We start from the raw sequence: 140,938 nt of genomic DNA, 5'->3' as shown, positions 1-140,938 counted from the left end.
AATTTTTTCTCATTACTCACCCTATAGTATTTCATTTTTTTTATTATTATATCGCTTTTAATAAAGTATACGTTATATATACTTTTTTCGAGCAAAATCCCATCATATGATTCATTCCTTTTTATTACAAATTCACTAATTAATTTCAACTATCAATTAAACTTGTTTGCATTGAGTTTAATTATTTTGATTTCGTTACTCACACAATCGTAGTTCATTTATTTTTTTTACGATGAAGCAAGACATATAAGCTTATTTTGTTTAAGATTCATGGTTGATTTTATTTAATTTTTAATTTCCAAATTAACTAATTTATTTCAATTAATTAATTCAACTTTATTACATTGAGTATAATTATTCATTATTATTATATCGCGTTTCATACTAAATTATAATTCAAGTATATGATTCTTTGAGATTAACTATTTGGACTTTTCTATTCACACTGTCACTATGGTAGTCAATTTTCTTGTTATTGTATCAATTACAATACTATAACATACTAATTTGTCTTCAAGTGTATGTTATAAAGTTTACCGCGCAACCTCCCTATTTTTTCTTTTCTTTCAAAATCACTAATTCTTTAAACTTTATTACATTGCGTATACTTTATTTTTAAAAAATTCAAAACTTTATTTCAATTATATTATTCAACTTTATTACATTGTATATAGTTATTACATTGCGAAAAATTATTATTATATCGTGCTTAATACTATATTATAATACATTGTCTTCAAATATTTGTTATATAGTTCTCCGACCAAAATACCCCCGTATGATTCATTTTGATTTTGATTTTTATTTTTTCAAATTCACTAATTTATTTCAGTTAATTAATACAACTAAATTTCATTTACTATAGTTGAAAAAATACAAAATAATTATCGAAAAAATAAAATATATGTTGAAAGGATTATTTTTAGGATAATCTCTAAATTAGGTAATCAAATCTAGGATTAGTTTTGGGAGAATTAGAATCCCTAAATTAGTGGAAACAAATCTAGGATTAATTATAGCAGAATTAGAATCTCTAAATTAGTGGAAACAAATTTAAGATTAGTTTTAGCGGAATACACAAATTAGTGGAAAACAAAAAAAAATTAGCAATATAAATATCCGAAATAATAACATAATTTAATATTATTTATTTTTATCTTATAAAAAAAATCTAATTTTTGAAAAAATTTAAAAATAATATCCGAAAACAAATCTAGTATTATTTTAAGGAGAAACACAAAATTAGTTGAAACAAATTAATAAAAAACAAATAAACACAAAATTTAGGAGTAATAATTTTCGGGAAAAAAATAAATAATATTAATTTAGAAAAAAAATAGCTGGAAACAAATCTAGAATTATTATAACAAGAAACACTAAATTATTGGTAACAAATCAGTAATAAAATTAAAAAACAAATAAATCAAAAACAAAACCGAAAAAAAAAATATATTCGAATTATATAATTTATAAAATTTTCTGAAATAAAAACATAAAAATAAGGAAACAAAGTCTTCGAAAAATAAGGAAACAAAACAGAAGATTTTGTGAAAATTGGAAACAAATTAGCCGAAAAAAAAAGGAAAGAAAATGGACGAAAAAATCAAGGGAGAGAGACTAATTTCGGATATATATACATAGAAAAAATCAAGGGATAAAACAGTAAAAATAATAAACCCCTAAAACCGGCCCGCTCTCTATCCACTAAAAAAATCGGTTTTTACTAGGTGTTCAGTACACCTGGTGTTCAAATGTCATTATTGTAAATAAAAATCATAAAAAACAAAGACGCATGAAGCATCAGAACTTTTATATAGGACTACAAAAATTCAATAACGTCTGCAAGAATGTCACAAAAAAAAAAAAACGTCTACAAGAATTTCGCTTCGGTCTTTTCTCTTTTCCTTTTTTTCACGTCAAATAGCAAAGCTGGCATCATTTAAAATATTTGGTCAGACATATAATTCTAAAATAAATGGAAATATTAATTCAGTATCAGATTTATCATACTCCATTTGTGACGGGTTTAATATAGGGCTACAAAAAAATGATGACATGAAAAAGACTATGTAACGCTGAAGTTTATGTGTATAAATCTTGCACGTTAAATCACACGTGAATGATATTGTATCAATAATAAAGTGTTGTTTTATGACAAATAATTGAAAAATAAATCAGAATTAAATTTTCTTCTCTTTTATTACCTTCTTCACCTTCATATTCTTTTTTATTAAGTACTAGTGTGTAACCCGTCGAAATTCGACGGGGAACCACTTTACATCATACGAGTAATTGTTATTATATATTGTTTATAATTATAATATATGAAATACTTATATAAATTACATTTTTTAATTTTAATTTTATTTAATCAAAATAAATTGGTGGTACAGTTCAAACTATAATAATCTCAATAGCTTTTATCTATTATATGTTAATTTTTTGTTGAAAGTTAAAATAAATTGTCTTCTTATAAAGTTTTTATTTGATGAAATTTCAAAAAAAAGTTTATGTGAGGTTTGGAGATTTTAGAGAAAAAAAACAAACAAACAAATATTTATGTATATTTGACATAGATATGATGAATGATTGATACATCTCAGTTTGTACTAAAATCACTCTAAATAGTTAATTGTAGATATTTCGTTAAACAATTCAGCTCACTAAAATTGTTCGAGTCTCTTCTTTTTTATTTATATCTGACTTGGCTCTAAGAGTTTAAACGATGTCACACCTTTGATTATTTGATTTATGATTTATGAAGTTTATATTTCCATCTATAATGTTCCTTTGGTTTTTAATTCTTTTCGATGATTGACTCCAATAGTATTGTAACTCATGCATTTACTATCTGGTGCTTTTTTTTCTTCAATTCATGATTGCAATGTCTGTGACATTGTAAAGACTTTGTGATTTTGTGTTTCTAGACTTCTATAAAATTAATTTTATGATATGCTTGTGTAGGATGTAGATAAGTCACTTATGTATGTTCCTTAACCAAATTTTTCTTTTAAAATTTGACTAAGTTTGCTTTTTGGTATATTTGTAGTCATACAATTGAATGGGTTTAATAGATCCTAAAACTTGATGAGAACTGACAATGGAATCCGAAGCAGTAGCAAAAAACAACAACTTTATACATTGCACCCAAAACTCAGTATACATGTTTTGGAATGGAAAATTCTCACGAGCCATAATGCAGAACATCAAGTCCTGATACCAAGGATGACACTGGAACCAGCTGATCCAAGACTATCGTTCAAGTTTCAACGGCTGTAGTTTGTTATTATAGTTTCTTATTGTCACAGCCCGACCTAAGCTAGTGAATAGTTAAGTCGGGAAAAAGTGTGACTGAAAACAAAGTAAGAAAAAAAGAAAAAGAAAATAGATCTCAATAAAAATCACTAACCTGCTTAAACAATAATTTACCAAAATATTTGGTAATCATAAGCAATCTTTTCTAAAACTCAAAAGTAGACAACTCACAATACATAACGACAAGTTGTCTTAGTATCAAGTGACATATTTCTGTAAGCTGTTAGTTTGAAATCTTTGCAACACATCAATAAAGTAAAACGCACTAAGCGTTGCAGCGGAATAGCTTAAGTGGATTACATGTATGAAGACATGGAATCCTAAGCCTAATTTAGTACTTATATATCAAAAGCTTTGCTCTGCTCGCCTCCATCTGCATCACAACTTAACCTGCACATTTAGAAAACATATGCAGGGCTGAGTACTCAAAAGCACTCAATGGTCACATGCCAAAATAACTTGAAAGCTTGCTCTTAGAGCTATATATTGAACTTGCCATCTCAAGCATCACACATGAGTTTTATTTAAATAACCTGTGCACGCCAAAACTGTAAAACTTCTATATATATATCATCATAACATCATATACGTCTGCAGACATACTTCTTTGTACTCTACCATATCTGCAATGATAACTGTGTGCCGAGAAGGTGGCCACCTTCTACGGTCACTGACCGGCCGATACGCTAAACCGGCTCACGGTCCTAGACCGGCCGATACGCTAAACCGGCTCACGGTCCTAGGCCGGCCGATATGCTAAATCGGCTCACGGTCCCTTGTGTACACTAATCCTGTCTAACATCTGGATAGAACAGGATCCGAATTCGATTAACTTCTGGTGCCAGATAGGTATCATACAAGCTCATAAATTATTTTGGCAAGTCAATAACTTTAATATAACCTTACTCATGCAAACATTATTAAATAATGTGCACATCAAATTTTGAGTTTAGAAAGCCCACCTGATCGTGGTCTGACGATCCAGGTGATTCTGAACTAATGCTTCACTTTTTTTTTCTTTGTATTTGACCTTCTTTGTTGTGAACTGCTGCGGGGCTGTTTGTATTCTGATGAATATTTGTTTTGCTGTGGGAATTTGCAGAATGGGGGAAAAATTGTTTCACGCTCAACTCCTCTTTTCTTATACTGTTTTAAGTCGGTTGAGGGAGTGGCTGAGTCACGTATGCTACGTGTTCTTTCAAGGATCAGATATGCTCTAATGATTTTTATATAATCAGTAAAGCTTATAGAAATTAACTGGTTTGGGATTCCTACTATTATTGTCACCTATTGATCCAAATAACAGCTATTGGGCTCAGTTAAAAACTGAATTCATATATACAGATACTGGGCTTTGGTTCCAAATAAGATTACTGGCCCAACAACAACATTATTGTGCCTCTTCTAAAATAAAACTCTTAATCCAATTAAAAAGTTTATTAGGATTCATAAAAGAAAATAACCTAGTTTACTTAATCAATTAACTCTACATATAGAAGCTGGATTACTACAGTCCAGATTTGACGACTATCTATATTAGAATCTAATATAGAAATTTAATTATATAATCAACAATAGTATAAATACGGTGGGGCTATTACACTTATGCAATGACTATAGACAAAAGTCAAGGTCAATCACTTTCTCATGTGGCTTTATTTTTTAAGAAGCCTATTTTTAGGCATGATCAATTTTATGTAGCTGTTTTTAGAATTACAAGCTGAAGATGTCTAAAATCTTGATATGTAATAAAGACAAGGTAGTTTATTCATCTACTACAAATGTTGTATATAAAGAAGTCTTTCAAAATTTATAATAATAAGATGCTGCAGTTGTCTTTTGATATGTTACCCCCCTTCCCCCCCGTCCGCCAAAAGTATGACACTTTTGATCGGCACAAAAATTGACGGTGATTTTTATACACTTGAGAAAGGGTCCCACCATTATATGAAATGAGTGGTTGAGATTGAATTAAGGTGATTTTTTTTATTGTAAATAAGAGGGGTATTTGTAATGTAAAAGACATGGAAAATATGTGGAATCATATTCTAAAAAGTAGAGTGTCATACTTTTGGTTGACACAAAAATGACAAAATTTCCATATTTTTTCCATGGACGGAGGAAGTATTATTTTTATATTTTTTTTTTTAGAAATTTAAAATGTTAATCTTAAAATATATTTTTAGTATTAATATAAATTGTATAACAATTTTATAACTTTTATTTGATGTCTTACTCAACTACTTATAAATGTACTATGAACTTTTATGTAAATGGATAAATTTTAAAATAAATTAAGAATTTTTTTATTATCTTATAACTTGTATTTAATTTTAATAATATTCGTGTATATTTTGAAAAATGAATTAAATATATGAAATTTCAACAAAATACGTATCCCGTGCATCGCACGGGTGAAACGCTAGTATTGATTAATGTTCGGACCCGTTCATAATTTATGTACATGCACCTGTTGAAATTCAATTTTAAAGTAATTTTACTATCATTACAACGTAAAATATTATTTTAGAACTTTTTAATAGTTATTTTAGAAGCTAAAATAAATAAATAAAATAGAGATAATGCTATACAATTTAATTCACATAATTTATGGCTAATTATATATATTATGTAGTGCCTAATTTGTGGATATGTGTGCTAGATAGGCGCATACTATATATTAGTAACACATAATTATAAGTAGGATATAGTGCATATTCTAATATTATATGTAATGTGTAGACACTTATTACTTATACACTAATTATTACACACATATATAATAATATATAATTACGTGAAGAAATATGGTCGAAATTTTTGTCATATACAATACTTATATACAAATTAGTATTTTGATTGATCATTAACCAGTAAATTAATTAGTGCATGTATATCAATCGATTGTAGTGATAATCATTTTCTTTATATGATTTTCAACATGTATGAAAAATGGCTCGATCGCAAGTGGTCATACTTAAAACATCCTTTGAAAAATTAATAGATAAAAACAAATTACACAAAATAATTAATAATAAGTTAATTGCTCATCTCAATAAAACCCAATTTAAGCTTGTCTTCTGTTACTATTACAATCTCGGAAATTGGAAGTGAAATCAACATTGCATTTTTCTTTATGAAATTGATCGTCTAGAATGTCATCAACGTCGTATTAGGTTTAGTTCGTAAATTCTTTAATTTCATACATATTATGTAAATGTGTATACACGATTTTTTAATTCTATTTTTTTAATTATTGAATTAATTATGCTTGAATAATATGCATTTGAAACAATTTTAATTTTATATATAGAATATTTTGTTTTGAATATTTGAGTAAATGATTGAACTTATTTTGCTATCTCTAGGAATTAATTATGCGTATTAATTTATCTTGTGTGTAAACATGTTGAATTCATACAACAATTATTAAAAAAAAAAATAGTGAAAATGAGAGCTTCAATTCTATTAATCACCTATTAAAATCACCAAGAATTTCAAATGATACAAAAGTACAATGTTTAGTATCATGATTTGCTAGGAATTTGCTTCACCTCTTCAATCTTGTTATTCGAATTCTCTTATTTCTTTGTTGTCATCGCATCTTCTTCTTCTTTTTGTATCTTAACGTACGTGCAAGATATTTTGATAAACCATTCTTCATGATTTTTGCTTTGTCCAACAATCAACATTGGAAATCCCTACGTGTAGCTTGAATTTAAGCAATGTTATATGAACGCGTGCCTCTCTTGCTCTCTAGATTTGTGGTGTCAAATATGTAGTTAAGTGTGGAAGTTTTTGTTGTAGAAATTTGAAATATATAGGCACAACGTAATATAAAAATGGAAAAGAAAAATTATTGTCAATTTGTCATTAACTTGTAATTAATATTATTAATTATATTTAATATATTGTCTTCAATTGAGGATAAATATAGTGTCTCCAATGTGTATTATTATATAAAATTAATAGATAGATAAATAGATAGAGTGAAATTAACTTTTGGTAATTGCAAATGAATATTAAGAATAGCAATAATATTGTTATGATTATAAATATAATATGGAATTAAAAATGAATAAATGCAAAATGTAACATTCAGAAGAAAAAAAAAAAGAATGGACGGAGATATCTAATAAAGATATAGAGATGGTTGGATTGAAAATTTGTCTTTAATTATGTAAAATTTGTCTTTAATTATGTAGTAAATGCAAGGTGCTTGTATTAGGGTAAAAATTATGGTAAGATTATAATGATTAGAAATATAACATAGAATTAAAAATGAATAAAATATGAAATTTAGAAAAAAAAGAATGGAAGGATATGAGGATGCCACCTAGGAGAGAGAATTATTGTGGTGGCTTCAATATGTAATCCTATATATAATAGATAGATTATTTTGTTTTGTTTTTCTTTTGTCTAATTCTTCCCCGGCGCCTTTTATGTTAATTGAAGAGATTCGTTCTCGATTTTATTAATCTTTAATTATAATTTATTAATATTTGATTATGAATTATAATTTTTAATTATATTTATATTAAATTTGTTCTAGTATAAGTTAAATTCTAATTATAATAATTAATTAATAATTATTTGAGTGATTCTCACCCTGCGCGACAGACTTTCTCATAGACCAAATATTTAATTACTATTGTTCAAAAAATCATAATCATAGTAATATCTTTAAAAACGAGTTCAATAATCAAGTTAGAATCATAGTATAATGATATAATTGCTCTAAATAATTTACAAAATCAAGTTTACTTTCCCAATTACCGAATGTTCGTGGATCAAAGTCAGGATTTTTTATGATGTAGGCCCAACTGACTCCAAGATTTTGACATGCAGATTTAACTATACTACTTTTGGCTAGGGATGACAATCGGGTACGACGGGTGCGGATAGTGACTATTCATACCCATATCCACGAACTAAATAAATAGTGATTTTTAACCACGAAACTATCCATGGATATCAAATGGTATCCAAACCCGCCACCCGCAGATACCTGCTACCCGTCGGGTATTCGTGAACCCGCTACCCGTCGGGTATTCGTCACCCGCTATCTGTCGAATACCTGCCACCCACTGGATACCCGTTACCCACTATCCATTGGATACCCACGAAATAAAATTTAATTATAAATTTATAACAAATTTAACGGGTAATTAACGGGTATTTCACGGGTAATTGGCGGGTATTTTCGCGGGTAAACGGGTTTCGCGGGTATGGATAGTAAATATCCAAATCCATACACATGAACTAAATCGATAGTGAATTGCAACCACGAAACTATCCGTGGATGTCAAATGTCTCTCAAACCCACCCTAATAGGTTCGGGTTTTCGCGGGTATCCATTACCCGCGGGTAAATTGCCATCCCTACTTTCGGCTTTTCCTCAGTCGGTGAGCGCCTGTGTCCCATCTAATAAAAACAAAAGGGGTAGACTTTGGTGCGCGCTTAACAAACTCAGCGCTCACATGGTGCGCGCGGATCCTGGGTCACGACCCGACCCGGATCTGGTCCAGAAATATATATAAAAAAAAATTGCATCGAGTTTATACATTATATATTAGTGTTAATGAAATTAATATCAATAGAGTCCTTAGCTTAGTTGGTTTAGGAGCCTGTTTACCATACTTCAAGTCTAAGGTTCGAAGCCCTGTAGCAGCGAAATTGGTTGTTTAATTTATTTCTATTTTTAAAAAAAAAAAAATTTTGCAAAATTTGCTGTTTTATTTCTTTTCTTTTTTTTGCTGTTTTATTTCTTTCTTCTTTATTTTTTTTTTAAATTTTGCTGTTTATTTCTTCTTTTGGGCGAAATTTTCTGTTTTTTTTCTTTCAAATATTAGGCTTTATTTATTAATGCAGATAATGTCATTTATTAACAAAAATATTGTCATTTAGATATTTTAAAAGTGTTTTATACTAACAAAAATAGTGTCAATGTTATAGTTTATAAATATGAAGCATACCGTTTTTAGTATTTTATTTCAACTTTTGTCTAGTGTTATTTATATATTTTTAAAGTGTTTTTTACTAATAAAAATAGTGTCAATGTTATAGTTTATATATATGAAGCATACTTTTGTCTAGTGTCATTTATATATTTTTAAAGTGTTTTTTACTAACAAAAATAGTGTCAATGTTATAGTGTCATTTTTTTAAATCCGAGAAACAAATGATATTACAAGATTTTAAAAGACACTATAACATTTTAAAGGACGCTACTCCAACAAACAAATGATATTACAAGATTTCAAATGACATTACTCCGACAAACAAATGACACTACAAAAATTCAAATGACACTATAAAATTTCTAATGGAACTACAAGATTTCAAATAACACCACTTCAAATGACGCTATAAGTTTTCAAGGGACACTACACCGACATACTATAACATTTTAACATTTCAAATGACATTATAATATTTCAAATGACACTACAAAAATTTGAACGCCACATTGAAATTTCAAATGACACGACTACGATAAACAAATGACACTACAAGATTTCAAATGACACTATAAAATTTCAAATGACACTATAAGATTTCAAATATCACTATAACGTTTCGAATGACACTTTGACATTTCAAATGACACTTTGAAATTTAGAATGACACTTCAACACTTAAAGAATTGAAATGACACTTTGAAATTTCGAATGACACTTGAAGAATTGAAATGACACTTTGAAATTTAGAATGACACTTCAACACTTAAAGAATTGAAATGACACTTTGAAATTTCGAATGACACTTGAAGAATTGAAATGACTATGGTATTTTAAATGACACATCAACACTTCAAATAACACTTGAAGAATTCAAATGACAATATGACACTTTGAAATTTATAATGACACTTCAACACTTGAAATGACACTTTGAAATTTACAATGACACTTTAACACTTCAAATGAAACTTCAACACTTGAAGAATTGAAATGACACTATGATATTTCAAATGACACATCAACATTTCAAACAATTAAACCCTCGCAAAAAGGAAGCAAACAACGCAATGGGAAAGCAACAACCAAAACAATGCAATGAAGAGCAAGCCACCCTAAACCCTAAACTTGAAAACTAAACCCTAAACCCTAAAACCTAAACCCTAAATCCTAAACCTTAAAACCTAAACCTAAACCTTAAAACCTAAATCCTAAACCTTAAACCTAAATCCTAAACCCCAAACCTATAAACCTAAACGTTAAACTCTGAACCCTAAACTTGAAAACTAAACCCTAAACCCTAAACCCTAAATCCTAAACCTTAAAACCTAAATCCTAAACCTTAAATCTAAACCATAAACTTATAAACGTTAAACCCTGAAGCCTAAAATTGAAACCCTAAAATTGAAAACTAAACCCTAAACCCTAAACCCTAAATCCTAAACCTTAAAACCTAAACCCTAAAACCAAAATCCTAATTCAATGTATTAATAGTGTCGTTTAACAAGTAGTGTCATTTATATTTATAAATAGTGTCAATTATAGAAAGTGTCATTTACAATGTTATAGTGTCAATTATTATAAGTAGTTTTATTTGTATATCGGAATAGTGTCAATTATAAAATGTGTCATTTACAAGGTTATAATGTCAATTATTACAAGTAGTGCCATTTATATTTTGAATAGCGTCAATTATATGAATTATCATTTGCAAGGTTATAGTGTTGATTCGATGTATTAATAGTGTCACTTAACAAATAACATAGTTTCATTTTAAATAAATGATAGTGTCATTATTTTTCTCTCCACCTGCTTTTAGTATGTCATTAGATATTTTAAAAGTTTCTTTTTCTAAGCTAAACCATGTCATTTTCTACTGTTAAAAGTGTCCATTAACCGTGTCATTTTCTAGCGTTAAAATGGAAGAAAAGCAAAGCACATACCATTGATCATAAATTTTGAATGACACTTCAACAATTCAAATGACACTCGAGGAATTGAAATGGCACTACAAGAATTTAAATGACACTCAAAGAATTTTTCAAATGACACTTCAACAATTCAAATGACACTCGAAGAATTGAAATAACACTACAAGAATTTAAATGACACCAAATGATTTCAAATAACACTATGACATTTCAAATGACACTACAACAATATGAATGACACTATATGATTTCAATTGACACTGCATGATTTCAAATGAAACTATGACATTTCAAACGACACTCAAAGAATTCAAATGAATGACATTTGAAATGACACTACAACAATATGAATGACACTATATGATTTCAAATGAAACTATGATATTTCAAACGACACTCAAAGAATTCAAATGAATGACATTTGAAATGATACTACAAGAATATAAATGACACTACAACTCAAACAACACTTCAACAATTCAAATGATACTACAATAATTCAAATGAGACTTCAACAATTGAAATGACACTTGAAGAATTGAAACGACACTACAACAATTCAAATGATGCTTCAAGAATTTAAATGACACTATATGATTTCAATTGACACTTCATCATTTCAAATGACACTATGACATTTCAAATGACACTCAAAGAATTCAAATGATACTTGAAGAATTAAAATGACACTTCAACACTTGATATTATAGTAGTGTCATTCGAAATGTTAAATTGTCATTTCAAATGTTATAGTGTCATTTGAAATATAGTAGTGTCATTTGATATTTTATAGTTTCTTTTGAAATGTTAAAGTGTCATTTGAAATTTTATAGTATCATTTGATATTTTATAGTTTCTTTAGAAATGTTATAGTGTCATTTCAAATGTTATAGTGTCATTTACAAGTAACATAGTGTCATTTTCTATTATTAAAAGTCTCATTTACCAAGAAAAAATAGGACGTGTATATATATATTAAAAGTTTCAATTGCAAAATAAAAAGTGTCATTTTCCTTCTGTTTTCTTTTTCGTTTTTTCCTTCTTCTTTATTCTTTTTTTTTCATTTTTTTCTTCTTTTTTTTTTCTTCTTCTTCTTTTTTGTTTTTCGTTTCAAATTTAATTTTTATTTTATTTTATTTAGTTTGAAAAATAGTATCATTTGTTCTATATTAATGGTTTCATTTATTAAGAAAAATAGTATCATTTGTTCTATATTAAAGGTTTCATTTGTTCTATATTAAAAGTATCATTTTTATATCCGAATAGTGCCTATTTCAACCTTATAGTGTCAATTATATAAAGTGTCATTTAAAATGTTATAATGTCATTTTTCCAAGTAGTGTCATTTATATATCCGAAAAGTGTTATTTATCGAAAATGTCTTTTACAAAAAAAAATAGTGTAATTATGCATGTAGTGTTTTTTAATATAAAAAATAGTGTCATTTTTATTATTCAAAGTGTAATTTTCAATTGGGACTTAATAAACTCGTTAAACATGTAAAGCAAATGACAAAGCCATCACTGCACACAATATGAGAACCCAAGCCAGCTTCTGAGCTCTCCTGCACACAATAGATCTGGATAGAATCTATAATTATTTATATACACATCCTTCACAATTAATAATAGCGAAATGAAATCCCCCAAGTCGGTAGAAGAGTCCATTCTTGCATATTAAAATATCTGTCAAAATCTTTGGACATTCATCTCCCAACCAGTTGAAGATTTGCAGAGTGAAGAAGCCAAAAACAAACAAGTTGAAGTATTTGGTGACACTAAATCCTACTCTACATTCTACAATAGCAGTTACATTAGTATGTAGACCTCATCAAAGCAAACACACAGATGCTACATCTACTACCAAGTGTTCAACTTCGTATCATTTGTGTCGAAGATGAACTGCACGACTCTAATATATCAATGGAAAATTAAAAGAAAAAGATCAAAAGAATAGCCTGCAGTCACAAGTTGGAGGGTGAAGACAGGGGAGTTTCTTCAACTACTGCTCATGCATTTCGATCATGACTCCTTTAGTTAAAAGAGATGAATCAATAAAGCCAGAACAAAAAAAATCCGATTGAGCAAAACGCAATACAAAGCAACATATACAAACATGGAAAACAAATAAGCCAGTGCCAACTAAAGCATAGAATAGATCACAAGAGATTTGGATTTTAAAGCATTTCTCAGCACTAAGTAAATAGATGGATTTTAAAGAGATTTGGATTTTAAACCATTCGAGATCCCACTTTCCCGAGGGCAAGCTCTCAGGGGCACCCCACAGAGCTTCGGATTGCCAAGAAACGCGCTCAGTTAGAAAATGCAAGTGAAACAACGTACATATAGCATATTCATCAAGCTTTCATTTAATTAGATTTTTCATCAAACCCACAAGAATTTCAGCAGACAGTCTACTGTTTTTTAAAATACTGTGGTGCATAAACCACTATATATGTAAATGAAACCATTATTGTCAAGTAATGGCACTTAGTATATTAGCCAGTTAGTTACATAAAACGAATAAATCATTTCTAAAACTTTGTTAAATAAACAAGATTTGAATAAATTTTTAAGTGACACTCTACTGTTAACAAATGAAACTATTACGATCAATTAATGACACTTTTCATATATTTAAGTTAATCATATAGACGACAAAGTTATTTATGAAACTTCATTAAATTAGCTTTTCAAAATGATACTATACTATATATAAATGAAACTATTACGATAAAAAAATGACACTTTTTCATATAAGCAAGTTTATTATATAGACGACTAAGTCATTTATGAAGTTAGCTTTTCAAAATGACACTATACTATATATAAATGAAACTATTACGACAAAATAATGACACTTTTTCATATATGCAAGTTTATCATATAGATGAGTAAATTTCGTTAAGAATGATTGTATACTAAATATAATTGAAACTATTACGATCAAGTAATGAAACTTTTCATATAGACGACTAAATCATTCGTGATGTGAAATGTTTTGAAGGAATCAGTAAAATATTAGTACCTTGTATCAATGTATCTTCATCTAAATCTTGATCTGTAGAGAAGTCTTTATCTGTAGAAACATTGCCAGATTCACAACTGTAATCATCATTCAAGTTAATTTCTTCATTCAACTGCACATTAAAATCTTGAATCTCTACTATTATATCAGAATCGCCCATTGAATTCTTTAAGATGGCGGCGGATATTTAACACCGCCGCGATTAACAGCGATCCTGTTGCTGTCGCCGGCGAGCGGCGCCGAGAAAGAGAGGGAGATGCAGGGACTCTAGCAGGCGGCATCGCTAGGAAAGAAGAGAGAGAGGGAGAACGAGAGATCGAGGATGAGAGAAGAGAGTGGAGAAAGGAAACAGTGGTTTTTTTTATTATATATATATATATCGGGTCAAATGACCCGATTCTCTTTGTTCGACCCGACCCAAGCCCGCGCGCATATTGTGAGCGCACAATTATAACGGCGCTCATATAAGTTTTTGTGAAAACAAAATAATACTCTCTCTATTCTATCCAAGGTGAATCGTATTTTTTTTAGGTCGTTCTAACGAGACTGAATCATTTTCTTTTTTGATAAAATTAATATATTCTTATTTTTCTTAATCGCCTTAATTAATACTCATCTCTTATTTTAAAAATTATTTTTAAAATCATTTTTTATTTTTTTATTATATATATAATTAAATACATTTAATACACTAAACAACAACGTCTTAAATCTCGTGTCCAAAAATACTGCATCACTTATGGTGGGACGGAGGAAGTATGATACTCCTATTTAAAATAACAATTTTTAAAACTGAATTTACAGCCACAATAATAATTTTAAAGTAATATGTGCATGAAAAATGTAAAAATATCGTAATTGCATAAAATAAAATAAAAAATTCAAAAGCTCATTACGGAGTATTTGACGTTTGATCCTTTTATTACATTCAATCATACATTTAGTCGATTTCGACATGTATTACGAATCACAAAATCTAAAATAAAATAAAATAATATGTTCGTATTGATTTAAACGATAGAATGATTAATGTATAAGACAAAAAAATCTTGATTTGAATCTTTTAACAAATTTATGGTACTATCTCATTACAATCACGTAATTATATAATCAAATTTGTTATATGATTAATTAAATTCTTATACTCCCTCCGTCCTTTAAAAATTTGCCTCAAGAGGAGCAGCACCAGTTTTAATAAAAGTTGGTAAAAATTATTTGATGGTGAGATCATGTGCAAAAATAGTATTTAAAGAGTTGTAATTAAAAAGTAAATGATGAGGTTGTGTATAAAAATAGAAAGTAAGGAGATTGGAGTAAACTTTTGAGGGATATTCAAAAAGGAAATTGAGACAAATTTTTGTGGGAATGGAGGGAGCATGATCTTTGGTATGATTAAATGATTCAAAACTACTCTTGAGCTATGTAGAGTTTCGACTATTTTACTTATTGAATTTTACTTATTTTTTATTGTTGGATAAATGAGTTTTACTTATTCCAATGCAAATAACACCATTATATCATTGTTTGACGCTTTGTAAAATAAATCCATAATAGCTCTCAAAGAAAGAAAAAAAATCCATAATAAATTGGTATTTAGTTATAGAGCTAATTCGATACAACCACTCCTTCATTTTTGGCTATAAAAATATATTTTCTCCCATCAGCAACTTTTTCAAGGCGCAGAGTCACATTTTACACACACAAAATCATGTATGCCTACGAACTAACGCCTATTTAGGATCCTCGCCTTCTTCGCACAATTCTCCGATCTCCCAATCTCCGGCAACTCGCCGTCGTCGACCGGAATTTCTCAATTTGCTCCGCACATGGGTACGCATATAATATTCTATTCAAATTTTAGGAGATTATGTTTTGTTTCCATTATGAAAACGCGTCGATTAAATGATCAGCTACAAAAAAATGGTCAGCGATTTTTCTGGTATTGGATAGTGATAATATCAATGCGCTGATTTGCTTTGTTTTGGTTGTTTGATGTTTATTTTGTGCTGGTATATCTGGACTATGGATTCTCCAGCGTAGCTGGTAGTGTGATTATGGATTGCATGAGTATTTTTCTTGTTTTGATTTTTGACTGTTGGAGCTTATGCATGATATTCATTTACGTTTCATTTTTTATTTGCATGAAATCTCTGAGGTGTTGGCATTTGAATGTCGGAATCATATGCTCTTGGAAAGAATTGGATATATCGTAAATTAGCTCCATCTCGCTGAGACATAGTACTTTTGATTGTTTTCCTATTATATTGTATTACTGAATTTGTGTGCAAAATGACTGATAAAAAACTATTTCAATAATGATGCTTCTCTGCACCAAATTCATTTACAAATGTATATAAATTCACGCATGTGTGTGCGTTGGGATTATTTTATGCTGCAGATGGTGCGCAGTGCAATGCCATGTTGAATTATCGTTAGCTTTATTAGTATTATTATGGCATGAAGTAAGTGATTCTTCGTAACTTATTTTATTGTTTTTTATAATGAAACCACTGTTGTTTATCTAGATAAAAACTGTTGCTCAACTCACCTCATAGATGGGGATGGTAATTTCAATGTCGAGGGGGTTGACAATTTCATGAAGGAAGTTAAACTTTCCGAATGTGGGCTTTCTTATGCAGTAGTAGCCATCATGGGCCCTCAGAGTAGCGGTATAAATTTTTGTCACTTAGTGATTGCCAATTATTATAGTCAGTGTGCCTAAAATATGCTGCCTTATTTGACAGGGAAGAGTACATTGATGAATCATCTGTTCGGTACCAATTTCAGAGAAATGGATGCTTTTAAGGGAAGGCATGCGCTTATTGACACTGCTATTATAATCTGTTTCATTATTTGTTCAAATACTGACAATGGCCCAATCAATCAGGTCCCAAACCACAAAAGGTATATGGATGGCTAGGTGTGTCGGCATGGAACCTTGTACTATCGTTATGGATTTAGAGGGTACTGATGGAAGAGAACGAGGAGAGGTCTAACTAATTTTCTACTGAGTGACTGTTAACATTTTCGTGGTGTTTTGTGCATGTCATGATTTATGGTCTTCATTTTCATCTTTTGTTTTGTGACTTATGATTAAATACTTTATTCATGTTTTGGCTCAGCCTCTTTATGTGATTCCACTCTGGTGATGGCTAAACCTTTCTTCCTTTTTTCTTTTCTTTTTCTTCACCTTCTCCTCTTTTAAGCAAAATATTTCTTGTTGGACTTTATCTATTTATCTATGAATTTGTATCCTTGGCATTCTACATCTCATAAGAGTTTGTATGCATGGAGTTTTTTTTTCCTTTTTCTCTCCCCTGGAACCAATCAGTTGTTATTGATTGTTAAAGTGGCAATACTGTAGCTATTTTTCCCTTCTCCAGGACGATACTGCCTTCGAGAAACAGAGTTCTCTTTTTGCCCTTGCTGTATCAGATATAGTGCTGATAAACATGTAAGATTGTTGAATTTCATTAAATGTGGACTAGCTTTTGTTCCATTTTAATGAGTATATTGTTCTTAGGACTACTTGACTGCTCTCAAGATATATTATAATATTCAGGTGGTGTCATGACATTGGGCGTGAGCAAGCTGCAAATAAACCTCTCCTGAAAACTGTGTTTCAGGTGAGTTATTGGTCCGAGTCTGATGTTTAAAAATCTTTAATATGAATAGTGAATACATCAATGATTTAACATGCTCTGAACAGGTTATGATGAGATTATTTAGTCCACGTAAGACAACTTTGTTGTTTGTTATTCGTGATAAAACAAGGGTATGTTCTCCCTCATAGGTCTAAATTGAGTGTCTAGGTGTATATGTTAAAAATGTCTAACTAGTAGCTGCGTTTGGCATTTTCTTTATCGTAGACACCTTTGGAAAACCTAGAACCAGTTTTACGGGAAGACATTCAGAAGGTACATTTTGTGAAAGTCTTCAATGTACACTTGGTGTTTTCATTACACTTTCTCCCTAATATATCCTCTATTTCTTCCCTATACCTTCTTGGGTAGATATGGGATTCTGTCCCAAAACCGGAAGCTCACAGGGAAACTCCGTTAAGCGAATTTTTCAATGTAAGATAAAGAGATGTCAATAAGTTCAATCACGTCTTCCTGATTGGTAATAAAAGGTGACATTGTTGTTTCTCTGAAATCATTATATGGCAGGTTGAAGTTGTGGCTCTCTCTAGTTTTGAAGAGAAAGAAGAGCAATTTAGAGAGCAGGTATATGTTGTTGTTTGAACCCTGGAAAGTTGTACTCAAATTTTAAATGCTAGTCAGCTTGTGTTATGGAGCTGGTTGTTTGATCATTTAATTATTCTTGGCCTCTCTGGGAAAGGTGGATGATCTACCAGATATTGGAGACATGAACTATTCATTTGGTTAACATTTTCTTTTTAATACAAGGTGACAAGTCTAAGAAAGCGATTTCACCAATCTATCGCACCTGGTGGGCTTGCCGGTGATAGGCGTGGTGTAGTTCCAGCTTCAGGCTTTTCATTCAGTGCACAACAAATATGGAAGGTCATAAAGGAGAACAAGGACCTAGACCTGCCTGCTCACAAGGTACTGAGCCATATATCATTTTAGGACCACAACAAACTTCTGAGGAAGTTTAGACGTTTTAAAGGTTTGCTTGTTCGTTTGTAGGTTATGGTTGCTACTGTCCGTTGTGAAGAGATTGCTAATGAAAAGTTCTCATCTTTCATTGGAAATGAGGTATTAATCCCATGACAAAGTGCAGATATTATTTGAGCTGTTCTTTTCTATTTTTCTGCAACTTATGAAATGTTAAGTTGTTGTTCATATTTCCAGGAATGGCGTGAATTAGAAGAGACAGTACAAACTCAACCAGTGCGAGGGTTTGGGAAGAAGCTTACATCAATTATTGATGCTTGTTTGAAAGAGTAAGTCAATCGGACTTGATTGAAGTTAACTGTATTCAAATATAAGTATGTGAGACACAACCACAGTTACATTAAAGAGTATCAAATTTATGAGAGTAATGTTTATGGTTCTTTTGTCCATGAACACGGTAACATATAATATGCCATTATGCTATTAGGTACCCAGAGGACTAGTAAAACATTGTTTTCAATTAGTGTAATAGGCTTAGAACATTTTCATAATAATAACTGTGATTGAAGTGGTATAAAGTGGAAGCTGATGAACCTGGTTTTGGATTAATTTAAAGGACCTGATTAATGAAGATAGTGCTGGGGGTCTGGAAAGATAAAATGAAGCCGTAGGAGGACCAAATAAAAATGTTTTAAAATAATTTCTGAGCACTTGCTCTGTTCTAATCTCATGCATTATAATTTCTTGAGTGTGTATGTCTTCTAAAATAGGGTATTCACATAATCACATGGGATAAAGACCTATTGTGTAAGTCTGATGACTGAGTTTCGAGTGAAAATGGCTCTTTTGTTTTTTCATTTGTTTAGTGAGAAAGTGGCAGTTGTTATGCCAAAGAACTAAAATACATGGCAACGTAATATCTTTTGTATAGTTGAATGCTTCCACTTTAGCAGATGAAAAATTAGGAGTAATTGCATTCCTTAAGGAAAGAGAAACCTATTCTTTGTTATTTTTTCCTTTTTGTCTTTATGATTTTAGTATTGCTATCTGATTTTTGAGTCATGAGACATTTATGTCAATGTTTTATTCTCTTTCCCATGATAGGTATGATTTTGAAGCCACATTTTTTGACGAAGGTGTAAGAACTACAAAGCGGAAACAGTTGGAAGAAAAGCTTTTACAGGTATGTTTCTCAGTCTTGTATTATGAATCTCACTCTGGGAACACCCAGTTATATATAAATCTGCACTCATTTACTACTACACTTGTTAACTGGTCCGTGGTATTTCTGGCATATCTAGCAGAGGCTTGGCTAGACAACAATAATATTTGCTTTGTCATCTCCTTTAAGGTTGTTAGATATATTAGTGCGTGTTAAGCTTGAAACATCTTCTCAGAGTAACAGTTAGATGGGATAGTAATAGCTTCTTTTTTTTTGAAGAAATTAATATCCATGAAGGATGTGACCACTTATGCTAGTTCGGTGTGTTTTTTTATGGTCATTTGAAAACCTTAAAGCTTTACGCATATCTTTGTTGGCAAACATTAATTATCAGAATAATGCTTCTTCATGCATATGAAAGAGTATTTCGAGCAGGCTGAATTGCTGCATTTATCCTGTCTAACAGAAAGAGTAGCTTATTGAATATAAGTTAAAAGTCACTATTAATGCTTTATTTCATTTACTATTTCCACTTACAGTTTTTCCTTCTTTGTTATTCTTAGCTTGTCCAACCTGCGCACCAATTCATGTTGGGACATATACGCTCTGGAACCTTGGATAAGTTCAAAGAAGCATTTAATAATGCCCTAAATGAGGGAAAAGGATTCTCTGCAGCCGCACGTGATTGTACTAAACTCTGTATGTCACAGTTTGATGAAGAGGCTGAAGGTATGTTATCAACATTTGACTTGATATCCGAGTGTGGGGTATCAAACTAGATAACCTTTAACTTGAAGTGAACCCTCTAAAGACATCTTAAAAATATACACAATTTCAAACATCATTAGGGGCTACCATCGAACATTTTTATTATATACATTGTGTTTTCAGACTTCGTCCTTAATGTGTTTCAAGTTTGCAGCAACCTTCTTTCTGATGATCACGAGAATTGGTTATCATGTCAATTTGTGCTTTGCAGGCGTTCATATTGAGCAAGCAAACTGGGACTCTTCTAAAGTGAGAGAGAAACTCAGCCGTGACATAGATGCACATGTTGAATCAGTTCGGACAGCCAAGTTGTTAGAGCTTACAAGCACATATGAGGTGTGTGTGATAGTCTTATTAGATCTTTTCCTAGAATCCTGTCACAGTAGAATTATTTGTGCTCCTTCTAGGAACGAGAGTGATTAGCATGAAGTTTTTTTTAAGGTAATTGAAAATATGCTATTACTTAGGGATAAGATAAACCAAGAAACAACATAAAAAAACTGCCAGTTCTGGCATTCTATATCAACTTTATCTTCACATTGATTAAAATACTTTCAAATAAAATCCCTCCCTACCATCTGCTTTCAACTACTCCTCTATAGAATTCTTAGCTGATCTCTTTTCCTCGCACCACCATTTATTGCTCTGTGTAAATGGAACGATTATGATCATGATCCCAATGCTTTCTCTCTCTATCTAGGTTATAGTATAATGCACAACTTTCCTACTAATAGTTTGTGTCTTCAGACAAAGTTAGATGAGGCATTGTCTGCACCTGTTGAGGCTTTGTTAGATGGAGCTAGCAATGACACCTGGCCGGCAATCAGAAAACTTCTCCAGCGTGAGAAAGAAAAAGCTGTTTCTGGATTTTCTGATGCACTTTCTGGATTTGAAATGGATAATGCAACCAAGGATAAAATGCTGTCGAAGTTGGAGAGTCATGCAAGAGGAATTGTTGAAGCAAAGGCAAAAGAAGAAGCTGGCAGAGTTTTGATCCGTATGAAAGATAGGTATTTGTTGTACTTGTTATACGTCCTAGGATATATTGCTGATTTTATTCTCCTAACTGTTGCTGGATGAACTACCTTGGACAGGTTCTCAACGCTATTTAGTCATGATGCTGATTCAATGCCACGTGTCTGGACTGGAAAAGAAGATATTCGAGGAATCACTAAAACTGCTCGTGCTGCTGTATGATCTTTTCTACTTAGATCTCTCATGGGACTATTGGTTCTCCAATGCGATCTTTATTAGATTAAAAGTTTCTTGTTTTGATTTATTTTTGTTTTCTTTCTTGGGGCCAGTCACTGAAGTTGCTATCCATTATGGCTGCAATCCGGCTGGAAGATGATGCTGATAATATTGAGAGTGTCTTGACCCTTGCTCTTATGGACCCGAAAGCTGCAGCTTCAACCAATAAGAGTATTACAGCGGACCCTCTGGCCTCAAGCAGTTGGGAAAAGGTAGTTAGTTAGCATTATTCATCAAAAAGTTTGAAATTATGGAGTTGAAGAATCTCTTGCAGTATGCAGATTATGTCCTTAGAGTATCAGTCAATAAATAGTCCAAGCATTATTCTTTAACTATAATTGTGTCATTTTCTCCCTTTATTATCTTTTTCTGTCCATGATCTCTATCATAAATATCTGATCATTAACTAGGCACCATGTACGCCTCTTCTAAAAAAGTAACATGAGTTTTGTATCCACATTATTTATGCGTTATACTTGCATTGGTAGATTGTTTAAATTATGGAATACCGCTTCGTAAAAAACTAGGTAACTCTATATTTACAATCTTTATGCATTCTATAAGGTGTTAATTCTTGTAATTGGCATTTTCTGTTTGCTGATTATATGTAAATTTACTAAGAGAAGTAAGTAAGATTATTGGTTCTATAAAACTACTTCCTTATCCAGAATTACACTTTTACTGGTCACTCAGATTTATACATTTCAGTGATTTCATTTGGAGCTTTGTCAAATCAATAACAAGTTGGTGGACTTCTTTGTGCATGCTCGCATGTAGTTTCTCGCCTTCATGCACTATACTTAGCTTATTGTTTATTCACTGCCCAGATTCCAGCAACAAGAACCTTGTTAACACCAGTCCAGTGCAAATCTTTATGGAGGCAGTTTAAATCTGAGACTGAGTATACAGTTGGTCAGGCAATCACTGCTCAGGTAAACTTGACATACCAACGCTTTTGAAAAAATGAGGTTCATGAGTTACATTATGAAAATTCTAAAGGCTTTGTTTCTTGTTTGCACGACTTCATATCAAGCAAAGTTTCTAATGTATTCATTATTTGTTACGTTATCTCATTTCTCCAAAATCAGGAGGCCAGCAAGAGAAACAACAATTGGTTACCACCTCCATGGGCAATTGTTGCATTACTTATCTTGGGTTTTAACGAATTTATGACCCTCTTGAGGTACTCACTATCTAATTATTTACTCTATACTTGGGGTGGCTTGAATGATATCATTCAGCTAGTGTCAAAAATGTCACTTTTATTTTATTTTTCCTTTGCATGGTATCTGTTTAGATAGAGTTCTCCTGTGTCTGCCGATGGTTTATTTTGACACTGCCCCCTTTATTTTGACAGAAATCCTTTATATCTGGGGTTCATTTTCATGGTATTTCTGCTCATAAAAGCCCTCTGGGTGCAGTTAGATGTCTCGAATGAGTTCCGCCTTGGAGTTGTAAGTGGACTTTCTTTAAATATTTATTTCTGTAGCTTACAAAGTGCTACTCCTGTCTATGACTATGGCCTCATTTCCTATGAAATAATTCAATTCAGATTTGTGTTTTTTTTAATGTTCTTTCTACTTTGGGCACATCACTGCCGACAAAGCAGAGGATCTCATACTTCTCGGATTTTGTTTTGGGTCATGCAGACTTTTAACTCTAATCACTCTATATCTGTGTTTGTCATGGTCTTTTGGAAGCAAAGTTATAAGATTCTTTTGCACAATTGATATGCTTCCGGCTTCTTTCTGCTAAATGTTAGTTTGCCTCTGGAACTTCTTTTCATGTTTCATGGAATTAAGGAAGATTTATCACAACCAACCAAAATCATATCTGGTACAATGCATTTAGCATTTATTCACAAGTAACATACTCATATTTGAGGTCTGCTATCTGTCTTAACACCTACAGCTACCTGGACTACTCTCAGTATCCACCAAATTCCTCCCTACTGTAATGAACCTTCTCAAAAAGCTAGCCGAGGAAGGCACAGCAGCTGCTAATCCGAATCCTGAACGAAACCCGTCTCTTCCATCAAAGAGCTCCGCTGCTTCCTCTGAGGTAACTTCATCTGACTCTGCACACAACAAAACACAGTAAGCAGCCACTTCCTCTTGTCTGAGGACTCCATCTCTATTACCATTGAAGCATAACACCATAATCCATATAACTGTACGGATCCTTCGGCTTACTGATCCCACAGTCACAAATGCACAATGTTGAAGAGTTTATCTTCTTGTAGTTGTCTTTGGGGAGTTGTTTCTGAAAAAAAAAATGAAAAAAAAAATGCCCCATTTTTGTTTTGTTTTTTTTTTGGTGAGATAATCCACAAGGCATCTACTATCCTGGCCTTGTTTGTTATTGTCTGGCTTAGCCTCCTTCAATTTTGTATCATTAGAAGTTGAATTTATTTTGTATTAATTGAAACTTGGTCACTATCCATTATGTATTCAAATCAGTAGTAATTGGCTTCAAACCCTTTGAGGCCATGATCTCTATGTTTCTTTTTTTAAAAAACCTTTTTATTATTGTTTGGCTAATGAAGCTGTGCTATATTTTCTTGGTGTTATTATTATACTTTAGATCTTCACTTTGTTGACCCTTGATCCTCATAACTATAGTAAATATAATCACACGGCTATAAATAAATGATATACTAGTATATATCTAGATGAAGTAGGATTAGTAGCCAGCTAGTTGGGCTTGATCTCGGCGAAGATTTCATCAATGGGCTCAGCCCCCAAAAGCTTAACGGGCCTTCTTTTTTATTTCTCTTTTATGCATTTTTATTTACATTCCCATCATCACAAATTCACCCCAATTTAATTTTTTTTTTCTGGAAATATATTTTTTGTTTTGAGGAATGAAGATTTTATGCTTAATGCACCAAGTGTGGCAGTTGGGATTTGAACGTATTAATTGTGGCAGGGAACAATATTATTTGGTACTAGTACATAATTATTTGTCAACTACCCAGTTTAGAAACCCCCCAATTATATTCTCCAATCACAAACTGACAATTATTTTTCACAACTCTACTCTTTTATGGAAATTTGATTTGTATAAATTAACACTATGATTTCCATCTGAAAACACTTCTGGACGAGAGCATGTTAATAAGAAACGTGTCCTACTCGTGACCATGGAAATGAAATGACTAATTTGACCTCTCCGCTACAAAATTGCTCACGAATTAATAATGCATTGATTGTTTGTTCAGTTCTTCAGCTCTCATGTACGTGATCACATTGATATATGGTGTCTTCTCATTGTTCTGCAAATTTTAGCTGTTCCAGCCTAGCTTTTTCAGCACATTGATTAATGCAATAAATGTGTATACGAGTAATGGATACCAAAAGAGTATTGATGGTAAAGTTAGTTGATGCCACTAGAAACAGTTTTGATTTTATCTTTTTCAGACATCATAGTAATATATATTTGATGCTGCTGCATTACTTCTTGGTTGGTGGTATGTTCGTACAATAATAACAACACTGTCGCCTAATTTCAGAATGAAAAACAAAATTGATATTATTGGGATGATCGGATCAAATATGTATAATAGACTTATACTCATGTGTATATTATATTATACACTAGAGAGAGATTATTATGAAGAAAATACAAAATAAGGAGCCAATAAAAATGCTGGGTACAGAATTACGCGAAGGTCTTCATTGATGTGCATGCACTAACAGTCTCTGTCTCTGTCGCACTTAATAATCTCACTTGATTGAAACATATATATGACGATCAATTTCAGCCTCGCAACCCAAATTGCTACAAGGTTGAATCATAATTTCATATGTTGTTACTCATTGAATCATTTTCTTTTTCCTTATAAAGCCCATAGAATCATTAATTAGCTTCCCAAATATGGTCCTTTTCCAACTTATTGCTAACGCAATTAAAGATTCCCCTTTACTTTGATTCACATTTTTTTTATACTCTTTTCGTTTATGGAAGAACTTCAAATTTTTTTCTTTTTGTGACGTTCATAAAAAAAAATTCTACCTATTTTTGAAGTATATCTCACCACTTATAAATATCTCATTTATTATTATTTTTCACATTTTCACCACTCTCAATATTAATTACAATACATTTTCATCACTCTCAATATTAATTATAACACATTTTCACCACTCCCAACACACTCAACAACTTTTTCTTAAAATTTGTGTTTCCTCCTAGAAAATCCTTTAATGGACAGAGAGAGCATAATATATGTACATAGAGAGATTCAAGTAAGTACCACTAAATAAAATAAAAATTTAGAGCTATTTTCAGGCGTTCGATCACAAGATCTACGATGGATGCATCATCTTGTTAGATAAATGTATCACTTGGTTCGAATTTTGGAGGGAGAGAAATTTTTATTTTTTTTTAGCGAATTAATTTTAATAGTCGATGTATTAATTTTTACAACGAATACATTATTTATAATGGTATTCACGATAAAAATGTAATTCTCACTAGAATCACATGTTATATATAGTATTGTTAGGTTTTTTAGAATGAATAGCAATTTCTTAACTCCACCTTTACTTTTTTTTTTGGTCAGAAAAAGAAATTATTATTAAAGCGGTACCAGAGGTACCAAGGCAAAAGCCTTAAAGCAGTTTACAAATCAAGTCGTTGGAGCACCACGCATCCAAATCCAACGCGTCATCAACGACATCAAAAATTCTATTCCAAGACCAAAGTCTAATCTTGATCTCCCAAACAAAGTTTTTGTAATCCCACTCTTTACCACTGAAGCGCCTCTCATTTCTTTTCTTCCACGGGATCCAAATACAACCCACCCAAATGGCCAAGAGAAGGTTTCTAATCTTTTTTTCTTTTCCAAAAGAAGTGAACATACCGAAGTGTTTTCCGACATGATTTGGGCGTGCTGTAGCAATACCCAGCCACTTCTGCACTTCATTCCACACCTCATTCGTCTTTGGGCAAAGAAGAAAAAAATGATTGGTCGATTCTTCCTGCATCCCGCATTCACAGCATTTGGTCTCTTCATCGCTAATCAAAATCTTCCTTTTCCTCAAGTTATCGCACGTCGGAAGTCTGTTTTTCAGCATTCTCCACGCTGTCATGGTTGCTTTGTATGGTGTTTTTGCCTTCCAGATCAGCTTCAGAAAATCTGCATCAGCATTCGACCTTTACTTTAGGTTTATTTCGTGCAAATAGCACACATTTTTTTTAAAACATGTTGTAATTATAAATTATGTTAAAATATTGTGTTATTTGTGGCAATGGATATTATAATTTAAACTCATCAATATTAAGTCATTCGGATTCTTCTACAAATTCAAATGCTTCAAGAATTTCAAATATATATACATCAATCTTGTGTTTTATTTTCTATTCGAATCTCTGTCTTAAAAGTATTCCTGCAGCATCCTGCTCAAACATTACATTTTACACACATAATGTGGAAAGACAATTCAAATTTCAAAACAGGAGATAACGCAATAAATAAAAGTGAGACCAAAAGTGTGAAATTTTGATTGTAACAATATTGTAGATTATCTTTAGGGCAAATTGCATGAAAATACCCCACTTTATACCAAAATTTGGTTTTTTTACAATCTTTTCAATTGTAGCCAACACTTGAACTACCTTTCAATTTGTTGCAATTGGCTTCCGGAGTAATTTTCCGGCCAAATTAAATCTGAGTTGGCAGCCGGAATGCCAATGTTGCATCAGAAATGTCAAATCACACCCCCTCCCCCTCCCATGTCACCCTCTCTCTCTCTTCCCCCATCGCCCTTCCCTCTCTCCCCCATCGGCTCTCACCCTTTCTCTCACTTCCTCCACCGCCGCCACAACCGCCCAGAATCTCGAGTCCGACGCCGCTTCCCCCAAAACAGAACACACACACAGACGCAGCACGGGGCGGCGCCGCCTCCCTCTACAATTCCAGTGACAGGCTGAGCTCTCTCTCTCTTGTTCGACTCTGAAAAGGATGCACTCCCACTGCCTCTCTTCTCTCTAAACGCCGGACAACCAGCAGTAGCTCATAGCCACCGCCGTCGCTGCCCTGACTCCCGACTCTCACCTCTCTTCATCGGCTGACACTCCCTCACCAACACCACAACACAAGCCAACACAACAAGACACAACACTCAGCAACACCACAGCACGACACCGTCAGAAACCCTAAGCCCTAAATCTAGACATATCCCTTAAATCTCTCTTCAATCCCCGACGACAGCACAACCAGATCCGCCGATGATCCACCCCAGATCCGCCGCCACAATGGTGGAGCTCGCTCGCCGCCTCTGAGCCCTAATTCTTTTCTTAGATCGGCCGTCACCCACTCGCTCGTCTCCCACTCTGTTGTGGCCTCCCCTTCCGCTGGCGGCTCAACGAACACAATAGTATACCAAAAGACAGTCTAACTCTGGCGGCTCTAACTCACGTACACCAAACGAGATTTTGGGTAGATCTGGGCGATTGTGGCGGCGGTGGAGGAAGTGAGAGAGAGGGTGAGAGCCGACGGGGGAGACAAGAAGGGGGATGGGGGAAGAGAGAGAGAGGGTGACGTGGGAGGGGGAGGGAGGAGGAAGTGGATCTCTTGGCTGAGGCGAACTCGCCACCGCCGCTCAATTCCTTTCTCTCTCTCTCTCTCTCTCTCTTGGCTGAGGCATTTTCTGGGATCTCCCACCGCTCGACGTCGCTCTTTGGCTTGAGCCATCTCCTGAAAATCGACGCTGGAAATCGAGTGGAGGGGAGAGAGAGAGGGGGGGAGGAGGCGGCGGTGGGAGACAGGGGGAAGGGAAAGCGTCCGACAGCGGTTGTGGCAGCGGTGGAGGAAGTGAGAGAGAGGGTGAGAGCCGACAGGGAGAGGGGGAACTGGGAAGGGGGATGGGGAAGAGAGAGAGAGAGAGAGAGAGAGAGAGAGAGAGAGAGAGAAGAGAGAGAGAGATAGCGTGGGAGGAGGAGGGGGGAAGAGAGAGAGAGAGAGAGGGTGACGTGGGAGGGGGAGGGGGTGTGATTTGGCATTTCTGATGCCACGTTGGCATTTCGGCTGCCAACGCAGATTTAATTTGGTCGGAAAAAAAGTCAATTGCAACAAATTGAAAGGTAGTTCAAGTGTTGGCTACAATTGAAAAGATTGTACTAAAAATCGATTTTAGTATAATATGAGGTATTTTCATGCAATTTGCCCTTATCTTTATTGGTAACAAATTTGGTGGACCAAAATTGAAGATAATTTGGCGTGACTGGTTGTGAAGATGATATGACATCCCCAAATTTCATTACTAACCATGAATTTAATTGGAAGGCTCCACACATTAATAATGGAAACATTCTGGACATCATTTTCTATCGCATTTCATCTCCTTCCTTTTTACTCTCTCAAAATCAATGTCAAGATTGATAGTCACCTCATTTCAAACACTTCTGTAATTCACAGAAATGATAATTAATCTCATACGAGATGCAACGTTATACTCTCAATCGTAGCTAGTTACAACTTTATGTCCATATTGTATATGTCGAGTATGTATTTTTTTTCTAAGTTTTATATCATACTCGACTCAACTATTTAAAATCAGTTAGATCATTATCTTACTTAGACCATTCACGTTGAATTGAGTCAACCCTCGAGTCGTATCCATGCTCTGAGATCATTTATGAGTCAAGAGTTGTATTGGCTTGACTTATCGATGTTGTTGACTCATATGAATAATTTTTTTTTCTTTTTTTAAACAGAGCGCGTGTAATACACGCGCCCCACATAATGACATATGAGCCGACAAGTCGATGGGGCTTGCATCAACTAACTCGAGTTAGCTGATGGGTGTTTTTATCACTACAGTTGACCAATATTTGATCAATTTTCGAGTACTGAAAATATTTACTTTAGCAAAATTAAATGACACAGAATAGATCTATGTTTCTAGTAGATGATCGTTGTGTATTTATTTACTCAAAATCGATTTCCGACGAGTGAGAAATAATAATTAATTAAAGTTAGGTACTTGAAATATGGAATTGTGAGAAAATGATAAGCATTAAAAGAGATATTAACGCTGATCCTACATTGATTAGTGAAGACTAATTAATCCAGTATATAAGTTATTACATAAATACATGGAGTTGGTCTCCTATACACTCAAGTTTATGGAAAAGACGGGTTGGGTCGGGCTGGGCGGACTGGGCATGGGTGATGGGTTGCAAAGTCCACACGCGCGCCGCCGCTCACTCGCCCGGCCCCGGCCCACGATCTCATTGCTGTTAGAGCATCCGCATTGGTGTTACATGATAGCTTACTTTATGAGGGAGGACCACATTGTGTAAAGAGACTGCATTGGGGTTACATGATAGCTTACATGATAGTTTTAGTTTTGATTTTTCTATTTTTCATTTAAGTTTAATTTCATAAATTTAAATTACACAATTTACTTCAAATTTAAATTGCATTAATTTTGAAATCCTAAAAATTACATAAAACTTAAAATTCAAAATTCAAATATTCAATTTTTTTTTTATTTTTTTTAAAGGCGCGTGTAAAACACGCGCCTATTTTCAACGGTCGTGTAAATGTTTGTTACATCAGTTACACGATAGCAGCCTTACACGAGTAGGCTGCTATCGTGTAACCGTTGCAGATGTTGTTACGCTTGTAACCGTTGCAGATGCTGTTACGCTTGTAACTCCCAGCAGCTTTTGATTTATCCTTTAATGGGATTAACGGATGCAGGCTTCTCCGTGGGTGGACTCTGTGCCTGTAAATATAGGACAAGCACTCTCTGCATTCCTGTACGCATATAGTCCAGAGTTTTGTTATCGCATCGTTTCAGTTCGTTGAAGCTCATTTGTCTGTGGTGTCACTATCCACGAGTCGAAGTCGTTTTATCTTTGGAGACGACACACATCAAATCGAGAGCACTGCCGAGACATATCTCATCATGCGGATAGAGGATTCTCCTCGACTCGGCCATTCTATTTCTACCAATTCTACTTTGTAATTTCAATTCTATTTCTTTTATAATCTGATCTTCCATATTTCTTGTTTCATTATAACACGTTCAAGCAAGCTATATTTCCAACAAAAACTTTCTTTAACTTCATATCCGATCCCGACTTTCTTTAACTTCATATCCCAACAAATACCATCGCCAAGATCCAACTCCATATAGCGCACGGGTAGGGCGGGGAGCTCATGACGTGTGAGCTTCACGATTATTCACTTGTTATGCACATAATTAGTACTACTAACTTATATACAAGCATTTTGTAGTAATTTGTATACAGCATATTGCTAATTAGTCAAATATGAAATAAGCATTAATTAAATATTTTAGTGTATATCTACATTATTAATCAACACAACACCATTTGTCATCACTAACTTTAAATAATTATTCACCACTCAATAAAATTTGATTTTAAACAAATAAATATATCACGATCGATCATCTATTAAAAAAAAAATAGAATAATCGCACTCATTTAGTTTCAACAAATTAATATTTAATTAGTTACACGAAAATTAGTGAAAGTAAGGCGCCACTCACCTTAACAACACCTAATTATTTCCAACATATCAACGAAATAAAAACTCAAAGAAAACCCTTAATTTTCAATTATGAAAATAAATTTCCAAGGCACCTGAATCGGCAGTACAAGGTCTGAGGAAAATCTAAGAAATTCAGGAGTAGTGTTCAAATTGGAAAATGCAGCTGAATTTTTTTAAAAATTTATAGTAATTTATTTCCAGCTGGGTAGAAATAAAATTTTCATGTACATAGATGTCTATGTGTAGTGAATGCGGCAGGTTTGTATTCATTGTCGTCCAACCCAAAGCTTATGTTAGGTACGTTCATTTTTTTTTTCTTTTTTCTTTTTTCGTATTTCATTATAAAATTGTTTATATCCGTTATAATTAAAATTGCAATAATCTGACAAAAAAGAGTAATTAATGTAAATATTGGCAAAAAAAATGTTAGATCGAAACCTTTATTGATTTCAATAATTTGAATTTAAAATTATAGTATTTCGTTTTCATTCTTTGATTATACTATTAACCAACCACCAGAAAAAATCATGAAGCAGCTTAGAAGGGTTGATTTTGTGCTACTACTTTTGAAAGAAAAACAAATTGAGTAGTGTATTAATCATAGATTTTTTAAGCATTTACGTACACACTCACTTGCATTAATTAATAAAATATTAAACCTATAATTTAACACAATACTTGAAAATATTTCAAATATGGTATCTACGACTACGAGACTACGAGACTACGTACAGATATATTTCACCCTCCTTATAATTTATTCCTATACTTGCCCTATCCCCACCTATTTATTAATATATCTAGTGGTTGGACTTGGATCTATTTCATCAACCTATGTACATTTTCATTATAGTAGAACGATGTACATTTTCATTATAGTAGAACGACATAGTGTTACTCAGAGATTAGGTCCAATTTAATTTTCTATATTAAAAAATAATCAGTACGTTTAATATGATGAAACAAAACTACAATGTTGGGTTTGATTTTAAATTAAGTAATGCTGTCCATTATTGACGAATTATTTATTTTGAATTCACCCATAATTGGGCTTTATCATATCTCAAATTGTCGGATTGTAATTTTTTTTCTTTCCTTTTGGGGGTGGGGTGGGACTAAACCTATATAGTACTATCAAATTTACAAAAATATGTGCATGTGTTTGTCAAACGGTAAGGGATTAATGCCTAAGGTCAAATGTCTTAGGTTCAAGTCTCTTGTGATGCGATCTTTAATTTTTTTTATTTAATATTGTTAATTTATCAAAATAAAAAGTTTACAAATATATGCTTTATTTGCATAGAGAGATGATCAAATAAAGACTAGAAAAGGGAATGAGATCCATTGCTACTAAAAAACATTATTATAACATGTAAATAGACATTATCATGTATAAGCATTATATATTTTAAGGAATATTATTGTCATATAGTATAAAGAAACATTAACCCCATTGAAATAATTATGATAATCAATTTAGTCAACATCACCAACTGTGCAGATTGATTTTTAGTTTCAATTGGAAAGAAAATGTTTTAAAGTATATGTCATTTTGTTAGACTCGATGATATGAAATTCGATATGTTCGATTAAAATATCTATTTCTAGTATATCTGAATACTTTCGTTTATATACATATATAGAAAGATCCAACGAAAAAATATAAATGTTGTTACAGAGAGAAACAATCTCAAATCATTAAAATAGTTCAATCAAACGATTAATAATTAAAAATAAATTTGGTGTCAAAATTTTAATGAACATGTCAATAATTTTGATGAACGAATGTATTTGTTGAAAATCTCGCACTCCAGGATTCAAAACCCCCAACCAAAATGCTTGTTCAATAAAATTATTGGTATGTTCATAAAAATTATTGATTTGTTCAACATTTCTAAATTTTGTAAAAAAATTAATTTCTCCATAGAACTCATTCATATATATATATGAGATCATGTAGTATCCACTCCCCTCATAGTATATAGGTCCAAACCTGGACCATACAATGTGGCTACGTGGCTCACTAGGAGCGCGACACGTGGTAGATGCCTCACAAGACCTTCCAAAGTCTTCAAGGCAAAAAACACAGAGGGGTAAAATAGAAAATTTCAGAAAAAATAAATTTTATTTTTTTATTTATTATTTTACCGAAAATTCATTTTTTTCCCACGGCCGCCGTCAAAATTATGCATATAATTGAATACAAATATGCATAAACATAAAATAAATATACACGGGAAAGTATCACAATGCAAACCCTCTGGTGCCTCTCACTGATGCTCTTCGTTGCCATAGTACTTATGCATATAGTCGAATACTGCTATGCATATTTGTGTGTAATGTTATGCATATTTATGTTTTCTTGTATGCATATTCATGTTTATGGCGGCGACGAGCAAAAACAAATGGCACAAGAGCGTTTGCATAGTGATACTTTCTCATGCATATTTATATCCAACGTTATGCATATATATATTTACTTTTATGCATATTTATATTCAATTATATACATAGTACTATGCGACACCGCCAGGTGGCTCTCGCCGTTGGTCACTTGACGGATCATACTTTTTCAGAAGGGTCACATACTGATATTTTCTCATGCATATTTCTATCCAACGTTATGCATATTTGTGTTTACATTTATGCATATTTCTTTTCAATCATATGCATAATTTTGACGACGACCGCGGGAAAAAAAATAAATTTTTTGGTAAAATAAAAATAAAATAAAATAAAATAAATACTCCCCCCGTCCGCCAAGATTATGTAAAAATTACTATATTTGGCGTACGCCAAGATTATGTCACTTTCCTTTTATGGCAATGGTCCCACCATCCTCTTTAATATTTTATCCTTACTAACACTCTTTATTTACAAAAAATCCACTCAAAATTCAATCTCAACCACACATCTCATAAAGTGGTGGGATCCTTTCTCCACTACATCAAAATCATCACCAATTTTATTAAATCTCGTGCCCAAGCAATTTTACATAATCTTGGCGGACGGAGGGAGTACATTTTTTTTTTTTTAATTTTTTGTTTTTTAATTTTCAAAATTTTTACTCCTATTTTATTCATGCGTGTATTTTGCCTTGGAAGACATTTTCCACGTGTCACTCTCCGAGCGCGCCACATATATACACATATTATGTGGTCCATATTTTGGATCTATGGAGTATTATAAGAGGGTGGATCTACATGATCCACTCCATATATATATATATATATATAGGAGAGACCTGAGCCACGATCTCGTGCGTTCGTTTAATCAATCATATGGTTGATATTGTATCTAGAGGAAGAATTTTTTTTCTCAAGGTTCGAATCTTGGAGGGAGCGAAATATTTTAAATTTTGTTATTCATCAGTATATACTGTATTGTTCATCGGTATATACTGCCTTGTTCATCAATTTATATGTCTTATTCATTACCAATTTTATAAATTTCATTATTCATCAGTATTTACTGCCGTGTGACCCTTGTTCATCAATATATACGTCTTATTCATTGTACTCAGTGTCTCACGAAAAATAGGGGGGTCTTATTGGAGCGTGCCCCCTATATATATATATATATATATATATATATATATATATATATATATATATATAGGGAGAGGATCATGTGCGAATTGATGAACAACGATGTTCATGTGCGAACCAATGAACAAATACATAATATACATGAACAAAAACGCATGAACAACGCTGTTCATATGTAGAACCATGAACAAATACATAAAATACATGAACATAAACACATGAACAACGATGTTCATGACAGTAAGTCATGAACACCGTTGTTCATGTGACGCATGAACAGCGATGTTCATGATTTAATGTTGAACAATCGTTATTCATGTCCAAATAAAGGGCTGTGATTGGTTCCCCATTCTCACAAAAAGATGTAATTCTCACTTGATCTCATCCATATATATATATATATATATATATATATATATATATATATATATATATATGAGGCGTTTGGTTTGAATGATAATACATAATTGGTAAAATAATTTATATTAATTAAGTATGGTTTGCATGATTATGCGCGTAATTGATAACCCAGCTCGTATTTATTCATTCAAATGAGTGATTATTTAACACCTCAAAGTTGGATGGATTATTGAATCATCCATCCCCCTCCAATACTATCAATCTTATCTATCTCATCCACCAAGCAAAATGCCTCACTAGTGTATTGGATAACACGTAAATTATTATTCCAAAATTATTATTCTAAAGTTTTCTTTGAGTGCTAAGACATACTCCCTCCGTCCCACTTCAAATGTCTCAAAATTATATGACAATTCTATAGTTTTGAGACATTTTGAAGTGGGACGGAGGAAGTAATTAATAAAATAATTCATTTTAATCAAATGTTTGGTTTGAATGATAATTGGGCTCGTGATTGATAGTCCGGCCCGCATCTAATCATCCAATTGAATGGATTATTTAATCATTCCTCCAATCCTATCAATCTTATCTATCTTATATATCCACCAAACCAAACACCCCTAAGGGGGATGTTTACTTTGCATTATTGATAAGATGCATGATTAAATATTTTTATCCTCAAGAGTAGGATTTATCCAATCCCACATTTTTATTGGGATAAGAATCAAGCAAAATAAGCTTAGGATTGGAAAATGAGATAGATAAATTGATAAGATAAGAATCTAACTAAACACCTTGTTTAGTTTGGTAAATGAGATAGATAAATTGATAGGATTGGAAGAGTGATCAAATAATTCACCCAACTGTGACGTGATAAACAATAATTTATTTAGGTGATTAGATGTGGGCCGATTTATCAATCACAGGCTCAATCAAGCAAATCAAACACTTAATTAAGGTGAATTATTTTATCAATCATGCCTTATCACTCAAACCAAACGCCTCATAAATGATATAAATGATCAATGGACTTGGGGATATATTCAAAAGTTTCAATCCATCAAACTAAACAAAGGATTAACTTTACCATTTTTATCTATGAAGACTCCTCCAAAGTAAATAATGCCCCTGCCCTAAATGTATATGATATTATGATTCTTCAATATATGTATATTTATTTATGTTATTTTAATTTTTGTTTTCAATATTTTTTGAAATTTCCTTTTTAGGTCGTGGAGACTGGAGTGACTAGTGAGGGCTGGTAGTTGGGGACTTGGGGGCAAACGATTTGGTTCGTTCCGTATACCTTAGTTCAAAAAACAGATTGTAATAAATGAATCTAAAAATGATTTGAAAATAATTATAAGGATGTAGATATATGGGCAGTTGGCCCTCTCTAGATTTCAATTATTAATTTTGTATTTTGAAAGGGAAAAATCTCGGTACTTCATATGCACAATTATTAAATTTTAGTTTTAATTTACGTGTTCAACAATTTGTATAAGTCCAAACCTACATTGGCTATAAGTGAATGATAATTGACTGGCTAGCTAGGACATTACTTTATAAGCTAATTAATAAGTATGGGTGTCTTGCTTTATATTTGCAAGGTGTCTCATACTTTTTGTGTGTTGGTTAATTTATTTTGTTTAGTTGGATTATGAAATATGGGACTACCATTTTGACCTAGTGTGAGATGAAATCAATTTAGGCTGTTTTTTTGGAGGTGGGTTTTGGACTTATTGTTTGAATATTCGTGAAGAGTTCGAACCGCTTTTCTGTGGTATATGAGCTCATAATAAAGGCCTCATTTACTCCCTCCCATTCCATTTATTTGTCGTTATATACTTTTTTATTCTTTTAATTTTATATATCGTTCTATATTATTATCAAAACAATCCAAAATTATTATTCTCATTCAATTCTATCACATTTATAAGAAAATATGATTTTTAATTTTTTTAAGTTATCCAAAATTCCAAATGGTTCATTTCTTCTCATCGATCGCCCTTAATATTAATTATGTCAATTTTTCCATGTCACCGGTAATGAGTGTTACTAAAAAAAATAATGGAGTTTGAGTAATTCCAAAAGAATAAGCGGCTCGTATTTAATTACCATAAACTCAGGTTAATTTGGGGATAATTTTTTTTCCTAAGTCAATGTGCAAAAGTGTAGAATGACAAATAAATCGAACATAATTTATTAGATATTAATATCATATTTTGTAAGATATACTCCATATTGTCTACATAAAATGTATTCAATTTATCATTTTCGTCGTGTTTACATACAATGTATTCTGTCTATATATTTTCGGTAAATTTTACACTCACAATAAATTGAGACTCTTACTCCACTCAAAACACATTAAATCACTTTATTAAATTCCGTGTCATCTAAAAGTGGATAGTATATTTTATGTGGCTAGAAGAAGTATAAAAAAGTTTAGATCTTTTGTGTTACGTATATATTACATCTCACATAATCAAATAGATATAAATAGTAGAAAATGAATCATTAATTTATATTTGAAACAAACAACATATTAAGGTGTTATAAATAAATATCTACCCTACCCTTATCATGCATAGCAAACGAGCCATAAAGGTAATGTATTCCATTCGAATCTCACTTATATTTGAGATTTACTAATCATGAAAGAAAAAAAAACTATACGTATATAAGAATGAGTTTTGGTATAATTTTTTATCCCGTAAAAATTATGAAATGTATTTATATATATATATATATATATATATATATATATATAGGGGGGGGGGGCGCTCCAATGAGACCCCCTAATTTTAGTGAGATTTAGGACACGATCTGGTGCGTTTATTTTATCAATCCTATGGCTGATATTGTATCTGGAGGGTGATTTTTTTCCGCAGAGTTCGAATCCTGGAGGGAACAGAATATTTTAAATTTTGTTATTCATCAGTATATACTTCATTGTTCATCAGTATATACGACCATGTTCATCAGTATATATGTCTTATTCATTATGAATTTTTAAAATTTTATTTTTCATCAGTATATACATCTTGTTCATTAGATATACGTTTTGTTCATTAGTATTATATGTCTTATTCATTGTACTCATGTTACACGAAAAATAGGGGGTCTCACTGGAGCGCGCCCCTATATATATATATATATATATATATATATATATATATATATTACTTTTTTTAGATAATGCCATTTTATATGTACAATAACGTTTCTATATGATACCTTTTATGTTTTATTATCATGCTTTTTTTTTCATGACAACCGCAAATCATAGAAAGATTTATATTGCTTCTTGCTCTAGAAAAAACTTTTATGTTGTACTTGAACTCTACGAAATGATGTTTCTAATTTGAATTTTCAAACAGGAGATATCATATTTATCTAAGAAAGTAAAAATTTTCTTATATAGGAGTATATAATATGGGGCGCGCTCCAGTGAGACTCCCTATTTTTCGTGTAACATGATAACAATGAATAAGACATATAATACTAATGAACAAAACGTATATCTAACGAACATAATGCATATACTGATGAAAAGTAAAATTTAAAAAATCGGTAATGAATAAGAAATAGTATATATTGATGAACATAGCAGTATATACTGATGAACAATGCAGTATATACTAATGAATAACAAAATTTAAAATATTTTGCTCCCTCCAGGATTCGAACCCTGCGAAAAAGAATCACCCTCCAGATACAATATCAGCCATAGAATTGATAAAATAAACGCACCAGATCGTGCCCTAGATCTCACAAAAATTAGAGGGTCTCATTGGAGCAGCCCCCTATACAATATTCTCATTTGTAGGTTGGAAATGAAGTTAAACTGAATTAGTTCTGAAAATTAATTATATTGATCTTTTTATAAATAATATAGATTTAAAAATTAATCAATCAATATTTTAATGCAAAAAAGGAAACAAGACCCCGCACCCCCTCACCGAAAAAGAAGCTAGGATAGATCATGGACGAGGAAAGGAAAAAAAAGAAAAGAGTAATTAATATTGGAAGAAAAGTGACAAGGTCTAGTTTAGCATTCAAAATTACCAAAAAAAATTCTTATAAGAGGTCAGTATTAATTCATGTTTTATCGATATCGTGTGTATTGTATTTTTATTTATTTAGATATTTGGTTTAGTTTATACTATTAATTTGATTGTTATTTAATTTATTCATTAATGTAATGACGTAATTAGTATCTTGTATCTTAGGAAAAAAAATGAAAGAACAGTGGGGTATGAAAATCAAGATGATAAAGACTTTACTTCTTTTGATTTGTTTGGGAAAACCATAATAGTTGCCCATAACTAAAGTACATTAATTTACATAATATATAACACGAATTAAATTGAAAATCGCTCTCTTTATTACCAAATCTGGTTACTTATTTCTTATTCAGGAAAATACCAACAAGGAAGGAAATTGAAGGAGAATTTAAACTAACACAATTGAGCCTAAAAGAATTCCATTTTCACAACGACTAGGAATACCGAATACATATAACTGCAAACCAGGAAAAAACATTTCCATGGTTAATTTAATCACATGACGCCATAAAATTATTCAAACTCTCTCTCTCTCTCTCTCACACACACACACACACAATTCTAGTTGTTTGAATTTAATGTGGCCTACGATCACCACATACATTGTAAAAGAATTCCAAACGCAGGCTGGCCATTTTGTTGAGCTGTCAAATTGCAGGCATGGATCAAATTAAAGAAAAAGTGAAAAATGAAAAAGTGATTAAAAGAATTTAAAATTCTCTTGCATAAATCCAAAGGCGCGCATGCATTGATGGCTTCTCCAACCGTGCCATTCATTTCTCCATTAATGCCCTAATTTTTTTTCCTTTTTTCCCAGTTGGATTTCTGTGTCACATTTAAACAAAAGATGCATCATTGTTCATCTTCTGTTGTTTCAAAATTATAAAGCGATCCCAACCAAAAAATAATAATTGTCATAATTATTTATATATAAGTTTACTTACCCCCTTCTGATAAATGCATGCATCATTATCCCTAGCTCAGTCAGTTGAATCTCTCTCTCTCTCTCTCCCTCTCTCTCTGCAGAAAGTTTGTGCATAAAATATATATAAAGATCTAAACGCAGTGAGCAAGGCCAACCAGAGAGAGCCACATCGATCAAGAAATTTGTCTAGGGCTGTATTGGAATGTGAATTGAATTCTTTTTTTTGGAGGAAAAAATTAGTGTGTGTTGTGCGTGTTTTTTTTCTATGGCTTTGGTTGGTGGTGGTGACTGTTCAGTTCTTTACTTGTGCTCACTTGTATGGATCACAACTGTGCTCACTCTCTGTCAAGGTTTCTTTCTCTTCTCCCTTCTTTTCATCCTGTTTTTGTTGTTGCACAAAACACACACACACTGACACCTCCATTGTGTGTGATTTTCTTGATTTTGAGGTGGGATTTTTTGGCTGTAATCCTTGAACCTTTGTGTATGCTTCTCTGAAAAAGTTTGCATAATTTAATGTTAGGAATACAATGGTGTTATGTCTTTTTTTAGTTTTATAATATATGTTTGTTTGTATTTCTCATTAACTAAATTAGCTCATCTTCATTCTTTCTCTTCTCTTCTCCCTCTCTCTCTCTCTCACACACACACGAAAGTGTGCCTCTTCAGAAAAAGGAGCAAGAATGGAGGAACAAAGCCAAATCCTTCAACTAATAAAGATTGAAACTTTAGTGTGTTTTTCTTCAAATAAAAGCAAGAATGGAAAAAAAAAGTTAAATTACTTTTTTTTAAGGATGAAATCACTTCACATTGAGTCTGAAGCAAACAAAGATTGAAACTTTGTTGCATTTTCTGACATCATTTTTCTTCCACTCTTTTTCCCCCATTAATTCTTATTTTAAAAAAGTAGTAACAGGGGTGCTAGGGTCCGCTGAAGCACCCCCAATCCAAAATAAAAATAATCAATTTTAGGTAAATTTTTTGCAGGTGCTCGAAATGATCATCCTGCTCAATACAAGTACCCCTTCATCAAACCGGCGAGCTCATTCTCATCTCTGCCGTCGTCGGCGGCGTGGGTGGACCCCACGGCGTCGTACGACTACATAGTAGTGGGCGGGGGCACGGCGGGGTGCCCCCTGGCGGCCACCCTATCGCGGAATTACTCTGTTTTGTTGTTGGAGAGAGGCGGGACGCCGTTCGCCAACTCCAACGTGTCGTTCATGCAGAATTTCCACATAACTCTCGCCGATTTCTCCGAGACATCGGCGTCGCAGATGTTCATCTCCACCGATGGAGTATTCAATTCTAGGGCTAGGGTTTTGGGCGGTGGCACTGGCATCAATGCCGGATTTTACTCCCGGGCAAGCTCAAGGTACAACTCCTCACTCCCATTCAAAAAAAACAACAACACTTCTTTCCTATTGTTTATTTTGTTTTTTTCTTCTATTAATAACATGGCACAAGTGTAATCCACTATATTAACTGAACTTATAAGAAAATAAGCACCTAAATAAAATAATTTGTTATTTTCAATATATATTATTTCAACTATTCAATTTTCTTTACTAATTAGAATTTTTTCCTTTTAATTTATACTTTCACTTGCTTATACACTTAATATACACTTAATAATCGAAACACTTTAATACTAACTTGTAACCTTTCTAAAATAGACTTTCAAGTCCCCAAGGGGACACCAAGCGGTGCGACCTCCTGTGTGTGAACAGTGAGGTCCTGGGTTCGAATCCCACTGCTCCCCCTCCCCAACTCCCCCAAGTAAAAAAAAAATAGACTTTCAAACACCACTAAAAAGTGGAGTAATAATTTGGGAGAGTCTTATAAAGAGCAATGAGGATCGATATCAAGATTTCTTTAGTTTCTCGAATGTTCGAAAAGATTATGGATAACGATATTATAATTAATTACAAAAATATAATACGACAATGTTTTTTAGGTCAAAATCATGCTTGTATAAAAAAAGTGAAAGAAAACTAACTTGTTGAGGTGCCATACATACACACAGCAGTGTGTGTATTTGCTTAATGACATTCTATAATTAGTAGGGTTCAATCTGATGATAATTTAATTACAATGCAAAGTACTCCTAGTCTACAATAAATGCCTACATAATTGGTAATTATTTCTTTTAAAGCGAAACGCCAAATATTCATAAATGGATATGCCAGTCGATTTCTATTTTATTTTAGACAAGAAAAAAACAATAAATTGAAACCAGTAATTTTTGTTTTTGGCCCATTAGCTCATTGTGTGGAGTCATTGTCGCACCCGAGTGTTAGGTTTGCGCCCATCTTTTTCGTTAATATAATTCAATATTATAACTTAGTATAGTCAAACGAATTGAGCCCTCCACGTGGGAAAGTTAAGTGATTATAAAGAATTTAATTATGACAATGAAATCCATTCCAGTATGTGTATATATTTTACTCGACATGATATAACCTCTAGAGCACATATACTAAAGGGAGTGAAAAAAATATACATTTAATAAATAAATAAAAATATTATAAGTATATATATATATATGTATGTATTTGTTTATGTTGTTGTTTTCAATAAATTATTGCGTTTGTTCCAATCAGTTATAATTTTCTTTTAGTTAGGTTGAGGTTGTCACAGGGGGGCAAAAAAAAGAAAAAAAGTTGAAAAAAGGCACATATATTTGTAAGTAGGAACCACTAAAGAAAGCTGAAGATTGAATCACATTTATAGCAGCTTAACTACTCACGCACTATCACTAATGAAAAACCTTCTTTTTTTTTCCTTTTTATCCCACTTTTTAACAATATATATAGATGTATATTTTTTTCTTTGTTTTTTTTTTAAATGCAATCCATAACTTAGTTCTCACAATATCATAATGTTAGGATTAAGTGCTTGTTTGGTTTAAGTAGAGTATGGAAAGAGAATGTAATCAAATAAAGGAGACGAATGATAACAATAACGGTTACTTTTGAGTGTTTAGTTCAACAATAAAAAGAAATAATTAGTAAGGGATTCTCTTTCTTTTGTTTCTCCTCTATTTTGAGGGATAATAAGTTGGGTGATTGAATTACCTTGAATAAAGGCAATGGTTAACGCATTACCAAAACCAAACAATAAGTATAATAAATTCAATTAATTGAATCCTTTTCCAAGCTCCAAAAAAGCCAACCAAACATGTGCTAAATTGCAAATGTATCAGATTCCCTTGCAATCTTTACTAAGTTGAACTGAATTTGTTCAATATTTAGACCATGCCACATGAAAAAGAAGTTATCATGTTGAAGAATTTCAATTAATTAATGTCAACTCATTTTTGATGGTTTTTCACGATTGATTTGGTGCAGTGAGATTAAGAAAGCAGGGTGGGATGCTGAGCTGGTGAATGAGTCGTACCATTGGGTGGAGAAGCAGATCGTGCACAGGCCCGATTTCGGGCCGTGGCAGCGGGCCATAAGAGACAGCCTCTTAGAGATTGGTGTCTCACCTTTCCATGGCTTCACCTACGACCACTTGTACGGCACCAAAGTCGGTGGGACCATCTTCGACCGCTTCGGCCGCCGCCACACGTCTGCGGAGCTCCTCGCCTCCGCTAATCCCGAGAAGCTCCGCGTCCTAGTCCGTGCCACGGTCCAGAGGATTGAGTTCGACACCACGGGTAATTATTTCAAAATCTCATATTCATTTAGGGGGGCTGGTGCTCCCCCTAGCACCCCTGGATCCGCCCATGTGTCAATTTAGTATTTTTAGATGCTTTTTCACACCTATGGCTAATACTAAGAAGTAGTTAAAAGAGGCCAAGAAACATAGCCAATTATGTAGTAGTGAATTGATTTTTTTTTGTTTTTGTGAAAACTTGCATCTATGGATTTGTGCAGGGACATGGGGGTCATTGAAAGAATGAAAAAAAAAAAAACTGAAAAAAAAACTAAATGTATAAGGCTTTTATTGGTTTGGGGGGGCTCGAGCCCCCCCCAAGCCCCCTGGACCGGGGCATGTGTGTTAATGCAGTATTTCTACCACATATGCACAAATGTAGTAACAATTTTGAGTGGCAGGGAGAAGGCCTAAGGCAGTTGGAGTGATCTTCAAAGACGAGAAGGGGAAGACGCACCGGGCAGTGCTGTCGAAGAGAGCGAGGAGCGAGGTGATCGTGTCCTCAGGTGCAATCGGCAGCCCCCACTTGCTGCTCCTGAGCGGCATTGGCCCCAGGGCCGATCTGGAGAAGCTCAACGTCCCGGTGGTGCTCGACAACGGGTTCGTGGGGAAGAACATGTCGGACAACCCAATGAACACGATCTTCGTCCCGAGCAAGACGCCGGTGAAGCAGTCCCTCATACAGACCGTCGGGATCACCAAGCTGGGAGTCTACATTGAAGCCAGCAGTGGCTTTGGACAGAACAAGAGTAGCATCCATTGTGACCATGGCATTGCTTCTGCTGAGGTCACTGCCCTCTTTCCCTTAATTACTAGAAAAAAAATATTTAGAAACTAATTATATATGTTGCACATAACAGCTAGGGCAGCTCTCGACCATCCCTCCGAAGCAACGCTCGCACGCAGCGATCCACAGCTTCAAGCGCCGGAAGCGCAACCTCCCCGTGGAGGCCTTCCAAGGCGGCTTCATCCTCGCGAAGCTCGCCCGGCCGCTCTCGCAGGGCGAGGTGAAGCTCGCCAACACCAACGTCGACGACAACCCCTCCATCACCTTCAACTACTTCACCCACCCGGCCGACCTCGCCAAGTGCGTCGAGGGCATCCGCCTCGTCGAGCGCCTCCTCAAGTCCAAGCCCTTCACCAACTACACGCAGCTCGACGACCAAACCGTCGTCGACAAGCTCCTCAAGATGAGCGTCGAGGCCAGCGTCAACCTCATTCCGAGGCACACCAACGACACCAACTCGCTCGAGCAGTTTTGCAAGGACACTGTCATCACCATCTGGCACTACCACGGCGGCTGCCACGTGGGCCGGGTCATCGCCCCCGACTACCGGGTCCTCGGCGTTGATAGGCTCCGCGTCGTGGACGGCTCCACGTTCTTCGACTCCCCGGGGACCAACCCTCAGGCCACCGTCATGATGTTAGGCAGGTAAGGTCAAAACTACAGAGTAACTACACTTAACATATAAAGTTACGAGTTTTAGGGTTTTTTTAGGACAATAATTTTCAAATCAATCTAAGTTACTGTCCTTAAAAACCCTCATTATAAAGTTACTGCACTTTTCATAAAAACCTATAGAGTAAGTGCGTATATAGAAAGTAATTGCATTTGTGTGATCCTCTATATATATAAAACGTGATGTTGTTTATGGTATGCAGGTATGCTGGAGTGAAGATTTTGAGAGAGAGACTAGGCGAAGCCGCTAGGGTGTGAGGAATGAGTAGAAGAGGTTTGGTTTGTGTTTAATAGGGAGACAAAAAATTGTAATTCTTTGAATCTTGATTGTTTTGGTAGATGTTAAGAGGTAGGTGATGATGTGTGAAGAATGTTTTGTGGAGTTGTAGTAGTATGTGTTGTATTGACAGTATCAATTCTCTTGATGCTGCTTTTGTGTTTGTCTCTTTATGAATCATCCGCCACCTCTTTTCTTCACTTTCTCTTACGTTACGTTAAGGGAGCGTTTACTTTGTATGATTAATAAAATGGATGATTGAGTATTTTTATCTTCAATGGTAGAATTATACTCCAATTTCGAACCCTTTTGATGATATAAGAATATATCAATCAAAATTAGCTTAAATGATGCATCTAAAAACTAGTTTAAATGATAAAAATAATAAAGGGGCTTGGGATATCCCAAAATTTCAATCCATCAAAGTAAACAAAGAATTAACCTTATTATTTTTATCTATCAAAAACTAATCCTTCAAAGTAAACAACTTTGTGTTTGTGGACTAATGAATTCCAAACTATAAATTAGCTTGGACTAATAATTCTTATATAAGCTATTGTTGTCATAAGAGCTCTTTAGTATATGTAGTGAACAATTGTTCATTATTTCTACGAGGGTTTTTTTTTTTTTTTTTTTTAATAATCATTCTCAATATATATGTGTATACGAAATTAGTGATATATATATATATATATATATATATATGGGGAGAGGTTCAAGAAAGAACCATAAATAAAAGAAGACCGGAGAACCATTTTCAGCCATTCGATCAACAAGATCTACGGTGGATGCATCATCTTGTTGGATGAATGCAGATCCTGGGTTCGAATCCTGAAGGGAGCATTTTTTTTTAATTTTTTTAGTGCATTAATTTTAACAGCGAATGCATTAATTTTTACAGTGGATGCATTAGATTTGATGGTTCTCCCGTTCTCACAAATAATGTAGTTCTCTCTAGAACCACACCCTATATACATGTGTGTATACGAAATTAGTAAAATGTTCTTAAAAAAATAAAATAATTAAGAATATTATAATTATTATCAAAATTTCATAGAAGAGAATGAGATTCAGTGTACCAGACTTTATGTCTCACTTTCAATTTTGTTTAATTTTTTATGTATATTTTCTTCAATTTCAATTTTATAGGCTTTAGTTTAATTTTGTGATTATTAACTAGAGTTTATTCCATCAATTTAGGGTATATAATTATTTTTTAATTTCACTTTTATTAGCTAATAATAGGTTGATAAATTCAAAGTCATGGTATATACTTTTTAAAAATTTTAATTTTTTGATATAAAACTTCAATATAATTCATACTATTATAATAAATTTTATTTTTATAAAAAAATATTTTTAAAATAATAGATATAAGTATGTGACACATTGACACATATAAAATTGAAGGACACTGGATCTCATCTCTCATAGAAGAGCACTCTTTCATAATAGAGTTATATTTGTAAGAACACCACAACTCTTTTATGCCACTTTTTACATGTCGGATCGACTATATGTCTATATAGATCACATCTCGTTGCACGTTGTTTTTGGTCTAACCACACGTAGGGATGTCAATTCAGCCCGAAACTGGTGGATTGGCCCGACTAACCCGTTAATCCGAGAGGGTTAGGGTTGAAAATTTTTAACCCGATAAAAATTACAACCCTACTAGCCCGTAACCGAATAGCCCGACGCCCGATAGGATTGGCCCGACTAACTCGATGGACTAGCCCGAAAGCCGAATACATAACATAAAATTTAGATATAAAAATTAAAAAATGACAAAATATTATAAAGTCTCATCATTTCATTTTTCTATATTTTTTAGATGCTTTGATTCTATGAGTTCAAACTATTGTGGGATTTTATTGGTTTTTCTTTAACAAAGTTGAACATTTTATTGTTACCAACTTATTTTATAAGTTATGTAATCTTGATTTTTTTTTCAATATCTTATATTTTTGCATTTCATGCTTGCCATATAATTTATATCTTTGATTTTTATGTATATTTTATACATTATACATTAGATTATTAAGAATAACAAAATAAAAATGATTATTTTAGTTTTACGTCTTTAACTCGATTAGCCCGATGTGCTAGCCCGAAACCCGAACATTTAGGATTACGGTTGAAAATTTATAGCCCGACAAAATCTTCAACCCGATTAGCCCAAAACATGATAGGGCTGACCCGATTGACATCTCTAGCTAACCACATGATTTCATTTTTTAAAAATAAATAAATATTATTGATCAAATTAACACACTCACAATTAACTCTTCAGGTGGCTCAAAAATAAGCATTACGATGAGTCGAGCTTATCGGCAAACTACTCTAATCAAGAATTCGAATTAAAAACATTAAGTAAAGCCCGTTAGGCCCAGTACAAACATCAAGAAAATAAAAACAGGCCCAACTAGTTCATCCCATGAGGCCCAAGTAGAATCACCAAACGAATGAAAGCAAGTATTATTATCATCATTATTAAAAATTTACAAGTGAAGTGGATTTAACGAACTCTCCTAAATTTCCCTCCAAAACATTTAAAATATAAGAAAAATCTAACAACTTCCCAATTTTTCCAAATCTAAACAAGATGAACATCAAAAAAGGACTTGTAAAACTCTCCTTCCAAGTCTAGCGATGGAATTCACAATTTACAAAGACAAAGTCTTGGAATTTCAATGCTGCACCAACCTTAACCTATACCATATATCATAGAGGGGGAGAGAGAGAGAGAGAGTCAACTATAGTTGCAAGGAATACTCATGCTCACTCATGCTGCCTCTAGACAATCCCCTCAACCTCTGCCAAAATTTCCTCTTCCTCTCCATCTTCAAAGGAGCAGAGTTGAACTGCCTCCTAAAAGACTCCGATTCGCGGCCTTGAAAGGCAGCCGACGAGCTCGACAAATCCACAGCCGACAGCGCTACCTTGGTCTCATTCAACCTCCTGCTCTGCTTGCAGCTCTCCACATCAACAGAGAAGTCATCTTGGCTGACACTCCTCGACACGGGCTCCCTCGTCTCATCAAGCTCGTTGCACACGAGCTTCAGAGCCTGGACCACCTCCCCCATGAAGGGGCGGTGGGACACCTCGGGCTGCACACACATGGATGCTATGGCTGCCACTCGAGCCACATTGTCCAACGGCACACCTGACTTTAGCGATGGATCGATGATCATCTCCAGACCTTCCCTCGTTGCCAGGAGAGGCCGAGCCCACGCCACCAGATTCTCCTGCCCTGAAGGCTGAGATAGATCAACTGGCTTTCTTCCTGTTAGTAGCTCCAGGAGCACCACGCCGTAGCTGTACACGTCGCTCTTCACCAGGAGATGGCCCGTCATCGCGTATTCTGGAGCTAAGTAACTGCACCAACCAAGTTTATAGTTTATAGCTTCAACTCACACTTCTTGCAGTGAAGAGGCTTAATTATACTTTATAACCTTAACTCTCAAGGAATTTCAGCTTATACCCTTAATTTTGATTTTTATTGTGTATGTCCTGAATTTTGAAAAATTATTTAATTATGGACGTCGTGTCATCGCGTATTCTAGAGCTAAGTAATTGCAGCAAGGAAGTTTTTAGTTTATAAGCTTAACTATAGCTTGGATTTTCAGTGAATTTTAGTTTATACTAGCTTTTAACTTTGATTTACTTTTCATATGTCTTGAATTTTGAGAAATTATTTAATTATAGCTAAAATCATGGCGTAACGGTAGCAATAGTTGTTTTTTTTATTATTATTATTGAAATTACATCTAAAACAATGATCAATCATCACGAAACCAAAGTCCAAAAGTAAATAAACCATTGTCATTGAATCACCAGTATGGACACAATCGATCCTGAAAGTTAGTACAATAGGGATAACTTTCAAGCGCGATTTCAATCACACCAATGGTTCAACGATGATGGCCTACCTACTGTTGGACTTGGAGATCATCAGGCTTTGGTTCGTGGCCATTAGTCATAGTTTTAGGTGAAAAGTAACAATTTTTATCACGTGATTGAGACCATAGTTAAAGAATTTCTCAAATTTTAGAACCTGAAGTAAATCAAAGTTAAGGTTATAAATTGAAATTGGCTGAAAATTGAAAAGTGTAAACTATTATATGAAGAAGTTTATACCCGAAAGTCCCCATGACATGAGTGGAAACGTGCTTGTGTGCTTCATCCATGGCTGCTCTAGCCAAGCCAAAATCAGAGACTTTAGGTGTGTAGTCATGCTCAAGCAAGATGTTGCTGGACTTGAAGTCCCGGTGTATGACCCGCGGGCTTGAGTCCTCGTGCAAGTAGGCCAGACCCCTGGCTGCACCGAGGGCGATCTTCATCCTAGCCGGCCAATCCAGAGGAGCAACCTCCTTATCAACTCCTGCACAAACAAGATCCTCATGATTTAATCAAAGCATGCATATGTATATGAGTAAGCTTTGGAATGTATACTAACCGTGTAAATGAGACTCGACGCTGCCATTGGGGACGAGCTCGTAGACGAGGCATCTAGAGTGCTCCTCGGCACAGATGCCTATCAACTTCACCAAGTTCCGGTGGTGCAGCCGGCCCAGCATCTCCACTTCTGCAAGGAACTCGCGGCCGCCTTGCTGATCGTCTCTCTTGAGAACTTTCACGGCCACCTTCCTCCCATCGTCGAGAGTGCCGCCGTATACGAGCCCAAAGCCTCCTTCACCCACAATTCTTGAGCTATCCAAGTCATCCGTGGCTCTCCCTATATCCTCCACGCTGAACAATTTCGCGGTCCCTGTGAACGCCATGAGGCTCGAGTTGAACGACACTGAGGCCGAGCTCAACGTCACCAACCGTCCACCACCTGCCCATCCATATCACGTTACATTATATTTTCATTTCATATACACAAATTTTTTAGGTTTTTTGAAATTGCATACCACCTTATTTTTTCTGATCATAAATACTCTCACCTCTCAAATTTTCTGATTTTGCACACCATTTAAAATGAATTGGCGGTCAGAAATTCCAGCGTGGCCAAATTAACGATGAGAAAAAAATGGTTTAGTATTCAAACACACACCAAAATGTCATTGTTTATAACTAAATATGAGTTTCAATCCAAGAAACAATTTCATCGACGAGCTGGATGATGGTCTTGAAAGATGCGACATTTTTCCCAAAAATCTGTAGTCGCGATATGAATTCCTTCTCAACGATGCTCTTGCCCCTCAAGCTGATTGTGAATTCTTGTCCCCTCAATCAAATGATTTATGAATTTTAAATTCATGCTCTCCCTCCGTCTCAATTTATTAGTATTATCTATTTGAGAGCGACACGAGTTTTAATAAAATAGTTATATATGTTGTGAGTGAAATAGGGGTTCCACCTTTTATTTGAGTGTTAGTGGAGCAAGAATCTCACTTACTTTTTCATCGTCGATTTGGCCACGTTGAAATTTTCAACTACCAACTCAATTTCACTTAGAAAAAATTTAATTGAAAATTCGAATATTTTTTATAAGAACGAAAAGGGTCTCACTTGCAACTCCAGAAAACCACCAAATTTCGTGCATGTATATGCAAATAACCCTTCATTTTATCAGACTTTTAAATAATAATAGTAATAAATAAATAAAAGTAAATGTGAAGCCATACCCGATTGCTTTCCATCCTGTGGTATCAAGCCTTGGTGATGGGTTTCCCTAGCGTTGCGGCATTTTGAGAGGACTAGTAGAATAAATCCCATACACACTACAAAAGCTGTGAGTGATGATAGCACAATTACAATGATGATGTTGTTGGCTGACTGGTTTTTCCTCACCCTCGCCACGTCTACTCCCAGAGGCTTTATTGGGCCACTCCGGCCGCCAGGATCAGGCTGCACGTCGATCGTAGCGGAGCTCGAAGGCCACGCTGGTGGAGATGCCGGTAGGCCTGCAAAATATTTCAAATTCCATACAAATCATTATATACTCCAACCACACAACCATTCATCTCAACTCAACAACGTTCATTTCAAAAAGATTTATCCATAAAAAATGTGCATTTTTTCAAAAGAGTATGATTTATGTGGTGCGTACCTGGATAGTGAACATATACGACATCATAAACACCAAAAGTGGAAGTGTTGATGGAGAGGTCTTTGGTCCAAAACTTTTTGTAAATGGAGAAGGCGGCAGCAGATGTGAATGGCTGAGCCAGAGGCACCAAATTGATGACAACAGTAGTTTTCTGTAGCTCTGGATCGACTGCGTCTGCTCCCATGATCCGAACTTGGCTTTGATCCAACGGCACAGCCTCGGCGATTTGTAGAGCAAGCTCGGATACCATAGGGAAGAATGCATAGAGAGAGATGCCGAATTGGAGTCTCACTTGAATAGGCCAAACGCAAGCGCACGCTGTTCCCGGTGGGGTGAAGGTCAGCGGCTCTGTGCATGCCACCGACACACATCCTGCAAGGTATTTATAATTTATAATAAAAGAGAAGATGCAGTTATAAGCAAAACATGTATATACCTTTGTTAGGAGGAGGAGGTGGGAGTGCCATGCTTGGTAATGGTGGTACAGACTTCTTGTTGGTTGCTAAAGGAGAGCTCGTTGGAGAGATAGTAGGCCCTTCTGGAGGGAGATAAGATCATTTAGTAGCGTACATTTCTTTGATGGGACTATTTCTCCATTTTATGCACATATCTAATACAGTATTTTCTAATTTGGGAATGAGGAAAAACAGGGATGATATGACATCAAAAATGCCTATAGGAGGACAAAAAAATGCTTAAAAAATTTGAGTGTCATTTTTCCTTAAATTATTTTCTCAAAATTGCATAACAACCTTTGTTACCCCAAATGAAAAATCAGGGTCTGCCACTATGGAAAGATGTGTATAGTAACTGACCTTTTAAATGGTTGGATGGAATTGCAGGCAAAGGAAGGCGCCCTTTATGAATCCAACCAACCCGAGATGAAGATGGAGACGGAGACGGAGACGGAGATGGTCCTGCAACTGCAAGGAAATCAATCAATCATCAAACAAGCTTCAACTGAAAGAATCAAAGAAAAGAGGAGAGAGGTTATTTGTCAGCAGAAATGGACAATGTGTTGTTCATTATCACCTCTAGTTGAAGGATGAGGAGCATGGAAATGGAAGGATTTGGGATGATGAGCTGCATTCAGGAATTCCATCAAACTCATTAACTAACACCAACACAGACGAGCAATGAGGATTACCGTTTAGTTGAAACAGAAATCGGCTTCTGCCTCCATAGAGACTAAGATCAAGAGGTTTGAATTTGATGGGAAGAAGCATAGAGGCCATAGATGATGCCAAACCAAGGCCTGCAAAAATGTGTTGCAGAAAACACAGTATAGTAAAATCATTACAGTGAGCCTTGAACTAATGTATCAATGCAGTGGGAAAGAGTGTTGCATATCATATTGACCAAAACAGTCAAGCAACTTCAAGGAAAAAAAAAAAAAGCAGATTCTTGTTGAACTTCCAAAACTCATCATAACTAAAACAGGGCATTATTTATATCCACCACTAGGAAAATTAATCAATAATTTCTCACCATCAAAAACTATACTAAAGGAACATTTGATTAATCAAGAAAATTTCATGGATCAAAATTCTGATATTTCTTATTAAATATTGACAACTTAAAAAAAAAAAAAAAAAAAAAACAGAGCCCATTTTACCTTCAGATTCTTGAAACAAGAAAGAGCAGAGGATCACAAAACTCAACTGCAGCTTCATATCTCCCAGCAGAAAATACACAGACTTCAAAGCTCAAGAAACATTAATTCACCTTCCCATTTTCAATCAAGAAAACAAGCTTTACAGAAAAAGCAGAATATATTTTGCATAATTGCATTGGCCTAGCTTAAAGCGAGAAAGCCTCAGACCCACATATAGTACTAATCAAGTTATGAGAAGGCAGTGATGCAGACAAAACATAGGACTAGTTTTGTTCAAGAAAGAAAATAAAATCATTTTGTTTCTCTTTTTTTTAACTCTGCAGGAGCTACAAATTCTTGAGTGAAATTGTAAGTAAGTATCACTTTTCTTGAAATGAAGCTGTTAAAAAAAATGATCAAGGAAAGGGGAAACAACAGTACAATCTTTCACCAATCACTTTTGCAAAAGGGATTAAAGGCTGATATATTGGTGGGGATTAAAAGGAAAAAAAATTGATTCTTGCAGGAAAAAAATAAAAATAAAAGTAAAATTTAATGTGTTAGTTGGGGCCTTGAAGTCTTTGATCTGTTTGAATTAATGGAGAAAATGGCCTAATTGAGCAGCAAATTTCAACATTCCAATTAACCAGTTACAGACCACTAGCAATAACAGTGACTCATTTTTGTCAAAGTCTGCTGCAAATTTTTCAACCTAACTTAATACTAAAACATTCTCCCTTTTCTGAGGTGGAATTCAATAAAGTAATTAAGACTAGCAAACCTAACATAGTGGTAATAACTAATTAATGCCTCATATTTGGCATTTTCGTTAACAGTTTGTGACAAAGAAATTTTATGGTTTTGAAGCTGACAAACTCAAATTCCTACACACCCTTTGTTGGCTCTTGTCCATAATCAAGAGTGAAAATGCATTCAATTATTCATTAGGATAAAAAGGGAATTGTATTTTACTTCATTTATGTATTCTACCTACTTTTTTATCCTGTTTTAACAGTGTCCTTTTTTTCTCTTTGCCCCCTCCAAAATCTCAGCTTACAAAATGAGCTTGACATAAATATTATTGTACTTTAAAAACACTACACTTTCTTATTGCTCACTTTTATACTTTACTATCCTTTTTTGCTAAGTCAGTATCCAATGTATTATTAAGTGTTTTTTTAATAAATAATTTTAAAAATCACGTTATTTAAGTACGCACAAGACATCTTAATTTAAAAAATATTGGTTTTTTCATCTCAATATTTTTTCTCAGCCCCCTAGCATCATGGAAGGTTTATGATTTATCAAAGTCTTGGTGATTGGTCTCAAATAAAATAATTTTATGTTGCTTTTGATTTCTGGCACGATCTGTCCAACTGATCTAATAAATATGTTTGTCGAGTTCATTATTAAAATGATAAATATTTTCCATAGTGAAAAGTTAAAATTCGGAAATGAAAGACATAGCCGACAATGGGTGAAACTTAAAATAATTACTTACATATTGGGATATCCACATACCAAATTTAACATCCTAAAATTAAGAACAAACCGCCCACAAAAAACTAAACAATGTTGATTGATCGAATTTGACTTATTCAATTGAACTTCCCATTCTTTTTATTTCATCAAATAGACTCAACCAAGACATCCAATTGTGATTTTTCTGAGGGAAGGAAGACATCCAATTGTGATTAAATCCATTAATGTGATCAAATTTCCAAATTGTCAATATGTTTACGTCAAACTACATACACATATATATGTACATATATTTACATATAAATAAATATGTTATCACGAATTTGCATCATTACTTTGTATATAAGCAGTGAGCACGTGTTAAAGTAAATTCTATTTCAGAAGCGAATGCAGAATAATATCTCGATAAAAATATTTTTTAAAATTTTGAGTTCAAGATTTTTAGAAGACAATTCTCCTATAATTTAATTTGATGATAGCGCTTTTGCATAAAAGTCGACACACAAATTCAATATTTTGACGATTTTATAAGAATAAAAAAATAAAATGAAAATTATTTGATGGCACTGCCCCTCATCTGTGTTTGCCACTGCTTATAATAACATATACTCCCTCCGTCCATCAATTCAAGGCCTACTTGTCTTTTTGGTCCGTCCACAAAAATAAGGTCCATCTATTTTTGGTAAGTTTTTATTCATTATTTAATCAAAAAAGTCAAAAATTCTTTACAAAAAAGAGGGACCCTTTCTCCACTCAACTAATAAAAATACACTTTTGTCTTAAAACCCGTGTTTTTTCATATAGGCCTTTAATTGGTGGACGGAGGGAGTATTTCTTTTGACTCAATTCAATAGGTCACCGTAGGCACGGTTATCAAAAAATAAATAATTTATAATAAAATATAAGTGATAAAATAGTTTTTTTAGAATATATTTGTCAAAAAATGTAGGAGAGGGAAATAGAGATATTGCAATAAGAGATAATAATAATAATAATATGTGGACCACAATGACATTTTATGTAAATAATGACTTATGTATAAATAGTTCTTATGTATTGATTTTATATTTTAAAAATAGCCTATTGAAATTAGATATTTAAATAAAAAATATAACCTATTGAATTGAGGCGGAGAGAGTATCATTTTTAAATTATGTATTCATGACCAGTAAGATTCAACTTTTATTTTTCCAACTACATATACTATTTCGATTCATCGCTAAGGTAAAATTATGTAAATAAATATAGATAACATGAAAGGGCCATACACGCACATGTATTTGTTACCGCTGTATGTGGCATATAAGATTATGTTAATAAAATATGGAGGATGGAGATGGGGGGGAAAAAAAGTAAAGTCTTGATTTTTTTTTCCCCTTCTTATTTGCAATAAAAAAAATGTGGCGATAAAAGATTCAATGAATGCCATTAATTTCTTTGTGGGTTTGCCTAATGTCCCCACATGTTAACATTGAGTAGGTAGGTGTTGTTTAGATATATAAAAAAATGTGGTGTTTGGAAACAACACTTTTTCTAGTGTATTATCACAAAATAATGGGTTGTGGAATGGTGGATCTGAATTATGTCCCTTCGCCTAAATTATTACTGCATATAGTATTATTCCATGTCCCATACGAATGTCGGTGCCAATTTTTCCATTATTTACAGATTTTTCTTTTAATTTGTGTGATATTAATTTTTTAAACCCGATTTGCGTGATACTATATTAAGCATGTATAATTAATAACGAAATTGACATCAAGATACTGTAAATAATTCGAGAAAGAACAATAAAAATAAAATAGTTATTTTGATATTATAAATATACAAATTAGTTTTAAAAATTAAAAAATATATATATAGTCATTCTTATAATTTACCCTTAATTTATACAAATTCACGAGTTAGCACTCGTTTAGTTGTGAATTGCTCTATTTTATACATAAATTCATGCAATTTATTATCCTTGAGTTTACCAAAAATATAGTATTTTTTATATTTGTAATTATTTTTTATTTTTACAATATAAAAGTGGTTATTTTGATATATTGATTCAATTAATTATTGTCTCTTTTATACCTTTCGTACTCAAACGATTGACTACAAAATCCAAGAACTTCAGAAGGAACTTCAAGAGAAGGATAAGGTGGACGAGCAGAGAGGTCTTGAAGAATCAGAGGTGATCAGGAGAAATGAGATTCAAGCCCTGCTCTCCCTTCAACTCAAGAATAAACAGATGATGCTGCAACAGAAAGCCAAACTCAAATGGTTCAAAGAGGGAGACACAAATTCGGGTTTTTTCCATAGGGCAATTCGTGGGAGACGGATTAAAAACGAGATTGGCGGAATGCTCTTTGAAAACTCGTGGATATCTAAACCGGAAGAGGTTAAAGCAAGAGTGAGAAATCATTTTGAAGCTTTTTTCAAAAGGAAAGAACGACAGATGCCTGATTTCCCCTTGGACTTCATGAGGAGGAAAATTTCAAATGACGAGAGGCATTGGCTGATCAGGGATTTTGATCTGGACGAGATTAAAGAAGCAGTTTGGAGTTGTTGTGGAGACAAGAGTCCGGGACCCGATGGATTTAACTTCACATTCTGGAGAGCGGCGTGGCACGTGGTTAAAGAGGACTTACTCCAGCTTTTGAAGGAATTTCACGAAAACGGGAAAATACCGAAAGGTGGTAACGCCTCTTTTATTGTTCTGATTCCGAAGAAAGAAGGGGCTGGGTCGCTCGATGAGTTTCGCCCAATTTCTCTTATCACCAGCTTGTATAAAATTGTGGCTAAGATCCTGGCTGAGAGATTGAAGAGGGTTATGGGGTCGATCATTTCCGATAATCAAAGTGCGTTTGTCAAGGATCGCTTCATCCTAGATGGGGTGGTTATCCTGAATGAAGCTATTTTTGAGGCAAAAAAGAAGAGAGTGGGCCGTATTTTCTTCAAGATTGACTTCGCAAAAGCATACGACTCTGTGCAATGGGATTTCTTGGATATGCTTCTCAGTCGACTTAACTTTGACGGACTTTGGAGGAAGTGGATTAAAGGGAGTCTGGAATCTGGAACGGCAAGTGTTTTGGTGAACGGGTCATCGACGGGAGACTTCAAAATGGAGAGAGGTTTGAGACAGGGTGACCCGTTGTCACCTTTCCTTTTCCTTATCGTGGCAGAAGGCCTCAACGAGTTCATTGAAAGAGCAGCGGAGAGGCAGTTCCTGGTTCCGGCGAAGATTGGCAAGGATAAAGTGTCCATTTCACATCTACAGTACGCGGACGATACTATCTTCTTGTTGGAGGCAGAAGACAGAAATATGGAGAGCGTGAAGAAACTCCTGATTCTCTTCCAGTTCGTCTCGGGTTTAGCTGTAAATTTCGACAAAAGTTGTCTTCTGACAGTGGGAGTGGATGACGCAGTTGAGAGGAGATGGGCTTCGCTCCTCAGGTGCAAGATCGGATCCTTTCCGTGCAACTACTTGGGTACTAAAGTGGGGGGGCGCAGCAATGGTGTTGGAGATTGGAAGTTTTTGGTTGAAAAAGTTTCAAACAAAGTGGCAAGCTGGAAGAAGAGACATCTTTCGCTGGCAGGACGAATTACTCTAGTCAAGTCAGTGTTGCAATCCATCCCGGTCTATCAATTATCCCTCGCTTTCATACCTAAAGCGGTGATTAAGGAACTTAATTCACTGTTCTCAAAATTTTTGTGGGGAGGAGGTACACAGACGGGCGGTATCACCTGGTTTAAGTGGAATGCCTTGTGCTTCAACAAGGATTCAGGAGGTCTGGGGTTTCGGAATATCGATTGGTTTAATCAGGTGCTGTTAAGTAAGTGGCTCTGGAGGTTTTTGGGGGAGGGGAAAGCTCTGTGGGTAAGGGTGATCAAATCGCTTTATGGGGAGCTAGTGTGGGGGGAAGGGGGAGAATGTTCGGTGGCGGGAAGAGGTGGACAGAAAGGGTGGTGGCAAAAGATTGTGGAAAAGGGAGGAGGGATGAGAGAGCGATGGTTCATCAATAATTTGAGGCGAAGAATTGGGGACGGGCTTGAGATCAGCTTCTGGGAGGATGTGTGGGCGATAGACAAACCCCTTAAGTTTGTGTTTCCGAGATTGTATAATTTGAGCCTGAACAAGAAAAAGCTGGTTGGTGAAAGCGGGTCTTGGGAGGGAGGGTCGTGGGTATGGAGGGTCGAGTGGAGGAGGGAGTTAAGGGAGAGGGAGAAAGGACTTGTGGAGGATCTCCGGTTGGTGATTGCTGATTTTGCTCCTTGTGTAGATGTAACAGACGGATGGAACTGGAAGGCGACACCAGATGGATGCTTCACAATCAAGTCGGCATATGAAATTGTGGCAAAAACAAGACAGGAGCAACAAGTTTTACCTTTGGAGATGACAAAAGTTTGGAAGGCCCCAACACCAAATAAAGCAAAGGTGACGGCATGGAGATGTCTTAGAAACAGATTGGCAACATGTGATAATTTGAGTAGAAGAAATGTTCAGATCAGCGTGGATGAGAGATGGTGCAATGCATGTGTTTCTAGTGAGGAAACGACGGAACACCTGTTCCTCCATTGCTCGAAAGCAGCGGCGGTTTGGGATCAGATCTTTCAATGGCTCGACATCAAAACGGCAAATCCGAGAGGTATCTTTCAACACTTCATTTCTTTCATCGCGGCTGGAAAAAAGAAGAGAGAAAGAAGACTGCTTAAAGCTTTGTGGGTGGGAACAGTGTGGTTGCTCTGGGAAAGCAGGAATGGTAGTCGTTTTCAGGACAAGGCTTGGGATATTGATAGACTTGTATTACAGATTAAGGGGAGACTTTGGAGTTGGAACGAGGCCTACAAAATCGTGGAGTTAGGAATTCATTTTACTTCTTGGTGTTCCAAAGACTTTAAACTTGTTTTATTGTTTTGATTGGCATTCCTGATGCCTTGATCCATTTTCTTTCAATAAAAGTTTTACTTTACTGATCAAAAAAAAAAAAATACCTTTCGTACTCAAACGAGTTTGAGCTAGGACTAACCCAAAAAATATAACATGAGGGGGAAAAAGTATTGAAATATAAGTATATGTTACACAGCTAAAGGTACCGATTTCTTCCACTAAAAAAATAAGAAAAATGTAATAAATAGTACTATTATTATTTTTTATATCAAATCAAACGGCTGCATTGGGGTGTCGGTGAGGATTTTTTTGTTATTTTTAAAATAGATTTGGTGAATTCAACTTTAATTGATTTTATGTAACTAGTATATGTGTAAAATTGTAACTGTGCAAAGAGAACAATAATTGAAAGGTGAAGAATGTCAAATATAGTTGAGGAGAAAGTTGATTTATTACTATATTCTATTCGGTGTTGGAAGAAATGCCAACAAGTACTGGACAAATTTTAATTTTGAAAATATAATACTAATGGCACTAGTACTAACTTAAATATTAGATCTAATTATTGTAAATATATACATAAATGTATCTTCCTTCTGAATTACAAAAGATTCCCCACAAACCAATAAAAAAGAAAGAGAAAACTCAACAAAAGAAAACAAATCCAACGACATCACTCTATTTACTCTTTTGTTCATTCACTTTTTAATATTAGTAATTTTTAACCCTCAAGCTTTAAGTTGTCTTAATCCTAAGTTTCTTTCTATTTGGAATCAAGCTATTTCAACAGGGATTTTCACCTCAGAGAGAAGGCCAATCATAATATATATATAAAATTAAGGAAAAGTTCAAGTACACCAAATAAAGAAAGTTTGCACTCTAATTTTATTACCACTTTAGTTACAATGGTAGTTAATGAATGATTAAGTGAATTTTGTATGTACGGAGATAAGGGACTTCATATAGATTAGACTAGACTAAAATAGGCCGTTTAGTTTTGAGGAATAGTTTTGATAGATAAAAATAATAAAATTAATTCTTTATTTATTATAATAGATTGAAATTTTGAGATATAGTATATTCTAAGGTCCTTAATTAAAGTTACTATTTAAATTAGTTTTGTTTGATTCATATCTCATCCAAATGGCGGTATTAGAGAAATCATGATACTATTGAGAATAAAAGTATCCAATCATGCAAAGGGGCGTGTTTACTTTGATGGAAAAAGAGAGAAAAAATATATTTTCACCAATTTTTTACTATTTTTACATGTTTACTATGATGAAAAAAAAAATCCGGGTAGGATGGAATATTTTATTGGGCAGCATTTTCTTTCTTTTCACTCCTTTTCTTTCTAATGTTGGATAATATTATCCTATGGTAGGTGGTAGGGGTGTGAAAATATTTTTTAACATTTTCTCATTTTTTTCATCTCTGATAAACATATGATAAAAAAAGAAAAAAAATATATTTTCTCACTTTTTCTTATCAATCTTTTCTCAATAAAAATTTTACAACCAAAGTAAACACACCCTAACTCTCTTTTAAATTGAGAACTAATAATAGATATTTTTAGTCCTACAGTTGCGAAGATCTACGGTGGATGCATCGTTTTAATGAATAATTGCACCATCTGAATTCAAATTTAATTAGTGAAATTTTCATATACTCCCTCCGTCCTCCATAAATAGCATGGTTGATCACAACGCTAATTTAAATAAAAAGTCGTTTGGTGTATTGATAGTGGAGAAATGTTCCATACTGAGGGTATTCTTTAACTAGACTGTGAGTAAATAATGTAAATTACAAGGGTAAAATTGTGAAAATTATGTGGAGTAGTGTACAAAAATAGAGTATGAATAAATTTAGGGGACATATCAAAAAAGAAATGTATACATAAATATAGAGGACAAAAGAAATATTTTTAATATATTTAATTTTACAAGGAATATAATAATTTTATATATTTAGTAAAATACTTTCATAGAATTTTTCACGAGTCTCAACCCCACGAGATATATGTGTAACAGAATCGATCACCTACCCACTGTGGGCAAGCATAATGTGCCCACCACTGATATGATAATTTTAATTTAAAAAGAGAATTAATATATCTTATTCTAATTAAAATTATCTTATTCTAATTAAGATTGTCACATCAGTGATGAGCACATTATGTCTGCTCACGATGAATAGGTGATCTGTTCATATATGTAATACGCGTGTGATGTGACAGAGTGAGAGAGAGAACTTTAGTGGCTAATATGGGCCCCAATACACCTTCTAGGTCTTTTAACATTTCAACTTTTTATCATGCTTTCCTACTATACTTCCACAGTTTTTATTCGAATTTATCCTTAACTCTAATAAAAAATCACAAATCATTCTTCGAGCTCCTACTCCGACCTTTTTTCAAAAAAATTAATTTATATTTCTAAGATATGTTTTTAAATATAAGTATATTTACAATATTGTTTTACTATATTTAGTGGGGGTTCAACAGATTATAGAATCATATACATAATAAAATGGTGAATAATTGAATATGATGGAGAATTTATACAAACGCACGTTTTTCGTCTCCAAAACGTCTCCCCGAAAAAGTAAATGAAATAATATAAATGAAACCAACATAAAAGGACATTAAGTTTGGACATGACATACTCTCAAAACAATTTTTTTGGAGATGACATCTAACTAATTGTTAGAGAAAAAATTGGTTCAAATTATATTTGGGCTTATTTTGAATTGGCCCAAAACGTAGGCCCATTAAACCTATTCAAACTATGATCATATCTTGTGGGCCAACTGTTTGAGAGGCTTGACTAAGGAGTTTGGACATTAATAAGTTGTTCAGAATAAAATATTGCTAAACTTAATACTACTAAATAATTGTATAATTAATATTTCAATTATTTATTTTATTTATCTAGAAGATTTTAATTTTTTTAATAGTAGAAGATTTAATTTTTAATAAACCATTGAAAGTTAGAAACCCATCTTTTTTTGAGTTTTATGTGACACAAGTTATTGGATTATAGAATACGAATAGTCTTAAAATAAAAGAATACTTATTTTATCGGGGTTTAGAATCTTTAAATAGAAGACTACTGAGTTTATTTGTCAATACGCCTAAAAGAAGTTTATTTGTCAATACCATGATGCCAACGGGCACAACGCAATGTGCCTCGATTAGAGCACCCGCAACGCGGGTACTCGAGGAGAGGGAGCCGGTCGAGGAGCGCGATGCGGGGGGGAGCTCCTCGAGGAGTTCTCGAGTTATCGGGTATGCTCGAACGGGGGAATGGATGGCGCGTGCAATGCACGCGCCCAATTTAAAAAAAAAAAAAAAAAAAAAAGGAAAAATTGGAAAATTCGAATTTTATTCGAATTTTGACTGCACCTCCTCGATTTGCGCACCTTTGACCGACCGTTTTCAATTTTTTTTTTTCCTTCTTCTCCTCTTTAAAAAACCCCACCTTCTCCCCACCATCTTCACACCTCTTCTTCTCCAATTTTCTTCTCCTCCATTTATCAACAATACAATTTTTTCCGTCATGGATCCATGCAACCCTTTCTACGATCCAAATTGGTGCCCCGATCTCTCCTCCGATTATCATCCCGATATGGGAGGAATCAACTTGGAGGAGAGCCCGCCCGAGGAGGAACCGGTCAGTACACAACAGAGTGTCTCCCCACCAAACAAAGGCGGCCGGAGGAAGGAAATGGCCACCAAAATCAAGCACGACAAGGCCGCTAGGTACCGTCATACGTATGCTCCCGAGCATACGGATCTCATCGTCCAAATTTGGGCGGAGAAGACCAACGACTCGATCCGTGGGACGGATCAGAAGGGAGAGGCATATTGGAGCCGGATGGCTTCACCACCGACGACATTGCCACCGACACCTTCACCACCGCCAACGACATCACCACCAACGTCATCTCCTCCTTCGTCATCACCACCTTCGTCATCTCCACCTACAACTTCGCCACCGACATCAACACCACCGATGGCTTCACCACCAACCTCATCACCACCAACTCCTTCACCACCGACATCATCACCACCAACGGCATCACCACCGACAGCTTCACCACCAACAGCATCTCCACCGACATTAGCCCCTCCGACGACATCCCCACCCCCGATGGCATCTCCACCAACCGCTTCACCACCGACGGCTTCACCACCATCTACATCACCACCGCCATTGTCACCACCAATGGCTTCACCACCTACACCTTCACCACCGACGGTTTCACCACCGATGGCATCACCACCTTCAACTTCCCCACCGACATCGTCACCACCGACAACATCACCATCGACATCGTCACCACCAACGGCATCACCACCGACGACTTCACCACCTTCTACATCACCACCGACGTCGTCACCACCAACGGCTTCACCACCGAACGTGTGAACCCCATCCTCGGCGTCGACCTTAAGATCAAGCAACTTCAAGGCCACTGGTCCCGGGTGAGCGCGGATGTGCGTCTCTGGGAAGCTGTTTGGGTAGAGACGCGCAACAATTGGTCGTCCGGTCATTCGGATGATATGATTCGTGAAAAGGCCCAAACCCTCTTCAAGGCTCGAAGCCCACACAGGGCCTCCTTCAATTTCTGGAACGCGTGGAGAGTTCTCCGGAACAATCCCAAGTTCAAGTCGATGTACCTCTTTGGAGACGTGCATGCCTCCAAGAGGACAAAGACTATGGAAGAGGGCGGCTTCACCACCTCGGCGTCGGGCGAGGAGATCTCTTCTGCTCGGCCCATTGGCAACGCGGCGGCGAAAGGGAAAGGGAAGGCAGCAGTGTCGCATATGAGCTCGGATCCTCCACCAGAAATAGTGGAGAGGTTGGAGAGGACCGACGAGCAGATGAGGGCATTCACCCCCCAGTACCAGCGGAGGAACGATATCCGGGAGAGGGAGCTCGATATGCAGCTCCTGAACACGGATACGACGCACATGACGGACGCACAACGTGCATTGCACGCGTCCATGGTCGCCGACGTGCTCAGGCGTCGTGGTCTATCCTAGGCTTTTAATTATGTGATTTTAATGATGTTTTAGGTTTTTCAAATTTTTATGTATTTTTTTTAGGTGTTTTTAAATTTTTATGTATTTTTTTTATGTTTTAAGTAATTTTAAATTTTATGTTTAATCCAGTATTTAACTATTACAAAAATATGCTATTTAAATTATGCAATAAAATTTAAATGAAAAACATAAAATCAAAACTAATATTATCAAGTAGGCTATCAAGGAACCCCAATGCAGCACTACCTACTCAATAATACAAACACTATCAAGTAGGATATCAAGTAGGCTATCAAGGAACCCCCATTGCGGATGCTCTTAGTAGATTGGATAGTTACGATGTAGTATGAAGAGGGTGTTTGACTAAGCTTATTTTAAAGAATCTATAAATTCTTGTAATTTATAAGATGTCATTTCTTAAAAGCTTATAAGTTATTAAAGTGTTTGGGTGATTGAGCTTATAAACTAAAAAGGGAATTTTTAGTTAGTAAGAGAAAATATTTGTTAGAGAGAAAAAATAGAAGACAAATGAAATTAGAATGATATATGATGAAAATAAAAAAATTATAATTGAGTTATTTTTGTAAAATGAGAATTGCTTATAATATAATAAGAAAATAAATTGGGGTAAATGAGCTTATTTTTGGGGGAGCATCCGCATTGGGGTTACATGATAGCCTACTTTATGAGGGGGGGACCACATGGTGTAAAGATAGTGCATTGAGGTTACATGATAGCATTAGTTTTGATTTTTCTATTTTTCATTTAAGTTTAATTTTATAAATTTAAATTACACAATTTACTTTAAATTTAAATTGCATTATTTTTGAAATCCTAAAAATTACATAAAATTTAATAAAATAAAAACAAATCCTTCAAATTCAAAAATCGATTTTTTTTAAAGGCGCGTTTCAACCGTTTAAAGGGCTACACAATAGAACGTGTAGCCCTCGTGTAAGTTCGGCCCGCATCGCTTACACGATAGCAGACTTACACGAGTAAGCTGCTATCGTGTAGGCGTTGCCAATGCTCTTAGAGCTTATTTTTACGGCTTATAAGTTCTTTGGAAACTTATTTTACAAAACACTTTGAATGAGCTTATATACTCATAAATAACTCATAATAAGTTATTTTAAAGAGCTTATAGGCTCATACAAACACCCTCTAAGAATTATCACGTGTTAACCAGGTGGATTAAAGATATAATGGTGATGTCATCTTTGCTCTAGCACATAACTCTCGAATGAAAATGTCAATTTTAGTCACGTGTTAATGTACGACAACAACTAAGATCGACCCGATATTAGACATTTCTCGACTTTATATGCATAGCAATACAAGATCGTACAAGCATTTTAGGAAATAGTATAATTATTAGAGGTATTGACATATAAATATTCGAACTTTTATCATTTTTTAGTTTTGCACTCTAATTTTAAAATTTATTTATAAATACTTAAATTTTGAATTCTTTCTTATTTTGTATTCGGTAAATTTTTACACCCAAATCGTTAGTGATGTGGCAATCGGATTGACATCCCAAACCCAACAATTATATATTTTAGATCTCACGTTGATAACAAACTTAGGAGTATGTTTCATTATGCACTTCAAATTTCCCTCTTAATTTGGTTATCATGTCAGCAATGATTTGTAGGTAAAAATTCATCGGGTGCAACATCAGAATGAATTTAAAGTTCGGATATTTACAAGCCAAAACCCCTAAATAATAAGGATACTTAGAATTTTAAATATTATTTATAATTAATTAAAATAATAATGATTAGAGATGACCTCACTGTGCATTCGCGCGCACATCACATAATGCTATATTGTATATTGACACTCGTTTAAAGAAAAACTATAGTATATAATAAGTAGCACATATGTTGCAATCAAAATCAAAGAATACCTAACATACCAATGTAATGTATTCACTTACACATTCCATTTTCGGATAACAAAACATTTTGGTATTATTCCATTGTCACACTGAATAACAAATCAAGGTCAAGTTTGACATTGATTTGTCTGTTGTTTACACGCAAAAAACACTTAATAATTAAACACCATCATAATTAAATCTCATACAATTACTTAAATTGGGCCATACTTCAGTAAAATGAAAATATAAACTGTAATAGAAAAACCATTAAAAAAATCATAAGGTTGTTGTATGAGGGAAGCATATATATTTTTTATGTAATAATTAAATTTAAAAAATATATTACGATATATTCACTACAAGATATTTGATCTCACGTATTAACCATTTTGCCAATAAATCAATGGAAGGATAATGAGTGATTGAGTGAAGCATATTCAACACCATATAAAGTTTATTAGTATTACTAGTGGCCTACTTTTTGTAAATATTAATTGATTGGAGAAATTTCAAAGCAACCAAAATGTTAATTAGGTAAAGACTGGTGTAGGGTTCCTCTCTCACTAACTCGCTTCTGTTAGATCAAACCTGCAGCCAGCTATATTATTATTATTATATAATCGTAATATATCAAGCCGAAATTATTTGTAATATTTTGCTGTGCCCAATTCGTAATTCGACTTAATTAAATATAAAAACTTTTTAATGATAAAACGTCATAATCCACAAATTGTCATTATTGATTTTGCGATGAAGCATATAAGGTGCAATTATGCAAACCCCGCAAGCTGTGAAGGGAAAACTAAGTAACACCTAATTAAGTATATTATTATTTATATATACAACAAAGGCTCACATAAATGTGTGAATAAATATATTAATATAATATTTCTTCAAAAAAAAAAATATATATATATATTAATATAATATTATAATAATTTGGTAGAAAATTAATATAAAGCATCAAAATCCGATTTAGTAGAAAATTCATCAAAATCAAAAAATTAACTTTGAAGGCACCTTTCAAATTTGAGAGAGAGAGAAAGAGGAGATCCGGCAGGGGGCTAGGCGGCGGCAGACAAAAGCAGGGGACTCCGGCGGACGGCGGGGTGAACGGGGCAGATCTGAAACTATACAAATTTGAGAGAGAGAGAGAGAGAAGGGGGGGGGGGGAGATGGAGAGAGAGCGAGAGGGAGAGAGGACTAATGGTGAATGTCGAGGGAGTGAGAAGCAGCAGATCGACTCCGGCAGGGGGCGAGCAGCGGCGGCGGAATCCGGCAGCAATTGAATTTGGGTGAACTGAACTCAATTTGGGGAATGGTGTAGGGCAATTGAATTTGGGGGATACTATTCAGCAATATTCTCGACGGTTTAATGACGGAAAATCGAAATATTTAAAATAATTTTAAAAAAATTATATTTCTCGACGGGTACATAATTTTTTAATTAAATTTAATAATTATCGACAGATTCTTGGCGGGCGAATAAAAAAAAAAGTACTCCCTCAGTCCCACTCCAATAGGCTCATTTTCCTTTTTGGGTAAAAAAGTTGTACTTAATTGGTGTGGACCACACCACTTTCCTACTACTAAAAAGTAAGTTTTCTTAATCTCCGTGCCCAAAAGAAGTGAGCCTATTGGAGTGGGACAGAGGGAGTAATATTTTAAGAAATTAAAATTTCTCGACGGATTTGTGATGGATTTACGGCGGGAATTATATTCCGTCGAGAACGCCGCCATTTTTCTTGACGGGAACTCTCCCGTCGTAAAATTCCGCCACTGTTCACCTGATTTTTTGTGGTGAATGTAGAATCGCTCTTGAAATTTATACTATATTAAAATTCCAAGATTTCAATTTGAAATCAATTTAAATTAATTTTAAAATTGAATGAAAATTTTATAGTTATGATAAAAACGGAAGATTTATTTGCGAACTATTTTTTTGTTCCTTTTTTCTTTATTTTCTTATTTTTAGGTTTTATTTGCTAACTAAAATCGTGAAATTTGACTAATTATAAATATATATGTAATATGCATATTAAATTAAAGATAACAATATAAGCTTTAATTTGGTATATTTTATGTAAATATTTGATCTAAAATGTAAAAGTTATATTTATTTAAAGATGATTTAAAAACATTCTCTCTTATTTTTTTTTTTTGAATAAGTCTATTCTTCAATTCTTTTTTTCTTTTTGAGACACAATTCTTTTTTATTTATATTTTTTTACTTCATTTTTCTATCTTTTCATAATATCAATTTTTATTATTGTAAATTCTTATTTTTTTTATTGTTTCGATATTCAGCTCAAATATATTTAATTAAAATTAATTTTTTTATTATATTATATGATAATTGACATTAGTATCAATTTTGTATAAATATAGAAATATAAAAATGTTTCATGTGTATTGCACGGGATGCAAATACTAAATGTTATAGTATAAAATAATAAAAATTTCCGGTATTTAAGCATATGATTAATTTTAATTTAGTCTAATTTCGACGAGCGATGTTATAAACTACACTAATAGCGAACTCGTGTTTTTAGTGTCGAAATTTGTAAATCGTTTTGTAAATTAAAAAACAAAAAAGAATAATTAAATCATTGTTTATCCAATAACAGAACTATCACCATTGTTACATTGATTGAACTTCACTTTTAATATAATAATAACAATTTAAAAAGAAAAATGGTGGGTGCAGGAAGAATATGGGGAAGTGATGCAGGTAATAATGAAAACTCACTCTCACACGTGGTTTAGGAAGCAATAGTAGAGAAGATTCGATGCAGCAATCAATTCTAAAATAAAATAAAATAAAAGCTGTAGTCCAATAAATATAGTGGGTGAGATTCAACTATCAATTTTAGGCTCAAAATTCACTCACTCTTCCACTAATTCTATTTCCATCGACTTACCTCTAAAATAAATACTACCATATACATTTCACCAATTTTGTTGGTGCCTTCGCATCATTTAATGTGATTGGCATTGCACTTGTTTACTCGATAAAGGATGTACGATAGTTAGGTTCGAAGCCAAAATAGAATTCGATGATTGGTTATTTATAAATTCATGATCGTAAAATATAAATGAATATGTAAGAGCATCACCAACACTTCACTTCTATTGCACCCACTCCAACAATGGTATTGCACTCACTTGGGTGCAATAGATTTTATTTTATTTTTGAATTAGTTTTATTCTAGTTTCCATTTTAAATTTACAATAATTGATAAATTAAAATTTCATTGAATTAAAATTCAAATCCTACATTGATTGAAATAAAGTTGCAATACAAGAAATTAAAATCCTAAATTACTTAAATTAAAACAAACATAAAATAAAAAATCCTAAAAATCTAGCGGATGTTGTTTCGTTGCTTGATCTCCGCCACCTTGCACATGTGAAACGCCAATTCGTCGGGATTCATTTGAGAGGTGTCCCGGCTCATCAACATGCTATCGGCGAGGTCACGTTGAACTTGGGAGAACGTTTCCATTGCAGTCACCATATTCGCCATGTACCCGAGAGCTTTTTGGTTATCCTCCGACGTCTCTTCGGTCTTTTTCTTGCCTTTCCGTTTGTCTCTCTTGGCCGCCTTTTGCCCTTGGGGCCGGGTGGAGATACTCGCGTCGCTAGAAGTCGTTGTGGGAAGACCGTCGGAGCCCTTTGATCGTTTGTCCGAATGGACATCGGAGTGAACATCCTCACCGAGACTTGCAAATTTCTTGGACTCGCGCAAGATCTTCCATGCATGCGGATACCGGAACGGAACACGACACTCGGCTAGCCACATTGCCTCTGCTTGATCCAGGATTTGACCATCACTCATGCCTGATTTCCATTGATCGTATCATTTTTTGTGCATGGCCTCAAACCTCTTCGAATCCTTCGCCACCCGTTGAAAGTGAGATTTGATTTGCGTGACGTCGCGTGAAATAGATCATCGGGGCTTTTCAGCGTTGTATTGGGTGCAGAGGGAGCCCCAAAACTTCGCCCCTTTTTGGTCGACACTCACCACAGAGTCGTGGGTGTGCTCGCAATACAAACGGAAAATTAGCACCGTTTCTGGCGGATAATAGTTGCTACGTTTGGCCGCCGGCATAGAAGCAATCTCCTCCACGTCGGGCTCGGGGTCGGCAACGGCGGCAAAGCGGGGGTTCAAATTGGTGGCCGCCGCTTGAAAGGCATTCGATTCTTGCGTGAACGGCGAGAATCCATGCCTGGAAGCATTTGATTCGCCGGGGGATGGATTTTGAGGGTGTTCACGCCAATAGTTGCTCCAATCGCCTTCCATTGCTATTTGTTGAAATAATATAAGTAGAAGATGAAGAAGAAAATGAGGAGAATGATGAATGTTTGAGGTATTTGTTGATATATATATAGAGGTGCTAAGAATTAAAAAAAAAAAAAGGAAAAAAAGCCAACGGAAAAAAACGGATAGAAAATAACGGCTACTGCCGATTTTAATTTTTTTTTTCAATTTTCCTTTTTTTTTTTGAAAAGGGGCGTGTGTAAACACGCCCCCTCCTTCGCTCCCACAGCCGCCGAGTGCGTTCCATCGCCCCCCCTCACACCCGGGTGCAGCAACGGCGATGGGTGCGATAGGCCGAGTTCGATCCGGCCTTCGCACCCATCGTTGGTGATGCTCTAAGGGTAAATCTATTTGGTTCATTGATCCGGATCAATGAGAACGATATAATCACAATATTAAAAATAAAAATGTGTTTTACATAAAATATGCCTAGTAAAAGTTTACCTATATATATATATTAAATCAAGTTCAAAGTTTGAATTATATATATTATCATTTTATTTAAATAATTTAACATATTTCTAAAATAGAATGAATAATTATACTATATTTTAATTAAAATACATTAGCATTTTTTAAAAATAAAAATATCCACTTAATGATGTTTTTTAAAGAAAATTTAATGATGAATTATTATTCAATTAATAAATACATATAAAAATAAATAAAATCACTCAAAGTTTTTATTAAAAGTACAAACATTTAATATTTTTTTATTCTAAGTATATATATATATATATATATAGGGGTGGGCTAGGGTGAAAACACCCCTTAGTGTATAAAATAGGAATAAATAATAACCATAGATCTAATTAATTGTACGGTCCAGATAAGAGTTTTACTAATTGATCGATTCAAACTAATTCCAAGTGTGAATCATATATAAAAATCGATTGAGGCTATTTTGGTAAAAAAAAAAAAAAACACGGCTGATGATATGCACTAACCTTCCTCCGAAAATAGTGTCCAATTTAATAGGAACGTGAAATCTGTTGTCATTGCCTGCGAATTGAAAGGATTCGTTAATATCAAACTAATATTTGATCATTAATGGCTAGATAATCTATTGGGTGAAGAAATAATAAATTATTGTTTTTTAGTGTATGAATTAGAAGTTTTAGGGTTTATTTTCCAATTGTATCACTTCATCACTGCCGGCGGAGAACTTGGTCTTGAATTTTGGCTGTCATACCATAAAAAAAAAAAAATCGGGCTAGAATATTTTAGAACTACAATGGCGATTACGAAATCAACGAGAGCGGGTATGCAAATAACTATCTAGTGTTTTGTTTTTTTTTTCTTTCAGTTTTTTGTTATCTTGATTGGAAAATCGACGACTTGGATTTGAACAGTCGAATCGTCGGTGATTTTCGATTGTTATTTGTAGTGGATTACACCTTAATGTTTTGGGGATTCTTTTTTGGGAGAGGTTATGAAAATGATTTTTTGTTTTCTAGTTTGTGCTACTGTAAAATATCTGTGAGAAGTTATTGTGAACCACAGTACCTATAGCATGAATCATTAGTGTTAGTTGGATGAATTTGTTTATTAAATGGGTAAATTATTTGATGTATGAACCACGTTGTGCGAGTATGATTCATTCTGTATTGTCGTATGAATCGTGGTCGCATCACATGATTTAATTTGCAAAGATTAATGTATAATAGCATTGCTGGAATTTTGAATTGGCCTTCCTTATGATTTAGGGGTCTTGAATAAGAGGAAGAAAATGGATGTTGTGGAGAATTCTGAGCAGGAGATGTCAGATGATTCGATAGAGGATGGTGGGTCTCCTGTTGCAATTGTCAAAAAGACTAGGTATAAGAAACGCAAGGAAGGGATGGTGAACTACAAAGAATGGGTTGTCAGACCGTTTGAGGATTATCCGACATTGTTTACAAGGACCACTCCTTCTGTGTTGGTGAAAGCTGTGGAACAGATGAACGAGCAACAAAAACATGAATCACATAGTTCATTGCATGAATTATTTTACATGATTCTGAATTCAGACATTTGATTCGTGCTGTATCAACGATTGATTCATGCAATGTATTTTTGATTTATACAATATCAAAACATAATTCATGCAGTTTACTGTGTATGAATCCAGACTTTGTTGATTCGTAGCGTTTTTGTTCACGAGAAATATTATATATCTATCCCATATTACATGTTACTAATTCAACGTTCTTTCTCCCTAAGTAAGATAATGATGAACTAATTATTTGAATGAATCCAAACAGTTATTACAGAAGCAAGTTTTTGTATTCAATTCTATGTGATGTTACCGAATTAATCTGGAAAACAAATAAGTAGGCATGGATAGTTAGAAGAGATAATCGATGAGATTAATGTACCAGACGACACCATGCAAAGCTGAAAAATTCCGAATTGATTTCTGGATTCAAAAGTGTTCTGTAATTTGCATGTGTGGAAAAGATAATCTAAAAAAATATTAGGTGTTTTACGTGTAGCTTAAGATTTAATTTGCAAAGATATATTTTTTGATGATGTAAGGATATGTTTTGATATGGGAAGAAAATAATGAATATATGGTAACCGATTGTGATAACTTAAAATGACAAAATAATCCTCCCATCTAATAGGCGTTAGTTTTAAGGCTTATATCTAGGATGAAATCAAGCCATAGGATCTAGGAAAATGAAAGGGTGAGATCCATTCCTATTTTATACAAAAAAATCTGTTTTTATTTTAGTCCACCTCTCTCTCTCTATATATATATATATAATAAGTACACTTCTTAAGATATAAAATAAGAATCATTTTCAGCCCTTAGATCATCAAGATCTACGGTTGATTCGCAACCTTGTTGGATGGATTTATGGTCCTGGGTTTGAATCCCAAAAGTAGTAAAAATTTATTTTTCACAATTCTTACCTTTATAAAACGAATTCATACGTGTTCTACATAAAATTCATACATTGAAAATTGCTCTTATTTCTTATTTTAAGATATGTTCTCGTGGTAGCCCACCCCTGTATATATATATAGGGGTGGGCTGGAGACCCCCTATTTTTCGTGTAACATGAGGACAATGAATACGACATAATACTAATGGACAAGACGTATATCTAACGAATATACTGATGAAAAATAAAATTTAAAAAATTGGTAATGAATAAGACATAAGGCAGTATATACTGATGAACAATGCAATATATACTGATGAATAACAAAATTTAAAATATTCTGCTCCCTCCAGGATTCGAACCATGCGAAAAAAAAAATCACACTCCAGATACAATATCAGCCATAGAATTGATGAAATAAACGCATCAGATCGTGCCCTAGATCTCACTAAAATTAGGGGATCTCATTGGAGCCACCTCTCTCTCTCTCTCTCTATATATATATATATATATATATATATATATAATTATGACATGAAAAATGTAAAAAGGGGAAGAATGTCTTTTATATTGAAAAATGAATATTTATAGCATTTAATATGTGGATCAAATTGATCTAATTGCACCCAATGAGTCAATGACTAATACAAAAAATATTACCAATATGTCATCAAATACAAGTTATTATAGTCAAGATATACATAGCCGTACGAATAACTTATATATGAAAATATATATGCTTTAGATGATTAATTATAAAAATAAATTTACTTTGTTTGCTCATGATAATTATGGCATTTTCATTTTCAGTTGTGCACAATAAATATGATCTTTTCATTTTATGACATACTCCCTCTATTTTTTTTAAGTGTCCTGTTAAGATAAATTTATTGTTCCTTTTTAAGTGTCATATTTCAAAATTTGAGAATAAAAAGTGACAAAGTTCCTACTAGTTTACCTTTTTTTTTTTTTTAATATCACAAGTTAACAATTATTTTTGTGCATTAACCATTAATCTAATGCAGCTTTAGTAATATTAATAACGTATAGGATTCTTTTTGCTTTATGCATTTCTCATCTTTAATTTATTGGATTTTTCCATGACAATCTTTTCTTTTGAATTCAAAGAGTGACAAAAATATATTCGAAATCTTCCAAATTCTTCCTGGTAATAATTACATACATGTATCTAAAAGAATGGATTAGTTCATGTATTTTTATAACATTACAAATTCTTCTATTTCTTATTAAATGATTTGTACATGTATTTTTAGTTATAGTTTCGTACATGTATCTAAACACAAAATGACACTCGTTATTTTTCCATTTAACACTTGCAATCCTATTTAGCGGCATTTGATTTTTTTGGAAAAGGTGTGGAGATTGCATACATTATACATATAATCACTTTATAAATTTTAGTGGAATAGTAACAGTTTGTATTTTAACAAAATCTAAAAGGTGAGCAGCTCATTAGTTAGTCAAATGCTCACAAAAAAAATTGAAGAATACATTTATTACACTTTGAAAATAATAAATATGGACACAAAGGTAATACTTTAATTTCCTTGATATATGTACTTTATTTACAATCAATTTTGATGAATTTATTTTTATATTTTATACATATCTACTAATATTTTTTTAAATTTGTGCTTTCTAATCCACACCGAGCTAGAGAGTAATAATTAATTGAGCATCTTAAAAATAAGTTAGGAACTAAAGATGGAGGAATGTGTCAGATAATTCTTCAATTTCTTAACAAGTTCACGTATTTATTTATTTATTGTATGAATTTTAAAAGAGAAGTTCCAATAAAATATATGCCTTTAAATACCTATTTTCTTTTACTTTCTTTAAGTTTAATAAAATTCTTAACAGTAGTTAACACTTGACAAACTAGTATAATAATTGCACAAAGCAATAAACATACACTTACAGATAGAGAGGGTAAACTTTGAAATATCAAACGCCACAAATTACCTCAAAGAAAAAAAAAAAAAAAAAAACCAGAAGTATAGCCAGAAAACACATATTGGTTCTTTCTTCATTGTTTTCCAATTACACTATCAAAATAAATTTTAAAAAAAACATTAAAAATTTCAAACACCCAAATAATTTATGAAAAATAAAACTATTTTTGGGCCAACCTAATTTAGCTGATACATGAATATATATTTAATAGTTACACTGAATTTGTAGATGCTTCAAAATATTTAATTAGATACAATGAATTGATCGATGCATGAAAATATTTAAGTAGTTACAATGAATTGATATATGCATATAAATATTTGATTAAATATGCATGAATCTATTTAATTTAAATACATTAAATATTATTTAATATTTTTATCTTAATACATTATAACTTGAGTTAAAAGTTAAAATTATAATTATTAAAATAGAAAATACTCAATTAATTAATAATATATTAATATCTAAAAAAATTAGATCACAAGGCTATTATTTATAGAACTGTGACTCAAAAAAAAAAAAAAAACTGTCTTCCAATTCCACTAAAAGAATAAATCAAAAAATAATTTTAACAATACCTAAAAAATTCCAAACTAGTAGTAATTTTTTGCAACCTAACAAATACTCCCAAATTCGTAAATAGTGTACAAGAACCTAATCTCGACGTTGACCATAAGCCTAATTATTTAGGTTTTGGTCAACATATTATCCTAAGGCGGCACTAGTAGTCTAGACTCTAGCAATAGCTAATAAAGGCAATAATCCAGCAATAAACCCTGTAAAACAGTCACTAATTGTAATTAATCATAATTACGCATTAGTTAAGCAGTTCTTGTCGCCTTCTTCGCTCTCTCTCACACACACTAGTCACTCACACTTCAAATCTTCCATATATATTCTTCTAAAACTTTCTTCTCTCTGTCTCTCTCTAAAAAACACTTTCTTCTCTCTCCACATATACACGCAATAACAAAAAAAGAAATTCATAATTTAGAGAAAGAGATGAACGACAAAGTGTATCCATCAGCGAAGCCCGCTGCCAACGGCGGCGGCGGCGCTCCCACCGCGGCGAACGGCGAGGCGAACCCGGCGTTCCCGGCGAACAAGGCGCAGCTCTACAACTCCACGCGGCCGGCCTACCGCCCGCAGCCGCCGCCGAAGCGGGGCCACCGCCGCGGCTGCTGCTGCTCGTGCTGCCTCTGGTCGACTCTGGCGATCCTCCTCCTCCTTTTCCTCGCCGCCATCGCTGGCGCCGTGTTCTACGTTCTCTACCGCCCCCACCGCCCCTCCTTCGCCGTCAATTCGCTCCAGCTCTCCAGATTCAACCTCACCGACAACTCCATCTCCTCGTCGTTCAACCTCTCCATCACCGCGCGCAACCCTAACAAGAAGATTGCCTTCTTCTACGATACGATTTCGGTGAAATTTATCTCCGGCGATCTCGACATTGCCGACGGATCCTTCGCCGGCTTCGCGCAGGGGAAGAAGAACGTTACGACGTTGAGAAGCGTCGTTACGAGCTCGAGAAACCAAATCTCCGACGGCGCCGACGCTTCGCAGCTGAAATCAAGCTTGAAGAATAAGAGCCTGCCGCTGAAGATTCAACTGGATACCAAAGTGAGGGTGAAAATTGGGAAAATCAAAACGAAGAATCTCAAAATTAGGGTTACCTGCGACGGAATTAAGATTTCGATCCCCAGCGGTAAAACGGCGACGTCAGCGACAACTTCGCGCGTGAAATGCAAGGTCGATCCAAGGATCAAGATCATCAAATGGACAGTTTGAGCAGAATTCTTGCTTAAGGTGTGATTTTGTTTTTTGGGAAAAAAAAGTTTGTTTTTTTCTGTTTGATCGTGTTAATTTCTTTTTGGATTATTTTTGGATTTGGTATATGATTGCTGTTAGGAGGTTAATTAGGACTTCTCAAATTTTAATTTGTGATATATACATATTTTTCTTAGTTGTAATGTCAATTAGTTAATGTCTTTTTTTAATGATTTGAGGTATGTGCTTATGAAAAAACTAAAAGAGAGCGATTTTGAGGTAATATTAGCTTTAAATTGGCCTTAATTACACAAATGAGATAATTTTCCCAATTTCTTTTTTTCTTTGGCCCCCAAAATAGTCAATTAGATACTGAATCAATAATTACGAGGAATTCTCAGAGATTATAAAAGAATCACAAAAAGTTGACTTACAACAGTGAATAATATAGGAATGTGTGATGTTAATTGCTGAATTAATTTGTGATCTATCTTTGAATATTATAATTTCAAATGTGACTTTTTTTTCAAGCCCGGATTTCAGTTTGATGTTATTTGTGTCAGACTGTCAGAACCAGTAATGAATAATTTTGCATATATATATATATATATATATATATATATATATATATATATATGTATATATAACTACTAAAATTACATTCTATATCTCATAAATCTGATTATACTGCATCTAAAAAGTTTAGATTGTAACTAACGTAATCATATTTTAGTTTGGTATTACTAAAAAGAAAAACACAGTAATTAATTCACCCTGTCACACTAAGACAGGAAAAACATTAGTGTGGTTGTTAAAAGCAATGAAAGTTCGGCTCAGTGTTTGTTATATTTTCATGACATAGAAAACATTTTAATTTTCTTTTTAAATCATCTAACATTTTACTTCATAAATGTGTATTATGGAGAATATGCTTTTTGACATACGTGATCTTAATTAAATGATTATAAATTTTCGATGCGATATGAAAGTTTCCATGCCATGAAAATTACCCAAGTTGGAAAATATATATGTATTTAATTTTGTGGTGTGTAAATGAACGAAAATGTTAGGTGGATTCACGAAAGTCGGTGGGTGCAAGCGTCGGTGCAAATTAATTTTATTGAATTGTAAAAAATTTATGGTTTGAATAATATGGACCCCTCAATGCCCCCAAAAGTTAAAAATATTTCTAATGTACTTTTTTTTGTTGACTTTAATTCAAAGAATGTGTATACAACATGAACAATTGGCAATTAATACTAGGAGTATTATATTTTGATCATGAGTTGAATTTTTTTTAACAAAATTATACTTCCTTCGTCCACGAAAAAAAAATTATAGGATGACACAAATTTTAAGAAAACTTGTTTATTTAATTAATGAAAAAAGGGGCATAAAAATTAAAAAAAGTTAAAAAAAATAATTAAATTAGTGAGTAGCTAGAGAAATGAGTCCACACCCATAAATTATTACTAAAAATAGATTATGACATCTTTTTATGGACGAACAAAAATAACAAATTATGACATCTTTTCGTGGACGAAGGGAATACTTTTTTTAGCTAATTTTTTGATGCATTGCATAACATGTAAAGAAAAATAATTAATTTACTAGGGGACTAGAATTAGAATAAATAATCCAATCTGCAAACTTAATGTTCAAAAAAAAAAAAAAAATCAACTGGCAAGCCTAACTTGGGATTATGCTGATTTTTTTTTCAATTTAATTTTGAATTCAAGTTTTCTTAAAATTATTTATTAGTTTGATATGTTTTAAACTTCCTTTTCTAATTAACAATTTAGTTTTTATTAACGTGTCTGTAGGGGTGTATTTAATTATTAATGGGTCAAATTAAAATAAGGACCACTTGTAATCAATAGAAAAATAGAAAGGCATATGAATATATGAAGTGGACATGTTACTATCTTAGTTAAGCATAACAAAAAGAAGGCATGTGAGAATATGCTTTAGTTTTCCTATAAATATAAACCTATTAAGTTTATGATTATCCACACACAATACATTATTTACCATTTTTTTTATTTTTTTTTTGAGGAAACATTATTTACCATTTAAATAATAACTTTTGATGTAATTTGTAACTTCGACGTAAAAACTATTACTACTACTTTTAAAAAAATATACCGCATGAATAAAATTGTTTAATCGAATTAAGAGATGAAATGTATAATATAAAGACTCAACCATTTTAAAAACTAGTGTATACGTAAAGACACAATAATTTTCCTTTTAAAAAGACACAATAATCATATCGAGAACAATATAAACCTAAATATACATTTCTTTCTCATGTGTGTGTGTGACAGTAGGGATGACAATCGGGTACGACGGGTACGGATAGTGACTATCCATATCATACCCACGAACTAAATAAATAGTGATTTTTAACAACGAAATTAACTATTCATGAATATCAAATGGTATCCAAACCCGCTACCCGCGGATACCCGCTACCCGTCGGGTATCCACAATCCCGCTATCCAACGGGTATTCGTCACCCGCTATTCGTCGGATACCCGTCACCTACTATCCGCCGGATACTCACGAAACACAATTTAAATATAAATTTACAACAAATTTAATATAAAAAAAAAAATCAACACAAATAACATAGTTCAAATTCATATGTTGAAATCCACAAAGAATAATGTTTAAATTCAAATTCATCAACTAAAATATAAAATCCAACAAAATTCTATAATTGCTCAACAAAATTCAAATTTAAATTAGACTATTAGAATTTGGGCTTTAGTTCAGTTTCTGTTTAGGCCTATTTTAAGATATAATATACTAGCCCATAATCTCAAAATATATATTCAAAGCCCATATTTTATGGAATTTTTTATGGATATTTGACGGGTAATTCACGGATAATTGACGGGTTTTTTTCGCTGGTAAACGGATTTCGCGGGTATGGATAGTAAGTATTCAAACCCATACCCACGAACTAAATGGATAGTGAATTGCAACCACAAAATTATTCGTGAATATCAAATGATATTCAAACCCACCCTAATAGGTTTGGGTTTTCGCGGATATCCGTTACCTGTGGGTAGATTGCCATCCCTATATGTGTGTGAGAGAGAGCGCGCAAGCTGTGGTGGTGTGGTCAGGAACCCGAATTGGAAACTTCCAACTCATCTAAATCAATCATTCAACTTGGATTATTCACCGCCAACTATAATTAAGAGAGACACGCGTTCAAAAAAAAAAAGGGGGAGAGAGAGAGAAAGAGAGAGTTAATCATCTAGAAAATGACATTATTTTCCGAGCAACACAACGATACGATTGTTTGTCATCTTTGATCTTTATTTATCTGATTCAAGGAGGATATAATTCTAGTTATTTAATTCCTACAATTAATATAGTGATTCTATTTAATTCCTACAATTAATATAGTGATTCTCAGGTGGTTATTTCAATAATTCTATACTTGTATGATGCGGTTTATTTGATTGTAATTTTTATTATTCCCTCCTACCGTCAAGATTATGTCAAATTACTTGAGTAAGGATTTAATAAAGTTAGTGATGTTTTTTATGTAGTGGAGAAAAAGTCCAACTACTTATGAGATGCGTGATTGAAATTGAATTTTGGGTGATTTTTTTTTTAATAAATAAAGAGTGTTAGCAAGGACAAAATATTAAAAAGGATGATGAGACCATTGCCTTAGTGACATAATCTTGATGGATGGAGGGAGTATAAAAAAGAGGATAAGAAAAAAAAGGTTTATATATATATATATATATATATATATATATATATTATGTTCTCTAAAGTGGATAAAATAAAAGTTGTGAATTGTCCATGATAATACATGCTCATATGGAAGAATATTATTACATTAATATCCATAATAATATTATTACAAATTGAAGATGAGAGAAAATTGGCTGCACGGTCTTTTTTTCATCCTGTTCAAAAAAAATTATCAAACCTACATAATATGTGAAAAATAATTTAAAAAGAGTGAAAGTACTGTTTTCAATTACTTTTTATGTAAAAATATATACTCCGTCCGTCCCACGAATTATGACCAAGTTCTTTTTCGGCACGAGTTTTAAAAATTGTTATTTTTTTGTCATATAAGAAAACTGGTCAAGCTTCGTGGAACAAATAAAAAAGGAAACTTGATCATGCTTGGTGGGACGGATAGAGTATTTTCCACATTTTTTCCATTAAAGAAGACGTGCATAGGTAAAACATTTACTATCATTGAGTATAAACACACACCCAACTCTTAGAATATAGCATAATGTTTTTTCCAACGACATATCTGTTTTATTTATTTATATACTTATTTTGTTTTTTTAAAATCTCTCAACATCTCTCTCTCACATACACAATCGTTGTCTAACGATCTATATTTGATTTCATCAATACACGTGTTTCATGTGCGGCGATGAAATCATATTATACATTCAATGAAATCAAATTAGAAAAACAGAGAAACCAGAAACTAGAAAGTGAAATGGGATTTAACCATTCAATGTGAAACTTTGAGTAATGGCTCTTTGTACATAAGTTACAAGCATGCCATTGATCCGAGCAAGTGAGTTTCCACCTCTCCTTAGCAGTTCACTGCAGCCACATTTTGAACTGGCCACAGCGACATCGAGCAGAGCTTTCCGACAGAGCAGAGAGGCCCCCATTGGACACGAGATGCATACTAGCAGACGACTCGTTCTACTCACTGGGGAGCAGCACTTCCCTTGTGGTTGTTGCAGCGAGCAGAACTTACATCTTGGTTATTTCTGAATGGACGTCGTCTCAGCATCCATAGCCGGAGCTCCGTTGCAGTGAAAGTCAGAGGCATGCCAGAGTGAACAAAGACATCACGTGCATAGATTAATTGCTAACAATATGGTGGTAGATGGGGTAGTATAATGGCCTGCTGGTCTTTGTAGTCTGAGACGAGACGGAGCGCTTCAGCAGGAGTTGATTTCCTTCAAAAATAAGTTCTTCCTCTCCTCAGAAATGAAAGGAGAAGCTATCCACGAGCTACGGCACTGTTCAAAGAAGAAACCGTTAATCAACAAACAGCTTTGCATTAAAGCTTTTCCCAACACAAAAATTGAATATAAACAGCTTTGTAAACTAAACATGAAGGTAATGAGTGTAGGATTGAACAACAGATGGAACGCAAAGAATTCATAAGAATTGATCATTACAAGTTTAATTGGAAAAAAAATATGAAATACCTCCATAGATTTGAGCAGGAAAAAAGTTGTCGAAATATCCAAAAATCTTCTAGATGGCCTTTGTACCTTCAGCTTTGTTCCTCCAACATCTCGCCCAGCATCTCCACGCCTCTCTTGGACATCTCACCGCCTTTTAACAACGTAGTGAGGAATCTTGGGTACAGAGCAGGATAATCCAGGGGACCAGGCATATCCTGGACAGAAAATCAAAGTTTATCTCTCAATAATTCTAATAGATCATCATACTCGTCGCATCTCATGATACACACTAAGTGCTCGTTTGGAATGGAAAGGGAATGGAATCAAATAAAAGAGTGGAATGGTAACAATAACCATTACTTTTATTGAGTGTTTGGTTTAACAATGGAAATGAATCATTAGTAGGGGATTCCCTTTCTTTTGTTTCTCCTCTATTTTGAGGGGTAACAAATTGGGTGATTGGGTTACCCTCAAGTAAGGGTAATGATTATCTCATTACCCAAACCAAACAAGTAATGAATTCAATTACTTGATTCCCTTTCCAACCTCTAAAAACACTCAACCAAACGTGGGCTAAATGAAATTTCATCTTTAAAGGTCAGTCAGAAAGCATGCAAGAAAAATGAACTATTACCACATGCAACATACACATGAATACTGATCTGTTGTATAGATGTATGACATAGTCTCTATATAACTACACTCATAAACCTACAACGAAACTAAGTGCTTAAGCTAGTCACCAATCTGCCAATTGTGTCGCATGTCAAGGCACATCTATACAGTACATATAAATCATATTTCTTCGGGTTCTTTAAACTTTAGTCGAGAATATTGTGGACACAGATTTTTGCGTGGCGGAGAATTATTCTCTGTGGCCCTCTGGGGAGTTTATCCGTCGTTCTTTTTTTCTTTTGTTTACTGTGTTCTTCATCTTAACTCCATGAGTCCAGGTACATATTCAAACAATTTCTAGTAAACAGGAAACTTACACATAATAAGAGAAAATGTATGCTCCACTACTGATACCTGATCAATGGTGGAAATTATGAAGATACTTAATTTAGAAATAAAGTATTGAACATTTCTCAAACTACTGTAAGATTAGCAGAGGCAGAGTGCTTCTTTTTCACAAACAAAAAATATAATTATAAAATCATGATTAAGAGATGAAGTGTCACACCATGTGCTGAAAAATGCCATGAGTCCCGATATTAGTAATTGGAGGCTCCAAAGGCACCTGATCCATAGACATAGATAAAGAAGATTATTAAGTAATCATCACAAAAAAGAGTAGATAAATGGATGAGATACCAACCTTCCCCTTTTTACCAGTGATCCCACCATTACTTGCAGCCTCCTTCCCGGAATTTATTCTCTTTGAACCTTTGTTTGTATCGATCACTTTAGCAGTAGGCACCTGCTGTCCAGATGTCATGGCAACATTATGGTCCGCCCCTCCAACACCTAGTATGGCAAGAGGTGCAGAAACGTGGGGTCTCAGACCATTCTGATTAGAAGGTTGATTTACAATAGTACAGTGCTTGAGAGCTTCATTTATAGCAGCCACTGCATTGTTATAACTCTCCTCTGACAATGAACCCTCTTCCCCCAGTATTATGGCTCGCCGACAAAGGTCATTGTAACGTCGGACCTTAGCTTGCACTTCCTCCAATTTCTCACTAAGGGGAATTCTGCTTGTGGCAGCATTTGTCCATCGTTGCAGTATGTACTTAAATGGTATGCTAAAGACACCGGACATTTGGAGAACTACAATACAGTGCCTACAAAGATAGCCTTTATATTGAAATGAACGACAAGAACAGTATATATCAGATTTGAGTTCATTCCATTCCACCAAATAATCTAGATTATTTTCGAAGTCTTTCACTCCATATATTATAGTCGGACCATCTTCATTTTCTTTTTTCAGATGGCAAGCCGCTGCTCCTAGAACTTCCATTTGAAATTTCCGGAATATCTCATGACTATAAACAAGCAGCATTTGTTTCTCAAAAGGCGAAGGTGACTTCAGCTCTGGCGTTTCATGCCATGCATCAAAATTTGCTTTAGCCTCCTCTTCATATCTGTCTTCAAGAATCGATTCATATTTCCCTATAAAATCTCTCAAAGAAGTTTCCCCACTGATGTACCTATCAAAGAACGAGTTCAAGCTTTCAGACCTCGATGCTGCTGACAGCCCGGCAAAAGAAATATCCTTTGTAAATGCAGGCACCCAGAGTTTCCGATCTTCATATAAGGACTGAAACCATTCATCTTCTTGAACATTGAATCTTTCAGTCAATTTCCACCATCTTTTTTCAAATTTTTCTTCATTCCACGATCTATATAAGCATTTATTCAGCTTTCCCGTGAAAGATTCATGCCAGGCGTTACGGTACTCAAGCCTTCTCGGTAACCTTTCCAGAATGTGCCACAAATGAAAATAATGATGAGTTTCTGGAAAGACCATGGGAACAGCAGCTTTGATAGCCTCGTTTTGGTCGGTGAGTAGCACTTTAGGGCTTCGTCCCCTCATTGCCAAACCCCATGATTGCATCAACCAAATAAACGTATATAATGTCTCATCTGCTATCAATCCACAACCAAGCAACGTGGGCTGAATGTGATGGTTCACTCCGACAAAAAGAACCAAAGGAACTCTATACTTGCTTGTGAAATAGGTTATGTCAAGTGAGACCACATCACCAAAGTGCGTGAAATCCTCCACACCTTTGGCGTCAACCCAAAACACATTTCTCAGCCGATGCTCTTCATTGAAGTCCAACGCATAGAAAAACTTCGGATTCTCTTCATGCATGTGTGAACAAAATTCAAGTAAAACCTGAGCACTGCCTTCTTCCAAACTCAAAAATCGCCCTCTATCATGCTGATTCCGGATCACATTCTCCATACAAGACCCCACGAACTGATAAGCCCCATACCGTTTCAACACAGAAGCAGGGACTTTCTTCTTCCTCACTTTAGTATCGTTGTTAACAGAATCAGCAATCCTATGACTTCTAAAAAAGTGCGCTTGAGCTGGTAAAAGCTCGTGATTATGCTCCTTCACAAAGCTATGAATATACCACTTCCCACTAAGCCTACGCTTCACGTGCATGCTAGCTTTACACCCTATCTTAGGCGAAGGCCTCGGATTAATAGCATCATCTGATTGTTGCTTATTCCCATACCTAATGCACGAGAATTTGGCATCAATGAATTCTTTTGAAGCCCTTGAGCGACGACTGCTCAATTTGGCTGTACCAAACCCTACAGATTTCGCGTATTCTTTGTAATATGCATATGCTGCTTCGTGTGTATCGAATTCAAGATCATCCCTAGGCTCTAAGTTCGAATTCACTAGCACACTACTGCTGCTCGCCTCCATTTTCTTTATCTCTAACGGAAAAAGCTATAATCAAATTTCTCTACGAACGGCGGCAATAAATCTTAAGCTTCATAAATTAACATCAAATTCACCTACAATTATAGTTTAACAAGAAACGTAAATAAACCATTGAAAGAAAGCCGATTAAAGCTCGAGGATTAGATACCCCAAAACAAATTATCGGAATTTGGAACAAGAATTGTACCGTAAATTGGCAAAAAATGTTTTGCTTGCTTGCCAGCAGCTGGTGGAAGGTTCTGGGAGGAGCAACGTTTGATTGCATACAAATAAAGATTGAAATTTATTTATTTTTTGGCAAAAATTGGTGCAAGTAAATTGAAAAGGGTCAGAAGATTTTCAATTTCGAGAAAATAAATTCTGAAAATTGCTGCGCGCATTTTGATTTAATCTGTCCCTATTTTCTTTAGTATTCTCATTTAGACCACATAATTCTTGGAAACCTCGTTTTGAGGCCAGAGTTCTAACTCTTTTAACTAGTATATAAATCCAACAGTAGGATTAAGTGTATAACAATAGAGTGAATGTGAATATTTTATCTTTTCACAAGTTTAAATACTCCCTTCGATCCACGAAGTATGATCCAGTTTCATTTTTGGGTTGTTCCACAAAATTTAACATGTTTCTAAAAATGGCAAAAATTTACCTTTTCATTTTTCACATACCACACTTAACACACAAAATACCAATTTTTTAATTCTCGTGCCGAAAAGAACTAGTTCATGCTTCATTGGAGTAACATATATATGAAAAAAATTGAAGATCGAAATCATACATTTATTCAGAAAAGGCTATTTGTTAGATACATTTTAATTTGATGATATACACATTTTTTTTTAAGGGAATTTGATGATATACACATTGGGTACTTTAGTTTTGAGCTTTAATACAATAACTATTTTATATCTCAACGGAAAATGCAACTAGGGTTAAATATAATTTTGATGCAAAATATTTTTCTTTATCAATTTATACTTTAAAATAAAACACTAAAACGACAATTTTATACTTATATCAGAAAATTTTAAAACAACTTTATAAGCTTCACATCAATTTGAGATAATATCACATATTTTTCTTTAATATATACATAAGTAGATGCAAATTCAATCACGGAAAGAACTTATAAATTCAACAAAGAGAGTATTTAATAAAAAACGAAAAAAACAAAGAGATGGAGTGTTTAATAGTTGATCCTTAAAATAAAAAAGAAATTAATGTGGAAAAAAGGTCAAAAGATATAGGGGTTTATGCTTTCCCTAATTATTTGGAAGCTTAAACCCTAGACCCCAAAATCTCCAGCTGCCACTTTTTACTGATACATTTTCTCTCCGGCGTAAAATCCTTTCAATTTTGCCATTGTTTTTCTAGCATCGTCATGTACAGGGTTACCGCCGCTGCTGTTGTTTCATCAATAAGGTTAGACGCAAGCAGAAATTTAACCGAATTTTTTAATTTTGAAATATGTTCTTACACTTAGTGATGATACTTGCTCAATGATTCTGTTTGCAGGTCCTCTGCTACGAGAAATCTGGTAACAGTGAAAAAAATTTAGGGCTTCATTGTTTTCTTGATTATTTGTTACTATGTCTTATTTTTTTTTTTTTTTGGTGGAATGATTGGGTGGGAAGCTACGTAGTGGGGCTATCCATAGCAGAAACTACGCTGCCAAGGATATTTGTTTCGGTGATGGAGCTCGGGCAGCGATGCTTGCTGGAGTTAATGAACTCGCGGAAGCTGTAAAAGCGACGATGGGGCCGAAGGTAACTATGGTTTAACTCCAACTGTGTAAGAGGGAAATACCTTTTGGTGCAGAACACTTCCAAATGGCCACATTGTATGTCTGGTTCAACTAATCATGTTGTTATGTGAATTTCTACATCTGCATTCTGGTTCATGCTGTCTAACACAATACTAATGTAGCCTGATATTTATGTTTTAATGTACTAGGACAAGTGAACAAATCGATATGGATTACATGTATATATGTTGAGCATTACACAAACTCTCTCCCCTCAAAATTTGAGAGTGCTGTTTACTTATGCGTTATGGGTCTGTTTGACTAATGCAGTCATCAAATGGTATCTTATGCTATTGTGGCAGTCTGTGTCGTTAACTAGAATGTGTTACTATTCACACGGTCCTCATGGTTCATTACTTTTTATTTATTTTTATTTATAAATTTTTTGAACAGCGGGATGTGGTGGAGGACTCAAGATCATACTGTATCTCATAGTAGAACATTGATCACTTTGATGTTGTTGTGTGTGGACAAATTTTGTAAGATCCTGAATAGAACACTGACAATGTAGAGGGACTAATTGTTCTGCAAATATTATGTTATGCAGGGTCGCAATGTAATTATTGAGAAACAAGGAAATCCCAAGGTTACAAAGGATGGTGTCACGGTAGCCAGCAGCATTGAGTTTTCAGATAATGCCAAAAATCTTGGAGCAAATCTTGTGAAGCAGGTTGCGAAAGCAACCAATAATGTTGCTGGTGATGGTAATGTCTTGGCTTCATGTTACTAAAGAATTAAGTTTTTGCATAACTTTCTAATTTTATTTTTATAAAATTGAAGAAATGTTTTCCATTTTACAACTTCTGATAACTGAGCTAGTGTGTGATCTCAGTTGCTTTGCAAGATCATATGCTGATTGCGTCCTCCCTTGTTGAATACTGCATTGTGATCCTACGAACATCAAATATCCGGTGTTTTCTTTTTATATCTGTGTGTGAATGATCCTTATGGTAATTTATTAAGCAGATCTTATAAAACACTAGATATCTTGAGAGCTGATTTCTTAATCTGGTTTTTTCAGGTACTACTTGTGCGACTGTCCTGGCTCAGGCAATTTTCAGAGAAGGCTGCAAATCAGTAGCTGCTGGTGTAAATGTGATGGACTTACGTAGGGGTATAAACATGGCTGTTGAGGCTGTTATTGCTGACTTGAAGAGAAGAGCACTCATGATTAGTACACCTGAAGAAATTACACAGGTGATTGGCATATGGAATATATAACTGAATTGACTTTGGACCTAATTTTAGCTAAGAAGCCAACTAGTTTTAATGCTCGAATGCAATAGTGCATACTGCATAGGTCATCTGTACATCCACTCCAGACTTGAGTGTATCGTCTAATTTTCATTTATTTAGCCCTCCAACGGTCTAGGAGAATAAAGTTTTAATAGGAACAATAGCGCACGAGTTATGTATGCACATCTTTCCAAATTACATGTTTTTCATAAATTTGAATCAATGAAGGTAATAGTTATCAAATTGTGCTAATTTTGGTTGTTGCCTGTACATGTGTTATTTCCTCTTATATAGTCTTGCTAACTGGTGTAATCTAATTTAAGGTGGCTACGATCTCTGCAAATGGTGAGCGTGAGATTGGTGAGCTCTTAGCGAGGGCTATGGAGAAAGTTGGGAAGGAAGGCGTCATTACTGTCTCTGTCAGTATGCTTTACTCTTCATGTCAGATATTTGCTTCCATAGGTGGATGTATAGTGATATATAATATCCAATGATCTGCAGGATGGGAATACCATGGATAATGAATTGGAAGTGGTGGAGGGAATGAAGCTGACCCGTGGTTACATATCTCCTTATTTTATTACAGATTCAAAGACCCGAAAGTGTGTAAGTACCAGTAAATAACACTTTAACCTCCTTCAGTAGCTGAATGCAATTTTCCTTGTCCTTTCCGAAAGCGAGGGTGACTAGTTGTTCTGTATGTCATCTAATAATCCAATTTTTTGTATTGAAATGGTTGAATAATACTAAGTGGAAGCCAACATAAGGTGATATTTTACTCGACAGCTAAACAGATAAACCAATTTGTCCTTTGCTACTTTTATTTTGAAGTGGTCATGTAAGTCATTTTATGATTCACAAAAGTCTTTTTTTTATGTAAACAGGAGCTTGAAAATCCTTTGATTCTAATTCATGAGAAGAAAATTTCAGACATAACCGCGCTTGTGAGAGTTTTGGAGCTTGCTGTAAAGGTAATAAAAGCACATGTAATTGAATTTATGTTTCATGCATAAAATGAATGTTGATTGTAAGAAGGCGGATGATGAGTAATTAATTAATATAGTACTTCTCTTGAGGAAATTTTCTGATTGAAGATTTCATCCTGTGGCTTTTCTTTTGACAGAGAAGTCGCCCTTTGCTGATAGTTGCTGAAGATGTGGAAAGTGAGGCACTTTCTATGCTTATAATCAACAAACATCGTGCAGGATTAAAGGCAAGTGTGCTTTATATTTATCAACTTAAAGTAGATTTCTGTAGATTTTGCATTGCTCATGGTTTGCTGACTAGTTGCATGGTTAATGTCATGAAATGTTTATTGTCCCAACAATGAGATTCTATTCCGTATTTATTTTAGGTTTGTGCTGTGAAAGCTCCTGGTTTTGGGGATAACAAAAGAGCAAATTTAGAAGATCTTGCCATTCTAACTGGAGGGGAGGTGAGACAAGCTCTCACAGCCTACAATGTCTTTGGTTAAATTCTTTTAGTATATCTACTTGATTTTGATTGCTGCAGGTCATTAGCGAAGAACAAGGAATGAGTCTTAACAATGTTCAGATTGATATGCTTGGTTCTGCTAAAAAGGTTGGCTTAGTTACATGAAGTTTGCACGTTTACTTCTAGTGATTAGAACTCTACTTGACGCGTTGTGTTTTGTTGGAGCAGGTCACAGTATCTCTTGACGACACTTTAATTCTACATGGGGGTGGGGATAAGAAGTTGATAGAAGAGAGGTGTGAGCAGGTATTCATTGAGTTATTGATAACTCAGATAACTCTCTACTTTTTTGTTCGTTTATTTTCTACTTTGGTTGGATAATATGGAATTGTACTGCTTTTAAAGGTGCTGATTTTATGAGATCGGATGGAACATATCATTATTTCGAAATGTACTTATGAGTAATGAATTTAACTTACGTTTTATTTTTCTTTCTATTCTAATGACGCATTTCTATGTTTTCTTATTTGGAACCTCAACTGCCCCTTATAACCTGAGTTTTTACTACCACATAATTACTGGAAATGCCTCTTGACTGTATATAGTAGCTATGGGTTATTATCTATTAACTATTAAAAACCTTATCACATGTCGCTTCCTTAATGCCTAATGGAGTCAAATGGTAATGAGTCTAATGACACAAGATAAACTTTTTGAGGTTTGAAGAATAACAACATTCTGCTGCATACATTATTGAAGCTCTAGTAACCCTTTCTATCATACAGTTAAGAACTGCCGTTGAGAAGAGTAGTGCAATGTTTGATAAGGAGAAAGCGCAAGAAAGATTGTCAAAGTTGTCTGGTGGTGTTGCAGTATTCAAGGTACATTTCATACTTCACAGCCATATAATCCAGAGACTGCATATGCAGGGTTCTAGTGTTTGCTATTTCTTTTTCCTGTCTTGATTTGCCTCTCACAGGTTGGAGGAGCTAGTGAAGCAGAAGTTGGAGAAAGGAAAGATAGAGTGACTGATGCTCTCAATGCAACCAGGGCAGCTGTGGAAGAGGGCATCATTCCTGGTAAATTTCTTATAAATTCTGAAGGTGGAATCGGAACACACCTTTTATCACCAATGTAGATTGTCTTTCATCTGGACACCAATGATTCACAATTTCTGCAGGGGGCGGTGTTGCTATTTTGTATGCCACAAGAATTCTTAAGGACCTGCAAACCAAGAACGAAGACGAAAAAAGAGGAGTCGAAATAATAGAGAATGCTCTTAAGGTATAGCCTTATGATCTCTCTCTTTCACTTTTTGTTTGCACGCACTCCTAGTTACTGCTACAAAGGTTTCATTTCCTTCTTTTAATTGTGATATCTTTTGGTGAACAGGCACCAACTTTTACCATTGCCTCAAATGCTGGCGCTGATGCGGCACTAGTTCTTGGAAAATTATTGGAACAGAATGATCCCAATTTTGGCTATGATGCTGCTAAAGGTTTGTGGTGGCTCATAATCCTTTAAAAATTAAAAGCATGAGCTCTGTGACCATCTTATTGTCAGGTTGCGATGTGAAAATATACTCTTTTGTGATTGAGCTTATACTTGGTCTACTTTTGTTAATCGATCTGAACAGTAGCAGTCTGACTATATTGTGGTTCCAATCAAGAGTTCTGCATCCCTAACCCTAAGCAATTACATATTAGTCCGCATCTATAGTTTGATAGCTCTGCAACTGCAGCTCACTTGTGTTGAACTTGATGAATTACAAAATTCTTGGCTGAACTTACTGTAAAGGATACTTCTTTGGCTTGTAGCATAGTGACAAAATTCTCGTCTTGTTTGAATTACAAACTTGGACCAGAGTTTAGTTACATAATGAAAATTTTCCTTTCTCATCCGATTTCTTACATTTTTTGCTTTTTCTGGGCTCTATTGCTTTCTTATCATGATATAATAAAACTGTTTCATGGTGCAAGCTTCATTTGGCTTTCACTTTTGCTCATATATAATAGCTTTTACCCATCATGACGGTATGCACGAGCTTACTAGTCCACTCATTCTCTGTTTTTTTCACTTTTTCCGGAACAGGTCAGTATGTTGACATGGTGAAAGCTGGAATTATAGATCCCGTAAAAGTTATTAGAACGGCTTTACAAGATGCTGCTAGGTAAAGTATCAGTTGTCATCTCATTTCTCCCTTCAAATTGTTCATTGTTTCCCTAACCCGTTCCTATGTCCGTGCAGTGTCTCGTTGCTCTTGACCACAACTGAGGCAGCTATTACCGTTGCCCAAGGAGTGAAGAACCCACTTAAAGACCGCGTGCCAAATATGGATGCTATGTACTAAATTTCTGTGCGCGTCTCCTTGCCAGAACACCAAACGGTACCCCATTCATTTACCGGTTCAAGCAACCCAAGTCGAGCACTGCTGGGAAATCACACTTGTTAGATGGCTTCATTTCAATCCTATGGTGTTTGTCGACCTCTATATATTTCTTCATTTCTTTTGGGCCCTTGTGGGAGATGGGGGTGGGGATGAGGGGGGTCTAATGTTCACTCCTTGTAGTTAGATGGATTTGAAAAACAGCACCTTTGTGTTTTTCAGCAGCAAACTACCACTTCACACACACTATTGAGATTTCGGTATATTGGAAAAAGGTGCTGCATATTATATCTGAATTTCCTTGCTTTAATTGAAGAGGGAGAAGCAAAAACTATGTACATATTTGCTGCTAACTATACTACATAGTTGGTTGTTTAGGAATTTCATAGGTCACAGTTTGTGAGGCTGAAGATTGTGGCTGCAGCCTTGAAATCATGGTGATCTTGAACGTACGACAAACACTCGTCTTCTTCCTTGATCTCGCCTTTCTCCTCCCTTGAGATTGTATTGTTTCTGCAGTTATACGTACACACTTTGTATCAGAGAATGAGACTGAAATCTGCAGTTACCGTGAGCCTTTTTTTATGGAAAAGGGTGAAATTATACCTTCACCATTTTTTCATGCTTTTTACACGTTTTATAGGTGATTGAGTAGGAATGTAGGATGATTATTTTTTTCCGGATAGTCTTTTTTCTATTCCTTTCACGCAAATTCATGATGGTATTATCATCTCATATTAATCTTACAACATTTTTTAATATTTTTCACTCTAGAGAATATGAGATTAAAAAAATAAGGACCATGAAATGTGAATTTTCTAAAGATGACAAAACAAGCCCAGCCTGGCTCGATAGTCTGATGGAATGTGTAAAGCTCGATATTTTCCAACTTTTTTTTTATCTATTATTTTTCTTATAATAATTTGCAATGAGAAAGAAGGCGGCGTAGACGGACCTCGGTATGATGTTCCCATCGGAGTCGAATTCGAACTCGTCGTCTCTGACATCGTCGCAGACCAGATGATCGAAGATGGGTCTGATGTTACCGTCGTTGCTTTCCTCCAAAGAGCATTTTCTTGCATGCATGTGCATGGACGTCGACGACGTAGACTCTGCATGCGCATGCACGTCCACGACGTCGCCGGCGCCCCACGAACTCAAATCCTCGACCGCCGCGTACTGCTCCGTCCAGGCGTCGGGCGGCGGCGCAGCGGCACGGCAGAGGGCGAGGTGGTGGAGGACGATGTCGAGCTCGGCCTTGGCGAGGCTTATCTGGCGCTCGAGGTCGCGTATGATGCGGTAGCAGCCGCCGACGGGATCGGCGGCGCGGGCGTCGGACTGGAAGATGATGGTGCGCATGGCGTGGTCCTTCTCCGGGTGGGTGAGGCCGCCGGCGATCTTGACGATGTTGCTGACGCCGAAGAGGCGGTGGGCGTTGAGGAACTGGAGCTGGCGGTCGTGGGGGAAGTAGGGGGCGAGGATGCAGTCGGAGGCGCACTTGCGGCGTTGGTACTTGCAGGCGGCGCAGGCTTGGGTGGTGGAGCCGTGGCTTCGGGCGGCGGTGGGAGGTCTATCTCTAGGGTTGTTGTTTTTGAGGGGATTTTTGGTGGTGTGGAAAATGTGGTTGGGGGATTGCATGGCTAATTATATGAGAAGGGGGTTGCGGCCCCGCCGGGGATGGAGATGGGGGAGGGCTTTTTTATGTTTCTTGATTGAATTGTGCCTTTGTTTTTGCTGTTTCGCTCCCATATTTTCTCTTTCGAAAATGGGGGAACTTTGAATGGAGCGTCGGGAGAAATTTATGGAGGGAAGGACACCTCTAAATTTCCCATTTTTTTTTTTTTTCATACAATAGTTGATTGATTGATTTCGTAGTAATTAAGTGGATTTAAATTGCGGTATGGTATTAACTATTAAGTCATTTCATTTCAATAACATCCCATCGATGGGACTGAATAATTTCTACTAAAAAAATGGGTAAATACATCAAAATATTCATTTTTATAATAGCAAAAATGAAAAATATCCACTAAAAGTTAATCAATTTTTATGAAAGAACAAGTTTACACCTATCACTAAAGAGTGTGATTTAATCAAAAATTTGAGGCTGCGTACTACCAAAGATGGTTGTGAAGGTGAGTTTATGTTGTTAATGATTCACAATCAATTCGATGAATTCACAACTAAATCGCTAGTATTGGTTGTGAATTAGAGTTTTAAAGCTCGAATTCAGAATTAGTTGTCTTGGCTATGAATTCGAGTTTAAAACTAAAATTTACAACTATGAATAGTCTCTGACTCTCTGTTGTAAATTAAAACTCAAAACTCAAATTTATAATTAAAAAATAGTGATTAATTTTTAAATTTTTTATGTAAAGTATAAAATGTAAGTGTGATTTTTTTTAATGGATATGTAATTTTTTTATTATTATTTCAATTTGGACATTTTTGAAGTCCACTAAAAGAAATACCCCATCAACCTGTAAAATCTTTACTGTAATTTAAAAGCACGAGTTTTAATAAATAATTTTAAAATATTTATAAAGTGGAGAAAAAATTCATCAAAATTGTGTATATAGAAAGGGAGACCCACTAATGTTGATTTGTTAAATGGTGTATTTTTTACATAAATATTCCGTGTAATAGAGTTTAAATAATCATAAAACTATAATTTCCGTGGAAGCAAATTATTACGAAGAGTTGGAATAGTTGCAAAAGTTCGTACCCCACTATCGCCTTTATAGGGATATTTGTCACACTTGATCTTTTTAAGTGCGGTTTATCATTCTATGTGATTTGCAAGTATTGTACATGAACATGAATTTACCTAATTACGCATCGAATATAGTAGCTGTAAATTCACAAAAAAAAAAAAAAAAAGAGTTGGCAACTGGAAAATGTTTTGAAATAAAAGAAATTTAATTGAATTTATAGGAAGTTTAGAAGAGGAATTTCATTCCTAACCCCTAAACTACGACCTCCTTCAAATAAAACCTCGAGCATTTCCATTTTTCTTTTATTTGGGTCTCTTATGAAACGTTTTTATTTTCCTTACAGTGCAAAAAGTTCCCCAATTTGACAAAATCAAAATACTTCTATTTTGATGATACTTTACTGGGATGTTTGAGTTTTTAAGGTTGAAAACTTAGTTCCAGGTTGGAGGAGAATGATCTAAATACAGGGCCAATTTGTGACTTTCCCATCTTAAAATTTGACCAAAATACAACTCAATTTTTTTCTTCATGGAATTCACTTATACTAACCACATTACAACTTGGAAATAATTATGTTAATCAGATACTACTGGTATATGATAAACTATTAATTTTGACCACATTAGAATTCCACATCAATATATACAAGATTTAGTTATTCAGACGAATCAGACATAGTTATGGACCCACAATTTATCCCCTTCAAGAAAAGAACCAAGAAATACCTCAAATTTTACAGGTTAAACATATACACAAGCGCCATCAACAATTTTCTTAGGCACTCAATATATGAAACTCAAAAAAAGTGAAAACCCATCAAATCTCCAGTCAAGAAATGCATGACAACAAGAGATCCTTCCCACACAGAAGAACTCATATCTGAGAATTGATGATCTCCTCAACCGAATTCCTGTACTCTGAAATGAGTTCCCTGAAATTAAACAGAAAAATGATGAGCAAAACTCAGCATATCGGGTCTAAATCCTACTTCCGCATTTGTCTATGAGCATCTATATTAGATTCATCGATCATCTCAGTGTTTCATTTGATCGTTCAAGGAGAGTGCATATTAAGACAAGGGAGGAGAGGTTATCACAAACCTTCGTTTGCACAGAAGGTTCTCAGTTTCCTCTAGTTTGCGCTTTTGTTCTTCAACTGTCTGTTGCCACCAACAAATTAAGTTTGTGAGGCGCGAATTGTTAGTAAGAGATTCATCTCTAAGCATTAGCAATCAGTGTCTTTATATTGAAGCATCCTGTTATGGATTTGGAGCCCTTCACTCTCATTTCAGGGAATATATTATTTCTCATTTATATACAACATTTCTACATGATTTAGAAGAATCAAAACCAAGACTTGAAACTAAAGTTTTCAACTTCATAATAATTGCATTCAATCCACACACACAATCAGTTCGGAACCATACTCATTTAAGAATACCAAAAAGAAAAAAGAACTTACAGTTGATTTGGTTTTGATTGTACCGGCAATGGAGTTCAGAAGCTGCTGGCATTTCTCAAACTGAGTGTTCAACTCAGCAACCTTCAAAGTAAACACATATAAGTAACTTGGCATCTTCTAAGAAAAAAACCCAAATTAGTACATGCTACATTACAATTCAAACATCTATGCCATCATTCTTGAAATTAGTACTCAATTAAACGTTCCCGACATATCAAAATACTATAATGATTCAACAATTGAAACTTAATTGATCAACAAAAAAGCTAAATTTAACTAACCAGTGCATCAGTTTGCTGATCCCTCGTCCCGTTTTCAGTTACATCAGCTAGATTCTCCACCAGCTGCAAAAATAATTTAAAAAAAAGGAAAAAGCCCCAAATAAAACCCTAAAATTATACAAAAACAAAGCAGGTTACTAATTGAGAAAAGAAACGGATAAATACATGGAGCAGGTGAAAATGAGAGGCGAGAGACTGTTGTGGCTGCTGCGGCGGCGGTGGCGGCGTCGTTTGTTGTTGCGGTTGCTGTTGGAAACGCAGCGGCGGCTGCTGGTGGTGGTTGAATTGCTGCTGAAACTGTTGTTGTTGATTGAATTGCTGTTGCTGGAGGAATAGATGGTCCTGATTGGAAGGAGTAGCGGGATTACTGTGGGACTGGATGTTGGGGATCATTGCCCAGTTCCCTCCTCCCCCGAAATGCTCCATATTTCTTTTCTTCTCCGCTTCAGAAGTTTCTTCTCCAAAGAGAGAAGATCTAAACGGTGTCGTCTGCCCCTCTTTGTGGGCCTAATCGCATTTTGACATTTGGGCTTTTGTTTTATTTTGTGAGGTCCACGTTGGCCCAAAGGCGAGGCACTGGTTCATGGACACGTGTCGCATCAGCAATGGTAAAGAAAGGGAAATGCCAACAAAAAGAAAAATCAACACAGATAGATATAATAAAGAACAAGGTATTAGCTTTCTTTCCTTTGTAGGTTATCATGCTTACTTTAATTTACCGACAGTTTTTTTATTTATTTTTCTCGTAGTGAGAAAAGTATAGAAAATTGTCCCTCTTCTGTTAAATCTGTCAAACAATTAAAATACCAAAAAAAAAAAAAAAATTGAGAAAATTGCACAAAACATAGCCAACAATTCATGGCAGTGCCAAAAGTGATACTACTACTATAGGAGATCTGAATTCACACAAACATTTCTCTCTCTCTCTCACTATGCCATTGCCAGTACACGTCGGAGCCCTCTGGGCTTTGAGCCACAAGTGAAATCTGGGTAGTTGACGAAGCTCACGAAGAGATCAAGCTTTGGCGATTCAACCTCCAACACAACCTTATCATACACAACCCATCAAGTTTTATAACATGAAATCATATATAAACAAATTTTGATCATATCTACCACGGTGTTTTCTCCTTGCCGGAGAATCGGAGCTGGAACATAAAGATTGCATTGTGGTCCAGCACTCTGCCAAACAAAAATAAAATGTTTCTAAAATACCATTATCATATATAAATCTGGATGTAAATTTGTTATGAAAAAATAATCTCTTTAAATCCTTCCTCTTCATTATCTATAAAAAAGAATTTCACATTTTTTTATTATTATTCCTCTTTTTTCATGATAAATTTACAATGAAAAAATAAACGCATCTTTAACTGAAATACAAACAAACAAAAAAAGTTACCGGCCAAAAACGTCCAATGTTGATCTCATTCACGAAAGCGATTCCTTTGCTCCATCCTCTGAATGATATGTATGTGTCTCCGACTTTGGTAATATTGAAGCGACCGCTGTAAAATGCTGGTTCCAGACCAAGCTCTACACGAGACGAACCAAATATTACTACCTCGATCTTTCATAGAGATTAGAGGGTGTTTGGCCGAGTTCCTTAAAACAACTTATAAGTTATTTAGGAGCGCTTATAAGGTTTTCAAAAGTATGACAAAATATAAGCTCACAAATAGCCGTAAAAATAAGCTCCTAGAAAATAAGTTCGTCAGCCCGAATTTATATATTCATAATCTTATAAGCAACAGCCATTTTACAAAAATAACCCCTATCATGACTTTTTACTCTAGCTAGGATTTTCTTTGTCTAACGCTCAATATTCTCTCTCTAGCTTAACAAAACAGTTTGACAACTTATAAGTTGTAAAATAAGCATAGCCAAACACCCTCTTAATCACTTTAAGACGTAACCGTACAAGGATAGAGAGCTTACTCTTTTGGCCTTTCAACTTTTCGCGAGCAGATCTTTTGAGAAATTGTGCACTCGTTGCATCGTGAATGATGGGGTTGATGTTCAGAGCTTCGTTGAGATTATCAAGGGAAATGGGAAGCATTTTCCACTTATGCAGCTGCCTTCCATCCAGATATACAGGTGACAAAATGCCCTGAACCAAAGGAAAATTCAAAACAAAGAAGAGATCACTACTATCTTAAAGGAAACTGAGACGCGTGGAGCGCTGATGGGTTGGATTTAGCGCGATGAAGATGTCAAGAATAAACGACGAGAAAATATACTTCTTCAGTTCAAAGTAGAAAGTTTCAGAATAAGAACACATGTATGCGTTGCATATTGCATGATGCATTAATCTGATCGGACAAGGCAATCCTTAAGATGGCCGAATTGTACTGATGCATCCGAATATGTAGAATTGGTCGCATTTATCAAACATTTATATGTGAAGATACCAAGAAGGATACAGTAGAATTGGCCCATAGTTCCGAGATATTTACCTTTCTGTCGAATATATACGGTCCATAGTTCAAGCGGCCCATGTTTTCGACCTATATGAGCAAAACACAATAAACGACGAAGAAATCACAAATGCAATGCAGATTTAAATGGACAAGCTGCAAACAGTAAGTATAGCAGTGATTCAACAATCATTAAGCATACGATATGAGGCGAAAAACGCCAGTTTGGAAAATGGAACGACAACTAATTGAAAATGGATTCTAAGATGTAGGTAAACATCTTCAAAAATATGCCATAACTATCATCAAAATCAATATTTGTATTTTTTTTTCCTCGACAAATAAGGTAAGAAAGCATCCATACCAAGATAAAGAGTTGATTTTTCGTTTTACATTTTAAGGGAGGCAGATGAACGGGTCTATTCGACCATCTTGTGATGACATCAACGTACGTCGGCCTCCTCCCACTATCTTCAGCACAGGAAACAAACACTTGAGCTCTATCATGCACCTGTTATTTTGAATACGATGAAAAAGTTCTTTGAATTATACTTGAGGTATACATGTCAAATAATAGCATATTGATGAATACAACCAAGAAATTTTAGTAGCTATCGATACAATGAGATGACCTTTGGTATGGATAACACACTTCCATTGCCTTTTGGACTGTACTCGGAGGCATATAACACAAAGCCGAACATCTGAAAATAATTAAACAGGAATCCGAAGTTATCATTTATTCCTTAAGCATTTGAAAGAGCAGAAAATTATACTCCTATATACTTTATCACCTGTCCAATAGCTTCCATTGAAAGTGGGTTCTCAGACTCTACGACGTCAGCAAGGTCTTTCATCCTGGTTGCGTCATACAAAAACGAACTTTTGTCTAGCTTGATACGTCCGTAAGCTATCTTTTCATTGTTGGAAGGGACGGAAGCAAGAGGCTGCGGGCTATATTTTGCGATGACACTTCTCAGAGCTGCAAGCAATGTCAAATCATATTGAAAAGAAAAGATAACCTGTACAGTTTTAGTTTTGAACTTCACCCAAAAAAATATCATAAAAATAAGTCTTCACGACTATGAAAGAGAGGTACATTTTAAATTCAAGGGACAAAGATTATTACGCACTGTACAAATGTACCTACATAAGACAAAATTTAGCGATAGGGAATGTTGTAGCAGTATGTGAAACTAAAATTTTGCCTTCAGCAGGATTAGAATGTGAAGAAACATGCAAGGCTTCACAGTGCCCAATGGAGGCCTCATCAATCATTAATATTCACAAAAAGAAGAAAAATAAGTCTCTTTGAATTTTTAACATTACCAAGATTTCAGCTAAGATAAATAGCTTTATCTAGAAGAGCTAAGAAATTGTCACAACTCACTCAGTCAAAATTTTGTCATAAATTTTGATATCTGCAAGAAATACTTCAGACATTCAATGGGCACGAAAAAGAGATGCACGAGATATAGGAGTATTAAATAGGACCTGAAAATGTAAGATCTACCTTTGTACTTGGCATTGTCCACATCACCCGATTCACTTATTGGTGCATCCTAGTGAAACAGGTGCCAGCACAAGGAAGGAGGAGTAAGAAAAAAAAATTGCTGATATATAGAACTTAAAAAAAAGGTTATCTGCCTTACATAATCATAGGATGTAAGATCTGGCTTGTAGGCAGACTCATCATCTCCAGTATTAGCACCATTGTAGAATCCAAAGTTCGTCCCACCATGGACCATCTAGATTCCGAAGTACATGTAATCCAATGAGCATAAACAAATATTTATAAGAAATGAAGGTTGAGGGAAATTGCGTACATAGAGAACAACAGATCCATTCTTTGATAAAATCTTTTCCAAGTAGGTAGCAGTGAAAACAGCATCAGTGCTTGCAATAGTCTCCCCCCAGTGTGTAAGCCAACCAGTATAGAACTCCCTGAAACAATAAGCAAACAGAAAATTATTGATATACTCAGTGGAGCAGATGTTGAGTTTAAAAAAGAGAGAAATAACAAAAAGACCAACGTTGATATAGGAGGCGATCTTCCCGGTGCATTAAACTCTTTCTGCAGCTTGAATATGGGCCATGGGTCGGCTCCAGTGCTGAAGTCAACCGCTGGAAATAAATGAAGATTTAATGTATTACTGATTAGAGTACTTAAGGTTCCAATAGCAGGAGGATCAAACATCAAATAGACGTCTCTAGTATCACATCTAAACTCCACTATTCAATTTTATAAGACTCCAACCACCACCAGAGGCCCAAGCCCTGTCCAAGCACTCAAAGTTGCAGTTTGAATGATCGGTGGCTTTTGTAGGTACATCCAAAATACAAATTATGTGGATCAATGACTAGACACTAAAAATGACCCTTCATTGCTAATTGCTATACTACCTCGAAAGAGTTGAATAGTCGGTGGTTAACACACGAAGCAATATCTAAGTTGCAACTCGCATCGGAAGTCCAGAAACTCATCCTGTAAACTCGTACTGTCTAACCTGAGAAAACAGCATCTCCTCGAATTGTTCCTTTCTCCAGATTTTCCCTAGCACCACCATCAGTTGTATACCTGCAAACACCAGCAGAAATTTCAAAACGATGGCGAAGAAACAAAATGAAGGTAGTCAGTTCTGGACAATGTAGAAAGAGGACAATGCAGATAAAATTACTGTATCTTTTCTACATCTAGTGCAATTCAAAGTGTCACAAACACATAGTGAACCACATGCTCTAGAGTTATTGTAATTTCACCAACTCTTAATTGAACCAAAGTTTAAACTGTTATGCATAGTTTGAATACATCAACTGGACCAAAGAACCCTATTTTCTCAACTGACAAATACTAGACTTACAGTATTATATCATCTCCAAGATGTCTTCTAGCTAGTTTGACCAGATAATGCAGGTAAGCTTTGTCGTCGCCATAAGAACCAAATTCATTTTCAATCTGTGTTACAAGTTTGCAGTTAGATTACACAAAAACGGTGAAATAAAGGCATATTGTAAAATCATTTAGTTTGATGCCATGTCAAAATACTTTGATCAACAGTCACTATTCCTACTTATTTGAAAAAAACAGCTTCTAATAAATCGTTCAAATCGAATCTTTTTTCTTTTTCTTTTCTTTGGGGAGGGGGGAGGACCATTGGTAGTGTTGGTTGCAGCACCCACAACAGTTACAGTCTTTTAAGGACAAGTAACTTAATAAGCAGTAAAAGGTGACTCATTTGACAGAAAGGATAAAAAGAATCAAGAAGTGAAACATTAGAAAGAAATTGTCTGTTTTAACAGAGAATGGGCCTGAAACATAGATCAACAAGTCACAAGGACATGATCATTAACTCTAGGTCGTTGGCAGGAATGAGTCTCATACCTGTTGTAGGAGGGAATATCGAAGGAAGATAAATAAAACAAGAAATTCTGACAAGAGAATAGGTTAAGGTTATTTCGTTGTGTATCTCTAACAACATATGTTAGCAATTTAACTGATGATCCATGGACATTGTTTCTTAAACCAAGACTCACCGGTTCACATACAGGCGTGGCAAGTTCAAAAGACATTTTAATACTTGGTTTAGATATTCCAGTGACATTGCGGCATAGTGTAGTTTTATGACTTATCCTACCTGAACCATTACAATAGGACCACCATTGCTGAAAAGAAGCGGAGACACTTTTGGAAGTAGGATGCCCCACCACTTCTCAACCTGCAATAGGCAAGATTAAGCACCAGGAGGAAATCAGCTTTTAAAAAGTGAGATCGAAGTGATCGAGTAATGTTTAGGTGTTACCATAGTGTGATTCTAATCAACCACACCAAACATTTCCTCAGTAGAATAAACACAATATGTGACTTGTCCTCTTTCTAAATGCTAGGTGATAGTAAACATTAATGAGCAAGTATTCTACGTCTTCAAAGTCATTTCAACTCAAGTCTATACTTACTACGTCATAACATGCATTTCCTATTAAATACTGAGCGAAATCTGATATTTATCCAATTTTTTAACTTATTCAACCTTGTTTATTTTTTAAAATCGTATTGTATGGTTAAGAACGCATCAACTAGGTAAATCTATTAAATGGCTTTGGGGTCAAGGGAGAGTGGCTGCAAAATATCTGCGTGAAACATACAAGTAGAATTAGTTTGCAGCTGATGACCCATGTGGAGAGTAGAATATACCAATCCAAGGTAGGCAGGGTCCGATGATCTTAGTCTAATAGCAGGCTCTTCAGCTAGCAACCATGCAGGGAAGCCACCCAAATCCCACTCTACGACCACAAGAAACGAGAAAATGTAAAGGTGTAAAGGTAAGTAGAAGGAACTCCAAAAGATAACCAAAGAAAGATCTGCTCACACAAAATTGCATCACAATTGCTAGCTGATGAAAATCAGACAGATAATGAGTTTAAATTATTTAGCAATACAATGATGGTTTATGTATGGAAAAACTCAATCACACGATAATAATTCTACTCGGCCTTTTCCCAGTCAGGATCGACAAGAAAAACGCCTTAATTAGAATCGAAGGATCTACGCTGATGGTAAGAAAATGCCAAAAGAGAAAGAAAATATTTAAGATCTTTCGATAACTGTGATTGTATGGGATGCACTTTCCAACTTCAAAGCATTAGTCTGCTTCTGACTTAAGATAATATATTTTAAAACAACTGATTGGCATTCAAAGTTTATGATTTGCCAAATCCTGCTCTTCTTCCATTGCTAGATAAGCCCTCACTTCCAAATTTTTACTATTCCATAACCAACTATGCTAGGTAAAAAATCCTGCATAAATGTCTAGATAACTTGCAAATTTATCAATCGTAATCACATCACATAAATTTACAGTATGAATGTTATGGAATCATCCAGAGTACAAAGCACCAAGTTCTATTATCCAAGCATTTCAGAATACTCAGAAGTCGAGTCAGCCATCAGCTGAGTAAAGACTCGGATTCAGATGAAAATTAATTGATTTTTAAATCAATGGAGTTTCAAGAAATAAGCTTTTAATTAGAACCCACATGAAAGTGTACTAACCGCCACAGATATAGGGCCCGGCACGCAGCATAACCAACATATCTAATTCCTTGCATAGCTCAAGAAATGAAATTATATCTGCAATGCCCTCAAATACCAGATGGCCTTTCTTTGGCTCGTGTAAGTTCCAGGGAACATAAGTTTGGACCGTGTTCAAGCCCAACGCCTTAGCTCTCAGCAGTCGATCTCTCCAGTACTGAAATCCATTGTTTACAGGAATTTGCATATTATTATACCACCATGACACAGTAGCCCAGTAGTCTTAACTACAACTGTTTTTTCCTGAACATCATTATCCTTCCTCTCCTTTCGACTTCTCCATTTCACATTTTTTTACGAAATATTACTAAGCACTAAAAGTACCCAAAATTTATGCAAGAACAAGCATGTGTTGTTTGGTCCAAGGTAAAAATAAAAAAATTACTAGAATAATAGTGACCTTACATACCTCAGGATGCACTCGGAAATAATGCAAGTCTCCTCCAATTATCCTAAATGGCTCCCCATCTCTCCAAAACATGTCCTCTGCAATCTCAAACTTATGTGTGTATCCCTGTCACAGTATAGCATCAATATGTTAAATGCAAGCAGTGCTCGAAACGCCTTAAACCAACCTCTGCCCTAACTTCAAACAGCATGATCAACAGTATGTAGGTCCTAACACAAGAAGTCTAACAACTTGATGAATTGCAATTTTAATCCTCGTCGTTCTTGGCTAACACCACAAGGAAATGCACATATAATTACACTACAACAAAGAGACTTCTATCATTCACCAGATAGTTCAAAACACAGCCTCCGTCCTAACTTTAAACGGCCATGATCAACCTCCGCCCTAACACAAGAAGTCTAGCAATTTGATGAATTGCAATTTCAATCCTTGTCATTCTTGGCTAACACCGTAAGGAAAAATGCACATATAATTAAACTACAACAAAGTGAATTCTATCATACACCAGATAGTTCGAAACACCATAAACCAACCTCCGCCCTAACTTTAAACGGCCATGATCAATAACACATAGGTCCTAGCAAAAGAAGTCTAAGGACTTGATGAATTGCAATTCCAACCCTCTTCATTCTTGGCTAACACCATAAGGAATATAATTACACTACAGCAAGAGGATTATCATTCAACCAGATAGTTAGAGATAATCTTGCCACATCTCTCCCTCAAGTTCAATTCTGAAAATCATTAAGTCAACTCTCATTAGACTGTTCCAAAAAACTCTCTCTTTACATTCTTGATCACAAGCGCACATCACGCAATCAAACTACACAATCAGCTAAGAAATTTCATGCCTCAACAAATCACAAGAGAAACCAAATACCTCAACCAAACTAAAAGCTTATTTCATCATCATTCCAGCTCATTTTCTACTTCACGATCCAAAATAACAAGAGATACAAGCAAGAAAAATGTTCGAAATGACACATAACTTACATTATCCAGTTGAAATTGGGGAGAATTATGGGAAGTGGACGGCAGAGGAGCAAAAACACCCAAGACAAAGAGGGCTATGAAGAAAGTAAATATTAAGGGCGTAGCTCTCCTTAGGGTTCGGTTTCTTGCCATTTTTGTGAGCGAATGATGGAGCCCAGTTGCCAGTTTTAGTGTTTTGCGATCAACTGAGCTGAAGCTGCTGCTGCTGCTGCTGCTTCGTGCTTCCAAGCATCATCACTTCACTTGTAACTTGTACGGGCCGATTCATCGGGCCGGGCCCTATTATCTAATTTCTTTTATTTGATCTTTAAAAATTTTAATTTCTTTTGTTAACTCTTTTTTCAAAAAAAAAAATTACACGATCAAATCATGTAAGAGGCCCATAAAATTATCGCCACAATTTTCTCTGTCTAATTATTCAAATTTTCAATCTCTCTCCACATTTAGGGGGGTGTATTCGTTGTGGAGTTTAATAGATTTCTATGGATTTTAAAAGTCTGGGTGTATTCGTTCCAGACTTTTAAAAGTCTGCAGAAATCTGGGTGTATTCGTTCAAGACTTTTAAAAGTCCATATAAATCTGGGTGTATTCGTTTCAGACTTTTTAAAATCCATACAAATCTAGGTGTATTCGTTATTCCATTGACTTCAAATCCGGAATGACTTTCATGAATTTCATCCAAAAAATACACACGACGAAATCCGGCCAAGAACCACGAGAATTGAAATCCATGAAGTTTTAAGCGAGCGCTGAGTTCCAGCGCCCGCGGCCAAAAAGCCAGCGAGCGCTGGAACTCAGCAATCGCTGGGTTCCATTTGTCTTCTCACTGATGGGCAGCCTTTGACCACAGCGATCGCTGGGTTCAATCGCTGGAAAATTACTCAAGACCATAATCGCCTTTGACCAGGCAAGATCAATATCGAGGTATATCTATTCAAACGCTGCTGTCATAAACATGATGAGACGGTACACATATGGAATGGATTTAGTTGATCTGGGAACTACGCAGTCATTTACTAATTTTATGACATTGAAAAGGATGGTAAATATCAGACCTAGTTTGCAGGCCATGGTTACTTCTGACGAATGGATGGAAAGCTCTTACTCAAAGGACCAGGAAGCTTATGCAGTACTAGACTCTATTAGTAGTCAATCATTCTGGTCCTTATTCTCACATTGCTAACTCTATATAGGCATGCACAAAGAATAGACTGTAGTTTCATATATGGTGAGTAGAATAGTAAAATTAGTTAATGAGCTAGCACGAGAAGATAGTTTGGCATGTGAACTACAGCTGAGTTTAACCTTACTGATCCTTATTCTTACTCCCAGCGCTCGCTGGAACCCAGCACTTGCTGGGTTTCCAGCGCACGCTGGATTCCCAGCGGTCGCTGGGTTTCCAGCGGTGCTGGGACTCAGCGGGCGTTGGCATCATGGATTTCAATTCCAGAATTATCCCCTAAATTCTTCGAAAATCAGTGAAAATTTGGGTGAAATCCAACCACGAATTCTTTGAAAGTCGTCTGGAATCTATGTGAATTCCATGGAATTTAAATTCCATGGACTTTTTAAAGTCTGTGGAAATCCACAACGAATACACCCCCCTTAGACTCAACAGAATTATTCGTTTGGAATAATATTATTAAAGACGATTGTAAAATCATGTACATATGTGTAGGTATGTGTGCACGAGGCATTGCCACTTAATTTTATTAATGAGAATACTCATAAATATCGATATATATTAGAAAGGTCTGATTGAAAGCTTTTGAAACATCTTAAATTTGATAATTGAATATCTTATGACAAAGCGATTAGAAGTGAGGGGTGAATGTTTTTTGTGTGTGTTCCCCTCGCATTGCTCATAATTGGGCTTACGGGATATTCGACATCAACGGTTGGAATCTAACCGCTTCCTTTTCCTCCAAGTCAATAATAATAATAATAATAATAATAATTAATAATAATAATAATAATAATAATAATAATTTCTGTTTCTTGGGCTCTACCAGTTTCACGGTATCATAGAAAAGAAAATAGCCCAATTTGTACAAATTGGGGCTCATTGATTTATCACCCAATTTCATATGAGGATTTGGGCCTTTTATCATTTTATATAGATTTTGAACACAAATTTGATTCTAAGTAAATTGTGCAACTAAAGGACCAAGGATGATGATAATGTGCAACTCTCGTTATAATAACTCGTGAGATTTAAAAATCTAAACTACAATTTTTTAGATATTTTTGCTTGAGATTTAAAATTTTGAAAATAAATTTTTTAGCATTTTGCAATTCGATCCAGAACTTATGATTTTAGCAAATTCAGTCCACGAAGTTTTTTAATTTTTGAATCAATACACACAAAAACACCATATCTTTATGTATTAAATGGCAAATAAAAAACTATACTCCCTCTGTCACATAAAAATATGCATAGTTTTCCTTTATCGTTCATCCCATAAAAATATGCATACTCCATTTATAGTAATAATTCTCTCACCAAATATCACAATCAATATTGGACCCTTTCTTCATTCACACTACACTTTACATGATTTCTTAAAACATGTGTCGTCTCATACTATGCATGTTTTTAGGGTAGGGAGGGAGTACCAATTATGGCATTTCACAATAAGGCTAATTTTTAAGAAAATAAATTTTTAAAAACATATATAACCTCCATGTATAATATATTATTACTTTCGTCCCAATAATAACGTTCCAAAAAAATGTGACACACAAATTAAGAAAATGTAGATAAAGTAAATAAGGAGAAAAATAGAGAGAGATAAAGTAAATCAGAGAGAGATATGGAGAGTAGATAAAGTAAATTATTTCTTTTTTTGGATTGAGACATTATAAATGGGACGCCCAAAAAAAATTTGGGATATTATTATTGGGACGGAGAGAGTAGTATTATATATGAAAGGGGTTATTGCTGGGAAATAACTCAAGTTTGCCAATTTTCTGATTTATATCATTGCCTTAATTTTTTGTCAGATAATACATGAGTTTTAAGATTGATTCTGAATCGTCCCATGACAGACAATTTCGCTTAAATCCAATCTGAACAATCCATTAATTAGGGGATTTAAGCGTAACTACATACCAATAATAGGGTGGAATAGGACAATTTTGTTCAAACTCAATCTGAATAGTCCCACACCTTGCTATTTTTCACTGCGACATTAAATTGGATTTGGGCGAAATTGCCCGTCGTGGGACGATTTAGAATCAATTTTAAATTAATGTATTTTCTGATAAAAAATAAAGGTTGTGATATAAATCAGAAAATTAACAAACTTGAGGTATTTTTCAGCAGTAACCTCAATATGAAATAGTTTAGATGGGTCCATATTTGATGATAATTTATTTAAACTTTTTAAGATTTAAATTTAAATTTTCCTTTTTTTGTTGTATACATCCGCGGGTCGGTCACAATTCAAAACTCACTTACTTCGATGTTAATAATTAATTCAATACTACTTCTTTTTTATGAAATTACAAGAGATACATGAATAGGATCAATTATACAATTCGCATGCAGGCAGGACCTCAACGCTATCCAACAGTGAGAAAACATCACCGCACGCAGGCGAGAAACGCCCTGCGTGTGCACACAGGCGAGAATATAGCATTGCATGCAGAAGAAAATATAACACCATCTAAAATGGAAAAATATCATCGCATACAGATGAGATTGAACCCAAAACTTCTCATAAAGAAGAGTTTTTGGATGCATCAACTTTACCACAGAGTAAATCTTTATCGGCAATTCAATACTACTTGTTTACATAAAAGGTGTTTATTTTAGATGACAGCTTAAATAATTCAAAAGCAATAAAAGTTTAATTTGTTAATAATATAATTCTTCAAATATTCAATTTATATATCATAACTCGTGAGGACGTAGCAGTGATGGTGAAAAGTAGCACCAAAAATAATGATTTGTTTGGAACAAAAAGGAGTATGATGAATTGTGAAGCACTAAGAAAGAGTACTTTACCATTTTCAACAAACACGGTACACCTCTTTTTTCACCATAAAGGATGAGAGTACTTGACACATAATCCACCCCAAATATTAGCATGATTAGCAATAAAAAGTAACCAATCATTTTTTCCCCATCTTTATTCTACCATACATCTAGTAAAATATGTCAAGCCCACCCACTTTTCATTATTGCTGTGCACAAAATTTCAATATGGGATGACATTTGCATTTTCACTCGTATTACACTATTACTAACGTGCATTGTGTATATATGATTTTGAGAAATTATATTCTAATTGTTGGATTTGTGCGACCCATTCGGATGTATAATATATTTTTGACATTTTATATTTTGTTATATATGATACTTTATAAATTTAAAGTTTAAAAATATTATATAAATTTAGATGATTCTGTATATCATTTAAGAAGGTGGTATATGTAATATATATCATAATTATTGTAGTGGGCAAAATTCGTCAACTTGGCCCAAGCCCAATTAATCTTCCAAGCTGGACCAATGAGCTAAACAGCCCGGTCAATCCAGCCTGACAAACTTCGAACCAACTTGGATCAGTGACGGGGCTGACCCAATTACTTAAGAAAACTTGTGTCACCCAGCTTGATAAGTAAAGTTATACTTATCTCGAGATCAACCTGGACCGACCCAGGATGACTACCCCAGTTCAAGTCCAACTTGTCTCTACAGTCCGGTTGGATAACTCGCACTTGGCCCAAACCCATCAAGTTAGTTCGCCAACCTGGCATGACCTTAAAAAGTCCAATCGGTCCAACAGATTGGTCCATCTAGAATGGAAAGCTATAGACCTACTTGAGTCCACAACCAAGCTGGATATATCGCATACGGCCCAATGGTTATTGTCAACCTAGAAAGACAAAGTTACAAGGCCCAGCTGTCAAACCCTAAAACACGTCTCCCACCAAGCTGACGCAGTCAGACGGGTAAATCTTTGTGATCCCGTCCAAATCGCAACAACCTGGGAGATAAGGGCCTTGACGAGGCCAAACTGTAGAAACCCTAGCGGCTGGATGTCCACTATATAAACAGCCCGACTAGGTCATCAAACGGACAAGAAATTCTACTTGCTCTCTACTTCTTGAACTCTCTTTCTACTCTGCCGCCAGGCTGATTATTCTTCCAAGTTGGATACAGCCAACTTGGCCGCTTTCCATATTTCATGAGCCAACTTGGCTGCTTTCCATCTTCCATTATCATAACTCACTGTCACCGTTTCCACCCTCCGACGCCGCCTACAGCCTGGAATAACCGCGCACTCCAGCCTGTCTTTCTCTCTTATTTCAATTTTCTTATCATTCTATTTTGCTATTCCGTTACTGACTTGAGCGTCGGAGGCTCTGCGGTCGACACCCCCACCCGGTGCTCAACCTAGGGCTCTTACGTGTTCTTGTGTTGACAGGTTGCTAGTGCCCAATCTATCCGGACGTGCAGACGTCAACTTCAATTGTAGATTTTTGCCTCTACAATTATAAATATTATTAATTTTATACTCCCTTCATTTATAAAAAAAAAATTTGTCATTTTGGACGTTCACAAAAATTAATCTATTTTTATTTTTTGAATCTTTCTATCACATGGTCGATTATTTTCTTCACTTAGAATACAATTAATTATCATTATTAACAATGCTTTCTAAGTGGGATTCCTTCTCCACTCATAATACACTAAACTATTTTTGTTAAAATTCGTCACGTCTCCTTCTAAGACTATTTTTTGTGAATTGGGGGAGTATAATCCTAATACATCATACCAAATAATATATTATATTTTACATATATTTTAGTGCATTTTATTAAGCATGATTTTAATATTGTATATGGTATAAGACATATCAGTGAAACATATCACACCTTAACAAATACCGCATATCAAACAAGCCTTTAGTATAAACAAACACCCTTAGGCTTGTTTGTTAGTGTGTATTTAATAGACCTATGACATTCTAAAATCATGTTTGCTTCATTTTAAAATATGAGGCCCTTTATAAAATAAAGGCACATTATGTGTTATATAGATCTTTGAGATTCTGTATACCACCTTTTAAGTGTGATACAATACAAATACTAACTATGTCATTTATTTATTTAATAACAAATTAAATTACCATAATTTCACATTCCTACTATGAATTACTAATATATTAAACTATCCAAATTTTACTTTTCTGCTATAATTTATCTATAAAATAGATAATTTAGTACATCTAAATTAATCAAACATAATATTGATACCTTATAGAATATAAGACATCTCAGTCAAACATGTCAAATTTTATTTTATTCTATCAAACAAACTAACCCTTAATATAATGTAATACGATAATTAATACAAAAGTTTAACATACACAAATTAATATGTTAACATGGAGTACATGTACTGCGCGCAAGTGAACAAGATATTATATACAGACAACTGATAATACTCACTTTTTCATGACTTTTAATGTTTTTATGGTGTCAATTTTATAGGGAATTGAGTGTTTAGTGATTGTTTTGTGTTTAAATTATTTTATCTTTCTCGTATTTTGATAAATTTTACAGAAATATTGAGTCTGAATTTGGTCGATTGGTCTTAATGAAAGTTATAGATCATCTCGAGACGAGTTCGTGAGCGTAAACGGATCGCAAATCATAGTTCAGATGTGAGAGCTATATGGCCGAAACAAGAAAGTCGCACAGCAGTGAATAATGGCCGACGAAAATTTCCGAATTTTCGGGATTTTTTGGAATTTTCAGACTTTATCAGTATTTTTGAGTTCTGTACTGTATTTATCCCATGTGCCTATATATAGATCCTTTGGTTGACCTATTAAACACATCTCTTCACCTTTTTTCTCTATCCTTTCATATTTTTCAGTTTTAGACTTCAAACTTTATTGCTTTTATAGATTAGATTTCTTTTTCTAAAACCTTGAAGATTCCAACTGTTCTTCCTTAATTATTTTTAGGTTTTATCTATTTTATTTATTTCAATTGCTTTCTTTTCTATTATGTCTTTGATTTATTTATTTATTTCCGACTAATTTTCTTTATCTGATTCTAGGGTTTGTACATAATTGATTGAATATATGTTTTTTACTTATTAATATCAATTTACCCTCCAACTTGTGATTTATGAATCCCGGTGCTTAATTTCTTGTGAATTACTTGATCAATAATTTGCATGTCTAGTTGTTCAATTTTGTGATTTATGATTCCTAGTGCTTGATTTCTTGTGAATTACTTGATCAATAATTTGCATATCTAGTTGTTCAGTTTGAGAATTGAATGTGATAATTAATTGTTCAGTCGATTCAGAAATGCATGATATAATTTTATCTTGAGACTTGAATGTAAGAGGGAATTTATTAATCTACTTTCATAGTTGTTCGCTAGAGAAGATTATGAATAGGACTGTGATCTTTCATCATAGTTGGATTAAAAATTGGTAATTGAATCAATAGATTGAATACATGTGTTTGATTAACGATAGTACATCCATAGGGTCATAGTCTTTTATACTTGGTTTATTTATCTGATTTTTATTTGCTCTATTTTGTATTATTGAATTTAGTTTTATTTCATTATTCTTATATTTGTGTTTTAGCCTGAATATTGCTAAAGAATTATTGTGATTACTTAGAATATTTTCGCTTATCAGTCCTTATAGATACGATACTCGATTACTATATATGCTACAATTACACCGTGTTAGTTGCTGAATTTTGTTGCTATTAAAATAGTGATCTACAACATGTACATGCATTTTCTACTTCAAAAAAAAAAACATGTACATGTATTGCCTTTATTAATCTAATGTTTGGTTTACATGATTCAATTTGTAATGAATAATTTGAGCTATACTTTAATTATATAATTGAATAATTATTAATTCTTTTAAAATTAAATTAGATATATTATTTAATCATCCTTTAATTTTATTAATATTATTTATCTGATTCACCAAATCAAACTATATATCCTTGATATGATTAATCTAGGGGGGGAATTTAAAGTACCCACTTTGGTTAGTTATCTTACAAAATTACCCACCCATATAAGATGTCTTATAAAACTACCCACTTTGCAATTGATGGTGATAGGTTTGCATCGTTTTCCGTAAAAGTTCTTACACTTTTCTTACACAAGTACACTTGTGTAAGAAAATGTGTAAGAGAGGTAGTTAAATATGACTCTAAATCTGAGGAAATTGCATTATTTGTGTAACCCTAAATGCCTTAAGTTCGAAAAAATAAAGACAGGTTTTCATGTTATTAAACATGTATAAGAAAGTTGAAAAAAAATTAAATGAAGCGTATTATGAAACAAGTTTTTTTTTTAAGCTAATACAACAATTACCCGCCTGTTAATCTTAGCCGTTAGACGTAGCCGGCTGGAAATGGATCCCAGCGGCTACTGTGACCGGCTAGGATTAACAGGCGGGTAAATACTTAATTAGCTTTAAAAAAAATTATAGTTTCATAATAATCTAGATTTAAAATTTTTAAACAGACCTACTTTTTATTATTATTATAAACTTAAAGGGTGATTGGACAATTCACGGGTATAATGCAGCTTTATAGGGGGCAATCTCTTTGCAGTAAATTCACGAGAAGGAAATTGACAAAATAAACTCAATAAGTCTAAATTTATATAATTGAATATGAATTAATATTGTAACACATAAAATAATAGCAAATAGTCGATAAAAAAATTAAAAAATCATATATTATGAATCAATGAATCATAATACACCTTAAAACCCAGTACCCGCCAGAAATATGTAGCCGGCTGCCGTAGCCGTGGGTAAGAAACTACTCACGGCTACAGCGGACGGCTACTAAGTACTGGCGGGTAAGTTATTAAATGTCTTTAAAATATTTTTCATATCACTTTATATAATGTTAGTATTTTTTACCCTTAATTTACTACTATTTCTTCTATTTATACACGAAAACTTAAATTTTTTTTTAATTATAAGCTTAAAGGGTGATTGGACAATTCATACGGCTACAATGCAGCTTTATAGGGTCTATTTCTTCTTTGCAGTAAATTCACGAGAAGGAGATTGACAAAATAAACTCAATAAGTCTAAATTTATTTAGTTTATTTGATTGGAATATGAATTAATATTGTAACACATAAAATAATAGCAAATGATGGATAAAAAAATTAAAAAATCATATATTATGAATCAATGAAACATATTACACCATAACACCAAGTACCCGCCAGAAATATGTAGCCGGCTGCCGTAGCCGTGTGAAAGAAACTACTCACGGCTATATCGGAAGGCTACACTTTAGTGGCGGGTAAGTTATTAAATGTCTTTAAAATAATTTTTCATATCATTTTATATAATATTCGTATTTTTTACCCTTAATTTACTACTATTTCTTCTATTTATACACGAAAACCTATTTTTTTTTAATTATAAGCTTAAAGGGTGATTGGACAATTCATACGGCTATACAGATAGGCGAGAATCGCGGAAGCTTTATTGGGGGGATATACACGGCTGTATCTCAAATTCACAAGGCAATTTAAGGCTTGTTTGACCAAGAAACCCATTTACATGTATAAGAATTAGAACTTTTAACCTAGCCGCATTCCATTTTGAATTCACGGCATCAGTTTATTTTTTGAGAGAGAGTGAGAGAGAGAGGCAGCCGAGAAAGAGAGAGAGAGGAGAAAGAGCATCGGGTAAATTTTTGAGAAAGAGGAGAGCATTCCAAACCGAAGGTAAATTGGAATGATTTTTTTTTTTTTTTGCTTTGTTTTCTTGTTTGTCCATGTTTGAATGAGAATCATTTTTTTTGAACTTGAAGGAGAGCATTCACGATTTTTTCAACGTCCGAAGACATACACCATGGCTTCTTCTTCAAATCAAGTAAGTATCCTATTTCGTTGATTTTAAATTCGTGAATTGGGCTCGTGAATTATTTTGGTGAAATTGTTTAATTCGAATTACTTGTGTTCGTGAATTGGGTTCGTGAATTGGGTAGTTATTTTGTTGTAGTCATTTTGGTTGTAGTTATTTTGTTGTAGTCATTTTGTTTAATTATTGGGATGGAATTTACTTATGTTGGGACGAAAATAATTAATTATTGGTTGTATATTCATTTTTGTTGTAGTCATTATGTTTAATTATTTTGTTGGGACGAAAATAATTAATTATTTTCGTGAATTACTTATGTTATTTTGTTGTAGTCATTTTGGTTGAATTAGTTATGTTATTTGTGAATTACTTTGTATATAAATTGATTTAGTTTAATTTTAAAATCATTTCAATAATTTAAATAAAATACACAACCAAAGAATTGAATTGGGTAGTGCATAAATTGAAACTAACGAGAAGATCCTCTACATGTACATAATTATTTTCGTGAATTATTAATAATAATAATAATTCTATTTGGTTGAATTACTTATGTTATTATTAAATTTTGTGTTATTTTTCTTAATTAATTATATTTTGGCTTTTTAATTGATATATTTTTGGTATTGAATAGATCGGTTATCGGAGGCCCAAAACAATAAATCGCCCCGGGACGCAGATCAGTTCTTACTACAAGACCAGTTATTTGTCCCGGGTACCCGAGCGACTGAGGGAAATTGGGGGCGACGCACTGGAGAATACGTTCAGGCAGGGTTGCTTTGGACATTTGTTGGATTGGGCTCCGGGCAACAGGTGCAACATGGCATTGCACCATATTGTCTCTCGTCATCTGCTGGATAGTGACGATGTGATGTGGTTCTACATCAACGGCAAGAAGGTTTGCCTTGATCACGCCGCTTTCGCTCTGGTGACCGGATTGCCATTTGGGCCACATTATTTCGATCCATTAGCCTCCCACAATTTGAAAAACAATGTAGCCTACACACGAGTTTGTGGCGGGCAGCGCTTGTCAGTTCAGGAGTTGGCAAACATTTTTTTTGATCAGTGGACGGAGATTGTCGACCCCGACGGCTCGGTAGCACTGCGTGTGGCCCACCTGTTGGTGCTACACGCATTTGTTTTGGGCGTGGATTTGCCACGACCCGTGGAGATCTGGACGTGGGCTTTGGTGGAGGACTTGTCGGAGTTCTCCACATTTCCTTGGGGTGCAGCGGCATATAATCGCTTGAACTTCAGGATGAAGAAGATGTCGAAAGAATGGAAGTACCACTTCTATGGGCCTTCTTGGGCTCTATATACTTGGGGTCTTGAGGTTGTTCCCGGCTTGGGCAGAGCCGTCGCTCTACATAATGCCGGGATATTACCTAGATTCAAGAGGTGGACCTTCTTGAGTAAAATCAGTGAAGATTTGCAGCCCCTATTTGAGTCACCGGTAATAATTTAAGTGTTTATTAGTTAATTATATTTGATGTTATGAATATTAATCATCATGTACATATATTTTTTATTGTAGGAGAACGGGCTTTATGAGTTGCAGCCCGAACAGCAGGAGGCGAGGACGCAGTGGTGGCTATCGGTCGCGAATGAAGGAGATGTCCAGTTTCCAGGTCCGGGCGTCTTTGGCCAGAGGAATCCTCGATCGGATGTGAGTGGTGGGGACCGCTCTGAGGCATCTATTCAGGTGGAACCCCGACGTCGCAGTTCGAGGCGCGAAGATCGGGGAAAGCGGCAAAGACCACAGGTGGTTTCGTCCTCGTCGAGCAGTGGCCAGCGGGATCAGACTGGCGGCGGCGATCGCCCCGTGACTTCCGGCCGGAGGTCACAGAGTCACAGGAGGCCCAGATACGGGGGAGAGAGCAGTGCTGCTCATGGGCCTTCTGGTTTGAGCGAGCAGGAGTGGCAGCGCATGGAGCAGATGGTGCGCGAGAGTGAGGGCCGGGTGGCGAGGCGTGTGGAGGAGAGCCTATTCACGAGGCTGAAGAATTGGGCCGAGGAGACCTTTGGGTGTATGCGTTGCCGATGCTCGCATAGCACCGATGTACGTCAGCCCATGCCTGCTCCAAGACCTCAATCGGACAGGCGACGAGAGCCCGAGCCCGAGACGGAGCCCGAGCACGAGGATGCGCCATCGCAGCAGAGGTCCCCTGCACACGAGTCGCCTGCTAGGGACGCGGGTCACTCCGCCAGTGATGATTATCAAACCCCACCGGGCCCGCATACTGGTTTTGGTGTGCCCACGACTTTTGGGGCTGGCGTACAGTTGACCCCATATCTGGGGCCACGCTACTCGTACACTGAGCAGCCCTCGAGCTCAGCACACCCATTCGAGCCGCCTCGTTCTTCGCTGCCGATTCTGGCCGAGGCTGGATATTCTCAGGAAGAGATGGAGCGTTTATGGCAGCAGTTTAGTGGGGTAAAAGCTCAGTATTTGTTTTAAATTTTACTTCTAATTGAAATTACGTGTCATTTATGGACTGTTTATATGTTTAACTTGTGTTGTTTTAATGTAAATATAGGGAGCTTCTGCTTCTGGGGCAACACCTGCCATTCCCCTCAGTGTTTGTCCACCACCACCAGAGGATGCGCAACTGCGCCGAAGCTACCGTGAGCGGCAGCCTTCGGCTGCGCTGAGATCCCCATACGTTCACAGCAATGAGCCGAAACCCGTCGACAACAAGTATATTCAGGGATTTACTCGTATGGCGGAGCGTCTCCGTGGTGGGAACTACAGGAAGTTGGTGGTGACAGAGAGTGGGCACCCGATCAAGAGGCAGTTTTGGGCGGCTCTCATGAACAGGACTAAAGAGCTCGAGCCCGAGGTATCTAATATTTTTGATGCACTTGTTACATGTTGCACCCTCAGTGTTTACTTAATATTAACATTAAAGTATGTGCAGCATGTAGATGCGTACATGATGACGCTGAGGCATAGGCTGGTGAGCGGTACAGACCTGCTTCAGGACATCGATCACAGGACGCATATCATATTGGATGCGGAATTCTTCGTAAGCATTAACATATTTTGCGTTTATAATAAAATATTATTTGAAATAATGTTTTTCTTCTTTGCAGACTTATTTGGATAGAGAATACAATGAGCTTATGGAGAATGCGCGCCGTATGTTTAGCTCTCCTTCAGAGCAGCGTTTTATAAACTCTGAGGCAATTGTGTTGGGGTGGCAGCCGCACGCCAACCGTATGTATTCAGTGTATGGCAGGGGTACCTCATCGAGTCAGGGAGATTGGATGGATGCCATTGCGGTACACAATTACACTTACATCATAAATAACTTTGACTGTTGATCAATAATGATTGTTGATCAATTATTTCTTCATGTACAGGTCATTGTTCCTGTGTTTGTCCTTCAGCGTTTCGTTATCTGTAGCATTGATATGCTCACGGGTAAATGCCGCGTCTTTGATCCGAACTTGTATCGGATCCTGGCACAGGAACGCCACGACATGCTGCGCGCTCTTGCTCCTTTGGGCCTCCTTTTCTACCGGGTGCTTGAGGTGTCCCTTTGGTTCGAGCGGACACGCATTGTGGAGAACCCGACTCAGAATCTCGAATGGCGTCAGCTCCAAATCGAGTATGCCGATCCTGCCGAGCAGTTCGCACAGTCTGACCGATGGAGCTCTGGTGTTTTCGCGTGCATGACTGTAGAGCGTTTGATCGCAGACTCGCCGAGTCTGTCGTGGGGCAATGACCATGTTCAGGAGTATAGGCACAAGATAGGCAGTGCCATCTATGAGTTCTGCACGACCCCCAATACACTTTGATAGTGTATTTTCATCCTTATGACTATTTTGTTTACCAACATTTTTACATTACATTCTAGTATCATTTTATCTATATTTACTGCCATGATGACTTGTGATGCATATAACACTGTAAGATTAGATGAAAAAACTACTTAGCCGCCACAAAAGTGTAGCCGTGAGGATTTAGCCGTGTCAAGCTTCATTACCCACGGCTACAGCTTTAAAAACTAATTAGTGGCGGCTAATTAGTTTTTCAAACTTAAATGACATTTTTGATGCATAATCACATAATTTCAAACTCTGTAATGGTATATTCTAAATTTATTAGTACAAGTTGTTCGTTTTCCCAAATTCTCATTCATAATTCCAACTCATAATTGTAGTGACATGTAAATGGTGATCATTGTTAAGTAAGTCTGATTTATCGTTTGAATTTGTCAAATATTACAATTGAATATATTTATCAACGTCAAACAAACCAAAATAGAACAATTAGCCGCCACAAAAGTGTAGCCGTGTGGATTAGCCGTTCTAATGTAACTACCCACGGCTACGCATTTTGTAGGCACATTTTGTGGCGGCTTTTTAATCATTTTAGTTCCTAGTTCATTATAAATTGTTTAACTCAAACTTAATTTATCGAATTTCTTCAAATTACAACGTTATGATTTAATCCATCAATCCGGTCAACTTATGATATTTTTATCAAAATTATATAGTAATTCATTTCTATTTCTAATGTAATAATAATAATTATAGAATATAGCGAGTCTATGAGTTATATATAAAAATTATAAATTATTATTTAATATTTAGAAGAAAAGAACAATGAAATTAAAATAATATCATAATAATTAGAATAATATAATAAACTATAGGACAACATATCATAATAATTAGGGAACTCTAAATGAACTTAAATAAAACAGAAAAATAAATTAGGGAACTCTAAATGAACTTAATGTCATAAATACGACTACGCATCGGTGGCCGTACCCTTGCACGATCGACGTGTGTGACCAGACCCGCCACAGAGACCACACGTTTTGGGTGCTCGTTTCTTGCTACTAGTTGATGCCTCCGCTGTTGATGTGTTTTGAGTCGGCCTTTCACCTGCGGATCGAACTCGAGTTTCCTTTGGACGACCAGCTTGTCGCCGAGAGAGATTTGGTAAAACAAGCTGAGATGCAATTCGGAAAGGAATATTCCAATTCTCTATGGGAGGCAAGTGGTTAACGTCACCAGAGTATGTGTCAACTAGTGAACTGTTCCAGTAGTAAGAGTGCACGTAATCCTCCACTGACTCGTTCGCCTCACTGCAAAACAAACGATTATACTTTTTGTTATTTAATAATGGTCATGAATAGAAATGACATACGTAATGGCTGCAATCGCATGAGAACACGGCATCTGGTCCTCGTTGAATTCGTTGCATTCACAGCTCTGCTTTTGAAGGTCAACCATATAATGGCGACCACTAGCACGAACCCTGTATTTTCTCTCGGTGGTCCTCTTGGCTGTGTAACGACGACTTTTTACAAGTTCTGCACTGAGCTTCTGTTTTGCCTCCGGAGTCAGATTTTCATCGCTCTCTTGTGCGGCCGCAAGCCTGTCGTTGAACCACTGCTCGACAACTAATCTGACTGCCTCCAACATCGAGCAGATTGGAAGACGCCTGGCCCACAGCAAACGTGCATTAAAACTCTCGGTGGCATTGGATGTAAGGAAACTGTAACGGGACACAGGACATTGTGATCGTGCCCACTTCTCCGGGCCTACGCGCAACAACTTCTCGTACGCCTTTGGCTTCAGAGCAGCCATGGCTGACATTGCACGCGTGTAATCTGATTGCTCGTAGGCGTATGCAGCCTGGCGGAAAAGCTCAGCAACACCGGGCCCGTAACCCTTCATCTTGTTCAACAAGTGGTAGTAGCAAATACCGTGAGTAGCATTTGGAAACTCGCTCTTCACAGCATTAGCGATGGAGACATGCGCATCAGATACAATAAGTAAGTTATCGGGCTCGCCGCAAGCACCTCTCAGATGTGACATAAACCACTTCCACGACTCATCATTCTCGATCGGACCGACACCGATCGCCAAGGGAAAAACTGCCTCGTTTCCGTCTTTTGTCACGGCGACAAACAAAATGCCACTATTTTTGCCCTTCAGGTGTGTGCCGTCAACCACAATCACTGGTCGAAGGTGAAAGTAGAAAGGTGAGATGGAAGCCCACAGAGCAACAAACAAATGTTTGAACCGGCAGTCTACATCTACGTCCAAATCATATAAGGTGCCAGGATTCGCTTCCTTCAGGGCATACAGATATCTTGGGAGCAGGAGGAACGAATCATCAACTCGACCGTATATCATATCCATCCCGAGATTTCTTGCACGCAGCGCGACATCATATTTGATTTTGATGCCGAAATCGCGTACTAACTCAGCCATGATGGATTTCGGCTTAATGACCTCTCCATCATCGCGTATTCTGTTTGCCACAAACGCTGCCACCACCTTCGAGTGCGCCTTGATTTTTTTAGCTGTGCGCAAGTCCCCTTCGCATGAATGCTCTTTCAACTTATGCACTCTCCACATCCCTCGGCCGTGAACAGACGCACGAAGATCGAAATTGCAGTTGTCAGAGTGCTTGCACGAGAAATAGACTCGTCCCGGATCTGAGCGGACAACTTTTGTCTCAGTGCCTCGCTTCATGTTCCACAAACCAACAGCAATGATCAGGTCGTCTTTGCTGTTGTAAAAAGAATTCTTCTGCAGATCATCAACTCTAGAAGGGTCACTCTCGCGAGCAACCAGCGAAGCCGAGGCGTCCACTGGAATCAAGGGAACTAACCAATTAGTTAGATCACCGGTCTCGGCTGTCGGATCTCCGTCACGTGTTGTACTTTGTCGGATCCAACCTGCTCGCTCGGTCTCCGTGAAATCAATTAGATCGTCGTCTAATAAATCCTCAGAGGCATCAGAAGCAGTGCCCACCTCGAGCGCAGGGTCAAATTCTTCGTCATCAGAATCATCATCGTCTCCTGATGCAACCGAGCCTTCAGCTTCGTGCTCAGGTTCATCATCTGTCCGCACATCGTTCAATCTCCCACATACTTCATTAAGCCTTTCGGTTTGATTCCATGCAGATTCGTCTAGCGGTTGTCCATCCCATGTAAAATATTGTCGTGGAGGCGAGCTCTGGACACCATGAAACGACGTATGATGATAATACGGCGTCTCATACTGACTGCATTGTGCTTCATCTACGTGTCCCGAAGGTTCAGCAAAATTAAAAGTAGGGATGTAGGCTTCTTCTACAATCGGACCGTTGTAGTGCTCAACGTACACCATGGGATAGTCGGCAGTTGCCAACAAGGCTTCCACGTCATCGTCTGTGGCCAAGCCACATTTCATCTCCCTACCAAATAGATTGGTCGCCAAATAATACAATTGGTAGCTCGAGCTCAACGAATGCGTCCTCATAATATTGTTGACGCTGCACATCAGGCTCTCAATAGTTTCGTTGACGAGGGGAAGGACCTCTGTAGCCCCACCAACATAGTGTATACCATCGACGAGTCCGTTGTATCTCACATATATGTATCTAACGAATTCCATCTATAAAAACACATAAAATGTAGTATTAAAATATGCATAAACACTTTAAAATTCTCATAAATATAACATAAAACATTCAAACTATTAATTACACAAACAATATATGAGAAAATCACCTCTTCAAGTAGAATTTGAACACCAATTGCACCAACTATCGCACAAACCACTTCTCAAATCTTTGAGGGTTTCAATTTCTCAATTTTTTAACTGAATGCTCTTTCTACGAGTATTTGGATTTATGTTTTCTCATTCACAAGTGTAGCCATTATAGACTAATATTAGATTCTTTTGTACAAATTCACGTGAAATGTATTGTTCATTCATTCAGTACACTTCAATCTATTATTCAATGTGCAATCAAATGCATGCAGAAAGTGAGCATTAAAGCCTCATTACAATCCAAATTTGTGCAGTCACCTTATCTCTTATTTCATGTGGACATGTACTTTTTTGACTAAAACATTAACAAATAAATAGAAATACACAAAAAGGGATACATATGTTACTTTCAAACATTCATAACAAGGTAAAAAATTTTACAACCATATGTATTACTTCAAAATGATTTTTTGCTCCCAAAAAAAATATTAGCCGCCACAAAATCGTAGCCGGATTCACTACCCGTGTGTGAAAAATTTCACACGGCTAGTACGACCGGATTTGCATTTCTGGCGGCTAATTGTTTTTTTAGAGCTCAAATATTTTTTTGGTTACATTTCATGAGTTTCAAGTGTTTTATTCAAAAATAGCCTATTATTTTATGTGTTTACTGTATTATTTTGTGTTCAATCAAATCATGCATAAAGTGAGTATTATTACCCCACTATAATCCAATTTTTTGCAGATTCAGTATCTCTCATATTTGACATCAATGTATACTTCTTGTAATATAAAAAAATAAAATTAAAAATTTAAATAAAAACTCTAAATTAAGGTATTCGTGTTATAATATAATATTACTAAGAGGGCTCAAAAATTCACTATTATGTATATTATGCAACAAAAAAATATTATGAAACAAATGGATTAATTAGCCGTCGGAAGTTCATAGCCGCTGACCAGTAGCCGTGTATATTTTGGACCGCCGGCTACTGTTCACGGCTATGAATTTCCGGCGGCTAATTGTTTTTTTAGAGCTAAAATATTTTTGTGTTTACATTTCAGGAGTTTCAAGTGTTTTCTTCAAAAATAGCCTATTATTTTATGTGTTTACTGTATTATTTTGTGTTCAATCAAATCATGCATAAAGTGAGTATTTTTACCCCACTATAATCCAATTTTTTGCAGATTCAGTATCTCTCATATTTGACATCAATGTATACTTCTTGTAATATAAAAAAAATAAAATTAAAAATTTAAATAAAAACTCTAAATTAAGGTATTCGTGTTATAATATAATATTACTAAGATGGCTCAAAAATTCACTATTATGTATATTATGCAACAAAAAAATATTATGAAACAAATGGAGTAATTAGCCGCCGGAAGTTCATAGCCGCTGACCAGTAGCCGTGTATAGTTTGGACCGCCGGCTACTGTTCACGGCTATGAATTTCCGGCGGCTAATTGTTTCATTGGTTTCTAAATATTTTTTTGTTGCATAATACACATAATAGTGAAATTTTTAGTCCTCTTACTAATGTTTTTATAACGCAAACGTAAGCTAATTTTTTTATAAATTTTCAAACATACAGTATACATTAGATTGTGAAAGTGACGTGAGTTGGGCAATTATTGTCTCTTCATCACATTTTTAACTTGTGAAATTGACGTGAGTTAGACATTTTACAAAAACCGAAGCATGTCAGGTCTGCTTTTCCAAAAAACCAAGCATGTCGGCTTTGACTTTTTGGACTTTGGCTTGGGTGGGTACTTTTATAAGACAAGTTATAAAAGTGAGTACTTTCGCCTATTCACATATTAATCTATGACCAATTTGAGCGAGAATACTATTCGGGAATTTTAAATGCAATCTATAAATTTTGATGTTTCAATTATTATCCTTGATATGATTAATCTATGACCAATTTGAGCGAGAATACTATTCGGGAATTTTAAATGCAATCTATAAATTTTGATGTTTCAACCAATAATTGAGTCATCATGAGTGAGACCAATTTATTTATATATGTTTGGCATGTGAGTAGTTCCAAAATTTAATTTAGAATAGCTTCATTTGACAAGTCAACAATGTCGACCAATTAAGTTTTGTTTAATTCGAAAATGGGCGTGCAGATTACGTGATAATCAAGAAGATATTTAAGAATAATCAATTAAGCAATCAAAACTCAAGACATACATATAATATATTAATTTGTGTGTATAGGAACCATCACTTGCATGCATAGCATCGCTACAACCTACAAATACATAAAAAAAAAAGAAATATACTCCAATTTAGTTAAATTAGCACATACATGTTCCTTCATATATATACCAATCAAGAACGGCAAAGTTCGATGGGAATCTTTTGTTATACCAATACAATTATCTCGTACATATACATATAATACAATATTTATATAAATTATATAATGTTACCTATCTTCTAAAAGAATTGCTAAGCTACCAGCACCAGTTTAGAAGAATCAATAAGCCCATAAAGAACTTAATTTATTGCGATTGACAAAAAATAAAAGACCAAATGATATTATATTCAGTTGGATGGACACAATTAATTTGAAATAGTGTCATATATGATTAATTTTACTTTACATATATTATGACAAAATTAATTTTAAATAATTTTTGATCTAACATAATCTCGAGTCAATTTAATTTTCAATAATCAAGCATACGTATACAACATTGTTGCATCATTTTAATTTTAGGTTCTTGTAGAAAATCAAACATATCCTCCTGATCACATGACATAATACATACTACTCCTTCTGTCCCACTCTATTAGGCTCGTTTTTTTTTTTTGGAACGTCCCACTAGAATAGGCTCGTTTTTCATTTTGAGTAAAAGAAAATAGTACTTAACTGGTGTGAACTACACCACTTTCCTCCTAAAAAGTAAGTTTCTTAATATTTGTGTCCAAAATAAGTGAGCTTATTTGAGTGGGAGTAAGAGCATCAACAACGGCGGGTGCAATGGCCGGATCGAACCCGACCTATCGCACCCGCCACCGTTGTTGCACCCAGGTGCAATGGAGGTGGGGCGACTCAACGCACCTGCTGCAAAGGTGGAGCGAAGGAAATGGGTGTAGTGCACGCGCCCATTTCCATAATTAAAAAAAAAATTAAACGGATAAAAAATTAAATGGGTGTAGTGCACCCGTAGTGCACCGGAGTTCGCCGCCTATTTGGCATGGAATGCAAGCTTGAAGGATGCACGATTGCATGCTCGCCTCCGCGATGATTTGGTTGAGCATCTATGGGCACGCTTTGGTCCGGTTGACCCGTAGTTCGACGGCTTTAAATTTTTCGAAAATTTGATGTTTTAAATATTTGTTGTTTTTTTATTTGTAATGTTTGAATTTTTAGTTGAATGAATTTTATGTTGTTAAAATTGAAGTTGTTTAATTTAAATTGAAAAAAGAATAAAAGTAAAGAGAAAATGAAATTAAAATCTATTGAATCCGGGCGGGTGCAATACCATTGCTGGAGTGGGTGCAAGGGTTGTTGATGCTCTAATAAACTTGAAAATCAATCTCAACCGTTGATTTTTATATGAATATAATAAGTCTATAAGTAAATCATATATACATTCGAAAAAACTTTTGCTTCTGCCGTCTGCCGCTCAGCAGGCGCCTTTCCGTCTGCCACCACCGGCGCTGCTCCGCCACAGCCGCAGCAGTCCCGTCAGCCTCCCAGCAGCCCAGGGTTGCGGCCGTCGTTCTGCTCTGCCTTTCAGCCTCCCAGCAGCAGCCGCAGAAGCAGCCTTCTCCCAGCACCAGCACCAGCACCTCGACTCCGGCGGCCACACCAGCACGGCTTCTACTTCTTGAAAGCCAGATCCGCCCACAGATCCGCCGCCCCTCGACTCCGGCGGCCACACCAGCACGGCTTCTACTTCTTGAAAGCCAGATCCGCCCACAGATCCGCCGCCCAGAAGTAGTCTGCCTTCGACTCCAGATCGGCGACACCTTTCTCCGGCGAAACCTGCGGTAGCTACCTTCGACTCCAGACCAGCGAGACTATACACTCCGGCGAGACCACACCTCCAGGCCCAACGCAGCCCTCAAGTCCGGCGAGAACGCGCATCCAGCCAGGCCTTCCGACTCTTTATGAAAGATCAGCGTCCAGATCCGCAAGTCAGCCCTTCCTATTCAAAAGCTAAGTTCTAGTTCCTTATCTCGGGTGATGTGCAGTTCATATGGATGCGAACTGAATTTAGTACTTGAGACAGCAAATTACCTTGAAGGTTTTCAAGCAGATGGGTTGTTGTTGGGGTTGAATGTATTGTAGGATAACTGTAATGAATTGAATGTGCCATGGTGAAACGAATGGACAAGACTTGAACTGAAATTAGCAAAGTTTAAGGACAGAGCTTATCTTACAGTTTGTTTGGTTAGATTGATGTATTGTTCGTTGTAGTTGATTACTTCATAAAACAGGTGATTTTCTCTACAATGGAGCCTAGAGAGAGCGAGAGAGAGTGGAGAGTGGTGAGAAGAAGAGGGATTGGTCCAAAACATGTCGAGAGAAAACAGGCAAGAAGCTGGAATCGGAGCAGTTTGAATGGGAGGAGAGATTGGAGTTCGAATGAACGCGATGACACTACAACCTTTTTCTTTAACAACATCCCAGAGGATTGCAGCCTTGATTTTCTCAGACGTAAGTTCGAGACGGTTGCGAAGACGGTGGATGTTTACTGCCCAAGGAAGAGAGATCTTTGGGGAAGACCGTTCGGCTTTGTTCGATTTGAAAAGGTGGAGAGGTCAGAGACTTTACTGGTGGACCTGAACAAACTTTGGATTGGTAGTTATAAGGTTAAAGTTTATAAGCCTAAATTCCAAAGGGATTATAAACCTAAATTCGAAAGGGTTGATGAGAAGAGAAGGAATGAGCAGAATAGCGTCAAAGAAAAGAAGTTGGAACAGATACAGCCATGCACCATGAAGGTGTATAATAGGCACGCAGGTGTCTCCTTTAAGGAAGCTCTTACAGGTGCTAAAGATGATAAAGAACTTGATGATGAAACATTACAGTTCCAGACGACGGAAGAAGACTTGGTTTGGCTTAATGGGGCTTTTACAGGTTACATTAAATCTGAGTTTCTCTGGGAGGAAGTTCGAGAGGAAATAAATAGTGAATGCGCAGGTTGTTTTAAGCTGAACTCCCTCGGTGGCAACATGGTCCTAATCCAAAGCAGCAACGAGCAGACGACCGAGGAAAATCTCAATAAGCTCAACGAATGGAGAGACTTCTGGTTGCAGTGGTGGAGGCCTTGGAAATCTGTTGATATCAACTATCAAAGAGTTGTCTGGACTAAATGGACCGGAGTCCCGCTACATGTTTGGAATTCCTGTTTCTTCAGTACGGCAAGCGCGAGGTTCGGGTTGCTTCTGAAAATTGAAGAAAAAATAAGAACGAAAGAGAGGCTGGACGTGGCTTTTATACAGATGTCTACTGGGTTCAACTCCATCGGAAACATACTGAAATGTAAAATCGACGGTGCTTCGTTCTAAATCCGGGTGGAAGAAATGCCCTATAATTTTGTTTTCCCGGAGGAGGAGGTGTGGTCTTTGGACGAAGATGCTGACTCAGAATGTTCTTTACAAGATTTCTCACAGTCTCCGGCGAAGGCTTTCATCGTCGAGTCGGAAACAGAGGACGGTGAAGGAAATGATTCGGTTACTCAAAAAAACGGCGTCTCGGAACTCGAGAGGAAGGTTGTGGAAACTAATGGCCCGTTCTCACATTACTCTGACACAGATAAAGGAAGCCAAGTCCAGCGGGATTCCTCCGAAGGGACTGATAAATCGCCTTCAAATGAGCCAGAGACTAGAGGTAGAGAGATCAATGAAGGGAGTAGAAACGAGAAAGAGAAGGAATTTCAAAATGAACTTGAGGGGGAGGAGTGCGATCCCTCGAGGGTACCAGATTCTCTCACTGTGGGGGTTGTTTCTAAGAAAGGAACGGCGAACAGACGAGGAGGAGGTTCGAGGAAGAAAACTCAGAAATCAAAAGCCACCGAAAATCAGCATCAAGTTTGGGGCAATTTCATTGTTGATATTGAATCAGAGGGTGAGATGGGCAAGAATGGAAGCGGCTCGCGATCTACTGAGGCGGATTGGGAGAATTCGGAGAGAGATGAAGATACAAGAACATGGTTCTTTGCCAAGAAGTTGGGTTTGTCGAGCAATCACCAAGACGCGGTCATGATCGAGCAATTGAAGGAGCAAAGAGCAAAGGCAGGACATCCGAAGGTCGTGGGTGATATTGAAACAGGTTTTTAATGAATATTTTATCTTACAACATTAGAGGCTTGGGGAGTTCCATTAAACAGAGTGATATCGGAGAATTGGTTAGGAAAAATGCTTTAGATTTTTGTTTTGTTCAGGAAACCAAAATGGAAATTTTCTGTTCCTCAATGTGTGATAAGTGGTGGGGGAGGAGTAATTTTGATTGGGCTGTGAGGGAGTCAGAAGGCAGATCGGGTGGAATACTATCGGTCTGGAGCAAGGATAAGTTTGTGGCAACTAGTAAATGGAACGTGACGGGGGCTGTTATTGTTAATGGGATTTGGCTACAAGGAGGCCTGAATTGTTGTTTTGTTAATGTGTATGCGCCCATGGGAACCACCGAAAAGGAATCTTTGTGGGATACATTACAGCTCATTGCTCTTCAAAACAAAGACTCTTGCCTGTGTTTTCTTGGCGACTTCAACGCAGTGCGTGATCCGGGAGAAAGGGTGGGGAAAGGTGCTGTCTTTAATCAAGCAGATGCAAGGTCTTTTGACGCTTTTATTCGGCAAAGTAATATGCTGGAAATCAGACCACAGGGGAGAAAGTTTACGTGGTATCAACCTGGTGGAGGATGTAAGAGCAAACTAGACAGATTTATGGTCAACGAGAAATGGATGCAGGAATGGCCGGACACAGTCGGAAGGGGGCTTCAGAGATCAGTGTCGGATCATTGTCCGATCTTCCTGACTACAAAAACCAAGAACTGGGGACCCAAACCTTTTAGGCTCCTCAATTCTTGGCTCTCCCACCCAGATTTTTGCGCGTTGGTAAGGAAATCTTGGGATGAAGCTAAGATTGAAGGATGGAGCTGCTTTGTGTTCAAAGAGAAATTGAAATTGGTGAAGAGTGCGTTGAAAGAGTGGAATCTGAGGATTTATGGCAACATTGAGCACGGATTGACAGATCTTAAGGATGAACTTCAGGAGCTGGACATTTTTTATGACACCTTTGGTCTTGAGGAGAGTGAGACAATCAGGAGAAATGAATTACGAGCAAAGATTTTCCTTAAATCCAAAGAAAAATGTAGTCTTCTCCAACAAAAGGCGAAAGTCAAATGGGTCAAGGAGGGCGATCTGAATACTAGTTTTTATCACAAAGCAATTGTTGGGATAAGAAAGAAGAATGAAATTGCAGGGCTTGATGTTGGGGGCTGCTGGATCGAGGATCCAAAGACCATTAAGGAGAACGTCAAAACGTTCTTCGAGAATCACTTCAAGAAGACGCCGCGCGTCCTACCTATGATACCGGGAGATTTCACTGCTCGGAGAGTTTCTGCAGCGAATAATGCGGAGCTGATCAAAACTTTTTCGGAATCAGAAATTAAAGAGGCCATTTGGAGCTGTGACGGTGACAAGAGCCCGGGACCGGATGGCTTTAACCTCAAGTTCTGGAAAGCGTCATGGGAGATTATCAAGAAAGATTTTTTAAAGGTGATGACTGAATTTCACTCCAATGGCAAAATCCCTCGGGGATGTAACTCTTCATTCATCGTTCTCATTCCTGAAAAAGAAGGAGCTTGCTCACTTGAGGAGTTTAGGCTTATTTCACTTATTTGTAGCCTCTACAAAGTCATTGCGAAGGTTTTGGCGAATAGGATGAAACAGGTCATGGATTCAGTTATTGCGGATAATCAGAGTGCCTTCATTGGCGGCCGTTACATCCTTGATGGGGTCGTGGTTCTAAATGAAGCAATCGCGGAGGCTACTAAGAAGAGAAAAGGGAGGATTATCTTCAAGGTGGATTTCGCGAAAGCATATGACTCCGTCGAGTGGGATTTCTTGGATTTAATGCTTGAAAGAATGGATTTTGAACCATTATGGAGGAAATGGATCCGAGGTTGTATCTCCTCGGCGACGACGAATATTTTGGTGAATGGATCTCCATCTGGTGAGGTGTGTTTAGAAAGAGGATTACGGCAGGGGGATCCGCTTTCCCCATTTCTCTTTCTTATTGCAGCGGAGGGGCTCCACTCTTTGATCACGAGAGCTGTTGAGAAGGAGCTGATTAAGCCGGTAAAGGTAGGAAATGATTACATTTCAATTACGCACCTCCAATACGCCGATGAGACGGTCTTCTTGATGGAGGATGATGAAAGAAATGCAGTGGCAGTTAAAAGGATTCTCAGAGTGTTCCAGCTACTGTCAGGGCTTGCTGTGAATTTCAAAAAATGTTGTCTCTTCGGAGTTGGGGTCGAGGAGGATAAGATCGAGAGGATGGCGGCTGTTTTGGGTTGTGATGTAGGCTCCTTACCTTTCAATTACCTCGGTATTAAAGTGGGTAGCAAGGGCAAAAAGGCTGCTGATTGGAAATACTTGGTTGAGAAGGTGAGAAAGAAAATCGATTCGTGGAAAAATGGGAAGTTCTCTCTCGCGGGCCGAGTGACCTTGGTGAAGGCTGTGCTTCAATCTATACCGATTTACCAGCTCTCTTTTACTTGTTTACCAAAATCAATTGTGAGTTCTCTAAATGCTTTACTTGGTAATTTTCTGTGGGGAGGGGGTTCTAGTAAAAGTGCGATTGCTTGGGTGAAATGGAAGGTGCTTTGTGCTTCAAAAGATGAAGGAGGCTTGGGGCTTAAAAATATTGAGTGGTTTAATCAGGCACTTGTCGTTAAATGGTTGTGGCGGTACCTTACTGGAAGGGACATGCTTTGGGCTAAAATTGTTAGGTCCATTTATGGTGAGGTTGAGTGGGGAGAGACAGGTCTGGAAAACGCGGGGAAAGGTAGATTTAGAGATGGGTGGTGGCCGAAGATCGTTTCTGCGGCTGGAGGGGCGAGCAATTTTTGGTTTGTTCAAAATTTGAAGCCAAAGGTGGGGGATGGGAAGACCTTTAAATTCTGGAGTCAGTGGTGGGTTGGACAAAAGCCGTTGAAGTTTACTTTTCCTAGACTTTTTCAGTTGAGTGCTAATAAAGAAGCTGCAATCTGTGAAGTTGGGGAATGGACTGATACTGGATGGTGTTGGGATTTAAGGTGGAGAAGAGAGCTATTTGAGAGAGAGAGGGAAGGAGTTTCGGAGTTGCTTAGCCTTGTTTCTGGTACTAATCTGTGTGCAGGTAACAAGGACAGATGGACATGGAGTGGCGACATCGGGAGAGGCTTTACAACCAAGTCCGCTTATGAAGCTATTAAAGATCAAGCAAACGAGACTACGGAGGCGGTGGAGGAAACTGATATGAGTACGAAGGTGTGGAAGATCCCTATTCCAAACAAAGTCAAGCTTACCGTATGGAGAATTTTGAAGAACAGAATTCCGACGTGTGACAATCTCTCGAGAAGAAATGTGAAGTTGTGTGAAGTCGAGGTGGGATGTAACGCCTGTTTTCATCGGCAGGAATCCACGAACCACTTGTTGATCCACTGTCCAAAGACCTCAAAGGTATGGGAAGCAATCTTTCAATGGCTCGGAGTTAGCATGGCGCAGCCATACGACGTGTCCTCGCACTTTCAGTTCTTTACTAGTTTGAGTGGTCGGAAAAGAAATAAGAAGCTCTTGATGGCTCTTTGGTGTTGTACTACTTGGCTTATTTGGAAAATGCGTAATGAGAGTAGATTTGAGAACAAAATATGGGAGAGTGCAAACTTGTTTGGAGAAATCAAAGCTAGAGTGTGGAGTTGGGGTAGAATTTTTGGTTTTATTAATGATGGAGTTGGGATTCATAGGTGGATGTCGAATGATGAATCACCGATGATTTTGTAATCTTCTTGGTACTACTGGTGCCTTTTCGTTCTATAATATTTACTTTCCTTATCAAAAAAAAAAATCATATATACATGTATATCATGAAATATATTTTGAATGGCTATAAAAATGGCGGTATATAGCTACTAAATTATAGTGACAACACAATGGGCCTAGGGCATGTCACTTTCATTCTAGCTAGGCTTGCTCCCACCTACTACATTTTGCATGTGAACTTTTTTTCTTTTTTCTTTTTTGGCTACAAATTCTACAATTATAATAGTATTATATATTTCTGAAAATAATTAATTGGCCCTATCTTATCGTTAATTGTGGCCGTTTCATATCGTCAGTGTGCTGACATGGAGTGTTACATATAAGTATAATAAATAATAAAATTAGTAAAATTATTGCTATCGATTAATTAATAGTACTAGAAAATTTGAAAATATAATTGTCAGTGCTGATTTTAGTACAAATTAGCATTTTTTTTATACTATGTATGTAAAATGATGGTGCCATGTTAATATCTGATAATACTTATAATGGTCTCAAGAGTTATCTTTATATGTCCTATGCATATTGTTCTAAATAAAATAAATAAAAGAGAGAGACATATATAAATTAGATACAAACTATGGCCACGTAAAGACTAAATGAGGTATATATATATATATATATATATATATATATATATATATATATATATATATGAGTATATGACTACGTACTCGAGGGTCCTATATAAATACTTATGATGAAATACAAAAAAAAAAAAAAACTTAGATTTGACAATTTTATTAATTTTCTAATTGGGCACAAAATATAAAAATGTCTTCTCGACCAACTTCACGACAACTAACGGTCAGATGTTTTTATTTCCTTGCCTTTTTAATTCATGTAATTTACTTTCACTTGACTAGCTGCAAATGTTTAAATATAAAACCTGCCAATTAAGTATAGTTGTTGTCAATTTCTTTTTGTCTTTTCTTAATATCCAAAAAAGACACTCCAGGCAAAGAATATAAATATATTTTTTACGGGGAAAAAGAAATAGATAAGCATAGTTGTGAAATACGGAGTACTTCATTCGTTCACGAAATATTGTCCTAATTTGCTATTTTGGTCGGTTCACAAAAAAATATTATGATCTATTTTTAGTAAATTTATCGAGCTCTTTCTTCACTCACTAATATGTGAGCCCTTATTCTCCACTCACTAACTTAATTAACTTTTTTTATTTTTCTTTATTTGTGGACTCCTTTCTTTACTAACTAAATAAACAATACAAATTTTCTTAAAATTCATGTCTCTCTTTTAGGACAATATTTCATGGAGATGAAGTATCTGAAAAAATAGAAATCAAACTCCAACTAACATCCAGCTTTGAACAGATTTGTTACTAGACTACGAATATCTCATAAATATGAAAACATTAACTTGATATCAAACTTAATTATTATTATTATTATTATTAGTATTATTATTATTACTCCCTACGTTCTATGAAGCAAGATCAAGTTTCCTTTTTGGTCTGTCCCACGAAGCAAGACCAATTTCTAAAAGTAGCAAAAAAATTACTCTTTATTCACATTTTCACTTTTTTACCTACCACACACTTAACACACAAAATACCAATTTCTTAATTCTCGTGCCGAAAAGAACTTGGTCTTGCTTCATTAGACGGATGGAGTATTATTATATGTAATTAAAGGGAATAGTTCCAATGAAAATGGACAAATATGGTGAGAAATGAGAATGAATTTGGAACGTTAGATTTTCAAATCATATGACTGATATTTACTTGGAGGGGGCGGAATTCCACCTGGGTTCGAATCTTGGAATGAGCGAAAATTTTATTGATTAAATGAATATTGTTGTACAACACTTTATACTGCTTTATTCAACACTTTATACTAACTTATTCATTATTCTCATTTTTCACGAAAAATAGTATTCTCACTAGAAATGTTATGTGAGTACCTCTCACGTTTAGTTCATATTATCGTTATCTTTATGTTTTATTTTTTTGTTTTAATTCTAAATACTTCATAAATTGTTTTGAGATTATTACTCCCTCCGTCCCGCTATTCATGTCTAGGGATGGCAATCTACCCGCGGGTAGCGGATATCCGCGAAAACCCGAACCCATTAGGGTGGGTTTGGATACCATTTGATATCCACTGATAGTTTCGTGGGTACAATTCACTATCCATTTAGTTCGTGGGTATGGGTTTGGATACTTACTATCCATACCCGCGAAACCCGTTTACCCGCGAAAAATACCCGCCAATTATCCGTCAATTATCCGTCAATTACCCGTCAATTATCCACAAAAATTCTATAAAATATGGGCTTTAAATACATATTTTGAGATTATGGGCTATTATTTTATATTTTAAAATAGGCCCAAACAATAAGGTCCAAAGTCTAATATTCAGCTAAACCTAAACCCTAGTAATTCCCCAAAGGCCCTTCCTTGTGAATTTGAACATTGTTCTTTGTGAATTTGAATTTAAACATTGTTCTTTGTGGATTTGAACTATGCTATTTGTGTTGGGGTTTTTTTTTTCTATTAAATTTGTTGTAAATTTATATTTAAATTCTATTTCGTGGGTATCCAGCGGATAGTGGGAGACGGATACCCGTCGGATAGCGGGTTTCGCGGATACCCGACGGGTAGCGGGTATCCGCGGATAGCGGGTTTGGATACCATTTGATATCCATGGATAGTTTCGTGGGTAGCAACCACTATCCATTTAATTCGTGGGTATAGGTATGGATAGTCACTATCCGTACCCGTCGTACCCGATTGTCATCCCTATTCATGTCTCATTGCTTTTTGGCACGGAGATTAAGGAGATGAAAATTAAGTAAAAAAGAGTGTGGTCCACATGTGTTTAGTAATGAGTTTAAGGAATAATTCAAACTGATTCAACAAATTAGATACACACTCATTCAAAACGAAATCAAATTGAACTCAAACAAATCAAGCAATTGGAGAAATCAAATCGAACTCAAACAAATCAAACAAAATTGGAGAAATCTCAGGAACAGAGAATGAAATTGGAGAAATCAAAGATTTCAAAACGAAAACAAATCAAACAAATCAAGCAATTGGAGAAATCTCAAGAACAAATCAATCGAAAATTTCAATTAAACTTGGAGAAATCTCAGGAACAGATCTGGACCGTCTTCTCGCTCAAGCCGCCACTGCTCGCACTCCGCCGCGCCGCGCCGCTGCTAGGGTTTCACTCAGAGGGGTGGGCGGTAGATAGATGCAGCTGGAGCGGGCTTTTGATGCGAATCGCGGCAGATCGCCTCGAGCCTCTGCATCGTCTTCTCACTCAAGCCAATGCCGCTCAGACTCAGCCACTGTCACAGCCCAAAACTATTTATTTTCTTTAAGATTTTTATTTGAAACTTATTAAATATTTAAGTTATAAAGTTTTTGAAAAATATTTTATTTATTAAATTTATGTTAGTCTAGTCGTGTCCCTAGTTAAATGATAATAATAATAACTTTGATATTATAATTATGCTTTACAGTGAAAAGGAGATGCCGCTCTCTTCTCCCTCGCTAACCCTAGCCTCATGCCATCCTTAACCGCCGCCGCCGCCGTCCGTTCTTCCGGCAGATGGATTCCACGGTCGTCGGTCCAGATAAGGGGGGTCTCAATCTCCCATCGGTTTCAGCCAATTTCGAAGCACCTCGATCTCAATCTACTTATTCATCCCTTTCTCCGTTTCAGCGTTCTCTGCTCATGGGGTCGGGATCTTCTGCCGGAGCAGTTGCAGGTCGGCCGCGCTCGCCCGCTGCTGCTAAGGCTCCGATCGGTCCTATCGTCCCTACTGCTGTAGTCGACAACTCCTCCAAGAACCCTAACGTGCAGGAAACTAGGGTTTCTTATGCGATTGCCACAGGCAAGAAGACGGATCTGGCAGCGCATAACTTCCATGATCTCAAGCCCACGAAAGAGGGTGATCAGTTCTCCCTCAAAATACCGATGGATCTTTATCTTAAGGAAGTCAAGGAATTCGAATTTTCTTTGACGGGGCGCTTGCTGCTTCGGAAAGGTGATAAGCCTCGATCAACTATGGAACTTAAACTGGAGCTTCAGGACTTATGGAGTTTAACCTCTCATTGGCAACTCATTCCGTTGGGAAAAGGTTATTTTACGCTCTGATTTACTTCGGCAGCGGACTTTACGATAGCAAAGGCGAAAATGGTTTGGGAGCTCTCAAAGGGGCATCTCCGACTCCGTAAATGGACCCGAAATTTTGATCCTTTTAAAGAGAACTCCCATTTGGCGAATGTTTGGGTTCGCATACACTATCTGCCAATTGAGTATTGGAATCCATAGGTGATCTCCGGGATTGGACGGTTTTTGGGTCATCCTTTGAAGATTGATAGAGCGACGGTGGGGCGCGAATTTGGGCAATTTGCACGCATACTAGTTGAAATGGATATGTCTCACAATCCCCCTTCTTCTCTTCTGATTGACCGCGGGGATATTTCATTTTACGTTGAATTTGTCTTCGAAAATTTACCGCTCTACTGTGATAGTTGCAAAATAACTGGTCATGCACAGGATACGTGTCGGAAAAAAAGACGTGTAGAGCCGGCCTCTAAGATCGACTCTACGACTGTTGAAGGCGTGCCTGAACTACCAGATCCGAAGACACTGCCTGGCAATGAGTGGAAGGTTGTTGAGAGGGGAAAGAAACACGTGGCTTCAACGGAGCTGGCCGCCGGGGTGCAACAGCGTTCTCCGGGGAACTCCTTTGCTCTTCTTTCGACGGAAGAGCAAGAGATACAGCAAGAGCAACAACAACTCCAAGTTGTTTCGGCGGTTCAGGAGCTGCGGCCTCATAGTCCTGATTTGCCAGCTACGGCGGCGGCTCCGGATGACAAAGGGGATGATATTCAGCAGGCTGGGAGCGATGTGGAGGTGGACGAGGAGATTCAGGTTGAGATGCCGGATGGAAGCGCAGCTGAGGTTGCTTTGGGGAATGACCTGACTTCCTCAAATTTGGAACGTAAGGCTTCGGTTCTTGAGACAAGCAGCGGGAATGAGGATGCACTTGCGGCAGCGGGAATCACTTCTCATGATGGCAAGGTTTCGAACACTACTACGACGGATGATTTTGCTAGTCGTCTAGGTAGGTTAGAGGAGCAAGTTAACCAGGGCATGCAAATGCTCGCTGAAAATGCGACGCCTAAGAGACGGGGCCGTCCTCCGAAGGGGATGGAACGTCCACGTGTTCCACAGAGTTCAGAAGATACTATAAAAAATCGCCTAAGGAACGCAGTGGAAATGTGCTATAAGCCGAGAGACTTTGTCATTGATCATGGCAGAAGTACTAGTATGCAGGTTATGAATAATATCGCCAACGGTAGATGGGCAGATGAAATGGAGTTGCAAGAGAAGCACACAAATATGGATTTTCCTTTTTACTAGTTGGTTGTGTGTTTAGGGTGTTGAAGCCTTTCTGGCTTGTGAGTTCTTTTCCGTTGTTTTCTTGATCTCTTTTTTGAGTCCCGATCTCCTAGTCTGCGTCTTTGTGCTTTCATGAGATCTTTTTTTCTTTTCCTTTTATATAAAACCGCATTTTAATAATTATGCTTTACAGATAAAATTTATTTTCACATATATATATATATGTTTGTAATTATTTATATTTATTTAAATTAGTATTTAAAGCTAATAAGTGAGTGGAAAAAAAATTCTACACATGGAGATATACATATACATTTACGCATTTAATCTATATATATATATATATATATATATATATATATATAGGGAGAGGTTCAAATAAGAACCACTAAATAAAATTAGAACAGAGAACCATTTTAAACCATTCGATCATCAAGATCTACGGTGGATGCATCATCTTGGTGGATGAATGCAGATCCTGGGTTCGAATCCTGAAAGGAGCAAAAAATTTATTATTTTCGGATGCATTAAATTTAATAGCGAATGCATTAATTTATATAGTAGATGCATTGATTTTAATGGTTCTTATGTTCACACGATAAGTGTGGTTCTCACTATAACCGCACCCTATATATATATATATATATATATATATATATATATTTATAGTTATTATTAAATTATGTTTAATTTTATGGGACTAGGTGCGGCACGACTATGACATTGACTTTGATTTGAATTATTCAAGTGATTGTCAAAGCTCAAATTTCAGGTGTGGGATTTATTTCAGTACATGCTGTGGTTAATCTTTGTCTATTTTAATATTATGTGTTTACCATATGTGTTATGACGTATATTTTGAGGATATCGCTAGGGGCCCGTTGAATGGGTCCAGGATGGAAAGATCCTTGGTATGCCACAATGCGATATATAAATGTAAAAGTTAAGGTTGCAACCATTTAATTATCGCCAGGGGCCCGTTGAATGGGTCCAGGACGGAAAGGTCCTTGGTATGCCACCGTGCGAGCAAATGTAATGAAATGTTATGATCATATGTGTTACCATTTTATTAACGTGGACAATTATTGCATGTTCTCACACTGAGTGTACCCTGTATGCTCATCCCATATTCAACATTTTCAGGTTTTAAAGGCCAGAGGCGTGTGGAAGGTCGAATGGCGAATCAAATATTTTGTATTTAAATTTACTTAAAAATGTTATGTTTAATAAAGTATTTTAAAATAAAATATTTATTTCCTTATTTTCACATTAAATATTTATTTATAGTCATGATTTTTCCGCGTGTGTTTTCATTTAAAATTAAAATGAATTTGGGTGTCACAGCCACGCCCCGCCGTTGCTAGGGTTTCACTTAGAGGGGGTGGCTGGAGTGGGCTTTCGGCACGAATCGAGGCGGATCGCCTCGAGCTTCTCCTCGCACAAATCGACGCAACTGGAGTGGATTCTTCGACGGTGGGATGGTGGAAAGAGGGGTCGAGATGGAGAGGGCAGCAAGGCCGAAGCGAGACGACGTGAGTGGAGGCGACGGCGGGCCGACGGTGGAGACTAGTGATTT

General features: G+C 35.6%; 13 protein-coding genes across 18 annotated transcripts; 6 read left to right on the top strand and 7 right to left on the bottom strand.

The window, feature by feature from the left end:
- The first annotated feature begins 15,845 nt into the window (after positions 1-15,845).
- On the top strand, positions 15,846-24,492 carry LOC130991481 (protein ROOT HAIR DEFECTIVE 3-like). The gene is made up of 23 exons (XM_057915739.1): positions 15,846-16,063; positions 16,759-16,902; positions 16,978-17,044; positions 17,121-17,223; positions 17,617-17,687; positions 17,796-17,859; positions 17,943-18,008; positions 18,103-18,150; positions 18,247-18,309; positions 18,403-18,459; positions 18,643-18,801; positions 18,886-18,954; positions 19,051-19,142; positions 19,918-19,996; positions 20,539-20,704; positions 20,955-21,079; positions 21,491-21,753; positions 21,838-21,934; positions 22,048-22,206; positions 22,822-22,926; positions 23,083-23,177; positions 23,352-23,448; positions 23,906-24,492. Exons 1-23 carry the CDS (start codon positions 16,060-16,062, stop codon positions 24,092-24,094), a joined length of 2,382 nt encoding a protein of 793 aa, XP_057771722.1. The 5' UTR covers positions 15,846-16,059; the 3' UTR covers positions 24,095-24,492.
- A 15,778-nt stretch (positions 24,493-40,270) lies between these two features.
- LOC130991473 (protein HOTHEAD-like) lies at positions 40,271-46,019 on the top strand. The gene is made up of 6 exons (XM_057915728.1): positions 40,271-40,776; positions 41,414-41,798; positions 43,774-44,084; positions 44,485-44,870; positions 44,944-45,515; positions 45,746-46,019. The coding sequence occupies exons 1-6, from the start codon at positions 40,692-40,694 to the stop codon at positions 45,798-45,800; spliced, it is 1,794 nt and encodes a 597-aa protein (XP_057771711.1). The 5' UTR covers positions 40,271-40,691; the 3' UTR covers positions 45,801-46,019.
- A 2,251-nt stretch (positions 46,020-48,270) lies between these two features.
- Positions 48,271-54,344, bottom strand: LOC130991442 (receptor-like serine/threonine-protein kinase ALE2). Of its 6 annotated transcripts, none has more exons than XM_057915684.1 (10): positions 53,493-54,344; positions 53,025-53,132; positions 52,910-52,960; positions 52,693-52,800; positions 52,314-52,412; positions 51,878-52,249; positions 51,453-51,731; positions 50,279-50,659; positions 49,960-50,203; positions 48,271-49,197 (listed from the first exon to the last, which is right to left on the bottom strand). In XM_057915684.1, the coding sequence occupies exons 1-10, from the start codon at positions 53,548-53,550 to the stop codon at positions 48,576-48,578; spliced, it is 2,322 nt and encodes a 773-aa protein (XP_057771667.1). In that variant the 5' UTR covers positions 53,551-54,344; the 3' UTR covers positions 48,271-48,575. The 6 variants fall into 6 exon arrangements, with proteins under 6 accessions (XP_057771667.1, XP_057771661.1, XP_057771675.1 ...); XM_057915678.1 differs by having other exon boundaries at positions 52,314-52,415; positions 53,493-54,139; XM_057915692.1 differs by having other exon boundaries at positions 52,314-52,415; positions 52,693-52,794; positions 53,493-54,139.
- A 9,332-nt stretch (positions 54,345-63,676) lies between these two features.
- On the bottom strand, positions 63,677-70,599 carry LOC131009650 (glycine-rich cell wall structural protein 1.8-like). The gene is made up of 2 exons (XM_057937064.1): positions 70,285-70,599; positions 63,677-64,267 (listed from the first exon to the last, which is right to left on the bottom strand). The coding sequence occupies exons 1-2, from the start codon at positions 70,597-70,599 to the stop codon at positions 63,677-63,679; spliced, it is 906 nt and encodes a 301-aa protein (XP_057793047.1).
- A 6,052-nt stretch (positions 70,600-76,651) lies between these two features.
- Positions 76,652-77,896, top strand: LOC130991435 (NDR1/HIN1-like protein 13). Its single transcript, XM_057915666.1, has one exon. It carries the CDS (start codon positions 76,932-76,934, stop codon positions 77,712-77,714), a length of 783 nt encoding a protein of 260 aa, XP_057771649.1. The 5' UTR covers positions 76,652-76,931; the 3' UTR covers positions 77,715-77,896.
- Positions 77,897-82,174: 4,278 nt separating this feature from the next.
- On the bottom strand, positions 82,175-86,754 carry LOC130991428 (protein FAR1-RELATED SEQUENCE 4-like). The gene is made up of 5 exons (XM_057915653.1): positions 86,491-86,754; positions 84,213-86,377; positions 84,078-84,134; positions 82,916-83,109; positions 82,175-82,723 (listed from the first exon to the last, which is right to left on the bottom strand). Exons 2-4 carry the CDS (start codon positions 86,283-86,285, stop codon positions 82,984-82,986), a joined length of 2,256 nt encoding a protein of 751 aa, XP_057771636.1. The 5' UTR covers positions 86,286-86,377; positions 86,491-86,754; the 3' UTR covers positions 82,175-82,723; positions 82,916-82,983.
- Positions 86,755-87,463: 709 nt separating this feature from the next.
- On the top strand, positions 87,464-93,782 carry LOC130991410 (chaperonin CPN60-like 2, mitochondrial). Its single transcript, XM_057915630.1, has 18 exons — positions 87,464-87,722; positions 87,816-87,837; positions 87,935-88,066; positions 88,652-88,808; positions 89,126-89,301; positions 89,664-89,759; positions 89,842-89,946; positions 90,225-90,311; positions 90,464-90,553; positions 90,695-90,775; positions 90,853-90,921; positions 91,003-91,080; positions 91,560-91,655; positions 91,754-91,853; positions 91,955-92,058; positions 92,167-92,272; positions 92,866-92,944; positions 93,022-93,782. Exons 1-18 carry the CDS (start codon positions 87,682-87,684, stop codon positions 93,122-93,124), a joined length of 1,722 nt encoding a protein of 573 aa, XP_057771613.1. The 5' UTR covers positions 87,464-87,681; the 3' UTR covers positions 93,125-93,782.
- LOC130991421 (LOB domain-containing protein 22-like) lies at positions 93,424-94,871 on the bottom strand. The gene is made up of 2 exons (XM_057915639.1): positions 94,116-94,871; positions 93,424-93,673 (listed from the first exon to the last, which is right to left on the bottom strand). Exons 1-2 carry the CDS (start codon positions 94,796-94,798, stop codon positions 93,544-93,546), a joined length of 813 nt encoding a protein of 270 aa, XP_057771622.1. The 5' UTR covers positions 94,799-94,871; the 3' UTR covers positions 93,424-93,543.
- A 1,614-nt stretch (positions 94,872-96,485) lies between these two features.
- Positions 96,486-98,230, bottom strand: LOC130991405 (mediator of RNA polymerase II transcription subunit 9). The gene is made up of 5 exons (XM_057915621.1): positions 97,782-98,230; positions 97,617-97,679; positions 97,336-97,416; positions 96,975-97,033; positions 96,486-96,805 (listed from the first exon to the last, which is right to left on the bottom strand). The coding sequence occupies exons 1-5, from the start codon at positions 98,040-98,042 to the stop codon at positions 96,748-96,750; spliced, it is 522 nt and encodes a 173-aa protein (XP_057771604.1). The 5' UTR covers positions 98,043-98,230; the 3' UTR covers positions 96,486-96,747.
- Positions 98,231-98,374: 144 nt separating this feature from the next.
- LOC130991399 (beta-galactosidase 17) lies at positions 98,375-106,791 on the bottom strand. The gene is made up of 19 exons (XM_057915607.1): positions 106,528-106,791; positions 105,532-105,636; positions 105,084-105,279; positions 104,226-104,314; positions 103,669-103,749; positions 102,895-102,989; positions 102,541-102,611; positions 102,067-102,157; positions 101,860-101,977; positions 101,686-101,781; positions 101,547-101,595; positions 100,828-101,015; positions 100,666-100,737; positions 100,398-100,544; positions 100,073-100,123; positions 99,555-99,726; positions 99,019-99,152; positions 98,733-98,798; positions 98,375-98,663 (listed from the first exon to the last, which is right to left on the bottom strand). Exons 1-19 carry the CDS (start codon positions 106,657-106,659, stop codon positions 98,547-98,549), a joined length of 2,070 nt encoding a protein of 689 aa, XP_057771590.1. The 5' UTR covers positions 106,660-106,791; the 3' UTR covers positions 98,375-98,546.
- A 12,827-nt stretch (positions 106,792-119,618) lies between these two features.
- LOC130991397 (uncharacterized) lies at positions 119,619-120,281 on the top strand. Its single transcript, XM_057915593.1, has 2 exons — positions 119,619-119,701; positions 119,783-120,281. The coding sequence occupies exons 1-2, from the start codon at positions 119,639-119,641 to the stop codon at positions 120,218-120,220; spliced, it is 501 nt and encodes a 166-aa protein (XP_057771576.1). The 5' UTR covers positions 119,619-119,638; the 3' UTR covers positions 120,221-120,281.
- An 821-nt stretch (positions 120,282-121,102) lies between these two features.
- On the bottom strand, positions 121,103-123,851 carry LOC130991391 (uncharacterized). Its single transcript, XM_057915579.1, has 2 exons — positions 121,581-123,851; positions 121,103-121,518 (listed from the first exon to the last, which is right to left on the bottom strand). The coding sequence occupies exons 1-2, from the start codon at positions 123,821-123,823 to the stop codon at positions 121,179-121,181; spliced, it is 2,583 nt and encodes an 860-aa protein (XP_057771562.1). The 5' UTR covers positions 123,824-123,851; the 3' UTR covers positions 121,103-121,178.
- A 4,548-nt stretch (positions 123,852-128,399) lies between these two features.
- On the top strand, positions 128,400-129,458 carry LOC131009646 (uncharacterized). The gene has a single exon (XM_057937060.1). It carries the CDS (start codon positions 128,400-128,402, stop codon positions 129,456-129,458), a length of 1,059 nt encoding a protein of 352 aa, XP_057793043.1.
- The last annotated feature ends 11,480 nt before the right edge of the window (positions 129,459-140,938 follow it).

The sequence above is a fragment of the Salvia miltiorrhiza genome, chromosome 1 (genome assembly GCF_028751815.1).
Source record: "Salvia miltiorrhiza cultivar Shanhuang (shh) chromosome 1, IMPLAD_Smil_shh, whole genome shotgun sequence".
Taxonomy (NCBI): domain Eukaryota; kingdom Viridiplantae; phylum Streptophyta; class Magnoliopsida; order Lamiales; family Lamiaceae; genus Salvia; species Salvia miltiorrhiza.
This window is presented reverse-complemented; position numbering and strand designations above follow the sequence as displayed.

What these genes read in the sequence shown, in the direction of transcription:
- LOC130991405 (XM_057915621.1), bottom strand. Translation starts at nt 98,042, where the DNA reads ATGGAGCATTTCGGGGGAGGAGGGAACTGGGCAATGATCCCCAACATC. An exon ending in ATCAGCAAACTGATGCACTG is followed by an intron (nt 97,417 to 97,616) that starts GTTAGTTAAATT and finishes TTTACTTTGAAG; the next exon opens with GTTGCTGAGTTGAACACTCA. An exon ending in CAATCAAAACCAAATCAACT is followed by an intron (nt 97,034 to 97,335) that starts GTAAGTTCTTTT and finishes TGGTGGCAACAG; the next exon opens with ACAGTTGAAGAACAAAAGCG.
- LOC130991399 (XM_057915607.1), bottom strand. Translation starts at nt 106,659, where the DNA reads ATGGCAAGAAACCGAACCCTAAGGAGAGCTACGCCCTTAATATTTACT. An exon ending in ACCCTGCCTACCTTGGATTG is followed by an intron (nt 103,750 to 104,225) that starts GTATATTCTACT and finishes TGCCTATTGCAG; the next exon opens with GTTGAGAAGTGGTGGGGCAT. An exon ending in GTGTGTTATCCATACCAAAG is followed by an intron (nt 100,545 to 100,665) that starts GTCATCTCATTG and finishes TCAAAATAACAG; the next exon opens with GTGCATGATAGAGCTCAAGT.
- LOC130991473 (XM_057915728.1), top strand. Translation starts at nt 40,692, where the DNA reads ATGGCTTTGGTTGGTGGTGGTGACTGTTCAGTTCTTTACTTGTGCTCA. An exon ending in ATGGCATTGCTTCTGCTGAG is followed by an intron (nt 44,871 to 44,943) that starts GTCACTGCCCTC and finishes TGCACATAACAG; the next exon opens with CTAGGGCAGCTCTCGACCAT. An exon ending in ACCGTCATGATGTTAGGCAG is followed by an intron (nt 45,516 to 45,745) that starts GTAAGGTCAAAA and finishes TATGGTATGCAG; the next exon opens with GTATGCTGGAGTGAAGATTT.
- LOC131009646 (XM_057937060.1), top strand. Translation starts at nt 128,400, where the DNA reads ATGGAGCCTAGAGAGAGCGAGAGAGAGTGGAGAGTGGTGAGAAGAAGA.
- LOC130991410 (XM_057915630.1), top strand. Translation starts at nt 87,682, where the DNA reads ATGTACAGGGTTACCGCCGCTGCTGTTGTTTCATCAATAAG. An exon ending in TAGAAGAGAGGTGTGAGCAG is followed by an intron (nt 91,081 to 91,559) that starts GTATTCATTGAG and finishes TCTATCATACAG; the next exon opens with TTAAGAACTGCCGTTGAGAA. An exon ending in GGAAGAGGGCATCATTCCTG is followed by an intron (nt 91,854 to 91,954) that starts GTAAATTTCTTA and finishes CAATTTCTGCAG; the next exon opens with GGGGCGGTGTTGCTATTTTG.
- LOC130991391 (XM_057915579.1), bottom strand. Translation starts at nt 123,823, where the DNA reads ATGGAATTCGTTAGATACATATATGTGAGATACAACGGACTCGTCGAT. An exon ending in CATGCGATTGCAGCCATTAC is followed by an intron (nt 121,519 to 121,580) that starts GTATGTCATTTC and finishes TTTGTTTTGCAG; the next exon opens with TGAGGCGAACGAGTCAGTGG.
- LOC130991435 (XM_057915666.1), top strand. Translation starts at nt 76,932, where the DNA reads ATGAACGACAAAGTGTATCCATCAGCGAAGCCCGCTGCCAACGGCGGC.
- LOC130991481 (XM_057915739.1), top strand. An exon ending in CTAAAACTGCTCGTGCTGCT is followed by an intron (nt 21,935 to 22,047) that starts GTATGATCTTTT and finishes TCTTGGGGCCAG; the next exon opens with TCACTGAAGTTGCTATCCAT. An exon ending in ATGAGTTCCGCCTTGGAGTT is followed by an intron (nt 23,449 to 23,905) that starts GTAAGTGGACTT and finishes TAACACCTACAG; the next exon opens with CTACCTGGACTACTCTCAGT.
- LOC130991442 (XM_057915678.1), bottom strand. Translation starts at nt 53,550, where the DNA reads ATGAAGCTGCAGTTGAGTTTTGTGATCCTCTGCTCTTTCTTGTTTCAA. An exon ending in CTTGTTTCAAGAATCTGAAG is followed by an intron (nt 53,133 to 53,492) that starts GTAAAATGGGCT and finishes ACATTTTTGCAG; the next exon opens with GCCTTGGTTTGGCATCATCT. An exon ending in TCCATCCAACCATTTAAAAG is followed by an intron (nt 52,416 to 52,692) that starts GTCAGTTACTAT and finishes ATCTCCCTCCAG; the next exon opens with AAGGGCCTACTATCTCTCCA.
- LOC131009650 (XM_057937064.1), bottom strand. Translation starts at nt 70,599, where the DNA reads ATGAGTGATGGTCAAATCCTGGATCAAGCAGAGGCAATGTGGCTAGCC. An exon ending in AAAAAGCTCTCGGGTACATG is followed by an intron (nt 64,268 to 70,284) that starts GCGAATATGGTG and finishes GTCGACGCCGAG; the next exon opens with GATGGGGTTCACACGTTCGG.
- LOC130991421 (XM_057915639.1), bottom strand. Translation starts at nt 94,798, where the DNA reads ATGCAATCCCCCAACCACATTTTCCACACCACCAAAAATCCCCTCAAA. An exon ending in GATGGGAACATCATACCGAG is followed by an intron (nt 93,674 to 94,115) that starts GTCCGTCTACGC and finishes GTATAACTGCAG; the next exon opens with AAACAATACAATCTCAAGGG.
- LOC130991428 (XM_057915653.1), bottom strand. Translation starts at nt 86,285, where the DNA reads ATGGAGGCGAGCAGCAGTAGTGTGCTAGTGAATTCGAACTTAGAGCCT. An exon ending in TCACTGGTAAAAAGGGGAAG is followed by an intron (nt 84,135 to 84,212) that starts GTTGGTATCTCA and finishes TCTATGGATCAG; the next exon opens with GTGCCTTTGGAGCCTCCAAT. An exon ending in ATGGCATTTTTCAGCACATG is followed by an intron (nt 83,110 to 84,077) that starts GTGTGACACTTC and finishes TTTTCTGTCCAG; the next exon opens with GATATGCCTGGTCCCCTGGA.
- LOC130991397 (XM_057915593.1), top strand. Translation starts at nt 119,639, where the DNA reads ATGTATTCAGTGTATGGCAGGGGTACCTCATCGAGTCAGGGAGATTGG. An exon ending in ATTGGATGGATGCCATTGCG is followed by an intron (nt 119,702 to 119,782) that starts GTACACAATTAC and finishes CTTCATGTACAG; the next exon opens with GTCATTGTTCCTGTGTTTGT.